Below are 140,963 nucleotides of genomic sequence, written 5' to 3' on the forward strand. Positions count from 1 at the left end.
ACACTTTTTTCAGCATATTAAAGTAATTTGAATTTTATTTCCACAATAGATGTAAATCTTTCAACTCATTTTTAGACTTAATCACAAATATCTGTTTAAAAAAAAATCTAAAAAATGTTTCTGGTGTTGTTTACACGAATTAATTTAAGAGGTCTGGGCAGGAAACAGTTTCTTCACAATAGAAAGTAGGCCTATCTTAAAAATAAAAGATTATTTTTTAAAATATTTTTAGCTTATCTGTATCTCATTTAAATGTTTTTGTTTAAATAGTTTATAAAAAGACCTTTGCAACCATATATGACTGAACACATTTTTGTCTGCTTTTTTATTTGTTTGTTTTTTTTATTTCAGGGGACAGCAATTTGGACATTTTGGGTAGAATGCCCCATATATATATTTTAATCTCACGTCAGTGTATTAATTTACCGTACCATTTTTGAGTTGTTTTTGCACAATGTTTACTTCACAATATTTGTTTGAATGATAAAAATCAAATATTTGACTATCATTTTGTAATGTATGCAATCAAACACTGTCTGATCCCTGGTCTTACCAAGCTCATTTGTTGACAGTAGGATCTATTCAAATGTTTTTCTGTTTATTTTTTATGTTTTTGCATAAGGACCATTTCATAACCAAAAATTATTCCTTCAAGCAAGGCTAGAGGCTTTCATAAACAATTATCATCAGCCAAGCCTAAATATGCAAAGGAATGCCCTTCAAGCTGGAGGATAGCATTGCCCATGTTTTGACAGTGTTATTTGAAGGATTGCTAACCACACCTTTTCTTAATCCAATTTCCTTACACAAACTCGTTCAGTAACATTGTAGTTGTATCACTTCGAGGAGTTGTATCAACACAAAGTGAAGCGAGTGTATCATTGTGTGTAAGCCAATAAGTGTGGCGTGTGGGGTAATTATTTCAGAAACATGCAGCACTTGTGAACTAATAATAGATCAGTTCTCTGTCCACACCCTGGTCATTCATCTGGAACATGACCTCTCCTCAAACCAGTGAATCAAACTGTTGAGGTGGAGACACTTGTTGCACAGGTCAGGTCACAGATTGCACTTGTCCATCGTCACCAAACCGCACTAAAAACGCTAACTATCATCTGTGCTGTGCGTGAGGGCTCACTGCAGGACAAAAATAATAAGGATATTTGAACAGATGAAGTGTTGTTTTAGTAGAAGATTTATTATCCGTCATTGTTTTTCCACACATTACTGCAGTTTGTTTGAGAAAACTGTTTGGGCATCGCTAACATTTGGACTTAGCATGTACTTGCATTCATTCATGAAGTTATTACAGTAAAACTAGCAGTTACAAATTGAATTCCACTCAGAAATCTGAGCATTATGATATTCTCCTTTTGCTCATGGACATTAGCGATGAAGTGAAAGTCTAAAACTATCCTTTAGCATCTTTTAAAGTTGAGTTTAGAAGTATGAGTTTATTCTCTCATTCGCACAGGGCTTAAAAAACTGAAGGGGCTAAAGGCAGACACATTTACAGGTTAGTGTGCCCTGCCCTTAGTCTGACGTTTCACTTCGTGCACAAAATGCAAACACAAACTCATCCCTCTGTGAAGAGAAGTGCAGAAAAGTAATACAGTTGTCATTTCATAAGTTATTTATGTTATACTGTTCTTATATTACTTTTTCTTCAAGGACAAAATAATCAAGAGCTTCCACCTTCACAGACAAGTTTAATAATAATTTAAAATCGCTTCAATCATCGAAGTGTAACTGTGTGAAGTTAATCAAGCAGCACCCCACTGTGTTTCACCGAGTAAAGCTGCATCAGCAGGCCCTGAAAGTGCTCTTCTGTTTTTGCAGAGCACCTTCCGAGGACACGGTTTCTGCCTCATGCCTCTGGTCCTGTTTCAAGGTTTCTGTCTGCTTTTATCGTGATGTTACACCTCAGCAGTGAGAGGCTGTGGGACTCCAGACAGGTGGTTTCAGGGGCCCACTTAGTGTAAGTGAGATACGCTGGTTCTTTAAAGTTCACCTGGCCATGACCTCCAACAAGGGCTCACTTTGGGCTCCTGAGTTTATGCAGTAATCCCAAACATTAAGTTACAAACAGATCTGCACACTGAAGTGAAGGATCTGGATATTATCATACACTACTATTTTTATTATTCAATTTATAATGAAAAATATTCTTTAGCCTGATAATATTCTACCCAGTTAGGATCTAGAAACACTTTTTTCATGCTGTATTTATAAATATCTATCTCAGGATGGGTACCTTTAATATTTGAAATGACATGGTACCCATGGTATGTGGTAATAGAAATTAGAAATAGAAAAGAAAATACTTTATTGTTAATGTAACAAGTACAACAGAACTGAAGTCACAGCAGCAATCAAGAAAACAAAAGTAAGAAAGTGTATAGAAAGTGCAAAAAGCTCCATAAGAAAATAGCTGCTGACAGCTTGTCCATCATTGTCCAGTCAGCCAGCCTCCACCTCCACAGGGTCCAGGACTGAGCTTCTTCAGCAGTCTGTTCAGTCTCTGTCTCCTGGATCCTGTCTGCTCACAGCAGGTGAAGCTCTTCACATGTGGCCTTGGTGTCTGCTGTTAGCTCTGTTAGCCATGTCTGTGAATAGCATGATGCTACTCCCTCTGTTATTGTGTTAGCACGGCTAGCTTGTCCATCTTATTGGAGATAGATCTTACGTTCCCAATAACGATGGATGGAAGGACAGGTCCATGTCGTCACTTCTTAGCTCACACCTGAGAACCAGCACGTCGTCCTCACCTTGTGGGAAACATCCGGTCTTGCACCAGTTAGCATTGACATGCTACAGGCTGCTAACAGCTGATTTCACATGTAAACAATGCAGCCATGGTTACATGCAGGATCTCCAGACAAACACAGGAGAAAAAGTAGTAAAAATATCACTGAAGACAAAACCAGTTTGGTGTCCATGACCAACAAATGAGCCAAACAAAGTAATGATCCACTCCAAATACATAGATTCCAAAAAACAGACAAAAAAATTACAAGAAACGGACAAAGAAGAGAGAGCTGCTGCAAAAGGCAGCTATAGCCAATAGGGCGGCGCCTAGCATTTCAGCAATCTAAGCAATTTGTTTAATAATAAAATCTCAAACTTTTTCAACTTCATATATTTATTTCTGAATTTATAAACTTGAAATGCTGCGTTCATGTCCAGCATGGAAAATCATCTACTCTTGGTAACATGGTACCGTTTGATTTTATGTGAATACTCGGTACTAGACACAGAATTCAGTTGGTACCTTAAAAAAGTAGCTAATTCAGTACCATGCCTACATCTGTCCTGCAAATATATGAGTCAGATGGGAAAAAATGTACAGGAAATTACTCAGGTTAGTTCATTTCATCAATAAAAACAATGAAAACGCTAATATGAAATCCTGTAAGTAAAATATAGTGGCGGAAAGATAAATCTCTATATCAGGAGAAACATGACTCTTTGTTAAAGGGTGGATTAAAAAAATCATCTATCTTTAAATTTATTATTAATTCAGTATGTTTACTTATCACTTTTCAATTCGTACTCATGGATTTGTTTTTATAAAGTAGAAAATTGTTCTTATCCTTATCTGTTTTTGTTGTCTTATGTTATTATAAATCATGATATTTACAGTTTTAACATCACTAAACAAAACTATTTAACAGACTTGAATAAAATCAACTTCCCTTATTGATTTAAAAACTAACAAAAAATAAAATAAATAAATAAAAGGAAAGGAAAAGTTCATGCTCCTCTTCTCCCTGTTACAAAACCCACTCATCCGTGTAATCACCTGTCGTTATTCATTCTTTAATGCCGTGCCTTCAAATTTTGTTTGCTCTGATCCTTCTTGGCAAACTCTGGTGTTTGAGCTGATAGTGTGTTACCATGTCATTGGCTCCAGTTTTTGGATCCATCCAATCAGTGAACCCGAATCTGAGTCAAAGTGCCTGCACTATTAGTGCTGTCAATATTGACACGTCTTTCATGAACAGGTACGGTATACTCTACCTACACACATGAAACGTTATGTGTTCTCCTCATCCTGTGTGACCTTTTCCAGATGTGTGTGTGTGTGGATTAACACCAACGTCTCCCTCTGAGTCCGGTCTGATCAAGCCTCAGTTTCAGAGACTAAACCTGCAGCATCAGGATTCCTCCCATAAGAGGATGCAGTGATGCATGAAGCGTCTTGAAAGCTCTCCAAATGTTACTGAGGTTGATGTTTCTCTCATACAGAGACCTCCAGGGAGAAACTGATTAATGTCTTGTTTTCTGTTTAGGTCTCGTTGCTGAGTGACGCTCATAAAAGTAAAGCTTCAATTTTGCATCATAGTGATTCTCCTGAGCACTGAGGCATTTCCTCAAAGCTTACCCAACGCCTCACACGGCCCCATCCCAGCGTTCAGTCCACTCAATGGATTTAACACTAACATACATACAGCTGTGTTTAAATTCAGGAGCCCTGCACTACATCTGAGAGGACACACGAGAACAGAGGATATGAGCTAATGTGCTCAATGTCCAATCGTATGTCTTTTGATGGATTCAGTGGGTGTGAGAGAAATCTTTCTGACAACTTTAAAAAAACCAGGAGGACTCATTTTTCTTTGACCGTTTTCTGTCAAGTTCTGTGTTTTTTTAGTTTCTCAACCTGTGATTTCCATCTTTCATGTTCTTTTTCTAGAAAAATAAACACCTTTAAGAAGTGGGAACTGTTATTGGAAGAGATTAACAGATAGTTGTTATTAGTCCAGATTGGAGAGACATCGCCCCCTAGTGGTACAGACACAAATAGAAGTTATAGGTGAGTCAAATAGTGTCTTTCTATTAAATAATTAATCTAGTTGTGGGATTTGATTAAAAAAAAATTAATTGAATTAATTACGCCATTAGTAATTAATTAATCATAATTAAACAGATTTTAATCGCATCAATATTCAACATCAGAAGCAACACTTTTTTAATTCAAACAGATTTTGGTAGAAGACTAAATCATTGAATATTCTCATACACAAGTTTAAACAAACAAAATCCTGTTTATTTTGTGAACACTACTTTTCGAGTCGTCATCAGCCGTTATGTGGTAAATAGTGCTGTCAGGCGATTAAAAAATAATCTAATTAATTACAGGATTTGTAAATAACTGATATTAATAGCATTTTAATCTCATATCTGCTAAAGGTCCCCACATAAATAATTTGAAGTGATTCAAATAGTGTCTTTCTATTAAATATTTAATCTAGTTGTGGGACTTGATTAAAAACAAAATTGAATGAATTATGCCATTCGTAATTAATTAATCGTAATTAATCACATCAATATTCAACATCAGAAGCAACGCTTTTTGATTCAAACAGATTTTGGTAGAAGACTAAGTCATTGAATATTCTCGTACACAAGTTTAAACAACAAAATCCTGTTTATTTTGTTCAGAAGATGTTTTTTTTGTGAACACTGCTTTCGAATATATTCATCAGCCGTTATGTGGTAAATAGTGCTCCTGGGCGATTAAAAAATAATCTAATTAATTACAGGATTTGTAATTAAATGATCTTATTAATGACATTTTAATCTCATACCTGCTTAAGTTTCCCGCATAAGTAATTTGAACCGTAGGGCATTACAAAATGATAGTGCTTGACTAATTGAATAAACACACGAAAAAGAGAAGATTTGTCAGTCCTTTTTTTTTAAAATTGCGCTCTTTGGACGAGAGCTCAGCATGGATACGAGGAGAAGATGTGAGATGACATAACGAGACGCTGCAAGCCAGAAAAGTTCAGGCAGCTCACGCTCCAACTGAGGATGTGTCGCCGTAGTTCAGAGAGAAAGAGCGGCGCCATTGTGAGAAAAGACGACAGAGATCATGGACAGGATCAAAGGATGGAGCGCTCAAAAAAGTTTGAAATGTCAGTTTTTTGGACCAAAAACAGGAAGAGAGACATAAAAGAAGAGAGTCCACTCTTCTTAGGTAACTTTGGTGTTTACATAGTCAGAGAAAACAAGATTGTTTGGATCTTAAAAGATAATTCAAGATGCTCTGAAAATGGCTGGCAGCCAATGAGTTAATCTTGCGATTATTTTTTTAACACGTTAATGTGCGGTGTAATTAATTAATCGAATCAACGCGTCAAAGTCACAGCCCTAAATTAATCATAAAGAAAAGTGAAAGAATTAACTAAAAAAAAAAAAAACACTTGAAAAAGTGGGAAAATTAAAGTTGGTTTAGCCGCTGACCCATAATTAGAGGCTACTGCCCCACATTTCCTGTTTCTCTGAAGTTCTTTCAAAATAAAAGCAAAATATAATTATAAAAAAAAGAGAAAGCCAAACAATTTTGGGAAAGTAGTATTTATTCAATGCCATTATTACAAATTTATAAAATGCTAATATTCCGTATGAAAGGAGCATGTGAAGGAAACACAGCTGGAATCCGTTAGAAATACATTCAATCTCTTAAAAAACTAGGATGCATTTTCACACTTCACTGAGCCTGGTCGTGATTTTAGAGTAATTTTTTTTGTTGTTTTCTTAGTGCAGCTTTTTTTTTCTTTATATTTATATATAATGCTTTAAAATAAAAAGAAGATTCTGGTAAATAAATCAGGTGTGATACATCAGAGACCAAAGGAGGATACATCAGAAAACAGAAATGACACAAAGCAAAAGTCCAGAGAGGAAGAGCAGAGCTTGATGGGTGAAGAAGCTGCAGACAGGAAGTGCAGGGGGTGTCATGGGGGTTTGTGCAAATAAAACTAACATTAAATTCCCTTTGAAAATGTGAAACATCTTTTTTTTCACTTTCTCCTCCTTCGCAACCGCTCGCTGAAATCTTCTGACTCATCCAAAATCTGCTAAACTAGTGTGCGTCTGTGATATCTGTGGGATCTGAGGCCGTTTTCTTACAAACAAGAATGTGGAGACGGATCCAACTGTCCATTCCTGAGGTGAAGTGCTGCTATTTTTAAACGCTTGAATCGGATCTTTCACAAGTTTTTCTGTACTTGAGGGTTTGTTTGGTTGTACTTTAATTTCAGAGCCGGGGGAATGTGGAGCATGAGGATGTTTTTACAGGCACAAGATTTGCTTCTGTAAACTGTTTCAATAGCAAACGCAGAAAGCTCCAACAGATTAAGCAATAGTTACAGCTTATGAAAGAAACCCTGAAGCGTTTTGGGTGTGCATGGCAGAAAAAATGAACAAAAGGCAATTTTCATTTTCTCACAACATAAAAATGAGAAAGAAAGAGATTTGTGCCAAAAAGAAAATCTCCTCTCTTTGTGCTGCGAAGTAACGAAAGTCCTTAATGTCGGCAGCCTCATTCTTCAAAGGCATTTAATTAAACTCCATGAAAACTGGAAAAAGAGCGGCTGCAGGGACTCTGTAAACACGGAGACATTCTGCTCACAAGATACTTGGTCTCGTGCAGGTTTTAAAAGTGGCATCAGACCCATAGGTGGGGGTAAAGAGAGGGCTTGGATTTCTGTCTGTGCAAGGCCCCGGGATGCCAGATTTCCTTTTGCTTTGACTGGTCACTTGGTGATGGTTGGACAGGAATACTGCAAAACACGTCAGTTACTCTTTAAGAGGTCGATGCATCCCTGCAATAGAGTCACATTGTTCTGTGGAGAAAGAGAAAAACAGATTAGATCAGGGAGCGACGTATCAGCACATTTTTATTTCCAACTATAAGTAAGAAAGCTTATACCATGGTCACTTTAGAGAGAAATAAATATTAAATCAATTATTTATACGTTAATGTTACTTTTTACAATTAAAAATTTATGTTTTTCTCAAGAAGCAGCTGAGCAGACTATTTAATATCTCTCATTGTGACGCGTTGCCAAGGTAACCAACTCTGGCCACAGAAACTGCAGCTCAGTCGGCTGCAGCTGGTATATATGCTTAATGTTATGTTACGTGATATAAAGTATCATTTCAGAGGGCAAGTCCATCTCTTATCGCTTATGTGAGTCAAAGGATGATGGGAAAATTTGTTTGGCATCCTCTGATCATTAAACTAATGATCGCTCTGATTATTTAAGTAGCATTTGAGGCAGCGCAATTATTAAGAACAATCAGGTGATTTTTTTATCGGTGTCCCACAACACTTTTTAATAGACACCCAGCACCCAATCAGAATCGAGTATTCACCCAGACCATGGTATAATCAGCTTTAGGAGCATGTGTGTTTGAATTTCAGAAAGAATATTGATCTGTTTTTCTTTTTTTACCAGATTTGGGTGATTTTGAAAAAAACAGTGTCAGTCAGAACTAGGGATGAACCGATCCAAATTTTCTGGTTCCAATACCGATACCTGGGCTTTGGGTATCGACCAATACCGATACCTAGGGATGGTTACCTTTCACATTCCGAATGATACGGTACCGATTACTGGTACCTGACAACCGGTAGTCGGTACTTTTTTGTGTTTGTGTGGTAAAAAATATCATTTTTTTTAACTATATATATATATATATATATATATATATATATATATATATATATATATATATATATATATATATATATATATATATATATATATATATATATATTTATATATATATATATTTATCTATATTTATATATATATATATATATATATATATATATATATATATATATATATATATATATATATATATATATATTTTTTTTTTCAATTTAACATACTTATTCTTCAATATAAACCCAGAATGCTTCAGAATGTGCAGACATTAGTATTCAACTGTAATTTTACCCTGTAAGGCTGGTGCTCAGCAAAAAACAAATGAAGTGCATCAGAGGAAACATTACAAATCAAGTATCCAAGAGCACCAGTAAAAAAGAAAAGGGAGAAAACTGTTTCCCTGGATCGGCACCAAGGATTAGACCCTTCCCACCGACACCGATCCAGCTTTATCGATGCATCCCTTGTCACAACTGCGTTAAAGTTTCAGTTCATGATCTCAAATTCCTAAAAACAGGTACATTTTTTCACCGCATTTCCTGGCCTTAAAAGCAAAAACTGATGAATCTGAAGCTTAATGTTTTAGAAAAGTCAATCACACAAAAATCAAAGTGTGGCAGCAGAGAAACTTTCTAAAGATCTGCAAAATGTCACAATACAGTCACAGAGATAAGGATAAAAGAGGAAGCACATTTTCAAATCAGAGAGTTTTGTTTCTGTAATGTAAGATATTGTCTTTGGGGGCAATAAAGTGTCAATGATTAACTTCACTGAGCAGAAAAGGAAGTAGATGAACTTAATAAAGAAATCTATTGTTTACAGCTTCCAGTGGCACAGTGAAGCTTTTTTTTTCAACTTTGACCACAACAAACTTTGTTCTCCAGTTAAGGTGGATTGTCAACCTGAATATGAAATTATTTCCTGTAAGTGTTCATAGCCAGAACAGAAAAAACAAAAGCATGTCTCAGTCAGGTGCATTTTACTGCTCACCTTGGCGTGTTTTATCTCCAGCTCAGCCATCTCTATGAGGTTCTTCCTGAAGGCCACGACACGCCTGCCTTTAAAACTGGTCAGCTCTGTGGAAACATCGTCATCGGGTGAATAAAAAACACAACACAGTGCTTTCTGTGCTACAAACCTAAAACAAGCACAGAGCGAGGCAGCATCTCTTATGAAAAACACAAACCTTTCTTCCCAGACTCTGAGAGCTTGTCGAATTTCTGCAGGCAGTGCTGCTGGTGCTCCTCCGCCTGGGGGATGTCTTTACTCTTCAGTCGAGCTTTGTCCAAAGCTTTGTTGGAGTTCTCGTAGTCAGCTAATGCCCGGGCTCGCCGGTACAGGAGGTCCTGGGGTGTAGAGATAGCTTGAATATTAAAGCCTCTGTGTGTAAAGAAAATGCTGCAGACGTAGACACAACAAGAAATAAAACTGTACCCTGATCAGGAAATCAGTTCAGCATGTTTAAAACACACCAGAGCATGAAACTTAGACATGAATCTGTGCTTCTCGTGTGAAGTAATCAAATAAATATGTCTGACCTTGGCGGCCTGGATGTCTCTCATGTAGTATCTCAGCAGCTCTGTGAGCTTCAGCTCCTGGTCAGACGCTACTCTCCCCTCCACTTTCTGCAGGGACACAAACAACGCCATGGCAGCGAATGCAAACATAAATCAGAACAAATATTTACAGAAGGTCGATCAAAGTCTTCCTCACCCTGAGCTTCTCAAACAGGTCGGCCAACTTCTCCAGGTGCCTGAGAAGAAACAGGAGAGCCAAAATATTAAACATTAGCAGCTTTGCTTTTGATTCAAATCACACTTGACGTCAGCAACATGCTTTAAACCGGGGGGTGATTTTTGGGGGACTGCCGTCCACATCTCGTTTATTCACACGTCCTTTTTGAAAATCTGCAAAAAATCAACCATTTGCTCAATTCTGTAAAACACAGATAATTCTACACTCTTTACTGCATCAAACAAGCCCTGAATGATCGATATATATCCTGTATTTTAATCTAAAGAATTCTTTGAAAATTTCCTTCCATCTTCCTGGTGTCATGTTTCAGCTTGGGGCTGCTCTGCACCAATCAGCAACAGTTTCTGTGTTCAGAGCTTGTTAAACTGAGAATACTTCACTTTTCTTTGATCCAAGACTTGAATAAAGTGTTTTGTACATAGTTCCTCACAGTTTTTAGTCTTTAGCCCTGGTTCTCCTGACCTCATAGAAGTATAGAAGTTCATATTGCAGTGAAAATCGAGTCCACATCGAGTAAAAATGTGACAGAAGCAAAAACCGTCCTAAAAATCAAATCAGCTTATCTTAGGTGCAGGACTGTGTAGATTTTGTAAAGACAGAACCATGAAACTTTTTTCATGTGTTCCTTATGCATCAGGGTACCTAAAAATGTGTTGTTTATATTCCCACCTTATTAGTAAATGTTTTTTAATGTCTTTTAATGTCCTGGAATTCAAATTCTTTATTTTGGGACCTTAAGAAGATATGAGATTAAAATGCGATTAATTCAATCTAATTAATTACAAATCCTGTAATTAATTAGATTGAATTTTTTAATCGCCTGACAGCACTAGTAATTAACTAATCTAATTAATGCATTAAAATGACAGCCCTAGTTATCATTAAATGTTTCTGAACAGATATATAAGAATATGTTCGCTTACTTCTTGTTTGCGGTGCTGTCGTCAGCAGAGAGGCTGTTCAGGGTGGCAGAGACGTGGATGTAATCATCAGCGATGTCTGTAAAAACAGGAAATTATCAAAACATAAGGATGCTTTGGTGCACTGATAGTCTGTTTATTTCATATGATTACTTTAACTTTGGTCTTTTCTGTTAAATTGAGAAATATATTGAAAAAGACACTAGTCCGTTCATCTTTGATTCTAGCTAACGTGCATTTTATCTCGACAGAGGTAAGAAACTTTTGTTACTTTTATGTGAGCGGGTCATTTTCTCTGCTTTGGCGGTTGAATCTTTTATCTTGCTGTAATAGTCGAGCAGGAACGTCTTCTCCTGCTCAAAAAATTCATCCACTTCCTGAAGATGAAACACACACACACACACACACACACACACACACACACACACAAAGGTTAAGGTGACGAGCATGCACCTGTGACTTCTGTCATGCATGGACAGTCAGGAGGCCTCACCTTTATTCCTGAGATAAGGACCTCATCAGCTGTTTTCACCATGTTTTTAAAGAATCCGCCAAACATTTCCTTGGCGTTCTTTCTCCTCACACTCAGCTGAAATGACAACATTTAAAAAGCATTTTGTTAAATCTTTAAGCTTTTCAGTTTGTTTGACATGAATCCACCTCTTGTCTGAAACGAGCATATTAGTAAATAAAGTGTCCAACTCTGAGCTACGACTGACAAAGACTTTATAGATAAGCAGAACTGCTGATCACAGCAGGATGGAAGCTGTGTGTCACAAGGCTCCAGTAAACTCCACTTCCTCTCTTTCCAACCGACTGCTCAGGACAGGAAGTCAGCATTATGGGGAACTCACATCCTGGTCATACTCTAAGAAGATCTGGAAGTTTCTGTCTTTGCTTAGAACAGGGTGCGAGGACAGTCTCTGCAGGAAGACTTCGTGCACTTGAACCGTTTTCTTGAACACAGCCAGGTATTCTCTGAAAAGACAACAACAGGCCGCATGTTAAAAAAAGATGCAGCGTGCTAAAGATTGGATTGTTTGTTTTGTATTTTTGAGTACACACTCACGCCTCCAGCTCCTGCTTCATTTTAGTATATTCCTCCTTTGTCATCGTCGCTTCACCTTCACCCAGTTTGTGCATCTTCTCCCTCGGGCTCTCAAAGTCAGGCTTCGGGGGCGCTGGAGGAATCTGTGAACGATAAACAATCTGACTGTTTCAATACCAAAAAACAAGAATGACATATGAGGTCTCTTAAAATATGACGCAACTGAAATTCCTCCTTCCTTTTCTTAACTACACATGCCTCAAGACAAATAGTGACATTACCAACTTGGTATTTATTCGAGTCAAGGCTGCAAAAAGACAAACATACTATTAGTCCTGCGTAGTCCTCTGTCTCAACCAGAGTGTCGTGTAGCCAGATGAAGTCTTCGTGCTGCCTGGGGACAGAGAACTCAGGCTTCTGGAAACAGTTTAACGTGGTCTGGAAGGAGACGTAAGTTTACTGTAACATTACTTGAAAACATTGTGTATTTAAAACTTTCAAGGACAGGAGAGCGTCTGCGTGGAGGAATGCACAGTTTGTTGCTTTACCTTGGTGTGGACAGTAAACTTGACTTTGTCCCTTTCACAGAGCGCATCAGGAATGTCAATGAGAAGAGAAGCATCGTTGTTTAGATCCACAGACACAGAGCGCATCTAATGTGGGAAAAAAATGCACATAGCTCTCATGTCTGCACATAAAATACATGACTGATCATGTGAAAATACAGTTTCAAGGTGTCTTTCAAGAACTCAAGGATGCAAATACTTATTTTCTGGAGTCAAAACAAAACACAAACACTGCAGAGGAATGTTCTGCTACATCGCCCCAGAAAATAAATTTCCTCTCTGTCTAATTCAAAACATCAAAATAAGCTGGGTCTCTTCTGGGTGAGGGCAACTTGGGTGGAAGTTAAAATAGACAAGAAGATCCAAACACAAGTTTTTCAAATATAGTCTGTGACCTGTTGCTTTTTCTTCATCATCCAGAAAAAAACATTTTTGTGAAGAGAGGCCTTCTGAATTCATAAATCCACAACTCTTCATACAAATCTCTTTTTCATGAGCTTCAAGCTGGGAGTGGGAGGTTGGTGGAGTTTGCAATAGCCAGAGGCCGTTAGTTTTGTATCTAATGGTGGGAAAAGACTCCTACCTTGCTTGCAGTGAAGATTCACTCACTTGTAGATAAGAATAAAAACAGTAGTTTGATTTAGGTTTTGATACCAGGTAGGCCTGTCACGATAATCAATAAATCAATTAACCGCCCGATAAATAAAAACGTCCTCGGTAAGTTTGCCAGCCTCGATAAACTGACGCGTGCATGCATGTTTGTTTTCCTCCTCTCTTTGGACCAAAGAGGCTGAATGAGAAGAAGGCTCACTACATCTATCTTTCCTAACATCAGGGTGTATGGGTTCTATAGCTGATTTAGCGGATTTATAGCGGAGTGAGCATCTGTCAAAAATGCGATCTTTGGGGTGAAGACAGGGCTGCTCACAAGTACACACGGAGAGAGCTGAAGCGAGCGTCCTGAGGGGTAAGGAGGAAACACACGTTAATATGAGTGATGGCACGAAAGATACGGTTCTTAAGCCGCCTGCCACAGTCCCAGTGTGGGAATATTTAGTTTTTTATCAGAATGAACAAAGTGTGAGCTCATGAACACCAACGAGCTGATATGTCGCATTTGTTTGAAAATAGTGACGACGAAGAAGAAGAAGGGGAGGTGCAGCGGAGCCTTGTTCTTTGACAATCCGCTCCTACTGAGGCTTTTGGTCGGCAAAGTAAATAGAAATAAAAGTGCCAAATGGTGGCGATCAAAGACAGCTACATTGCCAAAGAAATGCAGCCCGTCAATACAGTTGAAATCCAGAAATGTTAAAAATGTTTGACAGACAGTACGGATTGACTGGGGAAAAGTACATGTTACAAACAATTCAGGAACTGAATAAACTCCCTTTTATTTAGGCTATAGTTTTTATTGTTGTTGTTTTTTTCTTTAGAGACAAGGTCTATGTTTTATTGTTTTTGATTAGTATTAATTATTTTCATTGACATCTATTTTTTTCCAAAAGAGAGTCCATTTCATTTTCCATTGTATTTTTTTTTCTCTTTCTTGTTTGTTAAATTTATTATATTTTTTGTTTCATTTATTTTATTTAAAAGATCCTGACCTTTTAATTACAGTTAAATACTCTTAAGAAATTAAAGTTTCTTGCTTTTGATAGAGTGTACTCACTTTATTATCCCATTTATCATAATTACATCAATGAAAAAATGGAAAAAAATCAAAAGAATATCGACAATAATATCATTTATCGGCAATAATATTTTGGAAAATTATCGTCTAGCAAAATTTGTTATTGTGACAGGCCTAATACCAGGGTGGTGTACATGCTCGAGATTTTAGGTCCTCAACAGCTAACACAAAAATGGTCTTAAATAAAAGCAGCAAAGTATATTGGAGGACTACTTCCAAACGACAACTGTGCGGGAATAAAATGAATGATATAAACAACAAAATGAGTGAAAAGAAAGAAGCTACAAAGCTACATGAATGTGCAAATACTGAAATTGTGCATCTAGGCAGCATTTTAAAGTAACACTACCTAATGTTTAGATGATGTGGATGTTTTGTTCAAAGGAAATTTCTTTTGATATAACATAAAATTTTGAAAAACATTCATCTTAAGTAACGGAAACCCCAAATTAAGCAGTTATAGCTGTGGATTAATAACACTTCCTGCCCTTAGTTATTCATATAGGAATCAAATAACTTGACAAATAAAGAAAGTAAGATAACTATTTTTCCATTCCTGCATAAAGCTGAACTGGATGTTTGCACAGTTTTGTAAGTAGCCAAAGTCTCAAACAGCAATTACAACTGGATTATCATTTGTATTTGCAGATGACCTACTTACGACGTGTCTTTTTCAAAAACCATCCCACGGCCACGAAAACAGTTACTCTGTGAAGCGGTTTAACTGACTATAGGAATTCAGACGAATGTTCAGTTCACCGGCCTGCCTTTTCCTGCCACAGAGACTGGATTTTCTGGCATTAGAGAGATTTCATCCTGTTTGTTTATCCGTTAATCACCAATATTTATAAGTCCACAATGCCCTCTACAATGTGCTGTGCCCCTTTGTAATTATACCCCTTGCCCCCGTGCAACACTGCGTTTACTTTCGTGTAACTTCAACGTAATTTACGGTTCAATTGATAATCTGTGCTGCATGTCGAAACACGTCCAGGAAATGGGATACAAATGAAACACAACCCCTTTTTCCACATATGCAGCTCACACAATGCGTTCAATAATATAAATAAATATCAATAGAGTATCGATTAGCTAGCTTAGCAAGAAGCTAGCATACAGAAAACAACACAAGTAAGCGGCAATAACTTCACTACAAGCAACCGTTAATGTTAGCTAATGTGGTTTACCGCAACTAGAGCTGACTTTAACTTACCTTTTCCTTATCGCTGTCGTCAACGGGGGATGACATGATGGATATTTAATTAAATGAAACACAAACCAGGCCACCAATCCAATAAAAAAACTATATTGAGGCAGGAAGCTCTCCCTCCGTTGGATGGTTAGCTATCTGTTGAGCTGTCAAAACGTTTTTTTTGACCCCATACTAAAATATTAAGTCCCGCCTCTTTGAGTTTTTCATTGGTTGGTGTTGAGCTTGCGTACACTCCGATTGGCTGTTTATATTATCAGTAACACTCTGTCTGTGTCTCTGAGCAGTTTTGAGAAGGCTGACCGCATTATGAAAAATGTTTTTCTTCAAGATTTTAAAATACGTTTTTTATCTTTTGACCATCACATAACAATGAATGTGTTAAAACGGTGTAAAAAGTTGATGGGAGTAATGATAATTTACCATCATGACGTCAAAGCTATGGGGACATATTTAAACGATACACTGCAGATTGTGGGTAATGTAGTTATTAAAGTTCGACAGGTGCTAAGAAAGTGGAACATTCAGCTCTAAGCATAACATTATTAAAATTGAAGTACAGTTATCAAATATTATTTCTTCCCTTATCTGGCTACGTTTTTTCACTTGTTTTTATGGTTATTGAGGATGATTTTGTTGATACACTACTGTTTGAAGAGTATATTTTGACCATGCTCTTGCCCCGCATTATCATCAAACCTTGATTTTGTGAATTTAATTACAAAACAATGTTGATGACCTTTTGTGTCGAGACATGATTTGAGTAATTTCTTGGGTTTTTATTTATACTTACGACCCTACAATAACGGTTATGAGTTGGCTTAAGGCCCATATTCACCATAGACTGCATATAGATTTTTTTTTTTTACAGTCTATGATAGTCACAGAATAACATGACTATAGTATTTGAATGAATAGAAAAAAGTATAGGTAAAATAACACAATGTGTCATTGCTCACAAAGAAATGTGAAGTTTATTATTATTATTATTATTTATTATTATTATTATTAGTATTATAATTATTATTATTATTATTATTATTATTATTATTATTATTATTATTATTAGTAGTAGTAGTAGTAGTAGTAGTAGCAGTAGTAGTGGTAGTAGTGGTAGTAGTAGTAGTAGTAGTAGTAGTATTTTATTTAATTTAATTTATTTATTTATTTGCGTTTCATAGCATGTTTGTGCCGCTGACCATTAAGGCTAGTCTGTGTTATAAAATATCGACCTTTTATTTTTAACCTCTTAATGAAAATGAATAAAAAAAATTTAAAAAAAACCATCAAAAATCAACAAAAGACTAAAAAAGACTTTTTTCAAAGACTAGATTTTTTTGTACTGAGACAAAAAGAGATGTGGTCAAAAAGATAAAAAAACTTTTTTTTTTTATTTTGTTTTACTTTACTTTATTTTATTTATTTATTTATTTATTTATTTATTTATTTATTTATTTATTTATTTATTTATTTGCGTTTCATGGCATGTTTGTGCCGCTGACCATTGAGGCTAGTCTATGTTATAAAAATATCGACTTTTATTTTTAACCTCTTCATGAAAATTATTTAAAAAAAAAAACATTGAAAATCAACAAAACACTATGAAAGACTTTTTTCAAAAAATAAAAACACATCAAAAGATCGATACCTGTAACAAACGAGTAATAAAGTTATTGAAAAAAACAAACCGGAAGTGTGTGCAACCGAAGAGGCGCGTCGTTTAGAAACAGTTTTTCTTTTACTAAGCGAGTTTATCTGGAACATGTTAGGGCAAGTACCCCCTGCAATATGACTGTAAAACCTTATATGTACCGTTTAAACATCTAAACCACTGCCTGTTACTGTAGTCTCGAATCTAACCCGATGTAGTTCTTCTTTGTTTTTGTTAAATAGTCGCCAAAATGTTTACTTTTACACGCGTGTTGTGTCGTGCTGGAGGCACCAGTCTACCTCAGTACCCCTCCCTCTTTGTGAGGTATTTATCAGTGTGCCTTTGCCTAAAGTCCTCAAAGAGACAAAGCCCTTACAGCTCTGTGGACAGTGAACGCTACTCTTCTCTAGTAAAATCCGTCATGTCAGCCAGGGTGAGCTCCCAAACCCCAGAAACGCTCCTGGCAGAGGACGAGCAAGTGTACGGACCTGTTATCAAAGCTCAAACTCCTGCTCCAAGACCAGAGATGAGCGAACCAAAAGTATTTCATCCTTTCTCACATTCAGAGGATGATCAAGAACTAGAGGAGCCAGAATCAGGACCTCCAGCTCGGATTATGTTAACTAGGAACCAGGGCAGGTTCTCGATTCCGAGTGTGACCCGTGTCCTCCAGCAGACCCTGTCCCCGGAGCAGGTCTTCTACCTGGAGAGGTGGAAGAAGAGGATGATCGCAGAGCTTGGAGAGGATGGATTCAAAGAGTACGGCCAGAGTAAGTTTATCAAGAAAAAAGGGTGTTTATTAAATCATATCTTTATTATAACACCTGTTTCTTTCCCTCAAAACATATTAATGTTTTTATCAAGTTGTATTTTTTAAAATAGATTTTGACTCCAGCAGAACTTGAGTCATAACACAGTTTTATATTTTTTTCTTGATAGTATTTGCGATTTTTTTTTACTCGGTTTCATTTCTCAGGAATAAGAGTTTCGCTTTCTATTGCGCAACATTAAGATTTAACTCCCTTTATCACTATTGAGTTTCAAAACACAAAGAAGAATGAGTTAAATGTGAACACTTATGCGGATATAAAGCAGTAACTTTAACTTTCCAGTCCTGTTTATATTCTTTGATGTTGAATTTATGATGGCAGAATAAACAGAAAAATGTCTAAATGTTGAAGCTTTCATCAAAGTAAAACTAAAACTAGCTAAAGGCATAAAAACACAAAAAATAACTTAGAAAAAAAATAAAAAAATAAAAATAGCAATCATATTCAAAGATATATACCCATTTTCCTCTCCTTTCTCTAATAGAAAGCATAAACCCAGAAAAAATAACTTAAAACAATGAATAAATAAAATAATAATAATAAAATAATAATTTTATATATATATATATATATATATATATATATATATATATATATATATATATATATATATATATATATATATATATATATAGACCTCTCTTTTCTCTGATTAAAGCCATAAAAGCCCCAAAAAATACCTTAAAAATATATAAAAAATTAAAATAAAAATGAAAATAATAATGACAATTATAATGAATTATATATAGATTTATTTATTTTACATTAAAGATTAGAAAATTAAAAAAACTGAGAGGTAAGTAATAAATTAAACTTTGTGTACTGCTTCATGAGCTTGTGGTTACATTTTCTTTATGTGACTTTTAAAATATACCAGAACTATAAGTTTTAAAAGTGACATTTACAGTTTATTTCTTGATGGGAAAGCCCCTTCAGATGAATCATCTTGTGTATGAGGGGGTCCCAAACAAAGATATAAACAAGACAGGCACAACTAATTCAGTATAGACATAACAACAAATAGAAGAAACAGCAAAACACAAAACCTTACAGAATATGAGAAAAAGCTGAAAAGAGAGACACACTTAAAAAAACCTCCATACATTTAGCATCTATCAAAACTTTATTTTGTCTTATTCATGTCTTAGTCTATTGTGGTGCACCAAAACTTAAAAGTCACATTTTTATAGGATAATGGGGTGATAAGCCCTGATTTTGTACATTTGGTAACCTTATTATTCTTAATTTGGGAAGATCAGACTTAAAATATGGTTGTTTTGGAGATATGATAGACTTAAGTTCTGGCAAAAATGTTTTATATATAATTTTTTGTAGATAGAGAAACCTCAGATTATGATCCATTCTCACAGGTGTTTTTTTTCTCTCAGATTTATTCAGGCAGGGGAGGCTTTTCCATTCAGCGCTGGAGGAAGTTTTGTCCTCAGGAGGAACATGGAGGAATAAAGATCCAGCAGAGACTCAGAAGTATCCGCCTGAGGTGCAGGGCTACATGGAAAGCGTCTCTCACATTCTGGAGGATGTCAGCGCAGTGAGAGCCATTGAAAGCACTGTGAAACACGACGCGCTGAACTACCTGGGGATTGCTGATTGTGTCGCTCGCTACAGGTATATTAACCATCCAAAGACAGAAGTTAATCTCATTTCTCATTCTCTCATTTAGACACGATTTGACTTTGCTCTCACAACTTTTTTTAATGTCTTTAGGGGTGTGCTTTGTGTGATTGACTGGAAGACGTCAGAGAAGCCCAAACCATTCCTGAGCAACACATACGACAACCCCGTACAGGTGGCAGCTTACGCAGGGGCTCTGAACAATGATAGCAACTACAAATACCAGGTAATGTGAAGGGGTGGATAATATGGTGCTCTCTGATTGTAAACTGTTACACAAGAAAACCTCATAACCACCAAAAGTAGGAAGTAAAGAAGTACAAACGCTCTTAAAATAATCTCAACATTTTAGCCTAAGCCTGAAGAAGGGGAAAATCGCACTTTGACTTTTACAAGAGTGTTAATGTGTGTCACACAAATCTCTTTTCTTCTCCTGGAGTAATAGCTGTATGTTCTTCACTGGTATCTCTTAATCTCAGGTTGAAAATGGACTGATTGTTGTTGCCTACAAGGACGGATCCCCCGGCCACGCTCATCAGCTGAACTCTGAGCTGATGTTAGAAAACTGGAAGACTTGGCTGCTTCGTCTAGAGAAGTTTAATGAGCAGAGGTAAAGACATCTCACAGTTTCACCGTCCCTTTAATATCACACACACAGATACACCCAGAACATGAATAACATAAACGGACAAAAATGCCCCAGATGGGTGAAGTTCAGGAATGATGTCTTTAGTGCCACCATGAGGAAGCATCAAGTATTGATGCAACGTCAAATTTAGCATGAAAGCAAGCAAAAACAATCATTTATATCCTTTATTTAAAAACATAACTCACTATAACACAGGAGCAGTGATAGCTCTGAGTCAAATCTGAAGTGACAGGAGACAGTGATACTCAGTTTGGTTGTATATGAAGTAGGATTCCTGGTATTTCCTGAGAAATGCAGCTTTCTTTTTCTTGGCAGCATTTGAGTCATCTGCTGTCTCAGCACCGAGTCTTTCCCTTTTTCAAAGAAACTCACCAGAATTGATTTGTTTCAATACTTTCATCATTTACTCGACTTGTGAGTTCTACTTTTTATCACTGACAGACAAGTCAAGTCTTGACAAATGGAGACGCATGAAGGATGTGATGAGCAGAGAATCTGGGAGTTTTTAAAATAGAATAATCTGGGGACAAAATATTGTAGCATCCACAGCAAAGACGGCCTGTTGGTCCAGGTTGCACTCCATGAGGTTCATCACCTGGTTTCCTGCTCTATAATAATGAATTATATAAAAATCCATTTTTCTCCTTTCTCTGATAGAAGGCATAAAAGCCCCCAAAATATCTTAAAATAATATTTTTTTTAAAAATGATAAAAATAAAATATTAATGAATTATATATATATATATATATATATATATATATATATATATATATATATATATATATATATATATATATATATATATTTATATTTATATACAAAATAATAATGATAATTATAATGAATATATGTATATATTTATTAATTTTACATGAAAGAGAGAAAATTAAAATACTAAACAAATATATATGTATATATATGTAAATATGTTTTCCTACTTTCTCTGATAAAGACCTAAAAGCCCAAAAATAACTTAGAAAAAAAATTAAATTAAAAATAACAAAAATAATAAAATATATTTCCATTTCCTTTCCTTTATCTGATTAAATGCATAAAAGCCCAAAATAATAACTTAAAACAATAAATAAATAAAATGATAATATTAATTAAATAATAATGAATATATATATATATATATATATATATATATATATATATATATATATATATATATATATATATATATAAATAAATAAATATATATATATATATATATATATATATATATATATATATATATATATATATATATGATTATATATATGATTATATATTATATATATATTTATATATATTTATTTATTGTTTTAAGTTATTATTTTGGGCTTTTATATATATATATATATATATATATATATATATATATATATATATATATATATACCTCTCTTTTCTCTGATTAAAGCCTTCAAAGCCCCCAAAAATATCTTAAAAAATAAAAAATCAAAATGAAAATAATAATAATAATGACAATTATAATGAATAATATATAGATTATTTATTTTACATTAAAGAGTAGAAAATTAAAAAAAACTGAAAAGTAAATAACAAATTAAACTTTGTGTACTGCTTCATTAGCATGTGGTTACATTTTCTTTATGTGACTTTTAAAATATACCAGAACTATAAGTTTTAAAAGTGACATTTACAGTTTATTTCTTGATGGGAAAGCTCCTTCAGATGAATCATCTTGTGTATGAGGGGGTCCCAAACAAAGATATAAACAAGACAGGCACAACTAATTCAGTATAGACATAACTACAAATAGAAGAAACAGCAAAACACAAAACCTTATAGAAAATGAGAAAAATTTGATACAAAGCCGAAAAGAGAAGACACTAAAAAGTAATAAAATCTTTCAGCAATTATTTATTGGTCACTTATTTGATTAACAAGAACAAAAGTATGAAAGACTCCCAATATTTAAACACAGTTTTGATTTCAACAACTCAGACAAAAAGTGTCTTTGATTTCTACACGTTGGTGATAGATGTGATGATTCTTATTTTCTTGTGGTTTCAGATCCAATCAAGCGTCCAATACTCCTTCAGAAGAGAGATGAGAGATCTCAGCGGCTGCTTCCAGCTCCCCCAACTGTTCCCCAACTTACATTATATTACCTAACACCTGTAAAATACCTGTCCTAAGGTGTTCCATCTTCATTTACTCTAAACCACGCAGCCCTGTATGAGGGGTCCTCAGTGAAGCCCAGCTTTGTAAAGATCCTGTAGGAGAGCGCGTTCTCCTCCTCTACGAAGCAGTAGACCGGGTACCCCTCAGCATGGAGCCTCTGGGCCATGGTGCAGATCAGGACTTTGGCGTAACCTTTCCCTCTGTGCTCTGGCAGCGTGTATAACATGCCTAAGGCTGAGCTGTTGTACATCAGCATCCAGGCCACGGGCTTTCCTTCAGCATCCAGGACGCAGCAGGACGGGAAGTTGGAGAGGTTGTTGCGGATCATCCTGAGAGCTTCAGCACACTGTCCGAACTTCCAGGTTTCATTCAGCAAGCTGATGTGGGATTCATCCAGAGAGCTGAGGGAGATCCCTGAGCTGGAGGAGACAGAAACACAAGTTTTTAATGCAGAGATAAGATTTGTTGAATCAGGATTTTTTCCTCTACTCTTAGTTTGGCCTTTTAAATGACTGATTTGTGTTTTTTTAAGGAATCCCTGGATGGAAAACCTTTACCTGTCTATTGCAGGAAGTTTGGAAACATCCTCCAGGATCATCACGTGACACACTGCATGTTCACAGCCGGGCACTTTGTGTTCAGACGCCACAGCTTTGAATATTTCCATGTGTTGATGATTCAATCCTAAAACGGAACCAAGATGTTATTTATTTCATTTAAGATCATTTCCATCATGTTTATTTCCTCAAACAGCTTTGAAATGTGTTGTTTTTGTGTTTCTTTCCACTTTTAAAGGTGTTTGATTAAAGGATACTTAAAGTTTCTGTTCATTCAGTCTAATCTTCATCCAGGTAATTATTCACGCGTGTTATAGCAGAGAAATGAAGTGGGATGGCACCAGAACTTTCTCAGATCAATGACAGATTCACCTTGAGGATTGGAGGACTCTGAACTCAATAAAGTTTATTATATATCTAAAGTGCTGAAGATACGGTTTTAGGTCAAGGGTCTGGATTTAGTTACCAGGAGCCATTTAGTCCTCTCAGTCACAGAAAGGATTTCAGGCCACGTAGAGAGGAAATAATTAATACTCTGCTATGTACTTTTCATAAGCTAAGCATTGAATATCAAATTTAAACCAAATTAAAAAAAAAAAAAGTCTAAATAAAGAAGCTGCGAACAGATGCTTTAACATGATGTTCATTGGTGTCATTAAGTACGAGTAGAAAAAGAAAATAATCAAAAAGTGTTTTTTTACCAAAGCAGACCTGCTTGTTCCAGTTAATAACGTTCGGCCTCTTTATGATTTCCTTCAGAATAGTTTCATCGTTGGCGAATACGAGAACGTCTTTGAAGAAATCTCCTTTCTGTAAGAAAAACAACAGACACACTGTAAATTTATAACAGCAGGTAGGCTAAAAACCACTTTATTTGTTAAATACATTCATTACACGGCCAAAGATGGAACAAAGAGGTTTTTCTGTCATTTTGAAAACAGTTTTTTCAAACTGAAGTTCTTGATTACAATCTTTGTTTAAAAGCTGGGTTCGAAAAAAGTTAAGATGTCAGATCCCTTGAATAAATTTCAAAAACTGACTCATGTGATGTGCTGTTTTAGGGAAAATACGGCTCCTGATAAAGTCTGAAGACATCATCATTCGACTTTTTTCACATTGTCTGGTGTTAAAGAAGAAAACAAAAAATAAAAAATATCAAAGCTTCACAATTTCAAATCAGAACCCCAAAAATCGTAAAAGAATCAAATTGTAAGTCTGTTACAAAAACATACAGCTCTAGTTGCTCTGGAAGCCCTTTTTTTGCCAAGTATAAAAAAAGGGATGTTTGCTCTGAATAAATAAAAAAAATCCAAATATTGAGTCATAACTATGACATAAAAAGTCAAAATGTCAAGAAAATATTAGAAATTAGGTTACAGTTGTGACCTTTTCACTCATTATTCATATTTTGTCACATAATAATGAGATTTATCTCATTATTATTACTTACCTACATATTCTACGTATACCTACATATACAAACTTTTATCCCATAATTTTATTTTATTAAAAAAACATGAATTTTTATCTTACAGATATAACTTTTGAAAAATTATAATTTTAAATTATATATATATATATATATATATATATATATATATATATATATATATATATATATATATATATATATATATATATATATTTATATATATATAAAATCATAAAATCTATATGATTTTGATTTATTATGGGACTCACCTTTTTAACCTTGTTATGACTTTTTTTTCATCCCATTGTTGGACTTAATAATCTCATAACCTTCGTTTTTGTATTTTTTTTTTAGTTTTTATTACATAATTCTAATTTACTGTCTCATTATTTTACAGTCGGGATTGTAAAGTCATCTTTTTTCATCCTGACCTGAAATAGAAGCTTGGAGGCTTAACCTTAATCGTAGCAATGCACAGGGTTAAGTCTGGTGTTGGTTTGTTTATGATGAACAATATTTTTATTTACATAGAAATAAATTCATTATTAATGTGTGTAGTAAGACTACAGGTATAAAAACTATGTCCAGTCTGCTCCAGAAACCGTCCCACTGTACCTGGAGTTTCTGACATTACCTCTTCAGCTTGTGGTCTGCAAACTAAAACTCTGAAGTCAGGCCACCTGTCCACGAAAACAGCCACAGACTCTGGAGTGACTGAGTTTCTGAGCAGCAAAAAACCATAAACCTGAAAAAAAGAAAGTGAAGTGTCATAAAAACATTTGTCAGTCAGATATGATCACAGTGAATTGTTCTTTTCAGTAATAAAAATGTTCAGATGTATTCAAAAATGAATGAGAAAACAGATCATACAGATAGAAAGTGAAGAACTCATGACTTATGGACCTGTTTGGACTCACATGTAGAGATCGAGGTAAAAATCTCTTCAGCTCAGTTTGAGCTTCTCTGATCTGCTCCTCAGTCAGCTCCATGTCTCTTCACTTTCTCTTCATTTCAAAACAACAACAAACTGACGAGGAGTGATCCTGTTTACACTTTAGAAACGAGGAGCAGTCAGTTCCTGCTTTTTTTTTTTCACTGTAACTTTATTTAAACGTGTCATGTCAGACAATAACAGTGTCTCAGTAAGAAGAGCAGAGTGTGCAGATTATCAAGAGGTCTGTGTGGGTTTATATGAGTCTTTTACTGATTTCAAAAGTACGCTCTATTTTCTGTACATAATTATTAAATAGAAATTGTTCCTTGTTAAAACATTTGAGTTTGGTTTATTTCAAACTTGTTTTTGGTCGTAATATATTAATTGATTTTTTTTCATACAAAGGTCAAACACAACGTCAATAACACATATACAAAAAAACACTGGAGCAAGCAGAATGGTAATGATTATTTTTAAAGGTACCAGTTCACAGAGAAGTAAAGCTTTGCTTGGATCAAGTGGGAAAAGTCAGTTTTTCAAACTTTTTAAAGTAATTATCAAGTTTATTACTGAGTCAAATATATATATATATATATATATATATATATATATATATATATATATATATATATATATATATATATATATATATAATTTTTATTGTTAATATTATATTATTTTATGATTGATTTATTTTTCAATTGATTTTATTGGTCATTTTGTTCTTAATATGTGTTTGCTTCTAATGTGTATATATATATATATATATATATATATATATATATATATATATATATATATATATATATATATATATATATATATATATATATATGTTTTTTTTTTAATAAAAAAAAACCTTCATGCTTATAAATTTATTTTGAATTTGACAATTTGAATCAATCTCATGAGAATGGCTGTAAAATATGTTAATTTAGATTGTTAAACACAAAAATCATACCTAAATATATCAAATAATAACAATAATAATACTAATTATTATTATTATTAGTACTCCAAAACAAATTTAACCAATACTTCAATCATATTTATTGTGCAAGTTGCTTATTTACAGATTCAGTGTCTGAAATTTAAATATGAGGCAAGGCAGGGCAATTTTTTTATAGTGCATTTCAGCAACAAAGTGACTAAAAGTGCTTCACACAAGGTGTCAAAGCTTTTTGGAAAAAAGGAAAAGAAACATTAACACAAGACATTTAAGTTCATTTTAAATCACTAACAAAAAAAATTTAAAAAAAGCAAAAACAGAGTTGAAATATGACAAAAAAAAAGCTACAGTGCAGGACTTTGTAATAAGGACTTTTCAGCAGATTTCCTAAAAAGCAACAGTAAGACATAAACAGAAAATGATTTGGTATGAAGGGAGCATGTTTAGCGATGCCAGTTTTCTCATTGCATCCAATTTATTCCTTAAAATATGAATCTATCAAACGTACTAAAGTGTGTCAGTTATTTGAGCTCATTGAAGTCCATCCATGTGGCTCTGTATGAGGGATCCTCAGTGAAACCCAGGTTTGTAAAGATCTTGTAGGAGAGTGTGTTGCCCTCGTCTATGAAGCAGTAGACCGGGTACCCCTCAGCGTGGAGTCTCTGGGCCATGGTGCAGATCAGGACTTTGGCGTAACCTTTCCCTCTGTGCTCTGGCAGTGTGTGCAGCATTCCCATGGCACAGTGACTGTACACCAGGATCCAGGCCACGGGCTTTCCTTCAGCATCCAGGATGCAGCAGGACGGGTAGTTTGCAACCATACTCTGAATCATCCTGAGAGCTCCAGGGTTATCTCCAAACTGCCACGTCTGATTGACCAGGCCGATGTGGGATTGATCCATGGAGCCGAGTCGGATCCCTGAGCTGCAGGAAATTTCAAATCAGTGAGTGTTTGAGCTGAGTGCTGAAAAGGTGTAAGGTGAAGGTGTAAAAGCACTACCTGTCTATGGAGGGAAGGCTGGAAACATCCTCCAGAATCATCATGTGACACACGGGCAGCACACGACAGGGCACGGCTTTCTCAGCGGCAACAGCTTTGAACGTCTTCATGTGTATTCGATTGAAACCTTGGACAGAAAAACAGCAAAGACAGTGTCACGTGTTGCACTGTGGTGTGTTTATCATATTTGTCTTTTGGGGAACTTTTTTTATTTGAGCCTGGAACTATATTTTAATTTCAAATAAACAAACAAAAATAAAGACTTGTTCTGTTAGCAAAGCAAATATGTCACACCAAGACCATCTTTTATATTTCTGTTAATGTCTCATTAAAAAACATCTTGTTTAAGCAAACTTAAAGTATCTAATTTCTCCGATTCCTGTCCTCTTTCTGACCTACCCGCTTGTTTACTGACACTTTCCTGTGGGTTAATAATTCAGATACTATAACGACACCAGTAGGTTGATCTTTGCCCTTTATTTTTTTAGTAGTGGAGCTATACGGCATAAGATGAAGCCATGACTCTTGCGTGCCACATAATGATATGCTTTCCAAGTGAAATTTGCTATTACCAAAACAGAGGTACCTGCTCCAGTCAACAACTGAGGGCTTCCTAATGGTTTCTTCCAGGAGAGTTTCATCTTTTGCAAAAACCAGAATGTCTTTGAAGAAATCACTTTTCTGTAAGAGAAATAAATGATTATCATAGGCTATGTGCAGAGAAACAGAGGCTTTTGTGACTTTATGCACTGAGTTACCTGTTCACAATGTGGTCTGCAGACAATAACACAGAAGTTAGGCCAACTGTCCACAAAGACTGTGACACGGTTTGTTGTGAGTCTTTTTCTGAGCTTCAAAACACCATAAACCTGAAATAACACAGACATTTAAATTTAAATTAGACATTTTTATAAAATTCTGAGATACATATTGGATGGTATTTTGAGAAATGCATGATTTTTTATTGCATTTATTAAACCTTTATTATTATTATTATTATTATTATTATTTTTTTTTTTTTTACCAAATCTTAAATTACCAGCAAATATCAATATTATGGTAATTCAACTGTATTATCAAGCAATATAATCAAAAGTTAAAAGTATTAACCGTCTACCACTACTGTAACTCCCTTTTCAGTCTCAATCTGAGGAGTAGGTAAAGTGGCGGTAAATCACCGGAAGTGAAAACGGTAAATGTCTCTTCAGCTCGGTCTCAGCCACATCCAGCTGCTCCTCGTTCAGCTCCATGGTCACTTCAGAAGAAATAATGTCTTTAAATCATATTGTTTAAGGCTATAGTATCATCCTGCTCACACTTCTGCAACACATGTCTGGACACATCCTGAATTTTAGCGTCAGGTAAAAGACGGCATCTGATTGGCTGTCAGCAACACGTGGGTTGACTGGTAACTGCCATGGTAACTGCCCCCTGTTCTGTTTTTCGTTTCCCCTTTCTGAATGTGCCCGCAACGTAGACTGTTTAATAAATAGATGAATTAATACATGTTTAATTAATTGTAATTAAATAATTTTATAACAATAAATTGTATAATTAATCCCTCTGAGCCTTGGGTTGCGCTCAAGGAAAGACGACAGTTTTTTTTTTTTTGTTTGTTTGTTTTTTTAATTGAAACAATTCAATTTAAAGTGTATTGAACAAACAGCTTTATAGTTATCCACGGAACATGTATTAAACAAACAAAAAACATAGAGTATAATATAAAGGTACACATATAACTAAGATATGAAGAAATTAAGAGACAAATTGGGTTATCATTTAAAATTTGGTGTGTTTTATAAGCTTTTTTGTAAGTAGTCAGTCCAGACATAGTTCAGCTAAATATTTCAGTTCATTGCGATAGAGATAAATGTTTGGAATGAACTTTAACATTCTGGCTTTGTGAATATGAATTTTTCCAAGAATACAACAAAGTTTTACTGCATTATCAATGTGATGTGAATCAGATACATAATGTAGAAACAGAACCATTTCTTCTGTAATAGGTATCAATCTATTAAAACAATGATAAATCAACATGGAGACTTCAACCTAAAATGTATGAGCATGAGGACAGTTGTAGAAAAGGTGTTGTAAACATTCATCTTCAATATTGCAAAAAGAGCATAATGAAGAGAAATTTTCTTTGAATTTACTCAAGAAAGTAGGGGAGACTGGGGACAGTTGCAACACTTTTTACATTACCCTCAGTTACTCAGAGAATATTTGGACTAGTCTCACCAAATCTTTACATATTAAACCTACATCTGTCTGCTAAATGCCCATACCATTTAAAGATGGCTACATATAACATAATAATCACAATATTAATTTGAATAGAGGAATTCGGACGTTGCAACTGACCCCAAACCTGGGGACAGTTGCAACACAGATCAGGGACGGTTGCAACATATTAAAAACATTAATTTTTCACTAATTATCCTCAGTGTTTTGTCAAAATAGGACAAATACTAATGTTATGACCCAGAGTGGGCTCAAATTCAATTTTCTTTTCTGTACAGCTTTAAGGTATTTAATTTGTTTTGTTTTGTTTAAAACATGGGCCTACCTTGAGCCAATGTGCAGGTGTTACTAGAGCTATAAAAACTCAATATTGCATTTTGGGACAAAAAGAATGGAATTATTTCTTTTTTACAATTTCTCAATTCAGATGATTCATTCACTATATGACAAGTTTATATGACACATACAACATACAATAATAACTAATTGCTAATTTTTGCTTAACAAGTTATTTGGGAATTATTCTGTTTATCATTAGCGTTAGTTTCTCCATATGATTGCCTGTTCTGTTCATCATGAGCAATAAAACATATTAATTTTGCCTATTTTGAACTAAAAATCTTTAAAAATATGGTTGTGTGGTCTCTTCTAATATGACTGACCTAATAGCACGGGGACAGTTGCAACTGTTGCAACTGTCCCCATGGTGCCAGTCATGACAAAACGCCATGTGCGAGCTAGCCACACTGACATTGACACATGCTCACCATGTCATTTAATAGTCAACAAACAGTGATTCAAACTAGAAAGGTTTGGATTCATTCATACATAAGGTCAGGACAGTATGACAAAAACACAGCTCATGAAAAAAGCTACTTTCATACCTCCAAAACAACTTTACTTGATAGAAGCAGGACCAGATGCTCAATATGGCCTCTCTCTTCTTGGTGGGTAGAGGGTCTAACTGAGCATGTGCAGTGTGAGTGTCATCACTCTAGCATGTTTCTGATTGGAGAAATAAGGCTTGTTGCAACCGTCCCTTGTTGCAACTGTCCCCAGTCTCCCCTGTTGCAGGGGTAAAATCTGTGCAATATTTTCCTATGAATTTCTTTCACTTTATTAGGAATGAGAAATTTATTAGGCTCTGATGACCAGATCATTTCTGCTGAAACATTTGGGAATGAGAGTCTCCATATGGATGATGATTTGGGTGATAGACTATGTTCTGAGGTCATTGTTCTTCTATTATGGTGATTGTTACACAGACGATCACAAAGTTTTTTTCCACCTATAATAAGTTAAGGAAGTATTCCAGTCAGGGGACCATTAATCAAAGCACTCTGAATTAAATGTAGTAGCTTTGGAGAGCAACTTTTTGTCACACATTTAAATTCTCTTTGAGAAACAGTTAAGCCTTTGTGATGGATAAAGTCCTCATATGAATAGAAGTTGCCTTCAACAGTGAGCATATCCAGAACAAAGATGATACCCTTATCAATCCATTCCTTCATGAACAAAGATTTGTTCCTAGATAAAACATGCTGATTGTGCCATTGAATGCACGTGTTAGGGAAAAATTATGTTTAAAAGCAGACAGTTGCACACGTCGCCGCCATATTGGTAGGGGCATTCTGGAAAGACGCGCACACAAAATAAGCCTCTTGGCTGTTGTTTTATCGCAATACCGGTTAAAAATTAGACTTATTTCCACTGGCTGAGCTTTCTATCTATATGTAAAATGTGACGTAGATGTCTGTAAAGTTTTAAAACCACATCTCATAGTTGTGACAGTTCTGTCTTGATACTGTTAGGTATAAAGAAATGTCAGATTTGACAAGTTACACACTAAAAACTGAATTGCACATTATTTATACAGACCCTGATGACCACTAGGTGATTCAAAAACAAAAAAACAAACACTTAATCCTTAAAGTGTATGAAGCTTTTAATCTGTATGGAATATAAAGTGTTACACCTGAATCTGTAAGTACGAAAAACCGGCATGATTGTGTTAATGGCCCCTTCACTTACTTCACAATTACATAACAATCACAGACTTTTGAAGCAGTTCAATAGATTTGCACTTCATAATCCACTTAAATTAAAACACGACTGGTAAATAAAACCTTCTTAAGGTTGAACAAGCAAAACAAAAAAGTGCAGAAGCAGAGACAGATAAATTATCAATTTCCTTCAACTTAACATTTGAGTTACACTTCATTCATGAAACCTTATTTCACCATTTTTGACGTTTACTTCAGCAACATATTCAAGTAAATACTTAAAAAAATTAAAATGGACTGTGGTCAAAAGTTGAACTCAACCCACTTTGCTCTGTATGAGGGATCCTCAGTGAAGCCCAGGTTTGTGAAGAGCTTGTGGGAGAGTGTGTTGTCATCCTCTACGAAGCAGTAGACCGGGTATCCCTCCGCATGGATCTTCTTCACCATGGAGCAGATCAGGACTTTGGCGTAGCCTTTCCCCCTGTGCTCCGGCAGCGTGTACAGAATACCCAGAGCACAGTAATCATACATCAGGATCCAGGACACGGGTTCCCCCTGAGTGTCGGTGATGCAGCACGATGGGAAGTTAGTGATGAGGTTTTTAATGTTTCTAAAACCCTGCTGGTTCTTCCCAAACTTCCAGGTGTTATTCACCAGCTCAGTGTGGGAGGGGTCCAGAGATGAGATCCTTGATTCAAGCTCACTGTGGAAAAACAGATTATATCTTTTTTTTTCTCTTTCTACTTTCTGCATTAATGTGTTTCAGCCTCCACGGAAGTGTATCATGTTTTATCATGTGTTAACAAAAGCAGGGTGTATAAATGGCCTTCAAATTGTGCATAACTTTCTAAAAAAAGAAGACCTCACCTCACTTTACTTCTCTTTATTACCATCACTTAGACTCTACCTGTCGATCTCTGGCGTGCGCAGTCTGCTGATGTCCGGTAAAAACATGAGATGCACCAAAGTGTAGCCTCTGTTGTTGACTTCTCTCTCTGCAGACACTTCTTTGAGCATTGAGGTGTGTGAAGAGTCAAATCCTGGTGGAGGAAATTATGTTTAATACATTGTGTTGTTTTTTTCTGCATGATGGAGAAAAATTTCACCTCTGTGGTGAATTAATTATCATTTTTTAAAGCAATCTTCAACTCTTCAACCAACAGGATCATGGACAAGTTTAAGTTTCTTTATTCTTTAGATAGCTTTTTGAAATGCCACATCATAGTTCAGGTCTGAAAGTCACTTCTGTCAGCATTAAAGCTCAGATAGCTTAACCATTTAACTGTGGTCTGATTATTTAATAATAATAATAATAATAATAATAATAATAATAATAATAATAATAATAATAATAATAATAATAATAATAATAATGAAAATATATTTATTATATTTTTTATTATTGTTGTGAAATATATGTTCTTATCATTATTATTATTATTATTATTATTATTATTATTATTATTATTATTATTATTATTATTATTATTATTATTACAAACTCTGCTTGTATTGCACTTTTCAAAAGCAATTTTATAAAGGGCTGAACAAAATAAAACAAACAGTAAAAGAAATAAAAGAGGAGTAAAAGAGAAATGTGAGGAATGAAAGAAACCACTCCCAAGTAAAGTAAAGTAAAAAATCAGGAAAATAAAAACAATATAAATATTAAAACAGATTAAAATGACAAAAGAATTTAAGATCCTGCCCATATGCTGTGAAAGAAAAAAGTTAAAGGAAAATAAAACTACACCAAAAATAAATATCAGTGTTGTACATTGATAATTCAAGTTTATAAAAAGATACTACAGAAATATAAGTTTATAACATACAGGCATCTCATACTTTCATTTCTTGCAAATAAAACCAAAGCCATGAATATCTTAAGAGGGTGAATTTAAAAAGCCACCACATGTCCTAGAATTTGCTGCTTTCGAAGTATCAAATTTTAAAATTGGTTTCAGACAGAAAAAAGCCCCAAAGTCTCACAAAGTATCACCTTCTTATTGCCTTTTTAAAATGAAACGTAGCTGCAAATTGGCAAAGAGGTTGCCAGGAAATCTTTGCACTGGTCAGTAAATACTTGTTGCAGAAAGTTTCTACCATGGAGAAAAATTTGAAACAAACAAAACAAAACACCTGTTTCGACTCACCCCCAATGAGGAAATAAGTGCTCCAGTCAATGGCGTTCTCCTCTGTCAGCATTTTCCTCAAAATCTGCTCATCCATGCAGAAATACGTCACCTTCTTCATGAACTCCAGAGCTCGTCTGTTCTGTGAAGTAAAAACAAAGTTTGTTGACAAATTCTGCTCATTACCAGAGGGACCAGTGGTCAAGACTGAAGACTAAAGAGCTGGGTTTGTGAATTCATCTTAAGCTTGTTCATTATGAGCGTAACTTTCACCAAAACATTACATAAAAAAAAATAAATAAATAACAAAAAAATTAAAGCTCCTGTGAGGAATTTTCACCAGTTGTGCAAGAGACTTAAAGGTGGTGTTTATTTATGAGCTACAAAAGCAAACAGACCATGAAAGACAAGATCGTCTATTTGGAAGTTCTTGTTCTGTTACACATCGCTTTAACGTTTGGATATCCAGAACTGAGCGTGCCGAGAAATGTTAACTCCACAACAAACATTTACAGATTGTTAAGCTGCTTAGGGTGGCCGAGTACTTCATGGGAACGTAATTACCAACGACTTGCCTTAACAAATGGTGTCTTCAGCAATCTTACAAATATAAAAATGAGTTAATCAGAGGAAATAAAAGAAAGCAACTTTCTAAATTCAACATGTAAGATATTCCTAAAAACTTTTTTTTTTAAGTTTAACATTTTACATCACTCTCTGTAAACTTCATTTGGTAAATTAATGTTGAGGACACTAAAAGTTATTGAACATCATAGAAGTCACTATAATTGAGTTTTAAAGTTACATTTTATTTTTTAACTCAAACAGTATTAAGTAACAGTGTGACAGACAACTACCAGAAAAAAACATTTCAAGAAAAATATCAAACCTTCATACTTAAAATGGTTTTCAACGGTATACTGCACATTTAATTGAACAAATTAAATCAATGAAATCTTATTTTTTGTTAGTTTTATTCTGTTTTAGATAGTCTATTTAAGTACTCTTTGTTGAACTATTAATATTTTCACAAATTACTGAAATAATCCCACTAAAAGTAACTGACACCAAACAATCTGACAAGGTTAAAAGAGTATTATGGGAATGACAGGGTGCAATGTAAGCCTCCAATGTCCGAAAGTGTCTCTTCAAAGTCCTACTAGGGATTCACAACTTGAAAAATCCTAAAAAGTGACTGAATTTTCCAGTAGTCAGTGAACTTGCCTTTGGGTCTGGTCTGCAGATAATAACCTTAAAATCCGGCCAGCTATCCACAACCACCTCCAGGGTAGTTGGTCTGTTTCTGTTGATGCCATAGAGGAAACCGTAAACCTTGGGAAAAAAAATAAAAAATTAGGAAATAATCCATTGACCAAATAAATAAATAAATAAATAATGATGATAAAATGAATAATAAATCAAGATACTACAAGAGCTCAATGTAATGAACAGTAATTTTCTAAACTTAATAATATATATATATAATACAAATTACTGTTGATCTACATTACTACAAACTTCTTGGCAGGTGTTTAACCATTTCTCCTTTAACAATCTGTATTTCGTCATCATTAAGGATCTTCATGTTGCTCCTTCGGTACAGTGAACACCTGTCGTACCTTTAATCGTGCCTTTATGGATCTAATATTATTATTTATCACGACGTTGACAAACACACGTGTTGCATTCAAGTGCCTCTCTGACTGTTCCATTACCCTGGCGGTGAAGTCGGGAAATTTTCGTATTCGTTGTGTTCACGAGCTTTTTGGCGTAACACCGAAACATTGTTGAAGCGTGAAATAAAAAAAATCGTTTATGTATCGTATATGCTTTACAGACAACTGCAAAACTTAAAATATGCTTACACAGCTTTGCCGACATAAATTTTTTAGCATATGTTTTACAAAAAAACGCCCAAACTTCCAAATATGAAAGCCACAGAGTGCATGATAAAAATATAACAGCAATAACACAAACAAACAGAGAAAAACTATTAATTGCACGTATTAAAGCAACAGGATGTTCTTTGTTTAAACTTTCACACTTGACGTTACCTTTAAACTCTTTGGAAAGTGATTGATCAGAGCTTCTTCGGCGAGCTGCAGCTCGTTTTTAGTCAGAATCTTCATGTTTTCAGTTGTGTTTGAAAAACCAGGTTTCTCGTCCACTCACTACGGGGTAATGACAGATGTGTACGGAGTTCAGTCTTTGTCAAATGCTCTCTATAAAACATTTACAGCCCTGCATGTCACCACTTTTACTTCATGCTGTCTGACCCAGTCACGAGCTGCATTCAGGTGCACTACAGACGGTTGGAGACGCAGTACGTAAATACGAAAATTCTCGCATTATACTATTTTGCAGCGTTGGCTTGTCCGCAGTAGGTCGACCACAAACATATTTATATGTATATATTAGTTAATTTGATCAATCAAGTGAGCTTTTACTGTCAATACTTTCCTCAACTTCCTTTAGTTGTTTAAAATTCTCGTAAACAGAGCTAAATGTATAAGTTCTTTTTTTTCTGATTATTCTCAAAGCAAGTGAATGCACCGTACGTTTCCTTTCTTGATTTCAAAATAAAAGCCTCGAGCGTTCGCTCGTTTTTTTTTATAATTGCCATTTTCGCTTTCTACGAAAAATACGTACATAAATAAATGAATTATTAATTTAAAAAATGGTAATGATCTCCTCCTAAAAAAGACTTGTCAGAGTTTACCTTAAATATTTGGATGATGATGCAGATTTAGCTCAAAGAACAAAATATAAAACTTCTGCATCATGAAAGTTTGTACCTACATTCACTGTCACACAGACACTTTCACAGATATGTTTTATTTCACTGAACACTTTATTGTTAGGTGGTAGTTGGAGTGATACATAGCATTACAAAGTTTTGCCAGTGAAATTTCATGGGTTACTGTCTCCGTCTGAGGCTGATTCTGCAAAATCTCCTTCGACAGGATCTTTTCCCACGTTGTTCCCTTAGGAGCACTTCTGAGTCACCTTTGGGGGGCTCTCAAGCCATGGGCGCACCCACACATTGAATGTGCACACATGAGTCTGAAAAACAACAACAGAGGAGGCAGACAAATGTTTCACTTCCTGTTGGTCATAATCTGGATCCAGATAATCAACAACATGACATTAAATATAAACTGGACTCTTACTCCCAATGTTTACAATAAGCAGGTGTTTCTAATGATGTTTTTCAAATTAAAGATACTGTGGAAAACAAGTCAAAACATCTCAGATCTAACTTCAGAAATCACCTGAGCATTTCCTGGGTCCTCAGAGAAGAGACACATTTCAGATGCAGCGTCCTTCTTGCAGGAGGTTCTGGCCATGATCGCAGTTATCTTGTAATTGAGGCCCGTAACCACCTGTAAGGAAAATATGTGAAATACAGATCATAGATAATCTCAGGAGCATACATACATTATCTCTGTGATTAATGGATGATCTCACACAGAAGCGGTTAGTGTACATGTGTAGTTTCAAATACATCAACAATTTAGCTTTAGCTTTTACCACTAGGTGGGGCTATGACTTTGACCAGGCTGTCACTTGTGGGGAAGTTCACAACACTGGATTACACATTTAGACCTTTACTTCTTACATAATTGGCATTAACACAATAAAAGCAAAGTTGAAGTAATTTAAAAGGATCCACGCAGAATGTTGATTTATTTTTTTAGCTAGCGTAGCATTTTGTAGAGAGTATGACATTTGAAAGAGACTGGACTCTGTATGATGAAGCAGTATTAACTTCTTGTTTGATGGTGAGGTGTCAGATTTTGGATGCTGATAGGGACGCAACCTTTAATGACAGGTCACAGTATGAGGGGTGATGGTTTATCGAACTCTGGCAGCCCTTCCTCAAAACATTTACAGTAAAATTGTGAAACAGAGAACAGTAGGGAGTTCAGCAGGTCACTGGAGTTTCCTCTCTGGAGGCAATATGTTGTCTTACCTGTTAATTTGGACTAGTTTAGGCACTGTAAATGAGTGCTGAAGGGATTCAAGGATTTGCCTCAAGAAAAAATAAAATACAACCATCCAACGTGGTTAAAAAGTTTAATAAAAACTCAGGCGATGAAAAATGTTTTCCTTCTGTTGCCAAATCTCTAATCACCCATACATTGTACAATACCTCTTAGACCCGTTTGTTCAAATATGTGCCCTGTAAATCCCCCAAACTGGACCACATCGTACTTACAAACTCCTTAAGATGCTTACAGGATTAACTCATTGGAGGGGAGCCATCTGAACCTGCTGTGTGTGGGAATGTTTATAAATGGGGCATTATAAGTTTGCTAAGACACTGGATGAGGTATATAGCAAACAATACAAATATCCAAATGTTCATTCTTGAGCATCAGGATGACATTGTAAACATCTGAAATGCTTATTATAGAAAGATTTAAAGCACAGATACGATCAAACTGCTACTTTCTTTTTCTTTTTTTAACAATCAAGATCTTTTATATTGAGTTTCAACAAGAAACACGTAGTTTCAGGCATCTTGACAAATGATTTCTGTCACCTAAATCGCGTTGTGAGTACATTTAACTGTGGTTTTTATAACTGCTTATGAGGCTCTGACCTTTATAAGCTGGAGGACTCTGTTTGGGTTCAGAGTAAAAACCACTCGCCAGACGAAACCGGTTCACTTCCGCGTGTGAGTTACAGACTTACCTGCACCTCCACCTTTTTCACCTCCCGCACATTGGTAAAGTAGTCGCTGTTGCTTTCCTTGTTGTATAATGCCACCGCTGCCTCCAGAGCTTTCTGAGCCCCCACATCTTCGTCGATGTTTAAGTCTCTAAAACCCCCAGGCAGACCCACATCGCCACAGCTGAGGGCGAAGAGTGCCGGGAGAACGAAGAGTATGAGCCTCCACTCCATCTGCTCCTCCTGACCTGATGCTAACTAACGAAAGCTGTGACATTCACGGCCTGTGAAGTGTTTGACGCCTGCATCATCACATAAACATCACTGACGTCACAGTCATTGGCTGAAAGTTCGCGCGTCTCACCGCACGCGCATGCCCCCTCGGTGCACTCAGTTGTTTAAAATAAAGAAGAATTCCTGTATTTGTAACAGTTAACTTTGAATATTGAGGATTGACTACTTTTGTAAACCTGGGCCATTCAGGGATTCAGGAGTTCTATAAATGTGTCATATGAAATTGTCCACAATAATAATAATAATAATAATAATAATAATAATAATAATAATAATAATAATAATAATAATAATAATAATAACAATAATAATAATAATAAACTGAAAAACAAACAAATAAATAATGAATGAAAATAAATTGAAAAATTATTATACTGATCTACTAATGAGGGAATTTTGTTGTTTCTGCTTGTCAAATTAATGACTGGGTGATAGATTACACATCATACATCACATATAGTGGAACAAAAACATAATCAAACTAAAAAAACATGATTTTAAGAACCATCTGTTTACACATCTTAGAATAAATCCTTTTCACAGAAGAAAAGATGTAAATACATAAAAACTATGGCATGTAGTATATGTTCAGTGTGTTTACAGAACATACATTAATCTCTTCCTGAATTAACTTCTTCGCAAATTAAACCCCTCACTTGAGATTGCACCCATGATCTAAACAATCTATAATAATTTCCTATTGATACTATTTTTATTTGATTTTTTTTTTATTTATCCCCCCCCCACCCCAAATGGTCTGTTCTAAACAAGTATTTTGAAGAATGTTTATTGTTATCCTCCAATGAGTTTGTCAATAAAATCAGCTAAAAAAAACTTATATTAATATCAATATAATAATAATAATAATAGTAATAATAATGTCCTGAGGCTGAAGTTGTGACTGTATAACGTTTTTACCTCAGCCTTCTCTAGGTCCTCATGGATGGCACACGTTTCGCAATGATGATAATGATGATGATGATGCACTCTTAGCTCAAAGAACAAAATATAAAACTTCTGCATCATGAAAGTTTATACCAACATTCACGGACACAGACACATTCACGGATTTGCTTTATTTCACTGAGCACTTTATTGTTAGGTGGTAGATAAAGTGATTACAAAGCATTACAAAGTTTGGCCAGTGAAATTTCATGGGTAGGTGTCTCTGTCTGAGGTTGATTCTGCAAAATCTCCTTTGACAGGATCTTTTCCCACGTTGTTCCCTTAGGAGCACTGCTGAGTCACCTTTGGGGGGCTCTTAAGCCATGGGCGCACCCACACATTGAATGTGCACTCGTAAGTCTGAAAAAAAAACCCCAGAGTAATCAGTCAATTGTACCACTTCCTGTTGGTCATGATCTGGATCCAGATAATCAACATTATGACTTTAAAATAAAAACTGAACTCTTACGCCCTATGTTTACAATAAGCAGGTGTTTTCAATGATGCAACGGATCACAGCTGATCCATGTACTGACCCAGTCAGCACTGACTGCTTTTTCAAATTAAAGATACTGGAGTAAAAACATCTCAGATCTAACTTCAGAAATCACCTGAGCATTTTCTGGGTCCTCAGAGAAGAGACACATTTCAGATGAAGCGTCCTTCTTACAGGAGGTTCTGGCCATGATCGCAGTTATCTTGTAATTGAGGCCCGCAACCACCTGTAAAGAAAAGATGTGAAATACAGATCATGGATAATCTCAAGAGCAAACATACAGCAGATTTAAAACCCAACAGCCGCTGCAATCATCAGATTATCTTTGTTTCAGGAAAACAATATAGAGACATGGATGTTCCTGTTCTTTATGAATAATCTCTGTGACTGAGGGACTGGTGTTTGTGAAAGAAGTTCATAACCCTGGATTTTTCATCTAGATCTTTACTTTTTTCACAATCATTAGAACTCTGTATGATGAAGCAGTATCAACTTCTTGTTTGATGGTGAGGTGTCAGATTTTGGATGCTGATAGGGGCACAACCTTTACTGACAGGTCACAGTGTGAGGGGTGATGGTTTATCAAACTCTGGCAGCCCTTCCTCAAAACATTTACAGTAAAATTGTGAAACAGAGAACAGTAGAGAGTTCAGCAGGTCATTTCCTGTTGGAAGGAGGGCTCTCTAGAGGCAATGTTCGCATGCAGGTGTGGTTGGTCCATAATATTTGTTTTATTTGTAAATTTGGACTAGTTTAGGCACTGTAAATGAGTGCACAAAGTATTCAAGGTTTTGCCTTTATAAATAAATAAATAAATAAACATCCAACATGGTTAGAAAGTTTGATAAAAACTCATGCAAATGGAAAATATTCATCTACTATCACCAAAATCTGTTATCAGTTATACATCATACAGTTCCCCTTAGACCAGTTTGTTCAAATATATACCCTGTAAATCCCCCAAACTGGACCACATCATACTTAAAAACTCCTTACAGAAGATGCTAACAGGTTTAACTCATTGGAGGGGAACTATGGCGCCATCTGAACCTGCTGTGTGTGAATGTTTGTAAATAGGGCATCAGAGAAGGTTGTTTAGACACTAGGTAAGGTATACTGCCTTAAAAAAAAAAATTAAAGACTTTCAATAAATGATATAGTTCTCTGAAAGGAGACAGCTTATTTTTAACCAAAGACACAACCACCATGACGAGCAGCCGACAGACTCACCTGCACCTCCACCTTTTTCACCTCTCGCACCTTGGTGAGGTAAATGCCGTTGGTAACCTTGTTGTGCCATGCCACCGCTGCCTCCAGAGCTTTCTGAGCCCCCACATCTTCTTCGATGTTAACGTCTCTAAAACCCCCAGGCAGACCCGCATCGCCACAGCTGAGGGCGAAAAGTGCCGGGAGAACGAAGAGTATGAGCCTCCACTCCATCTCCTTCTCCTGACCTGATGCTAACTAATGATATCTGTGACCATAGATATATATGAAGGCTGTGACATTCTCTGCCTGTGGAGTGTTTGACGCCTGCATCATCACATGAGCATCACTGACGTCACAGACCTAGGCTGAAAGTTCGCGGGTCTCACCCACCGCACGCGCATGCCCACTCAGTACGTTCAATTGTTCAAAACAAGGAAGAATTCCTTTTTTTGTAACAAATAATGATAAAGATTAAGATTTAGTGATATGTAATAGTCCACAAAAATGTTTAAAATAAAAAAGGAAAAAATAAATTAATCAAAATTAATGAATAAATAAATAATAAAAATAAATGAATCTAACAAATTAAAAAAATATATATAGATAAATAAATTTTAAAAAACAAACAAATAAATCAATAATAAATAGAAATTAAATGAAAAGTTATTATACTGATCTACATAAAGAGTAATTTTGATGTTACTGCTTGTCAAAGCCAGGTCTGGGTGATAGATAACACATCTTACATTACATAAACTAGAATAAAAACATAACCAACCTCAAAATCATGACTATTTGAACCATTAATTCCCACTTGTTGTTATTATAATCACTTTACACAAAAGACAAGATGTTGATACATGAAAATTATGGTATTTTATAACATGTTTAGTGTGTTTACAGACAGGACATTTTGGAAATGAATTCATGTACCTCACATTTCCTCATTTTGCCTGAGTTTCTGCAGATCACTACCACCTACTCTCTTCCTACACTGAACTCTTAAAAAACACATGAATCTTGTTAATTCACAAAGAATAAATGAGATTAAAACCTGCAAAGTAACCACACACACACACACATGTATTGGAGTTCATGCTACAAATTTTATTTCATTTCTAACCACAGCATGGTGTTAAAAAGGGATTATCAAAAAGTTCAGTGAGCATCTACAGGAAATTGCTTGTTTCAGTAAAAATGGGTAACACTGACACGACTGCTGCTGGAGGATGCCCTCACATCAGAAACAGGATGCAGCTGAGCTTAAGAGTTAAAAAGCAGAGGCAGCTAATTGAAGTGTTAATACTTTTGTGCTTTTGCTGCAGGAAATTTCACTCAGTAGGAAAGTGATTCTGGAAAAATGGAAACACTGGAAAAACACTCCCCCCTGCGCTTCTCTTATGTGCATTCCTCTTTCTTCAGCTCGATTTCACTCATCCATGGGCGGTCCCACACTTTGAATTCGCACTGGTAAGGCTGAGGAAAGACAGAGGACACTTCGGTTAGAGCACGGCCAGTTCATTCAACCTCTCAGACGTGGTCAGACTCGAAGAAAACGTATGTTTTGGATTTTTTAAGGACATGATGCACAATATTTTTTCATCAGCCCCCACTCTTTGTGCAGAAGCAATTAAAACATTCACAAGATTTGTTTGTTTCCCCAGTTTTTCTGGAAACACGTTTGTAACTCAACTTATCTGCAAACTATTTTTTTCCCCTTCACCCAGTCTTGTTAGAAGAGCTTTAAAAAAGGGGAAGGATGTGATGGTTTCACAATCAGACTGACTGAGTCTACTGTTTGATAAACCTACAATATAATGTCCCATTGGTTCATTTTGTTTTATCATTTTTATTATAATTGTCATTATTATTATTGTTGTTATTATTATCGTTATCATTACTATTATTATTATTATTACTATTATTATTATTATTATTATTATTATTATTATTATTATTATTATTATTATTATTATTATCCCCTCTGTCTTTAATTTGGTCTGTTCTAGACAAGTGTTTTAATGAATGTTTATTATCATTCTCCTTTGCAGTTTGTCAGTAAAATCATTTAAAAAGTGAAATATAAAAACAATAATAAATAAATAAATAAATAAATAAATAAATAAATAAATAAAAATAATAATGTCCTGAGGCTGAAGCTGATCCTGTATAAAGTTTCTACCTGAGCCATCGCTGGGTCCGCATGGACGGCACATGTCTCGTTAGCGGCGTTCCTCCTGCAGGGGGTCGTCCCCATTCTCACAGTGAAGGTGTACATGTAGCCAGCAACCAGCTGAGAGAGGAAGATGAGAATGAAGAAGAGGTGATGGTTAGCATGGTTCAATAATCATATCTGTTCTTTTAATGTCAGTATTTTTCTTCCACTGTTTTCCAAGTGACTTTTACATATTTTCTCATAGATAAAACACCACTCATATTGTCTAAAAGTCTAAAGACAGCATCTGAAAGCTTGAATGACTGAGTTCTTCTAATGTCACTTAGAATTAGATTAAAGTGGGTCCAAAGTCCAGGTAGGAAATAAATGAACACAAAAAAAGATGTAATAAATGATTAAAATAATTGTAGAAGATAGGGGTGGAAGAAAACAACAACAATGTATCAAATTTCAGGATTTTTTGTTCAAAACCCTTTTTTTAAAAATTCAATCCTTCATTAAAAAAAATTAACCTTTATGTTACCAGAAATTAAAAACCTTTTCTTTAAAGGGAGACTTGGCCAAGACAGGCAGCAGCAAAAACACAAAGTTTAGGACAGCTCTGTACTCTGTAGACATCATCATCATCATCCTCAAAATTTTGTCCCAGTGCTAAAAAACAAAACAAAAAAACTTAATACTTTCATGGGACAATCAAAAAAAAAAAAAAAAAAAAAAAGAAGCTTGGATTGATGTAAAATATAGCCCCTATTTACTTTAACTCTGTACAATAATGAATAAAACTTGCAATCATAAGCAGTTTTTGATTTTGGAAGGCCTTTAGCGACCCCCCTTGGGAACCACTAGCCTAAAGATTGAGAACTGAGAGTCTAATTCCAATCATAATAGGATTATTTTGGGTCCATGGCCCGGATAGAGAATTAGTAACCACATCAAAGTATTTTTTCTGTCGATGATCGAAATAAACGGGTTAGGATTGTCTAGAACACTATAATAATCAGTACAGGCCTGATTATCTAAATCAGTGCCATCCTAACTGTCTGACGTCACACTGTCAGGATAAACACTGTACAGCCGTTCACTGGCCTACCGTTACTTAAGTTGTTAGTTTCACCCCCCAGCAAACATAGCATCAGAATCATCCTGTTATTAACATTTATGAGTCTAAATCAAGCTTTACTGACCTGCTTCGTCGCGGATATCACCTCTGCTGGCCTGGTGAGGTACAGACCGTTTCTCGCCCTGTTGTGTTCAACCACAGCGAAGTTCAGAGCACTCTGAGCCCCCGCATCTCCACTCAGATCTACGTCAATCGCTCCCCCGAGCAGGCGGCCTTTTTCGGCGGAGCAAAGCACCGCAAGAACAACGGGGACGACAAATCTCCACATCGCTCCTCTTCCCAGAATGCGCCAAAACAACAAAACACCTCCGCGCTCCCTCCCTGTTATATAATCAACAACGTCACTGTCGACGCTCTACGCACTGAGTGACATTTCCCTCAGCCAATCAAACATCTCTGTTGCTATTGGTGCGTTCAAGTGTCTCGCGGAAAATATATAACTCCTTTTTAGAAGCTATGTTTAATGCAAAATATTTCACACAACTTAAAATGAAAATTACTTTTTTGTTCCTAACAGCTGGCAATCGACTATTCATTGTGATTGTGAACTTGCCATATTATTATTTACACTTTTCAATGAGCTTTGTATTCACAAACTGTGTAATTCATATAAAATTTATCTCGTTTACTGAATTTATCTTATGGATAATGGGAAGTATGACAAGAGAGCAAATGTATTTTGTTTTTGAGTATATAAATGGTGGGGAAAAAATTACTTTTTTTTCTCAGTGTCCTGTAAATTTAATTTATTCATTTATTTTATTTACTTTATTTATTATTTATTAAAAAGTTGACAACCTTGCTGTATGTCACACTGGTGTTAATTAAAAATAAAACTAAAATATTTAACATAAACCGAGTAGATGAACAAGATTATGTGATTAAATCATAAAATTTAGGATCATAGCTATGAGAATAAATATCTAAACTGTAGTAAACTAGGAAATAAAATTTGTACAATTGTAATTCATTTGCTGAAATGGTCAACAGTAGGACAAAGGTAAAATAAAAGAAGAACAATGTGATTATGAGTTACAAAGACGCAATGCGAGATAGTTTCATATTATTATATAATTTCTACCTGTATTGTGGAACTTCGTCTGACTCTTTTAATGTAATGAGATCCAAATGAGCCAATTACAATTGATCCATAGCTCCTGGTTTAATAAAAAAACTTTTAACCATCAAATATATTTGATCTGGAATGTTTAGCGTCATGTTAGTGCTCATGATTTTTTTTTTCCTCTAGGAACTCAGATATCCGACATTACCTGAATGCAATCACTGATACCACTTTTTGTTGAGACAGCTTGCCTCGACTCTTGTGTGCTCGATTTTGGTACCTGTGAACCCCGTACCTGTCCTGTTTTACCCAGATTCTACCTTAACCTGAGGGTAATCTGCAAAAAGCAAACAAGGTATGCTGAAATATTGCTCATTTGTAATGTTTCGACATGCTTCTGCGTTGTTCTCCATGTCTAATGTGGAAAATAAAACATTGCTGACCTCTGTCCCAGTGCAGGTTTTTAATAATCACTTCACCTTTGGAACGGCACCATGCAAAGACTGCAGGTTTTAAAGTAAGTAGCTCACACATTCTTGAATTCTTGTTATGAAAGCTAATTGTTTTTCAGCTACTTTTAAAGATTTCTGGGCAGTAACTACCAACAATAACTTTTCACTCACTGCATTGTGTCACATTTCTTCAGGGAAACTTTATTTGCCCTGGATCTGGTCCAAAGGCAGGCCTTGGTAGGCTCAGTGGTTGCAGCAGGCGGTTTACTGGCATACCTGTACCACAAAAGAAAACAAGTGAAAACCATTCCCCTCGTTGAAGGATGGTGGGGAGCTGGAGAGAAACCCCCGAGAGAAGATGATACAATCAAACCCTTTGAAGTGGAAACCTCAGATGAAGAAATCCAGGTTCATTTAGCCCCAATGTACCACATTTATATACTGCTACTATGTTCCTCAAACCACTGTTAAAGCTTAACAACAGAGGAATATGGCTGCCAAATGAATATGCGATAAAACATCAACACTGAGCAAATTAACTGTAAATAATTAGAAAATAATATGTTATTGTGCAGGATCTTCATGAGCGCATTGACAAAAGCCGCTACACGGATCCTTTGGAGGACGCGTGCTTCCAGTACGGCTTCAACTCAACTTACCTGAAGACCGTGGTTTCCTACTGGAGACACAAGTTCGACTGGAAAAAACAGGTGGCCGTGCTCAACAAGTATCCACACTTCAAAACGAAAATAGAAGGTACTCAAAGTCCTGACAATTTGGATGTTTTACTTCCGTCTTACTTGATTTTTACACCACCCACCGTGTTTGTTCGCAGGTTTGGACGTGCACTTCATCCACGTGCGGCCTCCTCACCGTGGGCATCAGAGGGTCCTGCCCCTCATGCTCGTCCACGGCTGGCCTGGTTCCTTCTTTGAGTTCTACAAGATCCTGCCTCTCCTCACAGAGAGCCAGGATGATGTTGTGTTTGAGGTCATTTGTCCGTCCATCCCTGGCTATGGGTTCTCAGAAGCGCCTCATAAACAAGGTGGGTGGGAAGTACAGTCATGGAAAAATCATTAGACCACTTTGTTTTCTTCAATTTCTTCTTCATTGTAATGTCTGGTATCCCTAACGGTAAATTACCAGAAGCTTAAGCTTTATTGTTTTCCCAGAGGACTAAGAGAACTAAAACAAAAGATTTAAGTGAAGCCTGAAAGGCGGCCATCTTGGCTCTGCTGGAAATCGTCCTGAGTGAGAGACAGGAAGCCAAAAAACTGAAGATCTCCAAGAAAAACCAAGCCCAACATGGTACCACCAAATTGCTAGCTGGTCAAGCAGGAAACGTCTTTCTACCCCACGAGATGACCGAGCACTCATCGTTCCTGAGTCAGGAATCGTGGTCAGACCTCCAGGGAGCTTAAAATGAGAAATATCACAAACGGACTTCTTGAAGCTGGTCTGAAGACACTCAGGGCACAGAAGAAGCTCTTCATCAACCAGAGGCAGAGGAAGACCCAGGTACTCTCTGCTAGGGATCAAGGATTGGACTGTTGGGATGAAGGTTCTATTCAGGGATGGATCCAGTTTGGAGCTGATGTCCACTCCAGACAACTTCCTGGTTAGGAGGAGACTTGGAGAAGCCTACAAACTAGACTGTCTGACCCCTACAGTAAAACATGGAGGTGGATCAGTGATGGTCTGGGATTGTTTCAGTCTGGGTTGAACAGGGCTACTCTTGAAACCAGTCTTCCTCCATCAGCTGGAAAACTCTTTCCTGATTCAAATGACTGGATTTTCCAACAAGACGCTGCCCCATACCACACAGCGAGGTCAGTTAGAGCCTGGATGGAGAACATGAATGTTCAAACCCTGCTTTGGCCAGATTAATCAGCAGATTTTAATCCAACTGAAAACCAGTGGATCATCATCAAACTCCAAATGGAGAACAGAGTCAGAAGCTGGTGGAGAGAACGCCAAGATGCATGTCATCAAAAATAGTGGTTAGACAATCAAATGCAAGCTCCTGTGTGTTTTATGTGACTGAAACAGACAGAAAAAACATAGACAGCCTGAAAGCTGTTTTTTTCAGCACAATGCCATAGCTATTAATGTAGGAACCTCAGTGATTTAGGTTTTTATCAAGAAAACCATAAAAAGGGTGAAGTGTCAGCCTTTAAATTAAACTCTTATGGGCTATTTTTGCTGTTATCATCATATTTGTCCAAACAAATGTACCTATAATTGTACCAGGCATTAAAATAAACAAGAAATTGAAAACAAAAAGACAATGTGGTCTAATAATTTTTCCATGACTTTTGATGTAAAGCTGTGTTTACTCTGGACCCAGTGTGTCCTCACCAAAAAGATCAGTGTCTAAATAAAGTCTTAAGACTATTTTTCCTCTTAAAGGTCTTTGTTATTTGCTGGCAGCTGTGGAGTTATTCTGGTTTGAATTTTGTGCGGTAGGTAAAGATGGGGTTATCGTCCATCTTTGTGTAGTCAGTGGTGAAAACACAGAAAACATGGGAAGCGACACCACTGACTGGAAATTAACCTGGTTCAAAAACTCTGGGTAATCTTAGCTAAAACAAGTATGCTTGAATTATGTTTAAGCTCATATATGTGCTTTCTGTCCATTCCAGGATTTGATTCCATCGCTGCAGCCCGGATTTTCCTGACCCTGATGGAGCGTTTGGGATTCTCACAGTTTTATGTGCAGGGTGGAGACTGGGGCTCCCTCATCACCACCAACATGGCCCAGCTGAAGCCCGAGTAAGTCAACAACAACACGAGCCCTTACTGGAAAAACAAGCTGCAACATTTTGCTGCGGTGGAATTTCCCATCCGGACCGTTTGTCTTTACAAAGGGAACATTGTGACATTCTTCCTGAAATTGTGAAACCCTGTCTGCAGTGTGCTAAACACTCAGGAACTGCTGACAATATACATTTCTGCAGACTGTGGTGCTTGAATAATGATTTGCAGGAAGAAAAACACGATAAAAACTTGCACTGAAAGTAGAAAATCAAACCCTCTGCAGATTAAGATGTTAAACTCTGTGATGTGACTTTTATTCTGACAGTCCGTCTCTTCTCTTAACAAGGTGTGTGAGAGGACTCCACCTGAACATGATTAATTCAAACAGAGGATTCAAAGTGCTTCTGTCCCTCATAATTGGTCCTTATCTACCCTTCCTGGTGGGCTTAACTCGGGAAGATGTTCGCCGGCTGTTTCCTTACTTTGAGAAAAATGTCTGGGAACTTCTGAGGGAATCAGGCTACTTCCACATCCAGGCCACGAAACCTGACACTGCAGGTGGGGACGCTCTAAACCACAGGAGATGAAGTTTTACAATGCCTGATCATAATCCACGCTTTAAATCAAGATTATCAGCACCAATATAGGTTATTCCTTAATGCTACTTCTTAGCTTTCCAATCAGGTTGGGATTGGATTGATTAACAGCTCGTCTAAGTCTCTATGACAACACCACGCCGGGCGACGAAAAGTTTAGCAGACAGAAGAGAGATCTGTGTTTTTCTCTTCAGAAAGCGATTTCTGTGATTAATTTTGTAGTTATGGTGGACACTGGAGCCTAACTGTCAGACAGAAAACGGACAGAAGAGCAGAAGAAAGAGAAACAGGAGAGAGATAGAGCATGAGCTAAAGGCTAAAGCACAAGCTTAAGGCTAAAACATGGGCTAAAGGTTAAAAAACAACAGACTAAAGACTAAAAAAAGGCTACAGGCTAAAACACGAGTTGGAGGCTAAATAACAAGCTATGGGCTAAAACATGGGCTAAAGGCTAGAAACACAAACTAAAGGCTTAAACATGAGTTGGAGGCTAAATAATGAGCTAAGGGCTAAAACACAAACTAAAGGCTAAAACATGAGTTGGAGGCTAAATAACAAGCTAAGGGCTAAAACACAAACTAAAGGATAAAACACAAGCCAAGGGCTAAAACACAAGCTAAAGGCTAAAACCCAGGCAAAGGCTAAATATTAACAGGCTGAAGGCTTAAAAATGAGCTTAAGGCTCATAAGAGCTAAAAGCTAAAACATGAGTTGAAGGCTAAAACACAAGATAAAGGCTAGAAACACAATCTAAAGGCTTTAACACGAGCCAAGGGCTTAAACACAAGCTAAGGGCTAAGACATGAGCTAAGGGCTAAAACACAAACTAAAGGGTAAAACACAAGCCAAGGGCTAAAACACAAGCTAAAGGCTAAAACCCAGGCAAAGGCTAAATATTAACAGGCTGAAGGCTTAAAAATGAGCTTAAGGCTCATAAGAGCTAAAAGCTAAAACATGAGTTGGAGGTTAAAAAACAAGATAAAGGCTAGAAACACAATCTAAAGGCTTTAACACAAGCCAAGGGCCAAGGGCTTAAACACAAGCTAAGGGCAAAAAACACAAGCTAAGGGCTAAAACACAAATTCAAGGCTAGAATACAAGCTAAGGGCTAAAAAACACAAGCTGAGGGCTAGAACACAAACTAAAGGCTAAAACACAAGCTAAAGGTGAAACACAGACTCAAGGCTAAATATTAACAGGCTAAAGGTTCAAAAATAAGCTTAAGGCCTAAACAAGAGCCAAATGCTGAAACATGAGTCGGTGGCTAAAATGTGATCTAAACGCTAAAACATGGGCTGAAGGCTAAAACACGAGCCAAAGGTTAAAACACAAGCTAAGGGCTTAACTACAAACTAAAGGCTAAAACATGAGCCAAAGGCTGAAACACAAGCTAAGGGCTAAAACATGAGTTGGAAGCTAAAACACAGGCTAAAGGCTCAAAAATGAGCTTAAGGCTTAAAGAAGAGTTAATATTTAAAACATGAGCTAAAGGCTAAAACGCAAGCTTGAGGCTGTAACACGAGCAAAAGGCTAATAAAGGGGCTAACCTGTTTGTGCTAATGTTGACTCCAACCCACAGTCAGCAGTTATTCTGCAGTGGTCTGTTCAAACTTGAGAGTCTATCAATAAAATGAAGAGTGAGGTTACATTAGCTCTGATTGGTAGATGATTGGCAGGACATAAGCAGGATTTACTGACGTTACACGTTACAGACACGTCTCAGAGCACCTGGCTGTGAGTAGAGCTAAATATATATCTGGCTATTAAACTACGCTACAAACTGACAAAGTTAGCTTGTTGTCATGTTTCAAACCGTAGCTCTACTTAACTGTACTGATAAATACCTTACTTTGTGGCGTTGTATCCAGTAAAAGTTGACTTCAACCAGGAAAATTAGTTTTAATCTGATTTCCTTTTAACTCCAAAACAAACACACTCCTGGCTAAATGTCACATCAGTGTTTTTCTATCGTGTGTACAGGCTGCGGGCTGAACAACTCTCCTGTGGGATTGGCGGCTTACATCCTGGAGAAGTTCTCGACCTGGACTGACATGAAAAACAGAAACCTGGAGGATGGTGGGCTGGAGAGGTACGAGATAAAGCTAATATATGAGGATCTGTGTGATGGTTGCTGGCTAATTAATGTATGTTGTTATTTCAGGAAGTTCAGTCTGGATGAGCTCTTGACTAACGTCATGATCTACTGGACCACGGGCACCATCGTGTCCTCCATGCGCTTCTACAAAGAGAACTTCAAGGGAAATCCTGAAAACAGGGTGGATGCAAAGTATGTGACAAAATGCTGACATCTTCTAAAGTCTATAAAGAGAATTTCAGTGGAGGGGAAGCTCTAACTGTTAAGACTAGGAGAGGTTTTCCACAACAGGGGGAAGTCAGGTTTTTAGAGTGATTCTGTCCATCTTGACCCTTTTTGGTAAAATCTTGTTCAATTTCATCTTTTTTGTTTCAGGACAGGGATATTTGTGCCCACCGGACTCGCTGCTTTCCCCGGGGAGCTCATTCATTGCCCCAAATCCTGGGCACAACTCAGGTACCGAAAGATCTACTCCTACACTTACATGCCTCGGGGTGGACACTTTGCCGCCTTCGAGGAGCCGCAGCTGCTTGCCGATGACATCATTCAGTTTGTCAAGAAAGTGGAAAAGCTCTAAAAACATTTGAATGCACTGAAAAACCAGTTTAATCATGATGAGTTTTAATCATTTCATGGGGACAGAATGAACAATCCATGTCCCTTAAATTGTTTTTACACCACGGTGTATCTCATCACATGTCTGCATCCACAACTGCACAATGAAGCTATTTTTAGATTATGATGACTGTAAACAAATACACAGATGTACTGGCATTCCAATGTGTCCATAGTTTGTATTTAAAAACAATTTAATGCATTAAACCTTTAAAGTTTTGATAATTAAAGATATTGCACTGACTTTATGCATGTTGTTTTGTGTTTAATTTCTACAAAACATGTCAAACATCCCTCATTAGTATAAAAATATGTTCACAGATTTCATGTCATGCCAACAAAACAGCGTTTTTCAAGACTTAAATAAAAAAATTCACCTTATTACTGAAGTCAAAGCACCACGTATCTTTCACATGACACTTTTTAATTACAATTAGAAAAATTGAATCCATAATTCATTAAATCGCTGAAAAATAATTGTTCAAAATGAATTTGAACATCTGTTAAAATGAGGAAGTAATTTCCTGACTCACTTTCCGAAGCCTTTGATGGTCATGGGCGCCTGAAACCACACGTAATCCTCCCAGTCCGAGCCCTCAGCCCTCAGAGTCTGACCGGTGCTTGAGAGGGCAATAACCTGGTTTTTCACACGCGTTGGAACTTTAAACTGTAGTTTAGGTCTGAACCACTCGACACCACAGTCCCTGTGAGCCAGCACTAAGACCGTGGTGGGCATTAAACGCACCGGTTTGCTGTCAGACAAAAGGTCGGCCACGAACAGAGTCCGGAAGAGTTGTCTCAAGCACGAGGAGACACGTAGGCACTGGTCTCCAGCAGCCACCTCCAGGTTCTCCATGTTGATCTCGTACAGCTCTTTGGGGAGGACGACGGAGCCGCCCATGAGCAGCAGCACACGTGGCACCCTGCTGATGGAGAAGAGCACCTCCAGCTGCTGCAGCACCTCCTCCAGCTCCTGAAGGGTCTGCTGACACTTCCTCCAGTCCATGTCTTCAGACTGCGACGGCCTCCGAGTCGCTGAGTCTTTATCCTGAAAAACATGACGCTTTTTGTTAATGTTGCATCCACAAAACCTTTTCTTTGACCCTTTTTACACAGTTTATTTTTATTCATACTGTCAAAGAGTATTTACAGGAGTATTACAAGTCAAAAGTAAGACAGCAACTGGAGTGGATCATTACTTTGTATGGCTCATTTGTTGGTCATGGACACCAAACTTTTTGTGTCTTCAGTGATATTTTTACTACTTTTTCTCCTGTGTTTGTCTGGAGATCCTACATGTAACCATGGCTGCATTGTTTACATGTGAACTCAGCTGTTAGCAGCCTGTAGCATGTCAATGCTAACTGGTGCAAGGCCTGATGTTTCTCACAAGGTGAGGAGAAGGAGGTGAGGACAACGTGCTGGTTCTCAGGTGTGAGCTAAGAAGTGACGATATGGACCTGTCCTTCCATCCATCGTTATTGGGAACGTAAGATCTATCTCCAATAAGATGGACGAGCTAACAGAGCTTTTGTTTTCTTGATTGCTGCTGTGACTTCTCCTGAATTTCCCCTCAGAGATAAATAAAGTATTTTTCTATTCTATTTTATAGAAGTTCTGACTGTAGCCTACATGGAAAATTTTATATGTAACATTAACTGGTCCTGGCCCGAAAAATGTAAGACCTCATTTGAGACTAGCATGTAACATTTTTAATGGATTAAGACACTTTAAGGCCTTGATTTTACATACATGAATTTAAGACTTTTTAGGACTTTTTAAGGAGTGCTGGGCTTATATGGACTTTCAAGACACTAGAAAACAAGACAGGAGCAACAACATAAGGAGAAGGAGAAGGAGAAAGACACTCGACACTTTTTAAATAGTGACCTTAAGTTTACTAAATCAAATGTCCTTCTATGCAGTCATTTGGCCTTTGACCCAAACAGAGCAAGCTAAAACACGATGTGTGTAAACTTGTGCAGACTGTGCTTCTCTGTATTGATAGCTGTATAGGTCATAACCCCCTTTAGGATTTGTTTTGTTGTACAAGAGCTGCAGTAACTGGCAGCCACTCTCTGATGGTACCAGGAAGTCAAGATAAGAGGCAGTACGGGATGATCCTGGGCAGTTGTGCCCAGATGCGTAAGAATAAGATAAGATCAGTTTAAGATACGGTTTGGTTTTTATTTAATTTAAGTGGTCCCTTGGCATTTTTTGTGCACAGTTGTACTCAGAGTTTTTTGCTGGGACAGAATCACCCAGGAAGCATGAGAACACCTGGTATAAACACTCCCCTGACTTACTGGAGATGCACCAGTGTATCTTTTCTTATTTACCTGCGCTGATGCTTGCTGCTTCTTCTGGGAGTACACCAGCTGGTCGTACGTCATGGGTAGCTGCTGCCTCTGATACAGGATGCACTTGAGGATCTCGCTGACAAAGCGGCAGCAGCCTTCTTGAGTAACCGTTCCAGGGAAGACCACATTCACCAGGCCTTCCTGCTGTGCTCTCCTCATCACATCTGCATCACGATCCTCTGAGTCCGCGTGTTGTTTACTGGCAGTCACGCTGCAATCCTGCAGATTTCTCTGACCTGACGTGCCTGCTTCTCTGGTGTCATCTGTCCGAATGGGAACACAATAATGTGATTAGAGTGAGCATTTGACCTGGTTTGTTCAATTTTCGATTATTAAATGTTAATGAAATCCAGCCAGGCTAGCGGCATTTATCCAATTTCCCCTCATTGCTCAAAATATATCTATTTTCTGGCTGTGGTGAGAGAATTAAACAACATAAACATTAGTTAGAAACTCTCCAACAGAGAAAGCTCCTACAAGCAGTGTAAAAGGAAATTAATGAAGCATGTTTTTGCATGGGAAAACACATATGCACATTTTCCCAAGGTATTGATTTTGTAAAGCAAATACTAATTTAAGAATGTTTTATTTTATGTGGTTTTTATTTTCTATTTTATTTTTCTTTAGAAAAGGGCAGGAATACAATTACACATTAGTACAACAGTGCTTTCCCTTTCCATTTTATGAAGAAACAAAGCATAGGAAATATAACAAAAGGGGATCTGTATAGATTAATCAGGACAGTGATACAGGGCAAGTTTCACATTCAACTCTACAAGCTTCGAATGGATTCAAACCTCCTTGAATATAACCCTTTAACCCATGATAGAATAATACTGTGATACATCAGCAAATGACACATACAAATCAGAGTATAGGTAGAGGGGAAAAGGGAGAGAGAGAAAAAAAGTAAATAAATAACAATGAATAAATGAATAAATAAAATTTTAAATAAATAAAATAAAAATAAATAAAAAATAAATGATAAAAAATTAAATTAGATAATAATAAAAAATAATAATAATAAAAAATCTTTAAATGAATAAATAAATGAAATAAAATATATAAAAAAAAAAATAAAAAATGAAGAAACTTACTACCCACGTTTTATGTGTTTTTTTTTTAGTGGGAACATCATACAAATTACAACCCAGTGTCCAGTATCTCAACAGAAGTAGTTTCCTACCTGACGAGCTGTTTGTAGAGGCCACAGCACTATTCTCCTTGTCTTCAGTGCTGTCCACACTCTGCTGTTTTACACCAGAGGAAAAATCGCTCAAGTCTTTTACATTTCTCGTGTTTGAGCTGGAGTTTACATCTTGAGGTAGCGGTGAGAGTTCTCCGGCCATTTCCGCAGAAAGTCGGCATGACTTCGAGTCGTCCGGAACATTTTGTAACGTTAGAACTTTACACGCCGTCTCTTCCTGTTTGCTAACATCATTTTCTGACGAATAGGAAAGGCGTCTCCTTGTCTTACCGTCTCCGCTGTTGTTAATGGCTTTATTATTCCCATCGTCTGTGTTTAAAACAGTTCTAATGATTATCGAGTCTTCTGCCATAGTTTTGAATGTCCCCGCCGGGTGTGCCCGCATTGCATCACGGGAAACGTAGTGTTGACGTAGTGTTGCATTCATGTCCCATGAAAAACAGGAAAACAAGAGTTCATCTTTAAAAAGTGGCTGTAAATTGCGTATCAGAACATCCCAGAATCCACTATCCTTAAAGAAATGTGGCTTCAACTGTAAGGATGATTATTTTTGATGTTCAATCATCACTTATTCGACGAAAGCTATAGTTTTTCAGCCATTTCCTCATGCTTCTAAACGACGAAATACAGGCAGTGATTTACAGTTTAACGTCAACATAGCGACACATAAGCGTTGATATTGGTTTATTTTAACCCAGTGGATATGTAAATTTTAATTCGCATAACCAATTAGAGGACAAGTGTGTGAATGTGTTCCCTAATGATTTTTCGGTTAGCGGTTAGCTTACCGTCAATATGACGGAAGTGACGTCTAGCTAAATTCATAAGCGTTGGTGTTCTTTACAAATTAAATTCAATCTCAAAGCGGCATAAAAATGTATAGTTCTTCTGAGACCGGTTGACAGAAACGATGCCACAACATGGCGTTAGTTTCTAGTGAATTCTCTCGTTTAGGTGTTTTAGAGTTAAAAGCAACCGTGTTAACTGGCGACCTCACAGAATTTAACAAGTGACTGTCGGCTGAAAGTCACCAGTTAACAGGGTCACACTTCACACCGAAACACCAGCGACGTCTGTGGCTGAGTTATCAAATGTGTTCCACAAATCAGTAATATTAATCGCCTATATTCAAAAATTATTTTTTATTTTTTTAATTGTTAATAGAAAATAGTTTGATGAGGATTTTTAATTAGTGAAAGTTTAAATCCCGATTATGCGAAACACGTTATACGTAAAACTACGGTTTCTGCTATATTGACGTTAGCTTATGTTATGACATGTTACGGTCTGATCATGTCCACAGGTAATTTGGTGATATAAACTGGAATTATCCACTAAACACGTCTATCCTCTGAATATCTGTCCACTTGGTGATGTCTTCCTAGCGGCTGTGCTGTGTAGTGCATGAAGATAACATGGACATGACAGGCCCCAGGTGTGATAATTAGCTAGCTTGTTTCAGTAATGCACTCGGGCTTTTCCTACATCTATGTGATAGAAGGGGATCATAGTTTGCAGGACGGGTTAATAGATGCGTCCTGTTTGATTTTTAAGTTAATTATGGCTTTAGTAAAAGTTGCAGTACGAGTTCGACCCCTAAACAAAAGGTGAGACACAGGTAAAGCAGTAAATTTGAGCTGTTATCACCCACATTGATTGTTTTTCCCCCACCAGAGAAAAGCAGCTATCGTCCAAAGTGATTGTTCACATGAAGGGAAATGCTACATCTGTACATAAGGTAGGAGCAAATATATCCATATAACTTTGTTGTGCATTTGAGAATTTATCTCGTTCAAATTTGACTTGTTGAACAGTACGGAAGCGAATTGCATTCACTTGAAGAAAAAAAAAAAAAAAAACAACTCAGGTTTTTCAGAGTAATTTATTCTTCGGTTTGTTTTTTTGTGGTAATTAATTTTGTTTTTTCTGATTCATATTTTTTTATTGGTTTGTTTTTTGTTATACTTATTATATTGGTTTGTTTTTTGTTATAATTATTTCTGTTTTTTGAGTAATTTTTTGTGTTAATTAATTATGTTTTTCTGATTAATATTTTTTTATTGGTTTGTTTTTTGTTATAATTATTATATTGGTCTGTTTTTATGAGTAATTTCATTTGTGGTAATTAATTTTGTTTTTCTGATTATTTTTTTTTATTGTTCTGTTTTTTATTATAATTATTTCTGTTTTTATGAGTAATTTTTTTTTCTGTTTTCAGATTACTTTTTCCTGTTTTTCTGAGTATTTTTTTTCCTGAAGTTTCGAGCTACTTTGAAATCCGGCGCGAACCTCGACCTGCTGTTTTTCGTTGTAATTTTTTCCTCCTATTTCTAGTAGTAATTTTTTTTCCTGAAGTATAATTATAACAAAAAACAAATCAATACAATAATTATAACAAAAAACAAACCAATAAAAAAAGTTAATCAGAAAAACAAAATTAATTACCACAAAAAATTAACCAAAGAATAAATTACTCTGAAAAACCAGTTGATTTATTTTTTCTTCAAGTGAATGCAATAAGCTTCTTTAGAACAGATCTTCTCCTGGTATAATCAAAATATGTTTGACCTTTGACCTAGCCTTCAAAGCCTCAAAGAGACAATCACAAGGACACAGTGAAGACCTTCATTTTTGACTTCTCGTATGATTCCAGTGACAGCCAAAGCCTTACATATGCCTCTCAGGAGACGGTATGCTTTCTTTTTCAGTCTTTTGATTTTAAAAATGACTTCTTCTTGTAAATAAACGTCCAATCTCTGTTGCTCTAGATTTACAGTGACTTGGGGACTGATGTCCTGAAAGCTGCATTTGAGGGTTTCAATGCCTGTGTATTTGCTTACGGCCAGACAGGCTCGGGGAAATCTCACACCATGATGGGTAACCCGGTAAGTAAAATCTGCTAAATTATTCATAGAAGAGGCAGGTTGTAAGGAGATAAGAGTGTGGGTAATTGTTTTTCTTAATAATCTAATGGTTTAATCTGGTAGAGTTGGTGGAATTGGTGCTTGGAGGCTCACGTAAATAAAGCCTGGCAACACTTTTCTATTAAAAAGGACTGGCACACTCAACTCCAAAACTTCTCAAGTCAGTCTGATGCCAACTATCTCTAAAAATGATATAACTTGATGGTAAAAATTAGCAGCAGCTTGGTGGAGAATAAATAAGAGGATCTTTGTTTGTGGGGCTGCTTGTGAAAAAGTTGACGTTTGTGTCAGATCCAGGTGGACAGGTGTGGTGCTGTGAAAATCAAAACCAGAGATAAACAACTTCTTCAGCTCTCGGTGCAGAGAGGACAGACTTGTTGTTGAACTGTTCCAACTGAATTGTATTTTTGCCTGAAGAGCTAATTTCTGGAATAGAAATAAATCAACAACTTGCTCCAAAGCAGGACAATAAATTATGATTTTCCAATTGCAACTCAATTTTCTGATTAACAAACTGATGTTCCATACTTTGAGCGCATCCACAGTTTGCGTTGTAAAGCTATTACTGGATCAATTAGTTTTTAAGGCCATTAAAACTTTCTATATAGCTGTATTTTAGTGCTCTTTCAGGGCAGATTTGGCCCTTGAACTGTTGTTTGAAAAGGTCAGCAGTCAGGTCAGCCCTCCCAGCACTTCCACTTGAGCTAAATTGTTAACTTACTCAACAAACTTGCCCTTTAAATGACCTTTACGATCAGCAGGGATGCCCTGCATGTCATAATGTTGCCACACAAAAGCTTACATTGCAGAACAGTCGAGCAGATCTCACTGTGTGCACGTAGCGTTCCCTTCCCACTGCATTAGAAACTGACGGATGGCGGCTTCATCAGACGTCCTCCCCTTCCTCTCCCTCCTCTTCATTTATCTCCATGTTTCTCCCCTCTAATCAGAAAATGTGATGAGTGCAGCAGCCCGCAGCTTTTCTCCCCTCACCTTGCACAGCAATGGAAATTTCACATTACCGGGGAGGTTTCTGCTTGTCTACCAGGAGACTTGTGCAAGGTCATCAGCAGAGCTGCTGTCAACATCCCAGATAATTATATATGGCTCTTAATGCTCGCTATCTGTTACTTTGTAATTAAAACAAGAGGGCATGCAGCTCATAGTGGAATTGCTTTTATGCCTGGCTGAGTCTGTATCAGATGAGCCGTTGTTTTGTTGTTCAGCAGTCTTTGCATGTGCTGAGTTGTGGTCACGCTAGAGCACGGACACTCACATTAACAGAACATATCACACAGCGAAATGAAGCTGTCATCTCAGAGCTCGCTGTGTGACACGGTGGTCTGAATGTGATTTTGCTCTGTTTTTTTTTATCCAACAGGAGGATAAGGGATTAATCCCACGGATCTGTGAAGGCCTCTTCGATGAGATGTTTCAAAGATGCCAAAACGATGCTGTGTCCTTCCAAACCGAGGTCAGGTAAGGGACGCTCACTCATGCTGTGATGCTGTTTTTCACATAAAAAGTTATGGAGTGATGAAACTGAGCAGTTACTAATTGGTCCAAAGAATCAAAAACCTCATGAAGCTGCCATGGGAGTTATGACAGAGACAGAAATTCCTGCAGATGTCTTTTTATGACCTGTGAAAGCAAACAAGAAGAGATCAGTCATTTCAGTAAAATATATCTTTAATGTTTGAAACCACTGCTGCCAGAACACAAAGCTTTAGAAAAATGACTCAATTTCACCGACTCTGCAGGAGTCTGCTTCAGAAATGTTCCAGCAAAATAAAACAAAAAAAAAAAACAGAACGCTAGCTTTTGTCTAGCTACACATTAGAGCAGGGGTCTGCAACCTTTACTGTCATATGAGCCATTTTTCCTCAGCTCACCTGGATTAAAGTCAATCAGCAGCCACAAAAATCTACTTTAATTACAAGAAAAACAAAGTGTATAAAATTCTATGAATAGTTAAGTCTAGTGAATCATTATGTAAATGAGACATTTTTTTAATTTAAAAAATGTGATGTCTTAGTTTTTTTATTCTTTCAATTTGCAAATATTTTATGTTTTTAAATTTAATAAATATGAAAAATTTGATGTTTCAAAAAGTTGCAAAAGTAAAAAAAGGATTTTTTTTTAATTTGACACGTAAAAAATATGCAAACATTTCAAACAATTTTGAAATTTCAAGAAGTGTTAAAAAAAAAATGGCAAAAATTTGCAAATAAAAGAAACTTAAAAATATCTAACATTTCAAACAATTTCAAATTTTCAAAAAGTAGCAAAAAAAAAATCCCCCTAATTACCAAAAAAAGCTAAATGTAAAAAATATTTGCAAACATTTCAAACAATTTTGAAATTTCAATAAGTTTCAAAAAATATAAAAAAGGCAGAAATTTGCAAATATTTCATTTTTAAAATTTTTTAATAAATATGAAAAATAACTTTAGAAAAGTTGTAAAAAAATATATAAATGTTTTAAAATTTGAAATGTAAAATATATGCAAACATTTTCAAACAATTTTGAAATTTCAAAAAGTTGCAAAAATCTAAGAAAAATCTGAAAAAGTATGATAATAAATAAATATCCAAAATTTTGAAATTTTTGAAATACTCCAACTTGATAACATATTGATCAATTAAGTCATCATTTTTGTTGTTTGCCAATGTTTTGCCACATATTTAGCATGTATATTAATCCAGCACATTGTCAGTTAAATGAATCCATCCACACAGAATTAAAATCTGTATTTTCTTCCAGATTAGTCTTTTTGTAGATGTAGTTATCTTCCCAGGGCTGTAAAACTTGAGGTTAGCCACAGGTGCATGGAAAGTTGGTGGGCTGTTGATGTTGTAGGAGGTGAAGTAGAGCGGTGGGAGGCTTTATTGACAGATGGGATGAAGATTTAGTTCAACTAAATGTTAATTTATGATTTTATTTAGTGTCAGTGTCTTTAATCATCAATGCCCACTGTAAGAAAAATACAAATTTTTTATTTCCTGTAACTGGCTAAATTCTCTCCTCTGTTATTGTTATTGTTGTTGTGTGGCTTTTTTTGTTATTTCCAAAACCTGTTTCAGTTTCCAAAACTGTGCCTGTGGTAAACAAACCTGCACTGAGGTTTTCTTTGTCGGCTCATCATTGTCACGCTTGTGTAAAGCCTAATTGCTCCGTGCATGGCATTGTTTTTGAACCTCCTCCTTCTCTTTCTATTTGCTCACCACACACACTCACCCCATCAGTAATTAAGGCGCTGTATTTTGCAAATACCTGTTTATTCGTTGCCAGTGTGAGCAGAACAATGCATGCACATTAATGTGGCTCTCCACCTCAGGTGCATCTGTTTTCATAGTCGGCAGTGAAAAGGAGCTGGTTTTGTTCCTCTTTGGTTTTGTGCCATTCGTACGTCGGTGCTGAAACCCAGCGTTATTTCTGCCTCTGAGCCTTTCTCTGTAATCTTGGATCAGATTTTTAGCTGTGTTTCTGTCTTGGCACCAGTTATTTGGAGATCTATAACGAACGTGTCCTGGACCTGCTACAGAAAAGATCTGGGTCCACAGAGTTTGGAGGCCTGAGAGTGAGAGAGCACCCCAGGGACGGACCCTACGTAGAGAGTAAGACAGAGCGGCTCGCTCAGACAGCCCCTCACACACATTTCTGTTTGCGTCTGTCCAAAACCACTTTATGAAACTCTTCATGCTGCAACTACTTGTTGGATTACTGAAGGAGAACACTGTAAAGAGTTTATTCTGTGCAGCTAAATATGCAAATGTGATGCTAAAAGTAAGATCAACTTTATTTTTGATCACACATTTCATTGATTTAAGGATGAAATTAAATTCTTCATTTCAGTTCAGGTGTAATGACGATTGTTTCATTTAGCTAAGCCTAGCTAAAAAGAACCAGTACACTAACACACACGTAGATCTCTCCAAGCACCTGGTTCAGAACCACTGTGACATGGAGTGCCTGATCCATCTGGGAAACTGCAGCCGAACCACAGCCAGCACGGGAATGAACGACTGCAGCAGCCGCTCCCACGCCATCTTCACCATCAGCTTCACACAGGTACCTGCAGTACACACTCACATAAACATAGACATTATTAACACTCACACCTGCTACATTCTGCTTAATATGCAGTGCTACTTCTGCTACTACAGATAACAACAAATTGTATTTTTAGCACAGTTTTCATGTCTAGAAATCTCAAAGTGCTACAAGAAAAAGTAAAAGTTTTTTTTTAAAGTGGAACTGCCAATTATTTATAGAGTCTTGCTCCTTAAAATTCTTAGATATTGTAAGCTTAAAAACACCAGAAATACTTTTTTAAGAAGGGAATAAAATAAAATATTTTTTTAAATTAAGAGAAAAAAAATAAGGGGGTTTGGTGTCTTTGAAAAAGATAAAATGAGAACAGTTTTCTTTAAATGTTGAAAAATAAAATAAAGGATTACAATGAAAGTAACTAAATGTCAAATGATTAAGAAGAAGATTTAGAGTATATATTTATTTTATTTTATTTTATTTTATTATTTTTGTTTATTTCTTTATTTGTATTATTACTAATATTCTGGGTAATTTTGTGGATTTTACAGGACATATACAATACTTTTTGTACAATACTAACTTTTTTTTTTAATTTAGTTTTTTTTTTTAAATGTAACAAAAATAAAATTCTGAAATAATGAATATTTAAATAAATAAATTAATAAATAAATCAATAAATTAATTTAATTATTATTTTTATTTAGATAAATAAATTAAATTAATTAATAAGTTAAATAAATAAAATTTAATAAATAAAATTAAATCAATAAAATTAAATCTATAAATAAAATAAAATTAAGTAAATGAATAAATACAATTATATAAATTAAATAAATTGAATAAATAAGTATAATCAAATGAAAAAAATAAATCAAGTAAATTAGTTAAATGAAATAAATTGATTTAAAAATAGAATAGAAAAAAAATACTCTACTACGATCTAGCCGTATTAAATAGATTGAGATTGATCTTGTAATGATTTGTGTCCTTCAGTCACTAATGATCAAAGATATCTTCATCATCTCCAAGGAGCAATTTATTTTACAACCATCACACAAAGAAAAGAGAAAAAAAAACGCTTAATACACGAGAAAAACTCTGATCAGAAAGTGGATCAATAAAGTTTGATCTGTTTTATTTCGTAGTAACTCACTCACACATCTCCCTGCTGCTGCTTGTGTGTGCGTAAACATTTCTCAAAGTTTCCTGTGAAACTCTTTGGATGTTGGTAAACGTCGTCCCTCAGGATCTCTAATTAGTCGTGTTTATCCGCTTTGTGTCAGGATCTTATTTCATCTTCAAAGTCTTTTGCTTTTTTCCATCTTAAGCAGCTTTTTGGTCGCAGATACGCTTTAGTATTCCTCTGTGATGTTTCCTCTTTTGAACTAAACGAGCATCGCTCAGTAATGCTGTCTTCGCCTCCTCAGACGTGGTTTGATTCGGAGCTGCCTCGTGAGACGCTGAGCAAGATTCACCTGGTGGACCTGGCCGGGAGCGAGAGGGCCGACGCCACGGGCGCGACGGGGAGCCGACTGAAGGAAGGAGCAAACATCAACAAATCCCTGGTGACTCTGGGCTCTGTGATCTCAGCTCTGGGTAATGATGGTTACACCTTTCACGATGCCTTTCACTGTAATTCAGCCGTCAGCTTAGTTACATCATGAGACATATTTAAACTCTGCAGCTGTCTTTAGTTTGTTTCTCCAGCTGTTCATAAACTCAGGAAGTTTCCAGTTCGCCTGAGTCATTGTTTTCTTTCTCTGCGACCTCTCAGCCGACCTCAGCGGGGGAGGAGAGCCATCGAAGAAGAAGAAGAAGCAGATCTTTATTCCTTACAGAGGCTCTGTGCTGACCTGGCTGCTCAAAGACAGCCTGGGAGGAAACTCTGTGACCACGATGATAGCAAGTACGTCCTGTGAATCACACCGCTGCTGACACAAAGACGGTACAAATGTGCATCTCACATGCTCAAAAAGATGTCCCAGGAGGTAGAGGAAGAAATGTTAGCCGTGTACTTCTTTTGTCTGAGTCATGTTTAATCTAATCACTCGAGGTGGAAGGAGCACACAGTCTTTTCTCCAGCAGAACAGATATCAGTGCCAAAAAGAAACACTCATGCAACTCTAAAAATCTTCATCTTCTTTCAGAGACTCAGTTTGTTCCAGTGAAAAAAACTTGGTAATTCAGTTTTATGATATAAACTTTCAAATATCCTCCTGTAGTTAGCCACTTTCAGAGTATCTTGAACAATCTTTCAAGACCCAAATAATCTGTTTTCTCTGACTATGTAAACACCAAAACTACCTAAGAAGAGTGGACTCAGTTCCCTTATGTCTCTCTTCCTGTTTTTGGTCCGAAAAACAGACAAAACATACTTTTTAGATTGCGTTCATCTTGGGCGCTCCATCCTTTGTTCCTCTCAATGATCTCCGTCATCTTTTCTCACAATGGCGCCGCTCTTTCTCTCTGAACTACCCCGACACATCCTCAGTTGGAGCGTGAGCTACCTGAACTTTTCTGACTTGCGTTTCGCTATGTCTGTCATCTCACATCTTCTCCTCATATCCATGCTGAGCTCTCATCCAAAGAGTGCACTGCTCTCACCCACAGTAGTTTACGAGCAGGATATAACAGGATACCTTGCCTCTCCCCACTGAAAAACACAATTTACTTCTATAGACGCTGGAAACGGTAGGAATCAAATTGACATCTATCAGTGTTAATGGCATCAAACACCAACATTTTAATTTTGGCCACAATTTTGGTCTCTTCTTGATGAATTCATTTAATTATTCATGCACTATAATTTTGTAATGTCCTAGAATTCATATTATTATTTGGGAAGCTAAAGCAGATATTAGAATAAAATTAGATTAATTAGATTAATTAATTACAAATCCTGTGATTAATTAGTTTAATTTTTTAATCGCCTGACAGCACTTATCTCAGTCTGTTCACAGCATTTCCTGTCAGGGAGGTCATGTTCTCTGTCCATCGTACCTCAATGTCACATTTTGGTTAAAGTAAGAAGTAGTAAGGAAAGTGAGGAAGAGGTAATTCTTGGGAATTATTAGGACAGCAGTAAAACTTAGTGTCTTTTAGGGGCTTTTTTTTAAAGTGCCGTAAAGTGGGCCTCTCCTAAAATAATGTAATTTATTTCATAGACCCCCTCTCCCATGAAAATTACAGTAGTAACATCCATGTTTTCATACCTTTGGGTAGATAATGGTTCAGATGCTAACTCAAAATATCCCTTTTTTTCTTGCTTTACTGTAGGTTTAACATGCTCTATGTGTTTCTTTCCACATTTGTTGGCAGATAAGAGATCTAAAAATCATAATTTATAGCGCACTTCTGTCCATTCAATGTTTATGTTCGTGTACCTCCAATATGGCCGCACATCCAGGTAACTACCCAAATTGTGACATCAGTGCAAACACTAGCTAACTGGCCATTAGCAGGGGCTGATGGTGCATCCCAAAGTTGGATTTTACGAATTCCAAGTGGGAAATTTCCCCACCACCCCCAAGTTTACAATCAAAGATGGCCGCCCTGGGTGTAAACAGTAATTAAGCTCCATTATATTCTGTTAATTTTAGTATTTCTGACTAGTGTACCAGCTGTATACATAGTATTGTTCAATGTTTATATAGAAATATTGATGTTATGGAAAGTTTTCCCAACTTGGCAACTGGGACGCTTTTAACTCTGAGATGACCTCATTCACTTTCCAGTTCTGATGTTAATGGGACACACCATGACGCTCTGGATAAATGCTGTACTACCCTGATATAAAGAAACACAGATGAGGAATGGCATCTCGTATCATTTTAAGTATTTTGATTAAAAATGGAGATCTTTGTTGGGTAAAACTGACCCGTAACCATTGGAACCACTCAGATCCTTGTTTTAAGATGCAAATAGTGAATAATTAAGACCCGTGTTGAAATGTTGAGGATGAATTAAAATAGTTGTCATCCTGAAAACTTAAATTTTGCTCCGGTTTCTCCCTCAAACTCTTATATCCGTCTTCTTTAACCTCTCGCTGCAGCTGTTTCTCCCGCCCATCTGAACTACGTGGAGACCATGAGCACTTTGCGCTACGCCAGCCGGGCTAAAAACATCGTCAACACTCCTGTGGTGAACGAAGACGGCAGCACCAAGCTGATCCGAGAGCTGCAGGAGGAGCTGACCCGACTCCGAACACTGCTGGAAGAAGCCGGCCAGGTCTGCGTACGATGCACCTCACACAAAGAAACACGTCAAGGATCCAACCGCACCCAGGCTGACAGGGTTACATTAATGGATACAGGGAAGGTTGAGCTTTATTTTCTCTTCTACTCCAGGTTCCCTGCGGGGAGCTGTCTCCCTCCGTGGAGCTGGAGGAGGAGCTGGATCAGAATGAAAAGGAGGTGAGTCATCTCCTGCTGATGGAGAACAGCTGTTTTGATGCTTCTTCTTTAAACAAAACACCTGTTATCATCTCTCATCCTCCCTCAGGTTGTGGCTCTGACCAGGGAGTGGACCAGGAAGTGGAGCGAGACTCAGAGTATCCTGCAGGTAAAGCAGTGATTCACTCAGGTGTTCAAACACAGAGGCTAAACACTAAAACAGAGCACTGGTAACATCAAACCCCTCAGAATAAACATCACGCCAGGGAAAAGAGGAAATAAAGTTGTGAACATCTGTTGCTGTGACGTACAAAAGCTCGACGCTGTAGGCTTCTATCTTTGATCTGAGCTTGGAGGTCACACAAGAACTGAAGGAAACAGCTTTAACTTTGTCCAAGTGGAACAATTTTCCTTTAGTCCCTTTTAAATAAATCAGCTCTTATTGAAACATCCAGAGAGGAAAAAAAAACAAACTGCAGGATGGAGCTGCTGAAGTTGTTTTTAGGCCTGTTTAAGGTTTATTAGAAAGGACAGACAGAGAGTGGAGAAAAGAGCAGAGGAAAATGTGCAGCAAAGGATCAAGGTTTCAGTCGATCCGAGAGCTGAAACTTCCTGACATGGGCTGTGTTTTAACCATAGAGCCAATATGTGATACCATTTCAGAAGTTGCATATATTAAATGCATTTATCAGAGTTAATCTTGTTGCTTGGAGTAAATTTATGAAGTTAAAATGGAAAGCAGGAATACTTCATCTCAGAAAGAAATGGATTATTGTCAAAGTTTTATATCCTCTGAGAGTAATTCAAGAATACAGTGGCCAGTGGGCGTCAGACGATTTGCAAAAGCCATAACACGAGTGCAAAATCCTAAGGGACACAGAAAGTCAGTAAATGATTTTCTCTAACTTCATCTGTGATACAGGCGGTCCTCAAGTAATGATCGAGTTACATTCTTGCAACACGTCGCAACCTAAAATTTTGCGCAAGTTGGATTTTTACCCCAAATACCCCCTAAACCTCTAAATAACTATCCAAATATATGTATTAAACTTCATATTCATCAGAAAACAGAAGACCCTGCTTTCCTTTTTGTGTCCATGGTGCGAAAAATGTGAGGATACTGAGAAAATTACGGAGCACAAACAATCAACGCTATGACTCAAGACAAAGTGGATGATGCTGATGACCGCGTAGCACTGCGTGGCTGTGTATTTATACACGTCAAAAACTAGTACGCATCATACTAGCACTCCAGGGGCGTAACTTTGAAACCTATTTTCTTACGTTCATATATTTATTGGCGTCGTAAAGTTGAAACGACGTAAGTCGAGGACCTCATGTAGTCATCATAGCTGAAGGGAAAAAAAAACAGGTTAGGATAACTGTCCCAACTTTCATTCTTTTGTGGCTCTTGCATTCATGTTTTTGCTTTTTGCAAATTGGCAGACACTTACAGGCCACGTAGATGAAGGCGAAGCTTAACATCTGAACTACAGAGTTTGTTTCATTCTTTGTTTCTGGTCATCATTTCCCAAAGCCCAAAACTGCTGCAAAAATAAAAACAAAACAGTTTTGTTGTGTTACTACTGTTGATACTTAAAAGTCAGATGCAGTGTTTCATACATACACTTAACGTGAAAACATAAATGCGTCAAATTTGTCACTAGAACTACTGTGACATTAAACTAATGTTGAAAAGAAATTATTTGGTGAAAGGCGTGATCAGTTGGTGAAACTGATAAATGTCAATTGGTTTAATCTATGTGTCTCATAAAAAAATCTGGCATTTGTTTCAAAAATGTTCATATAAATTTGATTTTATCAGTCTGCTACACTGTAAAACTTAAAATGATTTTAAACCAACTGACCCAAAAAAGAAAGAAAACATTGTCTACATTAAAATTCACATTATCAAGTTCAGAAATAAAATATTCTGAGTATATTTCCAGATAGAATTTATTATACGGTTTATGGGCGACGTCCAGCAAAGTAGCTCTTCTGCGCCATCTGCTGCTGTGGAGGTGCACAAGTCTTTTTTTCCCCCGACTTGGCTTAAATATGAATTTTTATTTTGCCAAAACATTATTACTAAGAGTTAAAATATTGATATTGTACCACAGGCAAAAGTTTCATGATATGTTGTTGTATCAATATTTTTTCACTCCTCTGCTTTTGGGGTAAGACTACATGCAAAACCTCAGGGTTAATGAATCTTGTAAAATGGAATCAGACGTAGAAATGCATCATTTATGATTTAATGAGAAGAAGGGAGTAAGTGCAGAGTGTGTGACGCTCAGAGACAAGTTGAAGAGTTTGATTTCCACAAAGAAGAATGACTTCCTGTGCTGCTCTCTGGAGCATTTTGCTGAAGAGGGAAGTAAAACTGAAACTTGGTATAAAGGTAAATATGACAGCACAGTGTTAGTAGTTTTTGTTTTTCCCATGGTTTACTGCCTCAGTGATTTGTGTTAACTCTAGATTGTGAAGAGGATCAGATGGATTAAAATTAGCTGTAAGCTCATCCCCTGCCAACATTGACTTCAGGTGAGGAGCTTTTAGCAGCCGTTTGACAGACGTTGCTGTTTGCAGTGCACACATATGACCACATGGTGTCACTGCAGGTCTTGCAAAGCGAGCACTCCAGCTTCATGGAGCAGAGAGGGGGGAGTATGAGTACAGTCAACCTGCATTTAAATTTAATTTTCCATCCATCTACATTCAAACAGCATCCCAAAGCTGAGCTGAGCTCCGTAATGATCCTGAAGTTAGAGGGAGGAAGTGTTTGGGGAGTTTGACGGCGCAGGCATGTCTGTTCTTCCCGTCTTTGTCAACCCCATATGGTTTCTCTGAGGCTGGGACAGACCCCAAGCTGCAACTCAAACTGACACTTTTGCCAACCCATAGTTTGTACCGAGCACTTTCTCCTGCTGAATTTGTGCCCAACCTCCCAAATAACACCAAATGTCATCTGTTTGGGAATCACTGTGTTTAGCCAAGCTGCCTGCTGCATTATGCTCTGTGAAACACGCCCCTCACAAAGTATGAGGTGACCTCCTGCCTTAATTATACATGCTGGCAGTGCTCTCCCTCGAGCTGTTTTTTTTTAATGCTTTCAATCATCTGTGACCATCTTGGCTTGGAGTCAATGTTTTCATAGCCGTGGTGAATTTCCCACTTGTTGCAGCCAAATGTAGCAAAAGCTAATACATAATTTACTGAGTTTAAAAGATGATTTTGTTTAGAGTCATGGTTAAACTTCTTTGCTGAATGATAAGTGGAAGTAAAGGCCTTGAAATTTCCGAAAGTAAAGCATCACTCTCACGGAGGTTCTGTGCAAAAGCAGCTGAACCTCACCTCATGTTTCAGTCTGAAAATGTGCCCAAAGAAAGAAAGCACGACCATCGACTAGGACATAAGATCCCCAAATTTTCAGCGCTCAGCCCCCAAAATAACAACGCAACAGACTGGTGACCCCCGCCGCACCTGGAGGTGGTTAATCGCTGCTCACAGCTATGCCTGAGCACTAACAACCAATCCAACAACAGGAACAACACAAAGGCCAAACCACCATCATATTACTCCATTGTGATGTAAAGAGCAGAAACAGTCCAAGCACCAGTGGGAGGTACGATGATTAACCAGCAGACCCACAGGTGAGTCCGTGCATCTGTGGGTTTCATGATGGCGCCAAGCCAGAGATACTTAATTCAGCTGGTCTGCAGAAAATCAGAGCATGAGGCCGTTTCATGTCCTGATGTAATCACCTCAGCAGTCATGTGACCAAAGGAAGTCATTTGTATTTGTCTTTTTACAGCATTGTGCAAACTAAACATAACATCTGGTTAAATATGATGTCACACTTAAACCATATGTAGGCTCCTGCATGGACAATGTCTGTGTGAGATCACTCATGTGTTTCTGCGGCTGAGATTTGTATCCTATTGTTGGCAGTCGCCATATTGGAAATTCTGATTCAACGTGACCTATGGTTGGCCCGGTTCCTGGCGATCAATATTGTTACTCCACGGTACCAATTTTTGGTACTTTTGTGTGTTTATAGTATGCTAACAAATATTAGTTTGTGAAATGATAAAATGTCAAAGTTTTTCTTTTTTTTTTTTTAAACCATTTATTTTCATTGTCATTTTAATTTACAAAAAAGGATAATGATAATAATAATAATAATAATAATAATAAAAATAATAATAATAATAATAAATAAATGAAAAAATAAATATAAAAAATAAAAATAAAAAATAAAATAAAATGAAAAAATAAAATAAAATGAAAAAATAAAAAATTAGAATAAAATAAAATAAAATAAAATAAAAAGAAAAGAAAAAGAAGAAGAAGAAATAAAGTTTCTTTCGTTAAACTTTATTTTGTCAAAGTTTTTCAATCTAACATATTTATTTTTCAGTATCTTTACTCTATTACATTAATGGCCTAGCTCATTTTTTGATGGAAATAAGTTTGTTGGCCTAAATCATAACTTTAACTTTTTTTGATTTATATGGCACTTTTCCTGCAATTTAGCAACACAAAGTGCCTCACAGAGGATAAAAACAAAACAAAAACAAAACAAAGCCAAACAGAAAAAAGAAACAAGAAAAGAAAGAAACAAAGGAATACCATAAAAACCCTAAACCTCCCACCCCCACAAATATACCCGCACACACAAACATACACACACCCTCACACATACACAGGTTATTGATGAGGAATCATCTCTTGATCATGCTGGCCATGTTACATCACATAAGGCTTTAGCCAATAGGATCATGCTCTTTATGCCCTATAGGAAAATGTCCTAAGTAGGGATGCGTACGGAATTAGGTGCCTGTCAAAAGTACCAGGTACCGATTTATGAAAAATCAAAAGGTACCATGTTTAGGCACCTAAACGCATCCTTGTGACTGTGAGGTAGTAGAAGAGAAGGCAATTTTCGATGCTGGACATTAACAAAGCATTATAAGGTTATATATTGAAGAAAAAATATGTTACATTGAAAAAAAAAAGACAGAGCAGAACAATCAGCATGAATACATTGACAGAAGGAGCTGGGTTGCAAAATGCCAGCAGACGAAGTAAGAAGGAGGTTGGGCTAGAGCCGTATTAAATAGCCCGCTCTGAATGCAATTTTCTGAAAGGAAGCGGACACAGGAGTCAGCCGAACAATCAGCTGATCTGCACCGTCGATGACAGCTAAACTGTTAGAGCGTGACGTCATGGCCTGTCTGAACTACCGCCATGTTTGGTAAAAAGTATTGAAAATTGGTACCGTTGAGTACCGATACCGGTTGCCAGGTACCGGGCATTGGTACTGTATCTTTTCAAATGTTAAAGGTACCCATCACTAGGCCTTAGTCAACGTTGGCCATTTTATTTCTAGCCTAAGTCAAAAGTTTGGATTGTTTAGGATAAAATGTGTGACTTGGACAATTTGCCAAGATTTCATGATGGCGGCTGCTTCAAGAAGAAACAGAACCTGAAGTGCAGAAGAAGTTGTAAACATGATTCTTGAATCAGTTTCTGAGTGATTAGGTTCACTATCACAAAGGCTAAGGTATAATGTGTCGTAATTTAGTCTAAATTTCACAACTTATAGTTTACCTACAAATTTAGCTACTTCTAGCTAGCTACACATTCCTGGCTAGCCCACTTGTTTCTATTGCCAAACATAAATGAGCACAAGGCAGTAATACCCCTCAGCGAAGGATTGACCTGACAGTTATTCAGTTTAGGTTGGAGTTATTTCGGTTTTGAGTTTGCTTTATGGAACTAAAGGACAGTTAATGGTCATGTTTCAAAAAGTTGTCAAAACTGGTTGTTGATAATGGGTTAAGTTCAATAAAATGCAGCAATTAAGACCTGGAGAAATTTGTTATTTGTTATTCAAAGGTGCCGTGCTTTGTCTTGGTGATGGGGTTGAGGGGGTTTGCATCTGATGTTTGGAGAGTTAAGTTTGAGAAGGTGTCAGCTGAGGGCTTTGTAGGTGAGTAAGAGGATCTTGAAGTGGATTCGGTGCTGTGGAGGTGCCAAAGGATGGGTGTGATGTGAGCTCTGGAGCAGGAGTGTGTAACCGAGTTTTGCACATAGTGAAGTTTTTGAAGGTCGTTTTGGGAAGGCTGTAGAGGATGCTGTTGCAGTAGTTCAGTCTGGGGATTAGGAAGGTGTGATTGTTTCTGCAGCAGAGGAGGAGAGTGGGTCTGAGCTGTGCAGTGTTACAGCGGTGGAGGAATGATGTCTTGGTTTTGTTTCTGACGTGTGGTTTGAAGGAGAGAGGATGGGGTCAGCCAGACTGTAAAAATGTTTAATTTTGTCAACAGCTGTATGTGGTTTCCAGCGCCTGCAGACCAGAGGTTGCTGCTAAGACACCGCTCACAATGTGTCGTCCATGTTTGTTCACTTCCTGGTTTAAAGTTGCTTCCCCTGCTCTTGCAATGTTAAGGGTTAAAAGTAGGGTCTGCAGGAATTTTCATTACTTGTTCGTAAACACAACATTCAAACTAGGCTCCTCCTCCTTGGCTCAGTGCCAGCAGCAGCACACACCCACAGCCTCCAACCGTGACTATGTGAACACACACACTAGCCAGACAACCACCTGTAGCGTCGTATTTTTATGTGGGAGAGACTCGAGAGCTGTGCACCTGACTTAGCATGTTAGCACAAGCAAACCACGGGTATTTAACGCATACCTGGTTAGCAGAAAGCTAACTTGCGTCGCTCCTTGTCCCGTGCTGCTCTCCAAGTTCCTGAAAGTGAGTGAAAGTCGAGCTTCGCTTCGCCCTTGTTTGTCGTTTTGTTTCTCTTTGGTTGAGTTTTTCTTCCTCCGTGCTACGTCCGCTATCGTAGCTGCTCAGATTAGCTTCTTCCACTCGCTAATCAACACACAAAGTCACTGGCGCACTGGGACATGATGTAACCATGTCTACTGTCTGCCTAGAAACATAATTATTCAACCAAAACATCAGCATCCAGGCAGAGGAGAGGGTTTGAGGCAGACACAGACACTGACACACATGTATATATGCTCATATTTCAGAATTTGACTGGAGTGATCATCTTTATCCATGTTTTTCTCTATTTGTCGTCACACAGAAGCAAAAAGTAGATGAATGACATATTTTTTTAGATTCTGATTGTTCAGAAAACAGCGGGGCTGAAGCTCTGGGAGCTCTGTCATCCAGCATACTTTCAGAAGACGCTGTATTAAAGCTAAAATGACTGTCTGCTATAGATGTGTAAGATAGATAATTAACATTCTGGCTCTGTTCGGTGGTTAGCAGGTGACATTTAGTGGTCTGACAGTGTACTGGAGCTCATTAGCAGCTGTCAGTGCTCCTAATTAAGAGGTCTTGGTTATTGACATATGGCTCTTTTGTTTCTGACTGTCCGGCATATTAATTAAAGTTACAGTGTCATAAATCTATTTGCATTTTCAAGCTGTAATTACTTTATGCTCAGAGGCAGCATCGCGACCAGAGGAACCTCTGCAGGGCTGTGGGAACACCTGTGATGATGCATGAAACAAGGTGACACTCGGACACAAAAGGCCACAGGACTTGTGCTCGGCGTGTACACCGGTGATGCCGAAACTCTTAAGTGTTTGATGGATGACTTTATGGATTTGACATTTGTCTCCCCGTGCATTTGCATTCTGCACGGATAAGAAATGATGAGCAGTATTCTCGTACGGAAAGCTGAAGAAGTGTAACAGGACAGGTGGTGTCTTTGCTCAGTGCAGAAAAACAAGCAGCCCCGGCTCAGAGTGGCCGTCTTTAAAATGCAGCGCACACGCTCGAGTCATAGAAGTCTGGTTGCATGTAGGGATTTATTAAAGGTGGATTTTTCCTCTCCTGGATAAATCTATGTTGGCTGACAAGGGCAGATGTACTGTTGAGACTTAAAGACTTTCTGGAGGAGAAAAGGGCCTCAAATTCAGAATCTCAACCAGCAGCTGGGTCCCAGTTCAAGGCCAGAATCCAGACCATAGAGGAAGTGTCTGTTGCTGCCTGAGTGGGTGCTGAAATAAAATAATATTGTCTGGACTACATGTCTGGATCGCAATCTGGATTCACACGTATACGTGGTCTTATTCCTAAACACGGACGATTCGTTAGCATTTTATTTCCCGGGCTGCGTTGTAAACAAATGCAGCTGCTGGCTGTAGTTGAAGAGGAAAGACTGAGTGCTGCTCATGCTGCTTGAATGACCAAGGATGGGCACCGAAAAACAGATCTTATTAGGAATAGACTAGAAATGGTTTAGTCCATTGGCACCTTTATCCTTTATGCCTAACGATTCCCTTGATGTTTCTTTACATTATGCCAGATGTACGTTGACTACTCGCCCTAGCTACGTTAACTTAGCAGATGAAAACGGTTTCCAAAGAAAACTCTGAATCAGGATTTTCTGACGAACTGAACACACAAAGAAATGTACATTACTCCCTCACACCAGATTCCTGTTCAATCACATTCAACACGTTATACATCCCCTAATGTACTAAAAAAGATATTCAAAATATAACGCTAGCTTAATGTGTTTGGGAATCTGCATGCTAGCTGTTAGCATACATGGGTATAACTTTTAGCAGAGAAATCTGGTGTGTACCCAGAGTGGAATTTAAACACATAACTGTCACACTCTGCACATGACTGCGTTATCCGTGGATACTTACCAGACTGTGACAGACCAGGACGTAAACATGTGTCAATAAATCAGAAAACCTCCCAGACCAAAAAGAGCACACAGACTGCTGAGTCTGAGACCAGGTTCACAATGAAAGAATCAGAAACTACATCCAGAGTTAATTATTCATCCCTGGTGTTTCAGTGTAAAGTGTGACCCTGTAAACCGGTGACTTGGTCCTCAATCACTGATTCTCTGAGTCACCAGTTAGCATGGTCGCTATTAACTCCAAAAACACCGGTTGCTCTGTGATGGTCCAAACGTGATAGACGTTGCCTCTGTTGTATAGTATCATTTCTAAAATCTGACCACAGAACAACCGAACATTTTGATGCTGATAACAGGTTGAATTTAATGTTTAAAAAACAATAGGGCTAAAAGCTGCTTGTGCAGTCAAGATGTGTGCATCGTTATGATGACGTAGACTGATAACCCCTCTATATCAAAACAATGCATCACTGTCACGTGATGTGCAATTTTTACTTATTTTATTTATTTGTGTCCAGAGATATCCAGATCCAGTGACTAGTTTCATTTTTATTTACTTATAAATAAATAAAATGTTTTTGTACACAGAAACTTCAAAATTAGAAATTGAAATTAATGTAAGTGATGAAAAATCTGATTGATAAGGGCATTGACATTAAGGATGCACCGATCCAACTTTTTTGGGTCTGATACCGATACTAATAGCTGGGCTTTGGGTATCTACCAATACTGATCCCGATACCAGTGTTAAATAATGACCTGCATGTCCTACTGTTGGATAAGACTGGTAATGTTTTGGATAAAAGGCAAAAAATGAGTAGAAAGAATCACTGAAGATAATACTTATCTAAACTCTAACATATTTAATTTTTTCCAGTAGTTTGATAAAAACAAAGCTTCAGGATGTTCAAAGATCCTACTCAACTGTAAACATTTATACCCTGTAGACTGGTAATGCAGCAAAAAACAAAGGAAGTGCATCAGAGGAAACATTTCAAATCAAGTAGCGAACTGGTTGTTTGGATTGGCCCTTTCCCACCGATACCAATCTAGCTTTGAGGGGCACAGATACCAGGATCGTTATCGGTAGATCCCTAATTGATATCAGTAACATCTTATCCATACCCATGAATGACATCCGTGTTATTAACATTTCATGAATGAATTGTGTCTCAATTCCAAAACATTGTGACTCTTCCTGCAGCCCTACTTTGTATAACGTGTTGCTTTTGCCACTGCTGCTTTCAGTCCTTTCTTTCTACACAGTTTTCAACTTTGTTAACCAACAATGTTGACAGTTATTGTAATACTGCTTCCATAAATAAAGATTCAAGCTTTATTTAACAGGAATTTTCTCATCCAGAAACAGCCTTAGCTTTGCAAAGATGTTTGCATCAAAAGTTTCACAGCAAGGACAAAATGAGGTCTACCAGAATCTGCATCCATCATTTAATTAGCAGCGCTCAGGAGTAAGACGTGCATATGTTGGTTGAATGACCCTTAACCCTCGTTTTAATTTTTTCAAGTAATAAAAAAGTGATGGAGGATTAGACCAGGATGAAGGAGCAGTTTTCACATGCATCAAACCTTAACGTTGTCTGATTTAACAGCCTGTTTCACTTTCTGTGCTTCACATCATGCTGTAAAATCCTTCTCTAAATATACATTTACTGTGTTTAACTCTCAAACATGATTCCACCTCCATGTTAATATTTACAGTGTAAAACAGAGTGCACACCGTCTCTCCTGAGTGTTTTTAATTAAGAGCAGTGCTCGACGAGCCTCTTAGATTCAGTTACTCTCCTCTATTGTTGCTGCTGAAAGCTCCAAGTAAAGAAATTTTGCTCGGGCCTTAAGGAGACAAGTTGACCAAGAGCGGTGTAAACAGAATTCAGAATTCTGTATTCAAAGCAGATTTAAAATGCAAAGTTATTCATCGTCAGCTTCCCAGATTGGTTACAGGGCATGTGGGAAAGAGAAAGTAATTAATATGAGATGGATTCCTCAGCAGCCTCTCACCAGACAGAGACGGCAACAGATTGGGAGAACAAAAAAGGCAGGATGAGGGTAAAGTTAAATGTTGTTCTTCTGCAGGGCTGTGTAGACACACACACACACACACACACTTGGAGAGTAGGAGTGTTATTCTGCTCCCCTGGCCTCCCTTTCAGGTCTCCTTGTTGCACAACGTGGTGGGAGGAACCTCCATTTAACTACGACTAAATGAAGCAGTTTCTTTGATCCCTCTCCTCTTTGTGTTTCCCAAACATGCAGCAATCAGCACAAAGACACAAACTTGAGCCTTAAACGCTCCGAGCCTGGCTCTGTTTAATGTCACTGTACCTCCCTCTGTCAGCTGTTCTTCATCACAAAAAGCCTTCGTAACATTTCATGACGCTTACATTTTCTTACCAGCTTCTGGTCTTTGATTCTCCACAAACACCGACCCCAGATTTTCTTTATTTCATACACACAATTGGTAATAATCGACTGAGTAAGAAATACCAGCACAAGTGAACTTGTTATCTACTTGGATATTAAAGAATAAGTTTTGTTTTTGTCAGGTTTTCTTTTTCTAGCCTTCATTCGCTTGTTTTCATGATACTTTCTTGAAACAACTTAACTTTGCAAATTTTTTGCATTTCTTGATTAAATGGGAGGAAAGCTAAATTAGCCAATAGAGTCCCTTTCCCTCAGGTAAACAGATCTGGATTACATACCTACTACTTGGGTCTTAGGCCTAGACCACACATATATAGATCTTTTTTTGACCTGATATCTTTGTCCTCGTTAAAAAAAAAAATCTCTATCCATACGGAGAGGCAAAACTGAAAACAATCGCCTCTGAAGCCTGCAATGCCATGCCCAGCCTGTAAGTGGCAGGTTAGCAAAATGTGAAAACCATAGAAGAAGAACGTTATGAGCATGCGCAGTCAAAAACAGGAAGAAGAAGCAATGAAAATATAAAAACAAATATAAAAACATTACATTCATCCGTAGAGCTGTATTGAGGGCTAAAAGTGCAAAAAACAGAAACCGCGCGGTAAATATTGGCCATCGTTCTTGTTGTTGGCAACTGTTGCTACGGTGACTTGTTGCTAGGCGCTTGACACCAGCTCTGTTTCACATTGCTACAGGGATCCACTGAACTGGATTTTTTTTATAACTCTACTTTTTTATCTGTTTAAAAAAATCTATGTTTATGTCGGTGAAATCGCCATGTTCGCCATATTCGTGTGGTCCAGGCCTGAATTTAGCCCTGAAAATGGCTTTGCCCACTTTCCAGATGTCTGGAGAAGGCCTTCCAGCTGCATGTTTCTGATTGGTGGAGCACCCACTGTGTTTTTATTTCCCTCTCTTTCTGTCCATGATAAGATGACCCCCAGCTGTGATGGACTTGGTTTAGTACCTCCCAAACCCTGGTCTTCTTCAGCCCCGTTTCCACCAAGCTGTCCGGTTTAGATCAGTACGGTTTTGGGTAGAGCATCTGTTTGCATTCCATCCAGGAGAGTAGAGCGTTATTAGCCTACCAAGGCTGACGCGGAGGAGCCGAAAGAGAGATAAAGATTGTTTGGGTCAGGCAGTCCCAACTGGTCCCAACTTTGTGGCGTCCCAAATTACCTAATTTGGTGGCCCATTACAACCAAGCCGAGCTGACAACTACAAATTGTTATCCATCCTGCGAAGAAGTCAAGGAATCACATCCTGCCTGCGATTAAGTTTGCATATCGCTTGAGTCTGAGTGTTGACAGCCCTGCACAATCCTGGGCAGTTTATAAGCCAAAAGTGCTGCCTGTGTCTTCTGAAGTTTGCGATAAATCAGGAAACTGCCAGCTCCAAACAGCAGAAAGTCTGATATCATAATTCCAAATATATAGAAATCTTCAACACTCTCGACGGAAAGAATCAACAGGCATACAGTCCTCCAAGTACCCCAGTGGTTGACTGTATACCCGGCTGCAAACATTGCCCAATTTCCTCGTTGTGAAGATTTTATCAATTGCATTGAGAGACCAGCTGATCAGATCCTTGGTTTTAGGTTTTGGATAGGATCCAAAGAGAGGCTCAGATAGTTCAGACGGAGACAGACCAAGAGCAAGCAGGACAGATAGGGAGGAGGGAACGAGAAGAAAAGCGTCCGCCTTCGTTGAGAGCAGAAAAAGAAGACGAAGAATAAACATGTTAAATTGAAAAACTCTGGGATTTTATTGTTAAACAAACACAAAACTACTGAAAATTGGTACCGTTGAGTACTGGTACTGATTGGCAGGTACCAGCCGTTGGTACCATATCATTTCTGATGTGAAAGGTACCCATCTCTGTTAATAAATCCAACAAAGAAGATAAACGAAAAATGGAAGACAATCCAGCAATTTGTCTTCTTTGTGATTTCTATGTGTTAATCAAACTTTGTTTCAGAGAAGTCTGTGAGCCACCAGGAGAAATACAGCCACTGTCCCACAGGAAGTGACCATTTTTTCCACCTATCAACAGTCTGTAGTGTTTCTAGCTCCACCTTCTGGGGTTGGATCGGTTTAGTCTGGCATCCAAACAGAAGGGTCCCAAAAGTGACGGTTTGTCTCGGTTATTTGGGGATCTGTCCCAAGGTTAGTTTGTGGAAACATTGTAAAATGCGTGCGATACCAAGACAAACCAAACACAACCGCTTGGTGGAAACGGGTCTAACTGGCCTGATAGTGTGAATATGTCTCTGTCAGCTCCCGGTGTTCCAGTTTAAAGAGTGACCCTGTAAACTGGTGACCTTCAGCTGAACGTGTCGGTTTACAACGGCTGTTCAAACGCAGGAGAAGTCAAAATTTCTGATAAATATTTGATGACGATCTAAAAGTGTTTGAGAAGGATGCATCTCCTGAAAGTTGTCAATCAACAGGCTCGTTATGTAAGCCCCTTAGATGAAAAAACTGTTTCGGGTTTTTTCCAAACCATCCAATCCATTTGAAGTATGGCTGTAGTGTAAGACGACGGCCTGTCTGTCTTCTTCTGTGGTGTGATTTCTGCTTAGTGGCCTTCATTGATGTCTTAGTGCCCTCTATTGGTGTGAGGGTGTAATGAAAACACCAACGAACAATGGGCCATGGGAGCTATGTGGTTCCTAGGAATGTTTTACCAGGTACTAAAAGTTCCTGGACCTTCTGGTTGAAAATCATCTATTACTGGAACACCAGTTACACCAGTTGCCTTCACTGAAAAAGGCTAACAGTCATAAGTAAGTAAGACTTTCTCATGGTTTCGCCTTCTCCTCATGAGATGTATTAATTCAAACTTGCATAAAAGCAGCAGTCATTGCCAGAAATCCCACTCTCTCGAGGAAATTAACCTTTCGTTGTGACAGGGTATTCAAATGTAATCGTTTTCTTTCATCCTGGATTCAGTGTGGGCCTCCGTGTTCGGCCGGTCAGAAGTCGCTCCCACACTCGCTGCTTGCCGTCAGGAAAGAGAGATTGGTTCCCTTCAGTATGGCAGTGTTTTAAAATGCATATTAACTAAGTTGGGAACCTGAACTGTCAAAGTGCTGTGAAAAATCCATTAAAAATTCTGCCCAACCACAGATGATGGCTTTTAATGGAAGCCTAAACGCTGCCTGAGCCTGGCTGCTGGTCTGGGCCACAGTTAATTACAGTATGTTCACCAGCTGCCTCAATCTGAGATGATTTTTTATGGTCCTCACAGATAAACTGACGGACGGACAGACTGAGTGTGACCGGGTGACGGCAGCTTTCTGTGTGTGTGTGCAGACGTGAGGAGAAAAAGGGATCTGCTCCTGTTGTCTGAGGAAAGTGACATCGTGCATTAATCTGCCGGGCTGCTCCTCACCTCTAATGAAGTCTGTGAAGAATCCCTTTTAATTAAGTGCAGAGGCTGGGGTCGATGCCTCTCCCTCTTCATTAGAAAAAAAGGATTTCTCCCTCCTCGCGGCTGCCAATGAGTGAGGAGGCGCTGCTGGCGGACACGTCTTTCTGCACGGTCCGGTCCATACGAGAGGGGAACTGGTTTATGTGCAGTGTTGCCTCTGAATCCTCCACATGTGAGATTTTCTGCCTCTTGGGGAGGTACTTATGATAATCCATGGCAATGTGAGGTTTAGTCCGGCAGCTTAGCAGAGGAACACTTCTGATAGGGCCACTCACGCTCCGGGTTATTGAACCGCAGCCACTGCCCTGGGTAGGAAAGGTTATTGGCCTAAAACACTTTCTAAGAGAGTGAAGTTTCTCTGTGTGGCTTAATTCAACGTGTCAGGTCATCCCAGGCTGAGTGCTTCTTTTCTTTTGTGCATAATTGCAGAATTAATCGCTCAAAAAACTTTATTTCCCATCTGAAACTTAACTCCTACTCTTTCAGGGGTGTTGGAAATAAAACAATAGTTGACGCTGTTTAATTCAGAGTTAAAGGGATATCACTCTTTGACAGACAGATGCTTTAAAGTGCCTCGTGCTTCTACTTAGCAGCTGCAACAATAGCACCGAGCTGACATCAAAGGTGAAAGAGTTGCTTTAGAAAATCGTTTTCAAGGATTGAATCAATTTTCTACATATCCTATTCACACAGAGCCGCGCTGATACACCATTAAATGCATATTTAGCAAAGATTTGTCGGGTAAAGTGATGGATCTGTGCATTAATTCCTCCTGGCAGACTGTTCAGAGCTGAGATGTAAGTGTAATTTTGCAGAATGACACTACAGTACGGCATAAATCAATGTGTGAAAAATGGCTGTGAAAGAGTTTTCCATCATTACCTCTCAGGTTTGGTATCAATACACCGACATGCAATGCTTTATGATGAAGAAATCAAACAAGCCGTATGAGATGGTTTTATAATGATCTATGTTACTGCAGTTTTTCACCGTCCTCTGCGTATTCTGCTCTGTTTATGCTCCTCAGTTTTATTTATTTTATCTTATGAAAGGAAATTGCAAGGGAAGACTGCAAGGGAAGCTCAGCTTCCCCTAAAATGTCCCTAAAAAAGTGTTGATATGTTCTGCTGTGTGAACATTTCATTGATAAAATCTGAGCTAGAATTCCTTCATCTTTAGTTCAGAATCAGCTCCTATCACAGGTAACTGGCTCCACCTCCTTCTCATTCATCCCCGCAGCGTCTCAGCGCTTTAACACAGTCGGACGCTGAGCGTCTTCTGACTTCAGCGGGGAAGCGTAGAGTGGGTTGTTCCACTGTGGAAACTGGACGGTCATTGGATAAACGCTGGGCTTTGTCCCGCCCATCGGACACTCAGCGTCTCTGGGGGTCTATGAGGCAGTGGGCTGGCCTGGACGCTGGGCTTCTACATGATGATTGGATGATCTGTCTGAGGCTGAATCCCTTTTTGATTGACAGTGAAATGAGCCAGTCAGAGATCTTGAAGTATAACCCTCCACCGGAGCATCTTTTGAGTTGTTCTGGACTGTTCCAGAGGCTTACCTTTTCTTAAGGTGAGTTTACCTTTTCTTAAAAACGACGAACGTTGTGTTTAAAGATTCTCTCTCTTTTCACCAATACACTTACAGCCTGTCGTAGTCTCATGTAGCAGCTCCAGCTGATAACAAGCTGACATGGAGGGTAGAATTTACGTTTAAATAAATAAAAAAATTCATGATGTAGGCTGGATAAAATGAGCTTCTCCTCCTTGACTGACCAGCAGCTGCCACTGATTCGAACCCAGGCTACCTGCCTGTGGGCGAAGCTCACTAAGAGCACAACCCAGACCAGTAGAGCATCTGCGCTCCAGCTCAAGACCTTTCTAACTAGTCCTTGATCCTCTCTGTGTGCACAGTATTCATGTTAATAACCCAGTGAGTAAAGTGTTAAATGTCAGCCTCACCTTTTTTCCCAGGTGAAATCTAAGAGTTCTGACTGGAAAGCGAATTATGACTGCGGTCTGAGCGCAAGGAATTCTGGTATGTAAACAAACCAACAAGGCGGACATTATAAGGATAATTTGTAATAATTTCAATCACCAAAGAGGCTGCAACTCGCACGTTTGAGTAGGAGGGGAAACAGCGCATACAGAAACAGAAACTTGGCGTCACAAGTTGTAACCTGGAGTACATCGATCTGGTACGAGTTCAAGGGTTGGAAGTTACAAGTTTGGCTGCACTTTCACAAGTTACAGGTGGGAAAATTAAGGGTTGCCTGAAACCCAATTCCACCCTGATGGAAATGTGCTTAGATTCAAACTTCTGGACATATTTGTGCATACGTCATTTTCTGAATTTAAGCGTATGCCGAGTTGTAGTTGGAAATCCACACAAGTCTTTGTACCTGAGGCCTCAGTTTCTGTTGATAGATTTGTGGCTGTTAATGATACGAGTAAGAGCTTCTGAACAGCTCTAATCTTACTTTTCCCCTGTCTTACAGTGAGCTGTTTCTTCTTAAGACTTGTATTTATCAGTTTTCTCATTTATATAAAGACACAAAGAAAAAGCACTGACAGGAGAGTAAGACGAACACCAACTGGGGGCAGCGTAGCGTGAAGAAAACTGTCATATATCAAAGATCTTCTACGCCTAAAGAGACTCACAGAAAGCAGCATCTTTGTTCTCAGAAACAAAATGAGACTCCAGTGATTTTTCCAGCAGTCATGGTATCCAAAGAGATCCTGCATGTGAGTCCGTGAGGACCCAGCAGCTTTAGTACCCCGGTGTTTTCATACTTTACAGCCTGGTGTTTAAGAAAAGTGGAGATTTCCTCTTCAGTTTGACCTGCTGCACGGTGAAAGACCAGGGACAAGCTGGAGTTTGTAGCTCTTATCCGACGAGAAGAGTTTTTTGTACAGTTTGTACAGTTTGACTCTCGCCACCATAACCTGAATGATTTACGGCGTCTGTTTCGCCGTTAGCTGCTCTCCTGCTCCATGGCGACACATGCTTGGTAACGGGCGCTCCGCCGCTCGGCCTTCAGGCGAGGAAGAGCCGTCATAAAGAATTCAGTTTTCTGCTGGTTGCCATTAAATGTCCGTCAGCGTTTTTATTTCATATCGTGTGGCGTCCCTGCTACAGGCTGCTGGATGAGATCCTTGTTTATTTCGTCCTCGTGTGTCGTACAGGACGAAGCTGTGGCCCTGAGGAAGGAGGGGGGCGGAGTGGTCCTGGACTGCGCGTTACCTCATCTGATCGGCATGGATGAAGACCTGCTGAGCTATGGAGTCACCCTGTTTTATTTGAAGGTGAGTTGATCTAATTTGTATGAGAGTGATTCTTTAATTAGAGGAACATTTCAAGTCCACAGTGGGTGGTTTTATACAGGAAGTGAACAGGTTTCATCTTTTATTTAGCTAAGCTCACAGCTCACAGACCCCTGGGGGTCCTGGGACAGTGAGAAAACACTGACTTAAATATTTAAGAATTCATTAGAGCTTAAGCTTGCTAATAAATAGATTCAATAGATTCAATAGATTCCAGATACAGTGGGGAAGATAAATTATTGAAAGTGTCCACTTTTTTCTCATCACATTTATTTCCAAAGATGCAATTCAAACAAAATTTCTCCCAGACATTGGTATTAACTCAAATAATCCACACATGAAAAGAAATCTCAACGTTCAGGTCCATAAATAATGATTATGGTGAATTAAGTTCGATAACACAGGAAAAAAGTATTGAACACACCATGGAAAGGCTGAATACTTTGGACAGGAAATGCACCATACCACCTGAAATCTGTCAGTAATTATTACTTGAACTTCCAATTAGTGCAAACCAACATCAGCTGGGCTAGAGCAAATTGATGGTCCTATAAAAAAGGTGTTTTTTTCACCAAGCAGTTAAATAGCACACACCTCATGATGGGTAAAGGCAAAGAGCTCTCTGAAGACATTCACAACCTGATTGTTGCTCAGCATCAGAATGGAACTGGTTACAGACTTATATCAAAGCACCTGAATATTCCAGTCAGCACCGTTGGGGCCATTATTCACAAGTGGAAGAAGCACCACCTTACCATCAACAGGCCACGCACAGGAGCTCCTTGAAGATTTCTGACCAGGGAGTCAGAAAGATAGTCAGAAGAGGACTCAACCAGCCAAGCACCACCCTGAAAGTGCGCCAGAAAGACTTGGAGGCAGCAGGTACGATTGTTACAGAGAAAACAATAGGCAATGCACCAGACACTCAGCCCGCAAGACTCCATTCCTCAAGAAAAGGCATGTTGAAGCTGGTTTAAAGTTTGCTAAACAGCATCTTGACAAGCCTGTAGAATACTGGGAGAATGTTGTCTGGTCAGATGAGACCAAAACTGAACTTTTGGGCTGTCATACTACAGACCATGTTTGGAGGAGAAATGGCTCTGCACATCAGCCAAAAAACACTACACCAACAGTGAAGTTTGGAGGTGGAAGCATCATGGCATGGGGTTGTTTCTCATCTCATGGTGTTGGCAAACTTCATATAACTGACGGAGCAATGAATGGAGCCATGTATGGGGAAATTCTTGATCTGAATCTGCTGCCATCCACCAGGATGATGAAGATGAGACGTGGCTGGACCTTCCAGCAGGACAACCATCCAAAGCACACGGCAAAGTTGACTCTCAAATGGTTTCAAAAAAAGAAAATCGATCTGTTAGAATGACCTAGTCAATCACCTGACTTCAATCCAACTGAACATTTGTGGAAAGAACTAAAGAAAAGGGTTTCTGATGTATTGACACGTTTACGTCCTGGTCTGTCACAGTCTGGTAAGTGTCCACGGATGATACAGTCATAAGCAGAATGTGACGTTGGATTTCTCCAATAAAAACGTCTGTTCACCTATGTGTTTTTTGGTGGTTAACTCCTCCATGTCAGTTGACAAACCATTAAACTCTGCAGTGCTTTTGCATCCGGCGTTGATGATAAACAAATAATCCCTCTATACTTTGCAAATAGAATATCACTTTGTTGTAAACCTGAAATGTTTCCCTAATTATAGACTCACTCTTGACTCATGAAGATCTCTTTATCTAGCCTAGAAATTAACTTGAATTTCAGTTTACACGTTGTGTGAAAAGCTTCCAATCTTCCCGTAGGAGGGCAGGACCCTGATCGGGAGTGAAGGAACACCACGCCATCAGGGTATCGGTGAGTTAGAGACAACTGCTGATGACGTGATTCTTTTAACAGCGCTCCCAGGCCTGATTTGTTGGGCGAGTATTTCATTTTAATGCTTTCATATTTTATTGTATCCCAGTGCTTTCCAGTCCCGGGCTCCTCGGCGAACACTGTGTGTTTGAGAACCGTGCTGGGACCGTGACTCTGATCCCTGAGGATGGAGTGCTGTGTTCAGTGAATGGCGCCGTGGTCACAGATCGCTGCCAGCTGACTCAGGGTAAGCATGTCTGCAGAGCGAGTACTCTCCTGATATTCTGTAATGATCCCGAGGAGGAGGAGGAGGAGGAGGAGGGAGGGTAAGCCACGACTAATGATGAAGATTTGTCTCTCAGATTCCCAATTATTCAGCTCGTGGGAAGCAATAACACTTTCATCTATTTTGAATGCCGTTATATGAGATCACTGCATCACATCTGCAAATGAAATCCACTTTTTGTCCCGGGGTCCCTCACTGCAGCGCTCTCAGGGCATGAGTGGATTGTGAACGCAGCCCTCCACAGGGCAGATGCCATTTCTCTTACTAAACATTTTGAAGGGCGAGAGGCCTCGAACAAAGCTCCAGACAAAGCCCCGGGCCCTCCATTTAATTGGCAGATGGAGCCGATAGGGCCGGCAGGTTTGAAGTGGGCCCGAGCATTAACCTTTCAGAGGACGGAGCCAAGCGAAGCTCACGCTCCTGCCCCCCTGAGCAAACCCTGCGTGCAAACCCCCGCGCGCCCAGGCCGGGGGCTTTCGTCGCTTACAGCCTCCTCATCCTCACTGCTTTGCTTCCCAGAGATAAAACCTGCACAGAGAACCAGGCGGCGCAAGCCCCGGCTACGCTGGTCCCCTTTATAACCATTTCAATTTATCCAATATCCCCTTCAGAAACGGCTGCATCTGAGGCTATTTTCTTGAACAAATGATAGTAATTTTCAGTCCAACAGCAGCTGGAATCCATCACAGGCCGCCCTCTCAGGTGCTTTGTCACTCGTCAGAAGTCATTAGTAGAAGCAAGATTAGTATTTGCTGTGCTGAGAGCGGAGAATGGAGAGAAGACCCGGGGAAAATCTCTGGATGTGGCCATACGAGCACGGCTCTGATATATAAACCTTAATATTACTTCAATTCTATAGCTCTACAAGACTTCTCAAGTTTCCTCTGAGTTATTTTCTCTGGTAAATTATCCTCCTGGTCGAGGTCACTGCCAATCACGTCGGGGATTGTGTTCTTCGTGGCGATTCATTCACTTTACCTCAGCAGAGGAAAATGTTGGAGAACTTTTTGTGCAATTTGTCAACTTTTCCCCGAGTTCAGTGCAGAGACAGTTCGCTGCAAATCTCACCGTGACAGGAGCGTTCTCCTGGACAAAGTCTTTTTTTATACACTGCAGATACGGTGCTGCACCTGCAAAGGCTTCTTGGCAGGCTTTACACTTTTTCTGCAGCTTGCGTTTGATCTGGTGTACCTCTGCCAGTCTTTTTAGTGCTATGCATAGCTCAGTAGGCGGTGTAGCATTTCTATAAGACGTAAAGCCAGATGAGATGTCTTTAACAAGGAACTTATGGATGATGTGTGGTTCATGTAGGACTATAATTTCACTCCAGTCTTATTTCACTTAGACAATCGTCTGTGACTGAGGGAACAAAAAAAAGAGGCCAGTCATTTAGATTTTATGCCTCGACCTGGAATTTCACTCCCGGACAAAGCCTCAGGGTTTAACTATCACCTGAAAATTTATCGCTATCTTTTCTTCCTCTTACGACTAAGCCATTAGCAAGAAAGCAGACTGTAGACTTGCAGTTTTTATTCTCCTTTTAGTCCGTTTTAACCTTTTTGACGAGCTGAGAACCTCAGAATTGTGAAACCGTGCAGAAACAAAGCTGGAGTTGACTTGTGTGAGAGCCACTCGCAGGGCAAAGGTCGTCCTGGGAAACCCCGAGCACGGTCTTCCTGCAGGGAGGAGGCCAAAACAAACAGATATTTCAGGTCATTTGTTCCATCTATTGAAGAGACTGCAGGTATTGTTGCCTCTGTGTGAATACAAAGACTGTCAGACATCAGTTTGAGCTGTGTGGTGGTTTTATCACCTTCTTTTTCATGATCTGTATTGCTTGTGTTGATTTCTGCAATGATCCACAGCAAACCAGAGCTGAATTTATTTTATTTAACCTTTGATTAACTAGGTTAGTCCCGTCGAGAGCAGAGGAGTCCTGAACAAGAATAGCAGCATTACACAGACACAGCAAAAAGTCACTCACTCAGTACAGACCAGTCTCTTTTAGCAGAGAAATAGAATAGCATAGAAAATACTTTATTTATCCCCGAGGGGAAATTCAGGAGGAGTCACAGCAGCAATCAAGAAAACCAAAGTAAGAAAGTGTATAGAAAGTGTAAAAAGCTCCATAAGAAAATAGATGCTGACAGCTTGTCCATCATTGTCCAGTCAGCCAGCCTCCACCTCCACAGGGTCCAGGACTGAGCTTCTTCAGCAGTCTGTTCAGTCTCTGTCTCCTGGATCCTGTCTGCTCACAGCAGGTGAAGCTCTTCCAATGTGGTGTTGGTGTCTGATGTTAGCTCTGTTAGCCATGTCTATGGATAGCATGATGCTACTCCGCCTTCTGGTATTCCTTCTGTTGCTGGGTTAGCACAGCTAGCTCGTCCATCTTATTGGAGATAGATCTTACGTTCCCAATAACGATGGATGGAAGGACAGGTCCATGTCGTCACTTCTTAGCTCACATGTTGTCCTCACCTCCTTCTCCTCACCTTGTGGGAAACATCAGGCCTTGCACCAGTTAGCATTGACATGCTACAGACTGCTAACAGCTGAGTTCACATGTAAACAATGCAGCCATGGTTACATGTAGGATCTCCAGACAAACACAGGAGAAAAAGTAGTAAAAATATCACTGAAGACACAAAAAGTTTGGTGTTCATGATCAACAAATGAGCCAAACAAAGTAATGATCCACTCCAAATACAAAGATGACAAAAAAGAGATGAAAAAAAATAAATACAAAAAACAGACTTAAACAGAGCTGCTGTAACAGGTAGCCGCAACCAACAGGGCGATGCCTAGCAACATTTTTTTATTTAATTTTAACAATAAAAGAGAAACAAGACTAGTTTCTCCAGCAAAAACCAAGTAAAACTTTCAGCTTTCGAGCAGCAGCTGCTCTATAAAAGACAAGTTTTCCTTGAGTAAAAAAGACGATTACATCATTGCCCGTGGATGTTGACAGTTTTCTCAGATGGTGTTCAGTTTGTTGCTTTGTTGCTCTTGCAGATGAAAACAACATGAGTTTAGCAGTGTGCTAAGCTGAACTTGGATTTGATAAAAAGCATATTGTAGATTTACAAAAGCTAGTGTGGGTGTAGGGGCACAGCAATAAATAACTACATCGTCAGCAAAGAAAATTTAGAAATTAAAATTACCATTTAGAACAATGTGATCCAGAGAGTAAATATTGAGCAGAGGTCTACAACCTTTACTTTCATAGGAGCCATTTTACCTCAGCTCACCTGGATTAAAGTCACTATGGTGCCACAAAATCTACTTAATCTTCACAATAAAGACGAAAATTCTATACCTAGTTAAAATCTAGTTAACAAAAATCTAAATGAGAAGTTTTTTTCTCATTTATGAAATTGTACATATAATGTCTTAGTTTTTTATTTTTAATAAATGTGCCAAAAACTCAAATATTGTGGAAATTTCATAATTAAAAAAAAATTAAACTTCAAAAAAAGCTATATATATATATATATATATATATATATATATATATATATATATATATATATATATATATATATATATATATATATATATATATTTATTTTTATTTTTTTTAAAAAAAGCAAAAATTTAAAATTTTCGAAAATTATCAAAAAATATTCACAATCATGAAATTAAAAAAAATGTAAAAATCTGCAAAATCTTGAAAGGTAATGTCACTTCACTCATCATTTTTTGTGATTTGCTAAAATAAATTGATAAATATATATTTTTGGAGAAAAAAAAATTCTCAGAAAGTTGTTAAAATTAAAAAAAAATTGCAAAAAAAAAATGTTTACATGGTAAAAAAAAATGTGAAATTTTAAACCTTCAAAATTAAAAAAAAGAAGAATCTGTTTGTTTCTTGTCTTGCCACATATCAATCATGTATATTAAGCAGGCACGTTGTCAGTTAAATGAATCCATCCACACAGATTTAAAATCTGTATTTTCTTCCAGATGAGTCTTTTTGTAGATGTAGTTATCTTCCCAGGGCTGTAAAACTTGAGGTTATCCACAGGTGCAGGGAAAGTTGGTGGGCTGTTGATAAAGGAGTAAAAGAGCTGCAGGTTGAAGATAGTAAATAAGAGTGGTCCCAGAACTGAACCCTGAGGTACACCTCTGTGTACTTTTAGTACCACAGATGTGACAGCCTGGGATCTGCCAGTGAGACAGTTTTCGAACCAGAGCCCAGGAACCAGAAGCTCTTAGGTGGTCCAAAAGGATTCTATGATCCCCAGTGTTGAAAGCCATAGAAAGATCAATAAACAGAGCAAGGCAGCACTGTTCGTTGTCTAAGGCCTCTAAGACATCATTCATTACCTTCATGGCAGAAGTAGTGGTGCTGTGGTTTTTCCTCAAACCTGACTGGGAAGGGGATAAAACTGCAGCCCAGTTAGAAAACTCTGATCAAGCAGGAATGTGTTACCTCCTCTGTTCTCCTCAGGTGCCATCATAGAGCTGGGGAGAGGAACCAAACTCAGGTTTTACCACCCGACTGAAGCTGCCCAGATCAGAGGCAAACCTCAGGTACACACACTCAGACACGCACACACACACACACACACACACACACACACTCAGACACGCACACACACACAGGCGGGCGTCACTGTGATCTTGTGGTATCCTGCTGTTGTCTTAGAGCTGAGGGAACTTCTCTCAGAAAAGATGTGAGACGACTGAGCATGGTGCTCAATTATGTTTCCACATCTATCAGCTGCTCAGGTTGAACTTTTTCCTCTTCTCTTTTCATCACAAACTGAACCACAGATGTGATTCTTACACATTGTTTCTGATCAAACTGAGAATATCTGCTTGTTTTTCAGCTACCTGCTTTTTTACCTGTTTCATTCTGACTAATTGGCTCACAAAAAGAAAAGAGGAGTGAGACCTGTGAACCGTGAATAATCTCTCCACACTGCTGAACTCTTTTCAGTCTTAAAAACGCTTTCCCTGAAAGAAGGCCAGGTGCTGCAGCTTTCAAAATGGCAGCTTTTCATCCGGCTTGAAACGATTTTCATTCACTTTCATGTGAATTTCTTTAAAGAGGTGTTGTGCAAATGCAGTTTTTCTCTCATGTAAACCCCAAACAGTTATTCTCTCCATTAATGTTTCATGTTGAGGAATTCTTGGTGAGTTTAGGTGTTGAGGCCTTTAGTGGAGAAAGAATAAACCTTAAAGGAGTTTATGTTTAATTCAGTAAGTTACATATGAAAAATGAAAACATTAAATGTTTTAGCTTAACGGTTTAGTATAATGACACAGTATGATGTGATAGAGTATAATAGGATAGGTCTTATCATCCTGCTTGATTTATGTGCACACTAAGCTGCCTACAAAACAGTATTAATATATATGATAATAAAAAACAACAAAAACAAAAACTAGAAAGAAGAAGAAAGAAAAAGAAATACCTGCCTTTCCAAGACTTACTCATAAAAAAGACCCCCAGATAACCAAACCTTATCACAGTCCTTAAAGCACCTGTAAAAAACTTAGTGTTGATTTTGGCGCCCCGCTGTGGACAAAAAAAGTTCCTCTAACTGGCTGATTTTTTGCAAAACATGTCAGTGTGAGATTTTCTGACAGAACAACTCATTGTACTTTATTTAAAGGTGGATGTGCAGATTTTTGGTGGCTTGTTCGTAAATACAACATTCAAACTAAGCTCCTCCTCCTTGGCTCAGTGCCAGCAGCAGCACACACCCACAGCCTCCAGCTGTGACTACATGAACACACTCAGTAGCCCAGAAAACACCTGAATTTCTATGTGGGAGAAACTCGAGGGCCGTGCACCTGACTTAACATGTTAATACAAGCAAACCACAGGAATTTGACACATACCTAGAAGAAGAACCTAGCTAAATCGCATCGCTCTTCACCCTCGTTTAGGAAAAAGCTTAATCTTATTTGGTATTTCATTTCACTTTGGTTGTTTTTCTTCCTCTTTGCTACTTCCGCTATCGTAGCTGCTCTGATTAGCTTCTTCTACTCACTGTCATCATCACGCAAAGCCATGTGTGCACTGTGTGCTCCGTGATTGGGCTGTTGTAACCACAATTACGCCAAGCCTAGAAATGTCCTGATATAATCAAAACATCAACATCCAGGCAGAGGAGGGGGTTGAGGCAGACACAGACACTGACACATGTATAAAGGCCCAGAGGAGATGACTGAGCAGGATGTTTGACTACTTCAATATTTCTCTTACTGTGACAAATTCCTGATACCCCTCTTCTTGGATGATGGCTTATAAATTTGCTGTAGACTGGAAGTTGAGATTGAAAAACGTGTATAACGTGTCAGTATGTACAGATGGTAGATAAAATGTCTGGTATCTATTTATGTTTCCTTTCTTTTATCAAAAGTCGTACCTCAGAGCGTAAATAGCACTTGGTGTAAGAGTAGCCTGCGCTGTCTGAACCTCAGACTGTGTCCCCTGTTTTATAACCTTTTATGTAATAAAATGGATTCACAGCCCATTTTATAGTCACAGCTGTACTTCTGTTTTTTTGACAGCTTTCTGCTCTCTGCATTATTGAGAATTGCCCGCTGCTGCAGCCAAGAAAAAGCAGAGACATCCAGGCCCCGCTGCGGGTCCAAGCGGAGCCTTTGCCATTCATTTTTTAACATTTACTCCAAATGAGACGGTCCCGAGAGTGACGCGTTAGCTCCGTCTGAATGTGTCCTCGCAGACCCAGAATGTGTTTTACTGTTGCACGAAGACATATCTTTAAAAATGGCCTTTTTTCAGTAGCAGCAAATTATATAACTGTTCCTTTTAGATGTAGTGTCAGAAACTGATGCATGAGATAGACTTTAAGGACTCACGGAGCAACAGTAATGGACTCGTTTGTGAGTTATAGCCTCTGTCTTCCTAACGCCAGTTTAGCAGACGCCCTCACAGAATAGGAGGAGAATATAAAACCTGTTTGCTTTTATAAGCACAGTAAAAAGGGAAAAATAACAGAGCATGGTTGTATCTGCTCAGTGAAGACAGGAAACCTTCATCTAAGTTTGCAAAATCTCACTTTCCAGGTAGACCAGATGGAACAGTTTGAAAAGGTGTTTTTTATTTTGACATTTTGGAAATTGAAGCTTTTGAATTCACTGTGAATATTCATTTGCAAACCCAGGATGCAGCAGAAAAACCTCAACAGTGTTTGAGCTTCCCACGCCGAGCAGAGGAACAGTGACATCAGAGGACGTGTGCCAGAATAGAGAAAAAGGCAGCTGTCACTAACAGTGTGGTTTCATGCTGCTGTCTTCTTCTTTGGTCTGCAGAGCGAGCTGCTGTCTCCCCTCAGCCTGTCCCCGACCGACACGTCCAAATCCTCCGAGACCTGGTCTGAGATCATCCTGCAGAGTCCAGGGTGAGACTTCAGCACACATGTAAAAACTCTCCACACTGAACTGAGCCCACTCCACCTTCGAAAGCCGCCCACCTGTTGAGCCGCTTTCATCGGACACGTAGACCAAATCACAGCCACAAATCACGGCGGCCTTTCTGTGGGCAGAGGTGGGAACATGTAAAAATCTGCTCCACGCTGAGCCCGCGGAAACACAGCAGGCCTGAAACCAAATTTATGTCCTAACACAACCTCGAGTTGGGTGAACTTTCCTTCCTGTTTCCAAAACCACTGCAGTTCACTCGGCGATACACAGAAAAATCCCAGAATGCACAGGAGAAAAACACCAGTCATAAAAGGCATCTTTTCACCTGTGCTTTGCCTCACTTCCTGCAGATTTGTTTCACTCTGGGTCATGATGACATTTCAAAAATAGACTCAAATTAGTGGGATGAGAAACAGTCAAAGTACAGTTTAATTTGGAGTTCATACTGAGCCTCAGATTAGCTGAAAGTAATTTCTGTTGCAGTGTAAACGTAGAATGAGTCACGTTTAAGATGCTGTGAGAAGGATCTGTTTTAATGTGACGGCCACGCCACCTTCTGCTGTAAATGACTTTTAGCGAGGTGTGTGTTTGTTTTGGAATTAAATGGAGATTGGATCGAAACAAATTTTCTTTGTTTAAGACAACTTTTTACTGGACAGTAAGAAACGTGACATCAAGCGAACATAGTAGCAGCCAGCTGTATGTAGTGCTATCGGCAGCCTGGTGCTCTGACGTATCTGTAGGCTAATGCCGCGGCCACACCAAACGCGAACACGCGAATTTACTCGCCCGAGTCTCGCCGCTGGACTTTTTTGACAAGCTGAGGCGCGAACACGCGAATGCGCGGTACTGCGCATGCGGAGTAGAGAGCTCGTTTATTTAAAGACCGAAAGTCCAAAAGAGCATCTGAAAAACAATGAGCTGTGGTTTCCAAAGCATGACAGGAGAGTGTGAAAGCTTTGGAGATCACAATCAATGCCTGCTGCCTCTCCCTGGTAATCCACCAGCCCTGCTTGGCTGTTCCCTGCAATCTCATCCCCGATCCCCCGAACCTCCGACCCCCCGTACCCCCGACCACCCGAACCCCCGACCCATGTTCCCGGATGTCTCCCTGGGGATAATGAAGGGGTGGAGGAAAGAGAGGAGCACAGAGAACTTCCATCTTTTCCCTGGCTCTGCCCCTGCCCCGCTCCTCCCTCCTCTCTATCAGGCTCAAAACTCCACTGAGGAAAACACAGTCGGACTCAGTGATGACCCGTGCAGGCAGATCCAGCTGGAAACGAATATTTACAGAACTTACCTTCAAAACCTGTCTCCTCAGAGACTTTCAACCAAGCCTGCTCCTGTTTTTCCGGTCTCTGTAGAGTACACACGTCGTATCGTATAACTCTGGATGATGACACACCACACAGATTGTTTTCTCCTCCATCCTCCGGAGGAGTTGGAGCCGGAGCAGGCTGCAGTTGCCCCCCAACGTCGTCAAAACAATGACGTCGTGGGGGAATATTTTGAACTCGAGCGAATTCGCGCCTACCGCCCAAACGCGTGAACGCTCCAAACTCGCCGCGCCAAACGCGTGAATCGCGCCGCCTGAGGCGAATCGGCGGCTAAACGCGTCTTTGCATTGACTTTGTATGTAATCGCGCCGCAAATTCGCGTTTGGTGTGGCCGCACCATAACGCGACAACAAGCTAACTGTCGGTTTGTTCTTAGTTTAGTAGCTGTCTATATTAAGCACAGCTGACACCCTGACGTCTGTAACATGTATGTTCTAGGCTCCAGTGTCCACCATCGCTACAAAATTAATCACAGAAATAATTTTCAGCAGAGAAAAACACGGATCTCTCTTCTCTCTACTAAACTTCATCAGCTGGCGTGGTGTTGTCATAGAGAGACAACCTGTAATATTGGTGCTGATAATCTCATTTTAAAGTGTGGATTAGGATCAGGCAGATATCTTGAAGGGAGACTTTTTCAAGATCACTTTCAAACTCCTCACAACATCTCAAAATGTTTGTGTAACTCTGAAATGGTGACTTTTGAGAAATCGTATCCATAAAACAGCAAATTAAGGTGGAAACCCAAGACACTGGCAGTGTCCAAAATCGCTCCCTATCCACTATACAGCATTTTGTAGTGCTTGTGCTCAAATTTGCTCTGCACATGCTCAAACTGTCCTCGTGCTTGGCTATAATGCTGCTCGCACAGATTTCCTGTGCTCACACTCGGGTGTGAGCCGAGCCCGGAGGTCAGGGGGTGATAAACCAGGTTGAAAGAGTGCCTGTCTGTATCTGACGCTCCGTAGAGAATAGCGAACGCCCCCATAAACAAACAGGGATAATCTGATTGGTCAATACTAGTTGGCCTTCTATTGGTTGATCCACATAAAATTTGAGAGCAGACAGATCTGTGAGCAGAAATTTCCTCAGCCCAAGAGGAAGAACCTGAGCGTGAGCGCAGGAAATCTGTGCGAGCAGCATTATAACCAAGCGCGAGGACAGTTCGAGCACGCACAGAGCAAATTTGAGCGCAAGAGCAGAGTTATGAGAGACAATATCACAAAATCTGAGCATGAAATCAATAAAATACTGCTCTCAAATCAATTTGAAATGCAGGAAATTTATTCCATACGGTAGCCGCTGAACCGTTCATCGTGGGTGATGCCTTCACTTGACCTTGTAATTCTCAAACACAGCACAAGTTCTGTGCAAATATATGGTTTATTTACTTAAAAAATAACGTGTAATAAATGTTACTATTATATTTGGCTGTTGTGGTAATTATGCTCAGTATGATATTAGTTATCACTAAAATAAATACTGTTTTGCAGTGTTTGAGGAAAATGATAACTGTAAATCCCAAGCAGTCCGTGAACAACGTTAGAATAATTTTGTCACTGTCAGCGGCTGGTGAGTGAGTGAGTAGTGTCCGAAATGACTGTAGAGTCCACTACATCTAATTTACTATATAGTGAGTAGTGAGAAAGGAATGAGTGGGTTTATTAGGACACAACCACTAATTTTACTGTGCGGTGAAATTAGCAAACAGTAAATAGCAAAATTTATTGATCTATCTGTGAAGTTAATCAATTAGGTTTGTGGAAAATCCCCTACTTTGGCACCAAAAGAGGACACTTTAAATTATGGAAATCTTTCCTTTGTAACACATCTTTAGATATTTTTATCTTATAGTTTTTTTTTTTTTTTTTAACAATTTTTTATTAAAGTTTTAGATACATATCAAACTTTGTATCAAATGTACAAACATTTTCATTTTCATTTACAATTATGTCCCCTCAAACAAGTGCTCATTCACACACACACACACACACACACACACACACACACACACACACACACACACACACACACGCACACACACACACAAAATAATAATAATACTAATAATAAAAATAATAACAATAATAATAATGATAAAAAAAATAATAATAATAATAATAAATAAATAAATAATGAAAATACACACAAAAATAAATAATAATAATAAAAATAATACTGTTAAAAAATAATTATAATAATAGAATTAATAATAATATAAAAATGATAATAAAGAGAAAAGCTAAATAAATAAGTAAATAAATAAAAAAAAAAAAAAAGGCAGGATCATTACATTACACATGTTTTTCAGTTAGTGTTATCCTTTTCATTAGTCAAGAATGACATGAATGAGTCCCAAACAAAGGCAAACTCCTCTTTTTTACCTTTTACAATATTTTATAGTTTTTAATGATACCTCTTTTAATGTTTGTGCCTGTGATTTTCAGTGCTAACAACAATATTATTGATGAAAAGAATATATGGTAAATCAGACACATCAGTTTTGTTTCAATCTCTTTTTTTCTAACCAAAACTGTTTTGCACTTTTTGGGGGTACTTGGCAGAAAAAAAACATATGTCAAAGGGATACATCACTGGAAAAATGTTGAGAACCACTGCATTAGAGGAAAACAAGACCAGGTTAAAGTGATAAATGATGCAGAATGAGAAATATTTGGGGCTAAAAAATGTTGTTTGAAATGAAAAATAATCCTGATGAGATCCTGATCCTGCCGTTAAAACATCCTGACGTATTTTCCCCACAGCGCCCCCTAATGGAGAACACATTCCTTGGTCAGAAGCAGAGTTTGCTGATGTTTACGCAGCACGTAACTCTGCAGAAAACTGTGATCAAGAGAGGAGTGATTCCTCATGGCTGTCAGTGTTTACTGAAATCTTAACCTACAAAATGCTCTTTATCTGATTTCTTTGTTCCTCTTCTTCCTCGCACCGTGGACTATTATCTGTTCAAGCACTTATTTGGTAGTGAAGGACGATTTTTCCTTTTTACGTCTCATTGCTGTGATATTTATTCCATCCTTGTTCTTGTTGTTCACTAAGCATAAACCTCGCTTGCAGCAAGGACAGAATTGATCTTTAAATGTGCCCAATCATTTCAGAAATAACCCTCAGCGGTAAATAAGAGCTAATGATCTGGATTCAGTCTGCGGCTGTGGGTATCCGTTCGGCTTCAGGAGTGTCACAAAATATCAATGAGCTGACCTGAAGTGGCTGGAGGGGGTGATTCAGTGTAACAAAAGCAACTTGTGAGTTATCAGGCAGAGTTCAGGCCGCAGAAAGTCTGACCCGCTCGTGAAAACATGGGAGCACTTCATATCGTTGGTATCAAAGTGGATTATCTCGGCTGGGAGCAGATCTTCTTATGTGGCCTTGGCCTGAAGCAGGAAGTGTTGAAATCCATTAAAAGTGGACTTCTGTTTGGAGAGGAGGAAGAAGGAGCGGCGTGAACAGTCTGTTTGTATCTAATAGCGGGGTCGCTTTGTTGTGTGCTGCTGTTATCGAGTTTAACCGTTCGTCTCACTCGTAGAAAAGTTGTCCCTCTGTGTGTTTGGTTTATTCTTAAATAAATGGACTGTGTAACAGAGACAGTATGTTGGAGCCAACTTTAAATTGCAGCTCTTTCAGACGCAGCATGTCTGAAGTCTGAGAGCTCCCACTGATGGACCGGGCCAGCGGCCGTTTGACCCGAGCAGCTTTTAATGGCTAAGTTAGCTTTGAAAGTCCATCATCTGACATCCCTCTCAGTGTCTGCGTCTCTGGCCAGTAGGCCAAGTGGCAACTTAACTGTTTCCCTCCTCTGCCCACCGACAGGCTGTTATTAGGAGCCCGGATCGTCTGAAAAGTGTTTTTACTCTGGATAAAGTTCTTTGCTGTAGGAGCTCCTGTCACTGGGTTTGAGTGCAGCGTGAGGAGCCTCACATATCTCCCTCTGGAGAGTTTGACCTTTGAACTTTACCTCTGAGAGGCTGTAAACAAGAATATGTAGCCAGTGTTAAGACACCACTTGATTTATGGTCGTGATGTTGAAGATTTAGGTTGGCAACAGGGGGTATTGATTTAAAAATAAAGTATTGAATGTTGGCCAACACTGCAAAAAACTGAAATCTTATCAAGTGTTTTTGTCTCAATTTCAGTACAAAATGTCTTTTTAGGATAGATAGATAGATAGATAAATACTTAATTACTCCCAAAGGGAAATTCAATTATTCAGCTGCTCATTGACACACACAGCCACAGCTAAGAAGTAAAACAAATAGTGAAGTGCAATGATAAGAATAGCACACAGTGCAACTTACAATAAATATACAATAAACAATAAAATACCGTAAAAAATATGAACCACATTCACCTGAGCAGTCCAGAAAAATGTCTGATTTTAAGTCAGTGCATAATTACTTGTGCATAATTATCCAAGCAAGAAGATTTTTGTGTTTATAAAAATTGTACATGTGATGTTTAATTTTTTTTATTATTTTGATTAATTGGCAAATATTAAAAAAAAAGTACAATGTCATACATTTGCACAATTTAACACACTTCAAAAAGTTGCGAAATTTTTCAAAATGTTTGAATTTCAAAAATTTGATTTTTTTTTTTTTTTTTTTTAAAAAGAAATTTAAAAATGTGCAAAAATGTGAAAAAAACTCAAAATTTAGACATTTTTAAAATTTGACAATTTTAATAAATTAGCAAAGTATATTAAAAAATGTCTTAAAAAATTTGGTACATTTAAAAAATTAAAAAAAAAAAAAATCAAAAAATTGCATAATTTTAAAGAAAAAACAGATTTTTTCTTTATTGTAAAAAAAAAGTCCAAAATTGAATTTCCAAAAAATTGGCAAAAGTCAAAAAAAAATTTTTTGAAAGCTTTATTGCAAGAGGTGATGCATATTAAGTTCAATAAAATGCTATATTTTTATTTTGTGTCATTGTCTTTAATCATCAATACCCTCTAAGAAAAATAAAAATTCTTTATTTAAATAATATTTTTTTTAAAGCTACAAGGAGCCACTGAAAAGGAGTCAAAGGGTCGCGTGAGGCTCCAGAGCCGCAGATTGAAGACCCTTGGTCCATGGTCTGAAGCCTGATTGGTCCGAATCACTTTGGGAGTCGGCCTCTGGTGGCCATTTAAGGAACTACGGTTTTTAGCCTCACAGCTTTAGCATCAGCTCTTTGTGACCCTCAACTGAAAAGAAAAACTCCAAGTGAACAATCAGAGTCCTCCACAAATCTAGGTTAAAGTTTGATTTAACAGCCGTTAAATAAATCAGAAATATTTGTGTGTGTGTGTGTGTCACCAGAAGCGTGGAAGAGGAGCTCAACCAGCAGGAGGTGGACTGGAAGCTGGTCCAAGAAAGCCTGAACAGACGCAACCGGGACTTCAAACGACTTTCAAAGGAAAGCAGCGTGGCTCCCCATCAACAGAGAGCAGCGCTGGGAGATCCTGGCACTCTGTGAGTCTGTGCGAGTCTCTGTGAGTCTCTGTGAGTCTCTGTGAGTCTCTGTGGTGATGTTAATGGATCTGTTGTTTGTGTTAACATTCCTCCTCCTGTAAGAACACAGCAAACCTCTGCACGTGAGCACGGCGTGTGACAGGGAGGAAAATGTGGTCAGCTCCTTACTGGAAATCCTAGATCAGTGTTCCTCCATTTATTCATGTGAGCAGACAAACATTTCAGAGAACAGGACATCCTCTGCACTGATCCCCGGATCTGCAGAAATCCTTTAATCGCTGCGAGGACCTGCACACTGTTTCTCTGGTTGATGCTGTCGCTGCTTTAGTGCTCCCGCTTCCCCCCTCGCTGTCAACCTGCTGCAGCCCACAAAGCTGCGCGAAAGCTGCTGTTTACTGTCAGAAATCATTCTGAGCTGTATATTTGGTTTCCGCTCCCTCCTCTCCAGGGCTCAGTATTGTATGTAAATCCCCAAATCAACATGCACAGATTCTATTTAATTTCACAGCTAGTAGAGGGGCTCTAATCTCATCCAGCCATTTGGGCTGTTTGCTTTTCAAATCTAATGGATGTTTTTTGTCAAGGCTGGGGTTGAGAGGTTATTGCAGTCTTGTCTTTTGCCTGAAAAACTGTTTGAAGTCTCCAGAGTCGCAGCGCAGCAAATAATTGAATTTGCTTTGAAAACAAAGACTCTGGCAGCGCGGATAAGCAAATAAGCACATCTGCACAGAGCACATGCCTCGTATCAAGACGCTGGTTTTGTTTTCTGATGGAACATGAAGTGTATTATTTCGTTTTTTGCAGTCAGAGGGGTTTACTTTCTGCACAAACCGCTGAGTCCAAAGTGCTGGAGAGATGTGTGACCTGTGCAGCGACTGAGGAGCCGACGGTACGTGAAAGGCTTTCATTTCCTGCACTCGTGATGAAACATTTAGGAAATCAAAAACAAACTTTAAGAGCAGTGATAACAGACTCTCTTTATGCAGATTTTATTTGCTCAGGTGCTTTTTGCCTCTGTGCATTACTCCCTTTGTCACCGCACAAAAACACACAGAGCCAACGTCGATTCCCCCTCCTCTCTGTTCAATACAGATTTTTATGAGGCATGAAACACTTCTTCCCTCAGCTTGTTTGTTTATTATGCACATATTTAAACCCTTTTACACTTTCCTGTAGGGGTTTCAAAGGAAATGGCATTCATTTTGTGACAGCACCAAGCAATAAGGGCACTCTGAAGTAAGTTTGTTTATACACGGACCTCGTTAGACTGCAGACACTTTCTGTGTCGGCGTTTCTGTTTTCAGACATAATTCAACTTTAAAAAAAAAACAAAACCATTTATTGCTTTGTATAGACATAGAAAATCCAAACTTAACAAAAACCTGCAAAACTAAACACAAAGAGAAGCCTATCCTCTATCCTCTCTGAAAAAGAGACAAAACAAAAAACTAGAGAACAAAGAAAAAGCACGTCTGTTGTAACGGCAACACATTAAACCACACTGAAAAAACTGAAATCTTATCATGTGTTTTTGTCTTATTTTCAGTAGAAAATGTCTTTTTAGACTTAATATGAGCCACATTATTTCAAGTCATTTAAAGACAAAATGTGGTCTGAATTGCTTGGGTGTAGTTAAAAAAATCTGCCAATAGAACAAGAGAAAAGTTACTTGTATTTAGACATTATTCTAGTTCAGTCAGACAACTCACGTTTGAATTGTTTATTTAGCAGCGTCCAGGCTCCGGCCTCATCACCCCTCACAATAAGTTTACATGGTGACATTTAGGAGTGATGAGCAAAACATACTGAGCACAATTCCCCACCGGAGCCTGCAGGTGGTTGCTGGGATGGGAGACTCCTGGTTTAAATAGACCGCCCAAATGAGAGGCAGAGTGTGATTGCAAGATGGTTATGACGTGTGAGACACGTGGTATGTGCATAGCAGTGCAGCTCGAGTTGTCTGCCTGAACTAGCTCGCCCCATTTTTAAGCAAATTTTCTTGCAAATTTCTCTTGTTCCATTTTCAGTTTTTTTTTTTTTCCACTTGTAATGCCGCGGCCACACCAAACGCGAACGGCCTGTCACGCACTGCGTGAACGCCCGAGTCTCGCCGCTGGACTTTTTTTGACAAACTGAGGGGCGAACGCGGGTTAGCGCGGTACTGCGCATGCAGAGTAGAGAGCCCGTTTATTTAAAGACAGAAAGCTCCAAAGAGCATCTGAAAAACAATGAGCTGTGGTTTCAAAAGCATGACAGGAGAGTGTGTGAAAGCTTTGGAGATCACAATCAAGGCCTGCTGCCTCTCCCTGGTAATCCACTGGCCCTGCCTGGCTGTTCCCTACCATCTCAACCTCCGACCCCCCGAACCTCCGACCCCCCGTACCCCCGACCCATGTTCCTGGAGGTCTCCCTGGGGATAATGAAGGGGTGGAGGAAAGAGAGGAGCACAGAGAACTTCCATCTTTTCCCTGGCTCTGCCCTTGCCCCGCTCCTCCCTCCTCTCTATCAGGCTTAAAACTCCACTGAGGAAAACGCAGTCGGACTCAGTGATGACCCGTGCAGACAGATCCAGCTGGAAACGAATATTTACAGAACTTATATTCAAAACCTGTCTCCTCAGAGACTTTCACCCTTGTATCGTATAACTCTGGATAATGACACACCGCACAGATTGTTTTCTCCTTCATCCTCAGGCAGAGTTGGAGCCGGAGCAGGCGGCGGTTGCCCCCCAACGTCAAAACAATGACGTCGTGGGGGAATGTCATTGCTGATTGGCGGCCACGGCAAGCCTTCACGCAAATTCGCGTCAAAAGTTCAATATTTTGAACTCGAGGGAATTTGCGTCTACTGCCCAAACGCGTGCTCTGCTCAAACGCCAGAACGCTCTAAACACGCCGCCTGAGGTGAATCGGCGGCTAAAAACAAGTATAATCAGACATTTTTACTAATAATGAGACAAAAACACTTGATAAGATTTCAGTTTTTCGTGTGCAGAAAACAAGATGTTTTTCAAATACATTGATGACTCACTACATGACCAGAATGAGTGTGTTTAACTGCCTTCTAAAGATCGGCATCTATTACAGAGGAGTAATAAAGTCACCACTGCAAAAAATCTTATCAATTTTTTTTTGTCTTATTTCAAGTAAAAATTGTTTCATTATGTTTTATATGAGCCACACTCAACTGGTCAGTCCAGAAAAATGTCTGGTTTTAAGTTATTCAAAGACAAAAGCAAGGTCTGAATTGTACGGTGGCGTATTACATTCACCTGAAAATAAAACAACACATCCTCCTGTTTTTACAACATAACTATCTCATAAAAACAGGATATTTTTTTCAGTTTTTGGTTTTTATGGGATACTATTTTGTGAAAACAAGAATCTGAAAAGTAAAGCAGTTTCTGAAAATCTTTAATTTTCATCTCAATAAACATATTTTTTTTTGTAGTTATGTCATGAAAAGTGGATTTTTTTTTTTAGGTAAATGCCACTGTACTAAATTGCTTGTAACATTTAAAAAAATATATATATGGAAATTGAGCTAGACAAATTTGCTGTTATTATTATTTTATTTATTTCATTACTTTTGTTATTATTGTTATTATTTTATTTATTTCATTACTTTTGTTATTATTGTTATTATTTTATTTATTTCATTACTTTTGTTATTATTGTTATTTTATTTATTTCATTACTTACCAGGTTTTTGGGTTTTTTTAATAAATTTTACCTCTGCTCTATGTTGCCAATTAACACACCTGGCAAAGGGGCTGCTAATGAAAATTAGCCATTTTGGCTAACTTGGGTACATTTACATTAGTTTAGGTGTCAATTAATGTACACTGTCCTGTTTTAAATAAATAAATGAGATAAATAATGTCTTAGTACAGGTAACTTTTCTCTTCTTCCATTGGCAGATTTCTTTTACTTGTTACAGCAATTCAGACCTCATTTTGTCTTTTAATAACTTGAAATAAGACATTTTTCTGGACTGGTTAGGTGAATGTGGCTCAGATTAAGTATAAAAAGACATTTTCTACTGAAAATCAGACAAAAACACTTGATAAGATTCAGTTTTTGCAGCGTAACTGAACAGCCGTGTTTGCTCTTAAGATATTCAAACCCAATCTCATCTTCATCTCCTTATTTGACAAATGTCTCCTGACATCATCCCGATTTGTAAATATCGAATTCAGATGATAATTTCATAAGTAGGAGCAAGTTTGAAAGGAGTTGATTTTTCTTTTCAAAGCTTAAACTTATAAACAGGAAGTGTTTTTGATCTGTGTAGAAAAGTTTATTTGTCTCTTCTCCTTCTCTTCCTTTTCTCATCTAACTGCGCCGTGGATAAACTAGGCCAAACCGTGGAAACGTCCCGTCCCTCACATCACCGCGGAGGTGGATGGAGACTTGCTGCGGGGTGGGGTAAGCACCAGGGAAGGCCGGGAGCAGGAGAGCGGCTCGTCACATAAATCAGGGCTGGGGCTGGTGTCTGCGTGGCTGTGGAGGAAGGCTCAGAGCGTGGCTGGAGATGCAGGTGATAGGAGGGAGGAGGTTTGGTCAGGGGATGCCAGCCTCCAGCAGACAAGTGTCCTGGGCCTGGGTGATGGATGCTGCGCCACGCCAGAGGGGAATGCTAACGAGATCCGAGGTGTCGTGGCTGACGGCTACAAGGGGAGACCTGGCTCTGGTGGGAGCTCATTAGGCGGCGCGTCCCACCTGCAGAGAGGAAGAAGCAGCTCTGCGCCTGTCCTCCCACAAACCCGCGCTCAGCCTCTCAGCGCTCCGGCAGCCTGCTGTCCACAAGAGGAATCCACCTTCAAGGGCCGGAGCGGCTGCAGCGGAGAGATGGATGAATGTGGAGGGTTGGAGGGGATCCAGGGAGATGCTGAGACAGAGACCGAAGCAGCTCAGAAGTCAGGCCTCGGCTCTTTGGTCAGCGCGGTTTCTTGGATCGTCCAGGACGCGGGGCGACTTCTTTGGAGGAAAGAGGGACTGCAGCCTTTGACGGCCTCTCTGTCCAGTCAGGTTTCCTCTCTGTTAAAGGAAAGTAACGTTCTGCGCAGTCCGGTCTTCACCGCCGTTAAAGGGAGCTTCGTCTTCTCCCTCTTTAAGGATAGCCAGCTTTTCTCTCTGATGAAGGAGCTGCCTCTCATCCAGCACATCCAGGTGGAGATAACGCAGGATGTTCAGTCTGTGGCTGAAGCGTTGGAGTGTGTTCGCTCAGAGTACAAACAGCTCAAAGTCCTCACGCCAAAGCAGAGCTCCAACAAGGCAGAAGAACTACGAAATGACATGCCGCTGATCCAAGATGGCGTCAGGGATCTTGGGTCGACACAAAAGCAAAAACAAGCTGAAGGAAGTGAAAAGTCTGCTAGTTCCTGTACTCAGGAGACCACGAGGACTCTTCCTGACTTAAAAAATGTCAAAATCTTGACTCAAACCTTGATCCAGTTCCCTGCTTTCCTGTCACGTCTCCAGAACCAGCCGTTGGAGGACTTACTCCCCTCACTGGACCCCGTCGTCTGCACCTCACAGAGGATGCTAGCTCTCTTCTGGGTGAGCGTCGCCACGTGTGTCCATCCCGAGCCCCGCCCCGCCCTCCTGATCCTGGCTGAAACCGGTATCTACGCCCTCGGGGATGACTCTGGACTCCTGGTTCTGCTCCATCACCTCCCTCTGCTGCAGCTGCAGGAGGTCCAGGTGGGCTTTGCTGGACTCAGTCTGCGTCTGACGGGCGCCACAGACGACGGCCTCCTTGGCGTCTACACCTTCAGTCAGGAGCTCACGAAAGAGCTCTGCTTGGAGATACTCAGTGTGGTTTGTCCTGAGGATGAGCGGGTTTCCCAGCATCCTTTGCTGCATGAGGACTTGATGAAGATGTCTCTGGGGTGGCAGGACTTTGTTCCTGACCTGCTGCTGGATGCTGGGCTGAGGGTTTGCAGCACGTTTCAGAGGAGTCTTGCAGACCTGGTTTATCTCCTGCACTCCAACATGGATGACGCCGCGGTCCCGCTGGGGGAGGTGCAGATCCTGCTGCTCGCAGGCGTACGGGTCCGTACAGGAAGTCGTGCTCAGACTCTGGCTCAGTTTTTCCTCACTGATACCCACCTCGGCCTGGTGCAGGAGGACGCCGTCTTTCACCCTCCTCCACGCTCCGTCACCGTAGCGCCCTGCCATCCCCAATTCCACAACTTAACCCTCCGTCAGCGCTCGGATGTGCGCTGCGTGCTGATGCGTGCTGAAGACAATCACGGCGCTGTCACACTGGATGTAATCCTGGCGAGTGTGAGGGGCAGGGGTCACCCTGAGAGCGTGACTGAAGCAGCGACCCTGCCCGCGCTCGCTTCAAATTCATCTCCGCATGCAGAAGTGTGGAAATTAACTTTCAGTCGCTCCTCTGAGGCCGGCTGCCTGATTAATCACTTGTCAAACGTCTGATCAAGGATTGAACAGCCAGTAATGAACAGTCCAGGCTGAAAAAACTCTCAGTCACAGGGAGCAGAGGCAGAAGAGCACCTCAACAAGACACGAGGAAGGACACGCCAACGACGGAGGAAACTTTACTGTTCTGTTTTTTACATTATACGTTAGTTACACTGAGACTTTTCTTTGAATTTGCTCGTTACGTCTTTAAGTTTTACATGTTCAGGTGTTAAAGTTTGAAAAATGAGGATGATGCCTTTCTGTTTAATTTGTTTAATGCTGTGTTTTAAAAGATTCACGCTCACATGTGACCAAACATCCTCATAATTAATGTTGTATAATTTTATGTAAATGTGAACTGTATTTTAGAAAAAAACATTTCAAACTGTGAATGAAAATAAAAGGAAGTTAAAGATGCTGTGAGGAGGATCTGTTTTAATGTGACTGCAGCGCCACCTTGTGGCCTGGAGTCCCACACACACTGTTGTTAAGATGTGACTTTAACCAGGCGTGTTTGTTTTGGAAAGTCAACTTTTTACCAGATACAACACCACGAGGTAAAGTGTTTATCAGCACAGTTAGGTAGCGCTGTTTGACACGTGACAATAAGCTAACCTATGTTTGTACTGTACATCAAAAGCTGGCTCTACCTATCGCTACTAGCAGCCGGTTCACCCAAGTTTTAGCCTTTAGCTAGTGTGTTAACCATTAGCTTGTGTTTTAGCTTTAAGCTTGTTTTTTGGCCAGTAGCTCACTGTTTAGCCTTTAGCCTGTGTTTAAGCCTTAAAATCATGTTTTGGCCTGTAGTTTACGTTTAAGCCTGAAGCTCGTGTTTTAGCCTTTAGCCTGTGTTTCAGGCTCAAACTTTTGTTATAGTCTAAGTCTGTGTTAAAGTCTTAAGCACGTGTTCTAGCTTTTAGCTTGTGTTTTACCCATTAGCTTGTGTTTTAGCCTTAAGCGTATGTTTTAGCCTTTAGCTTGTGTTTAAGCCATTAGCCTGTGTTTTTGCCTGAAGCATGTGTATTTGCCTTAAGCTCATGTTTTAGCCTTAAGCCAGTGTTTTAGCATTTAGCTTGTGTTTAAGCCTTCAGATTGTGTTTTCATCTTGAGCTTGTGATTTAGCCTTTAGCTTGTATTTGAGGTTTAAGCTTGTGTTTTAGCCTTTAGCTTGTGTTTTTGTCTTTAAATTGTGTTTTGGCCTGTAGTTTAAGCCTTAAAATCATGTTTTAGCCCTTTAGCTTGTGTTTTAGCCTGTGTTTTAGCCTTTGGCCTGAGTTTCAGCCTTTAGCTTGTGTTTATGCAATTAGCTTGTATATAAGCCTTTAGCTTGAGTTTTCGCCTTTAGCTTGTGTTTATGCAATTAGCTTGTATATAAGCCTTTAGCTCAGTTTTCGCCTTTAGCTTGTGTTTTTGTCTTTGAATTTTGTTTTGGCCTGTAGTTTAAGTTTCAGCCTTAAAATAATGTTTCAGTCTTTAGCTTGTGTTTTATCTTTTAGCTTGTGTTTCAGGTTGAGACTTTTGGGTTAGTCTTTAGCACATGCCTTAGCCCTAAGGGTGTGTTCTAGCTTTTGGCTTGTGTTTAAGCAATTAGTCTTATTTTTAGCCTTTAGCTCCTACTTTGGACTTAAGCTTGTGTTTTAGCCTATACCATGTGATTTAATCTTCCGCTTGTGCTTAATTCTTTAGCCTGTGTTTAGCCACTAGCCTCTGTTTTAGCCTATAGCTTGTGTGTTTGAGCTCTTGAGCTCTGAACTTTTGTGTTTTAGCCTTTAGCTCGTGCTCTATCTCTCTCCTATTTCTCTTTCTTCTGCTCTTCTGTCCTTTTTCTGTCTGACAGTTAGGCTCCAGTGTCCACCATCACTACAAAATTAATCACAGAAATCGTTTCCAGCAGAGAAAAACACAGATCTCTCTTCTCTCTACTAAACTTCATCAGCTTGTGTGGTGTTGTCATGGAGACTTAGATGTGCTGTAAATCAGTTTGGTCCTGATTGATCAGTAAACTATGAAGTAGCATATTGAAATAACCTATATTGGAGCTGATAATCTCATTTTAAAGTGTGGATTAGGATCAGGCAGATATCTAGAAGGGAGACTTTTTCAGGATCAGTGAAAATCTCCTCACAGGAACTTTACATCAAGCCTTGTCTTGAGTTTTTCTGATCGGGAAACAAAGAAATCAGCGTCTGATACGTCTCACTGCTCGCGCTAATGCCTGATATTTTTCTTCCTTTCATCTCCCGTCATGCTTCCTCTCTTCTCACCTCCCTCTCTGATGTTAGCTTTAGCATTTTTCCACTCCGGCCCCTTCCTCTCCGACGATGACTCAGCCTGAATCTTTATTCATCTCTTATCATTCAGCTCACCTCTGTAAGGATACACTCTTTGTACCTGAGGTCCTGCTGAACTTTAACGACACAGCTTCTTCCTGCACAATAGCTCATTTGATTTAACTCTGCTCCTCCACACTGTCCACTCCAGGACGGGACTTTCCCGTTGTTTGAGAGCTGCTTTATATTTTGGAGGGGTCAGGACAGCATTGTTGCGTCTCTGAGCGAGAACCAGAGTCTGATTCACATCTCGTACTCGGAGCCAAAGACTGTCTGCTTCTTTTCTTGACTGAATGACCCCATCCAGCTCAGAAAATTACAGGGGCAATATGGTGCAATCAGTCCTCTTGTCTGCTGCCGCACCTTGGATGGAGATTCAGCCCTGAACGCAGAAACCCATCACACCTCGTAGCGCTGAGGTTTCAGTGAAGATGAAAGCTCCGGGATGTGAAAGAGTTTGTTTTTCTGCTTCTTTTCTTTTCTCGAGACGGTTTATTAACATTCAAGTCGTCTTGTGTTTATGGTAACTTTCTGTGGAGAAAACACAAAGCAGACAAATCAAAGCCTGATGTATTGAAACAGCGCTCGCTTAATATTAACTACGAAATAAGAAGCAGAGCCTGGGTGAAATATGTGGATACGGCCGCTCCTTTCAGCGTCATAAATCATTGATTGGAAGTGATTAGAAAGTCTGAAATGATCTTTACCTTGGCTTATTGAATCTGGACTCCAAAGTTTGTTCCTGCTCCTGAAAGTTGACTCAATCAAATCCTCTCCTGTGGTAACATTTCTCAAAGTTCAGCGCTCTGTTTCTGAAATATTTTGTAATAAACTTGAGGGAATGAGAAGAACTTTTGGTGAAACTGTTTTAATGATCGTCTGGATAAAAACCATCTCTGGCAGGACGTCAAATTCTTTTTAATGAACACTGATCAAGAAGTTCTGCTGAAACAGTCTCAACTCAAACTTCACGGTACCGGGAGACTGTCCACACCTGCACAACTCTCTGGACTCTGAGAAAATAAATTAATAATATTAATGATGAATTTAAATGAACGCTGTTCTACACTTTTTTACTTGTTATGAGCAATTCAAACCTCATTTTGTCTTTAAATAAGTTGAAATGAGACTTTTTTCTGGACTAGTCAGGTGAATGTGGCTCATTTTAGTTACTAGGCGCCGCCCTGTTGGTTGTGGCTGCCTGTTGCGGCAGCTCTGTTTTTTTTGTCTATTTCTTGTGATTAGTCATTGCTGCATTTGGAGTGGTTCATTTGTTGGTCATGGACACCAAACTTTTTGTGTCTTTAGTGATATTTTTACTACTTTTTCTCCTGTGTTTGTCTGGAGATCCTACATGTAACCATGGCTGCATTGTTTACATATGAAATCAGCTGTTATCAGCCTGAAGCATGTCAGTGCTAACTGGTGCTAGGCCAGATGTTTCCCCACAAGGTGAGGAGAAGGAGATGAGGACGATGTGCTGGTAAGAAGTGACGACATGGACCTGTCCTTCCATCCATTGTTATTGGGAACATAAGATCTAACTCCAATAAGATGGACGAGCTAGCTGTGCTAACCCAGCAACAGAGGGAATACCAGAGGGCAGAGTAGCATCATGCTATTCACAGACATGGCTAACAGAGCTAACAACAGACACCAACGCCACATGTGAAGAGCTTCACCTGCTGTGAGCAGACAGGATCCAGGAGACAGAGACTGAACAGACTGCTGAAGAAGCTCAGTCCTGGACCCTGTGGAGGTGGAGGCTGGCTGACTGGACAATGATGGACAAGCTGTCAGCATCTATTTTCTTATGGAGCTTTTTGCACTTTCTATACACTTTCTTACTTTGGTTTTCTTGATTGCTGCTGTGAGTCCTCCTGAATTTCCCCTCGGGGATAAATAAAGTATTTTCTATTCTATTTTACATTGGATCCAAAAGACATTTTCTACTGAAAATTAGAAGAAAAAAAAAAACTTTATAAGATTTCAGTTTTTTGCAGTGAATAAATTTGGTGAACATAAAATATTTGAAAGCATAAAAGTGTACTTAACACCCCTCCTCTCCACTTTTTCCTACATCCTTGACTTCCTGCTTATCATTAACACAGAATACGACACGCCCACCAATGATGTCATGGAACCAACTTTTTTTGGTTCTAGCTTCTGTTTTTTTTCAAAATAAGGTTCCGGAACCCTGAATCTGTAGTGTGTTTTCCTGAAAGTGCTCATGGGAAACTGAGTCTTAATCACCCACTGTCTTGAGGACGTGACTCTTGCCATGGTGTGCGTTTCTTTTGGAAGCAAATGGATGGAGAGTGGTTCTCCACTTTTAACGCCTCAAATGCATCAGAAACATCTGCAGTCCGACTCCGCTCTGTTGCGTGTTGACTGCGTTGGTCAACTCACACCGCCTCTGTGTTCAGTCCAACAAGCTGCATGACTGACAGACAGCTGGAGTCACAGACCCAGGAGTTCCCACGCTTCCCTCTCCTCATTTCATGTTGGGCCGTAAAACCTCAAACCTTTTGACTCCTGGTCTGGCTCCGCTCATTATGTCCAGTTGTCGTCGTATTCAAGATAAAAACGTACTAATGCTGACACGGTTTGTTTTGTTTTGAAAGTCTCTGGGTGTTTTCAGGTAGTTTTAGGCCTCATCCACACGAAGCCAAAAATCGTCATAAAGACGGAGGCGTCTCATATGAATGCACTCGATACACATCGAAACGCTGTAAAACACATGACAGACGTCTCGGGGCGCTGTAACGATTTGACGGAAACAAAGCAGAAACAGACGAAAAAACAGCGGCAAAAGTTGTAAACAGAGACCATGCCGGGAAGTATGAGTGGGAAACGTGATTGAGAAGAAGGAGTTTTTGCTGCATCAGGGATAGTAGGGTCACTAGTTTCATTAGAACATATGCTGCCATTGTTGTTGCCGCCACGTATGGCGCATGCGTGTCAGTGACGATATGAAACTATGACGTAAGCGTATCTGAAAACTTGCGGAGAGCCAGTAATCACGAAGCTGCGTTTCAAAATCTTTCCACTCTGGAACCTGGTTTCAAAAGTTATCGTTTTCAGACCTCCAAAACGCCGTCTTCATATGGATGATACGCAGATTCAGCAAAAACTTATCGGTTTAAACCTCGGTTTGGCTTCATGTAGATGGGGCCTAGTCACAACTTCCTGTCCTGCTCGATTTTGCCTACGCTGAATTTATGCGTCACAGCTCCACTTCTGGCAAAAATAGATTGGCTGTTAAGAGATTGACTTGAATGGGAACTGGTCTGATCTGTTGCTGTGACGGAGTGGAGACACACCTGGTCTTTATTTTTTGTTGAAGCCAGCTTTTCCCAGGATGCAAAGTGACAAAATAGTGTTTGAAACATGACAACAAACTCACTTTGAACCATGGTTTAGCTTACAGAAAGTGAGCAGACTACCTCTTTAGTGTTGCCGCCTTCACTAAGGTTAGCCGTGATTTGACTGGGTTGTGTACAAGTAGTGTGTATTCCTTACACACACAGACAGCAGATCCCCACGCCCAGAGACAGGCTCTGAATCTCTAATCATTACTCCGTGTGATTTCCCACCGGGCTCTCAGACCCTAATATGCTCCATTATTGACAGCACATAACAGGAAAACTTGTTTACCTCCTCCTGTGGAAGCAGGACCCGGTCAGATCTTCCCCTGCTTTGCTGCTGACGTGCTAAACGTTTTTCATGTCCATATCAGCAGCTTGTAGTCACCACAGGAGTCAGCTGTACATCTTAAAGCCTGTGATGGTAAATCTGCGGCCCGCTGTGCTGCTTCTGCTGATCATGAACTGTCTCCATCAGTTTGGGAAGTTTAGACTCACGCAGACTGCTTTACTTTCTCCAGGTTCCTGGTTATGAATCAAACTTCGATCCAGAGGAAGGAACATTTTGTTAAGCCAAGAAATAATCCTCGTCAGAAGCTGGCTCATCACTTTCAGGCCGTGTTGACACAGGGCTTTTGGTGAGGAAGCCAGCTGAACAGGAAGGAGGGTTTATAACGCTGCAGATGGTTTGCCATGTATTGTAAACACAAAGCTTTGTGCTGCTCATTAAACCTTGAACCAAAGTCTGGGGAGGAAATGTGGCTGTAATGATGAAATGAAGAGCAACGTTAGCATTAGGCTTCATTTCTCCAGACTGGAGTTTGACACCTGGTCTGTGCCTCACCTCTACCTGTGCTACTGTACGAGCAGCTGGCTGCACACAGATAACAGCTGGTACTGGAAAGAGCTGCGCTGTTTAATGACCTCACAGACCACCGCTGTCTGCAACGTAACCTCTGATTTCACCGCTTTCAGAAGAGAGACATTGTTCACATCTCCAATCATCAGTTTGTCTGTTGCTGTTAACTTTGGGTTCTTCTACTTTGTGAAGTTACCCTCTGGGGGATGTGTTATGCACAGTTAGTTGTGACCTGATTCTTTACGTGCTGGAGGAGATTTCATGTTAATGTACATCAGTTATAAACATTTGTTGGTGCGTCCAGTGATGAAAGTTGATATTCTGCTGGAAAAACAAAGTTTTATCAATGTATGATAGCCGCTAGCATATCAAAACATTTTCCAATCTACTTTAGCATCACGCTAGCGCCAAGGGCTCTCTATATTTTTTGCTACATAACATGTTTAACGAATTGGAAATGAGTCTCTTATACTTGTTTGTGTAGAAAATACTTTATTTATCCCTGAGGGGAAATTCAGGAGGAGTCACAGCAGCAATCAAGAAAACAAAAGTAAGAAAGTGTATAGAAAAAGCTCCATAAGAAAATAGATGCTGACAGCTTGTCCATCATTGTCCAGTCAGCCAGCCTCCACCTCCACAGGGTCCAGGACTGAGCTTCTTCAGCAGTTTGTTCAGTCTCTGTCTCCTGGATCCTGTCTGCTCTCAGCAGGTGAAGCTCTTCCTCACCTCCTTCTCCTCACCTTGTGGGAAACATCCGGCCTTGCACCAGTTAGCATTGACATGCTACAGGCTAATAACAGCTGATTTCACATGTAAACAATGCAGCCATGGTTTCCATGTAGGATCTCCAGACAAAGACAGGAGAAAAAAAAGTAAAAATATCACTGAAGACACAAAAAGTTTGGTGTCCACAACCAACAAATGAACCATACAAAGTGATGATCACCTAGCATCAAACCCAACCAGAGCTCCTTTTTTTTTTTTTACCAAAACGATAGACAAACACATAATGTGAGAGATATTTACACATGATTAAACCTTCTTAAAAGTATGATTGACCTGAAGCTCTTAACTTTGAGCACGAAAGCAAGTCTTCCTTCTCAGGCTAGCTCTTGTTAGCTAATTACCTTCAAAGCGCCAAAGAAATAAAGTCAAGTATGTTTTAAAGCCTTTATATGACTTGCTACATGGTGTTGTATCAGATCCCTGGACAATTGTCTTCACATCTTATTTATTTAATCTCTGCCATCATAACACGTCTACTGTCACTTGCTAAAGTTTCTTATGGTAACCGGAAATGCTCAAGTAACTTCACGCTAATGAAGAAGTGATCTGTGCATAGAGCCTATTGTCCAGATTAAAGGCCTCAAACACACACACTCTTAGCAATTTCACCAGAGAAGTGTGTGTAACAATAGATCTGAAACTTTGTCATACTTTTTTAAAAAGTGCAATGTGTGTGTTTCCGTGTGTTTCCATGTGTTTCCGTGTGTTTCCGTGTGTTTCTGTGTGTGTTGTAACCAGTGGGGCTTCTGGACATGTTCATTAAAAACCAAACTCTCATCCCTTTGTGATGGCTTTATGTGAAGGGCATTTTTTCAAGTGTAAGTCCAGCTGAGTGGAGGTCTTTCAAACGTCCAGTACGTGCATCCCACTGTTTTATATTCATTTCACTCAAAGCAGCAGAACGTAATTATCTTCATCACCATATTCCCATCTAATGACGCCGAGTGTTTGCCAGCTTTGGCAGGTTTTTTGTCCCCGGCCTCTGATGGAACGTGTCGGGGGGGAATCTCAAAGGAGACGGGCACAATGGCGACCTGAATGTCACTGGCATCTCTGAGCAGCGCTCATTTGTGAATGTCTGTCCGCGGGCCAGAGAAACTCTCTGCCCTCTAGAAGCACGGGTTTGTCACACAGTGTCATTTTTAAATTGGACTCCATCTCTCTGCGCCCGTCCCTGCTCGCTTTTGGACCGCACATGAGCTTCATTAGCATTTGGAGGAACTGTGAGACATTTACCACCATGGCTTGTGACAGATTTCACAAGCTCATTTTTACTGTCGCCCTGGGGGGGAGAGGCAGAGCTCGCCATCTGTTGATTGTGACTGTACCCCGGACCTCCGTAAGAGGCTCCCTTTCTGCTGGTCCTGAAAAAAACGGTATTTACCAAAGAAGTTAATGTTTTAGACAATAAAATGCTTCAGGAGTCCTTAAATATTAGACAGAGTGGAGGTTGTAGCTTTCTGAATATGTACAGAGCAAATAACCTGTTTGTGTTAGTAGTTAGTCACTTAAAGAAATCCAACATTATCAAATATCTAAAGCCGGAAACTAGCTGGCAAATGTAGACGTTAGATTTCATTTCAGGCCCTGTTTGCACGACTTTCACCCCAGAAAACGCAAGAAACACAGTGACAAAAAATCTACGTTTACACGGAAACGCTGAGGGACTGAAAACACTGTAGTGAGCATGCCAGGCCTGTAGGTGGTGCTATAACTGTCTTGTCCAGAAGCAGCTCTTGGTAGATCTCCACTGAAGTAGAGTTGGGCCGATCATCTGGTGTGTTGGTGAAGGCTAAGAACAGAAGTGGAGCAACAGATGCTCGTTTTGTTGAAAGACACTCAGTAGATTCAGCAGATTGAGCAGCACAAGCTCAACACGGTAGTTTGCGATGATCGTAACAATTGGACTGTTGTCCTGTTGTATGCGTTAGCGCGTAGCGGAGTGTGACGTCAGCGTTTCCACTGAAAACGCCGGCTCTCTGTTTACACTGCAACGGTGTCGGGAGCGTTTCAGAAAAGTTCCATTCTGGAGGGCGTTTGCTGAAACGCTGTTTCCGTGTAAACGTGAGGCTGAAATGCAACAAAACTTTTGCGTTTCACCCCAAAACCGTTGATGTGTAAATGGCCCCTATATCAGGAGCCATACTTTCCCATAAAATGCACACCATGTCAGTCAGAGAGAAACATTTCACCCTTTGCTGGAGAGAAGTGGTAACATTTTTGCAATCCAGTTTATAAACAAAGACTGAAATTAAGAATTTGAAAAAAAAAAAGAGAAAAGACAGAAAAAAAGAGTACTGTTTTTTTATTGCCAAACAAAAAATCCTGATATATTGCTCAAGGATTTTTTCTCCCACTCTTACTTTTATTCCTTTTTTGTGTCTGTTGGGATAACTGATCTTTTTTACTTCCGTTGTGTTGTAGCTTTTGGAAATCATCACCGTGAATGGACCCTTAGCCTGGAATCAGGAGCAGAATGACTGAAAGCTTAGGGATTGGCTCTATTTTGAATCTATAATGTTGTGTTTTGTAATTGTTGTCTGTAAGAAATACAAAAAATAGTATTCAGTTAGTTAAAATTGTTCTTTTAGTGAGTATTTTTGTTTTAGCTTTGATTAAGGAGGCTGGGCAGTGTCTCTGACTCCACCTTTTTGCCAGTTTTAAGAAAAACCAGTAGCCAGTTGGAGTTAGCATTCCCAGTGCAGTAGCCACCATGTCTGAGCCTCATTTAGCTTCTACAGAAACTCATGTGCAGGTTCCTCAGTCGGTGTTGATGTTTTTCATGGACTTTCATTCATATGAGGCGTTCATCCCCAGTCGATGTGACCTCTATCGACGGCATGAAGCTGTTATTAACGGTGGAGCTGCCCTTTGCTGGGGAGACGCTCAATGATTGGCTTCACTTTCTAAAACTGAGACGATTCCCACACGTTTACACAGTTTGCAGTAAATAAGGTTTAGGGTGTTGGTCTGATTTGATTCTTTGATCTAACAATGTTCAAACAGGATAACGAGTGGAGACAAACACATACATAAATACTCAGGAGCTTTGGAGGAGGTGACTCATGCTCGAGTAAAGACGCCTTAAAAACAAACTCCTCTTCAAAGCCAAACTCCGACTTTAAGTTTGGTTTATTTAAGTATTACTTTCTCTTTGCTGCAGGGCACAGCTTGCTAATTCAGTTCAAAAACTCACATGAAGAAGTTTTTTTTCCCGGTGACACTTTCTGCTAATTAGCTTCCTAATAACTTGCCCTGTGAGTCATTCTTTTGCTCTCAGATTGAGCGTGCATCTCAGAAGCTGATACCTTTAAAAAGCAGCCCAGTTCTTATTTCCGGGAGGGCACTTCAGTCCTTTGAGGCTCCATTTCTGATTATGTTGTAATAAAAGATGATAGAGGAGCCGTGCAGCAGGTCTCGCAGATGAAGAGCTGCTCTGAGTGGATTTGCTTTTACATGATTTTCCTAAAACTTCTGTAAAAGTTGCAGAAAGAAATGAAACTTCAACATTCACGAGTGCCATTCACAGATTCTTAGTGAAAAAGCTTTTTGTGTTTCTCACCGGATGAACCGGTGGAGGAGTTTAAGAGGCCATCTCAGTCAAAATAAACCACATTTCAGTTTCCTTCCTTGAATGATAACTGGATATTCATCAGTTTGTCTTCATGTTGAAGTTTTAATAATATTCAGAGTGCATTTACCTGTTTATGTTCACATGTGCAACTCTTCCAGGGAAAGTCTTTCATGACAGTGTGCCCCTTTCCACGTTTAAAAACATCATTGTTTCATTTTTGGAGACTCATCGTTTGGCCAGTGTGACCAAGGTCGGGTCAGCGTCTTTTATACCCTAGTGTGAGGCGTCTCTCCTGTACCAGATGTTGCTTGGTTGTCTTTCTTTGGGCAACACGAGTTTGGGCGACAGACTCTTTTTCCTTGGATGTATATTTGGAAGTTTCATGATGTTTTCCCGTTTCTGAGTGTTCGGATTAACTCATTAGCTTCCAGCCATTTTCATTGCATCTTAAACGATCTTCAAGACCCAAATAATCTTGTTTTAAGAAGAGTGTACTCTCTTCTTTTGTGTGTCTCTCCCTGTTTTTGATTTAAAAAACCCCATCTTGCCGCTCTTTCTCTCTGAATTACCCTGCTTGAACTTTTCTGAGTTGCAGCGTCTTGCTTTGCCTCTGTCATCTCACATCTTCTCCTCATATCCATGCTGAGCTCTCATCCAAAGAGAGCACTGCTCTCACCCACAGTAGTTTATAATCAGGATTTTAATTGACAAACACTGAAAAACACAATTTATTTCCATAGATGCAGGAAACTGTTGTAAGTGATTTAACGTCTATAGATGTGAATGGCAGCGAATGAGTTAAGGTAAAGGACAGCCCTGCAGCACTGAATATGTTGGTTCGGGCTTTATGGGCTGTATCTGCTTTTACTGTGCTCGTCAGGGTTGTTTGAATGTTTAACTACTGTTGGAAGAGAAGACATTGACCTTATTTAAAGATGCTGTGAGAAGGATCTGTTTTAATTGCACTCCCTAGCCACCTTCTGACCGGAGTCTCCGCGGGTAGGAGGGATCAGAAAAATGACTGAACTGTGAGGATCACTAGATCCAGAGGAAGCTGTCCATGTAAATTTCATGGCTATAGACCCAAAAATGTGGCGGTGACGGCGAGAGACAAACAAGTGATCCTCCACTGATCTCTGAGAAAACCCTTCAGGAATATGAATGTATGCTTAACTTCTGTTGCAAACCAAACTATCGTTAGGAGACACTGACCTTATTTAAAGATGATGTGAGAGGGATTTGTTTTAATTGCACTCCCTCGCCACCTTGTGGCTGGAGCCTCTGTACACTAAATTACTTTCAGCAGGGTGTGTGTTTATTTTGGAATTAAATGGAGATCGCATCGAAACAATTTTTTTTTGTTCAAGACAACTTTTTACTGGAGGCAACGTGCCGAGGTAAGGGACTTATCATTACAGTAACATAATGCTACAGTTACAGCCGGCTACATGTTAGCGACATCTGCGGCCCAGTGCTTTGATGTATCTGTAGGCTAATGTGAAAACAAGTAAACACTGTCAGTTTGTTTGTAGTTTAGTAGTCATCCCTATGTAGCTCTACTGATAGGCCGGTGCTGTGAGACGTGTCTGTAACGTATAAGGCTTATTAGCCTTTAGCTTGTGCTCTATCTTTCTCCTGTTTCTCTTTCTTCTGCTCTTCTGTCATTTTTCTGTCTGACAGTTAGGCTCCAGTGTCCACCATCACTACAAAATTGATCACTGGAATTAGCCTGTGTTTTGGCCTTTAGCTTGTGATTTAGCCTGTAGCTTGTGTTTAAGCCTTAGGAACATGTTTTAACATTTAGCTTGAGTTTTAGTCTTTAGCTGGTGCTCTATCTCTCTCCTGTTTCTCTTTCTTCTGCTCTTCTGTCCTTTTTCTGTCTGACAGTTAGGCTCCAGTGTCCACCATCACTACAAAATTAATCACAGAAATCGTTTTCAGCAGAGAAAAACACAGATCTCTCTTCTCTCTACTAAACTTCATCAGCCAGCGTGCTGTTGTCATAGAGACTTAGACGTGCCCTAGATCAGACGGGTCTTGTTTGACCCGACCTGGAGGCTTAGAAGTAGCAATTTAAAATAACTTTTAATCAGCAACATTAGCGCTGATAATTTCATTTTTAAGTTTGGATTACAATCAGGCAACTGTCTAGAAAGGAGACTTTTTCAAGATCACTTTCAAACTCCTCACAGCCCCTTTAACTTTGGTGCCTACACGGTAGTCCTGTACTTCCAGCTCAAGTTCAATGTTCTCAGATGTCTTTAAGTTAGTTTTGCCTCAAATATGCATGTCAATTGTCTCTTTAAGAGGAAAAGAGGTCAGGAAATTGAACGGTTTTGTCCTGGGGAGCCAGCTTCAATGTCTCCATCAGCAGGCTTACGCCACTGCACAACTTTGAACCGTCCCATCATCACTTTTTAAAACGAATCCTACGGCACGGTTGAAAAGGCCTGTGTGACCGCACCCTTAACCACTGAGGACCTGAGACTTTACTTGAACTTGCCTTTGCTTCAACACAGATGTTTCTTGCTGTAATTTGATCTAATCGTCCTCATCAGTTTGATTTCAGTGAAGCTGCTGTGCTCCGGCTCCTACATGAGCTCCATACTGAAACACTCAACGTAAATACACTTTATTTATGGAAAAATCCTGGAGGGTAATCACGCAATCAGCCACCAACCAACCGACTGCATCAACAGATAAATCTCTGCCATCGTTTGTAAGGAGGTGAAATTGAAACAAATGATGAAACTATAATTTTACAGTAAGCCACTTAATTAAAGATTCAACGAGAACAGAGGCGATGCATCAAACGAGCGTTTTGTAATAAAAGTACTTCGTCATTTAGCGTTTAAAGATGCTCTGTGATGCTAGCTGCTTGAGCTGCTGCTCAGCGGGGGATCAGTTTGTAATTTCTCTACATCAAGAGCCCAGATTTGTGTAATTTAAAGACATCGCTCATGATGTGATAAAGCCTTAGTGATACAGTGAGAAGATTTGTAAAGTAGCGCTGAAGAAGTGGAGGATTATCTGTAAATAAAGCTTAGAGTAAATGATTATCACCTTACGTTACAGTGAATTTGCAGAAGCTCAAACAATCCTGTGCTCTAAGTGTCTGTGGCAGCGGCGGATGAAGTGTCAGTGTCGTGATGAGTGCGATCACCACAGTCCTCTCCTCTGGGGCTCCACAAACATATTTACGACAAGTCCTCTGACAAACAGGACAAGGCTGTTTTCCAAACCCGCTGCATTTTACTTTTATGGGGAGCGGCTGAGAGCAGTGACAGAAGAAGCTGCTGCAGACTGCTGATGCTGCCGATGTGAGCTCCTTCCCAACACCTCCTATTTCCAGGCCTCCAGCAGGGTGCCATTAATCAAGCCACACAAGTTAAGTGTTACTCCAGGCTTTGCTGGGTTGGAAATTACACTGGGAAGGCATAAGTAGGTATCAACAAATCTATTCTGCAGTGGTGCTGGATTCAGATGGGATGTGTTTTGTTTTAACTGCTCTCTGCAAAAATATCCGATGGAGAGCTGCCTCACCTGGAGTGTTTCTCAGACTGGGGTCTCAGCGAACCACAGCTTGAATAATTTAATGAAAAACTGGGAGCTCTTTCACCAATAAAATCAGCTTCTATTCCCCAATACTCTAACCTAATGAAGTTTGTGCCATGAGATAATTTTCCATATGATCGTGATATGTCTATCACTTCATATTTGCCAACAAATGAAAAAAACAAAACAAAACATTTTGGTGCAGTGGTGTGTGCACACTTTTTGAGGGGAAGGGGCGAAAAGACGTAATAAACAAGCACATATACCATGCGTTGTTGTCTCCAAAGAGTAGGGATCGTCAAATTACTTTTAAAAAGTAGCTAGTTGTAGTTACTCGTTACTTCCCCCCCCCAAAAGTAACTGAATCTGCAACTATATTACTCCTTCATTGATGTAATTAGTTACCAGGGAAAGTAATGATTGTGTTACTATTTTGAAAAACCTTTAATTTTGCAAAAGAAGTCAGTTTTTGAGCAGGTTTTTCCATTCTGAAAATTCCAGTTTTCCCAAATTACTGCTCTGGACCCGCTCAGATTAAATCTTCACTCCCGACTTGTAATAACTCCAGATTTACCCGTATTTTTAAATCTGCTCCTGTCATCTCTGATATTTTTTAATTCAAAACAAGTCGTCTACTTGTGACTTACAATCAAACTTAAAAAACCATCCCCCACACTCTCTGGAGTTGGTTTGATCCAAAGACGCTGCTTGAGATCCTCTCTGACTGAGGTTACACAGACACACACAGGTAGCTGTGTGATGTTTGTTGCTGAAAAGTTGACTTTAGCATCAGCTCTTTGTTAGAGACGTGTCAACATGATTGTTCTCATCATTACTTGTGTGTCTGACGCTTTTGTGTATGAATAAGCGGCAACCTCCGGTCTAAGAATATGAGACATTGCGGAAGTGCTAAAATCTGCTGTTTCTCGAGTGTTCGCTTGAGGCTAGAAGTCACAAACACACCAACCCAAAAAGAGCTGTTTTCACAGCAGAAATCAACCTATTTACAGCCTGGTTAAAAAACGTCTCCTGTCTGAGTCGCTAATTTTACTATTAGCACTCACTGTACAGGGGGTAAATTTTTTTCTAACTTGGCCGTTCAGAGGATATTAAGATCGGGAGCTCCCCCAATAAGAGGCACAGCTGAGGGTCATGTGACTGACAGGCGCCCTATAGCTGTAGGCGAAGCCCTTGCCACTACCAATATGGCCGCTACAGCCGATCTGCTTCATTTTCTGTTTCAGAAACAGACGGGTGATGTTGTGGAGACTACATTCATGTTTTGTACAGTCTATGATGACTACACAGCTACGCAGTGCGACGAGGTCAACAGCATCATCCACTTTGTCTCGAGTCGTGACATAGTGTAGATTGCCTTTTTAAATTGAAATGTCTATTTTAATTGTCTGTAATGTTTTTCCCATGAATATGAAGTATTATAAATATATTTGGATAGTTATTCAGAGATTTAGGGGTAAAAATCTGACTTACGCAGCATTTCGGGTTACGACCATAGTCTGTATATAGAGTGGACAGCGTGGCTCCGCCATTTACCATTGTACGGTTTTGAAGCCAAAATTCCCCGGTCACAGGCGCAGCCATTGTAGCAGTTTGGAGCCAGATTCTGCGCAGAAGAGACAATGAGGGATTCTGGGAGAATCTGAGTAACAAAAATAATATATATTTTTTTCTTTCGTGAGTCTAACCACTTCCTGACTCTACCTCCTGACATATTTTAAAATCTCCGAATAAAATACACAAGAACGCCAGCTGTCAATCATTGCTAAATGTGATGTAAAACCTCGTTTTTAACCTCGTATAACTAATGAAAAAAAAACTTTTCAGGACAAAGAGGACTTGAATACAAGGCAGCCAAATGATATCTTCAAATCACCACAACAATCGGACGTGAGAGACATTTCTACCAGGTGTATTTATCTTTTAAAGTTTGACCACAGCCCATCTGGAATGACTGGAGAGATTGATTTTTTGACCTATACACCTCAGTTCGAGCCGAGCAAGATGACGTCCATTTTTTTTTTTTTTTACAGTCTATGGTTTTGACGCGTCGTAGAAACAGAACTCCTTAGTAACTCGAGGACCGCCTGTTCTGGAAAAAGTAATGCAGTTTTTATACAGATGGACCATGAGGGTGTTGACCAACCTCCACCCTCTCCCCCTGTTGGACACCACTGCCTCTGAGTCAGCATTTTCTCAAAGTTTACAGAATAATTCACTTGGAAAGTATAAATGTAGCATAAATCTATAGTTTCAAAATACTTTAGTGTATATTATAGTATTTTGCAACTATAGATTTATGCTACATTTAAACCAAAGTCTGAGAACCTCCATCATAGAGAAGCAGTGAAATAGAACAACACGTCTGACCCTTTCACGTGTCCTTCATGTGTGTATCATGTGGAACAGGGAGGATGTTTACACCCAGTGAATCCCACTCGGCACATTGCTGCAGGGATGTCTAAATCTGCTCCCTTCTTTGGAGTCAGACTCAACTGACCCCGAGCCAACAAAAGCAATTTTCTCTAGGTCACACACACACACACACACACACACATACACACACACTCCTGGTTCCTTGATAACCTTCTGCTTCCCTTCATAAGTTGACACTCTCCGTCCACCTTTGCAAAGTTTTGCCGCTGGTTCACAAAGTTCTGTGTTCCACATTTCCTCAAAGCGCTCGGAAACGGCTGCTCTGCTGAAAGATGAAGAGGATTGGCTCATTATCCTTCACGTCTTTAGCCCATCTGCGGGACCTCAACCCAGGCTGAGACTATTTCCATGTAATTGGTGCAGATGTTACCCCTGTTTCCATTCAGTATTTTTGATATGGCCCTTATTTCTGAATGGCGGGAACAGGGTGCAAAGTGTCCCTCGCTACAGGCGGCAAATTACTCCTCAGAACTCCTCTAACACCCCTGTGCGGCGCAGAGCTGCCGTAAAAGCAAAACAATTTGTCCAACACGACCAGGCTCCCCGGAGACCGTCTTAAGTGTTAAATGACCTGGCTGAACCCGATACTAATCCACGGCTGGAGTTATGCAGGCTCGGATGGCGAACACTTACACCCTCCGTGCAGCCGTTTGAAGACTGTTTATGCAAATTCAAGGTGATCTGATTTTTCTCATGGCTTACTTCACTGTCTGTTTCAGCCCTCGGGAGAGTCCGATGGCTCCAGCGCCCCTGCAGCACAGACAGGTCTCAGTCATGTAAATCAGGCGGATCAGACACGTCAGCTTCTCGAGGAACAGTTCACATCGGTGTGAGCTTATTGACATTTCAGCAAATCAGAATGAAAATGTCAAGTTGAATAAACATCAAGACAAAATATCAGTTTGTCCAACGACTGCATCAGCTTTGATTGTTTATTTTCAGAGCTCTGCTTGTGCGCTGAAACATTTAATGCAGGGGGAAATCAAACACAGGCCTCCAGGCTAAGAAAATATGAAGAAAACAAGCTTTTCTCTGCTTCTGACAGCAGGGAAGTGATTGGGTGGAGTTCTGCTGCTGGAGCAGTAGGGGGCAGCAGTGAGCCATGGGTTACGTCTCTGGTTTGACGTCCTACCTTTCTCTTCTTCTTCCTCTCCCTTTCCTCATAAACAGGATTGCGGTCTGCCCTCCAGACATCTGCTGGGTTGTAAAGGGAATGAATAAATAAAAACAAAGGCCTGTGAACGATGCTCCAAGAATTTATGTTCCATGTAAACATATATTCTGTTTCCATATTATAATCCTTATTGGTACATTTATTGTTTGTGTCAGCGTTTATGCTTTAAGTGTGCTCGTGCTGGTGTGTTATGTCTTTGTGAAATAAAAAAGGAGAAGCCTCAGGAGGGAAAGGAGAGAGGATGGAGAGAAGTTAGGGAGGAAGGTACGGCGTGACAGACAGTCACTGTACGATACAGAGAGCAGATCATTAATTAATAGTGCCCAGAGTGTGAAGTGAATCGATGCAGCCCCTGAGCATGACATGCACTAACACCCCCATCTAACAGGCCTGGTGGGGGGTGGCGGGGTCGAAGCAGAGGGAGGTGGATCCACACTCTCCTCGTCAGCTCACCTCTGCTTTAATTACCTCAAACAGTTTCCAACAGGAAGCAGGATGCAGACCACTCACGCCTTCAGCTTATTCCCATCATGTCTGTCCAGTTTTATTCATTTTGGTTGATTCATCTTCTCCTTCTTTTTTTAAATCTTTAAATGGTCTGGCCCCTGTGTACCTCTCTGAGCTCCTCCATCCCCACGCTCCTTCTCGGTGTCTCAGGTCAGCTGATCTGCTGCTCCTGGAGGTACCGAGGTCGAAGCGTAAGCTCAGAGGGGCCAGGGCTTTCTCAGTAGCTGCACCCAAATTGTGGAACGAGCTGCCCCTCCACATAAGACGAGCCCCCTCACAGTCCGCTTTTAAAACAAGTCTTATAACCCATTTTTATTCTTTGGCTTTTAACCCACCTTGAGACTCTGCTCATGTTTTAGTGTTTTTACGTTTTTTTTTTAGTTTTTAATTAATTGTTTCATTGTTTTAATTATTTTTAGAACAATGAAACAATTTATTTTACTATGTGCACCTTTGTTTTAATGTTTTATTTGTTTTATTTACTCGTTTATGTCTGCACTACTTTTATGTACAGCACTTTGTTTCAGCTGAGGTTGTTTTAAAGTGCTCTATAAATAAAGTTGAGTTGAGTTGAGTTGAGTTGAGTTCTCTTAAAGAGGCCTCCCACTGGGGTGAGACATGAAGCAAACACAAAACTTAAAAAAAAAAACAAAAAAAAAAAAACTGCAGTTCCTTCAGCGGCCACTGGGAGCTGGCATCAAAAAATAGTCAATCCCCATCTAGCTCCATGTTGACTTGCAGAACTTCAAAACAGGATTTAAAAGGAACCCCGACAGTGAGGACTTGCTTGTCTCAAACAAGAATTTGTTGTTAAAAGACATAAAGAATTGTTTTTTCTTTAAAAAAAAATACAGTTTAAAACACCGTTTCTATCCTACGGGCGCAGACATTGTTTTATTCTTGGTTGATGACGTAGATTGGTTGCTTGGTGCCGAGCGTCTGGATTTCGCCGTTTAATCATTACTAGTCACCGTAAGTCACGAGGTTTCAGGAGCGAAAAAAACTATTATAATGCCACGTTGCGCTGCTTTTCGGTGCACTTTTCAGTCGAAAGGAAACAAGGAGACTGATGTTAGTCTGCACAGCTTCCCAAAAGACAAGAAAAAAAGGAAGTTGTGGGAAATTGCTTGTGGGCGTAAACAACTTCCATTGGACAGCATCAAGTCGTCGGCCATCCTCATGTAAAAAACACAACAGCGAAGGATTCTAGTGACTGAAATTATTTTTGATAGCATTAATTTAATCAAATGACAGTTAGATATCGTTACCTTGAACAGCTGATGACAGAAAGTGAACCTCCTTACAGCAGACGCTCTCCCTCTCTGTTGACATAGCTACGCAGCAGCCGCAAGCACACCAGCGACTTTGGCCGGCTCTCGCCTCTTCGCGTCCTCGTTCGTCTTCATTTTGAAGTTCGTTTGATTGTCTGTTTTCAGTATTATCATTTTCACTGACGTCTCTCTCGGGTTCAAACTGAAATGGTTGAACAGACGTCATGACTTTGCGTCGTGAGGTTAAATCCTATATGAGATTGAGACCGGTGCAACCATATGACGTCATTACTCAGACGTCATTGCTACGTAAACAACAATGGCGACCTACGAGTGAAAATATTTTTTCAAATTTTATACAAACTAAGATATTTTGAGAGATTTTATCATCTTTCTTATGTAGCTGGTAAATTAACTGATCATTTAGGAAAATGACGTTCTGGTAGCCAGGGTTCCCTTTAAAAAGGTTACGGACTGGCATCAGCTAATTGCTAGTTACTTAATTACTCCACATCCACATTTAATGAGCCTTTTTTTTCTCAGAAGTACCACCGCAGAATTAAGTTCCCACCGATTGGCAGAGCTGTGTCGCTTCCAACATGGCTGCCTCCTTAGTTTCACTGAAACAGATTTTCAAGGCATCAGTTTTATGTAAGTTTCACCACCAACCTCCTTTAATTTGAAACTGCACAAGATGAATCCTGAATACATGTTTTTTCCCCAGGTGTAGCTTCATTACAATGTTGCAACATCCCAGAATGCATTGCATGTGAAGGTCTCTCACAAAACAAAGTCAGAATTTTATATAACTACCGCATTTAATATTTTCCTCCAAATATCTGTTTTTTTTTTCTTTTACCAAAACTTAATTTAAGCCTAAAAGGGTTCATCAGATTATTGTCACAGGCTACACATTTTGTGCAGTTTGACAAGTGAATATCAGTGTAAAAAAAAGATGAAATAGTTGACCGCCATTGAGTGTTGCGCACACTCTGCAGAAAGGAGTTTTTTCTGCTAGCACTTTGGCTAACGTCAAAGCTTCAGGAAGTCTACCTTGGACAAACTGACACATGTGCCAAGTGGATTGCAACAAACTGAAGACCCGTTAATATCGTCGAGGACACGGTTTTTTATAAAAGGTTTTGTAAGTGGCCTCTTAAGATTCATCGTTCAAGGACGATCTTCATCAGGAAGCACAAAGGTTTTTGTTGACATTAACTTTTAACAGTGCAAAAGAAATTTCCTCCTTTCTTGAGTCTGTTTGCTCATGCAAAATGAAACATGGTTAATATCCACAGAAACCCTGAGATTAATCTGATTAAAGATTTGAGTTTGTGGCAGCACTACTCAAAACTCAAAACAAAACAACATTCAAGTCAGTTGTAGTTTTTGGAAAGATCGACTCAATCTATAGACTTAACTTAGCCCAACAGAAATATGTGATTGATTATGATTAATCACAGGATAGACGTGATTGACTAGATTATTTTTTTTAAGAACATGACAGCACTAGTAAAAAAGTAAATTTGGTCTGTGGTCATGTTTTTTAATTCATTACGGTGGAACAGGAAGTGATTTTATTTCAACTCAAATTCTGTCAACCCAGAAAATCTCTTAATTTTTTTTTTTAATTAAAAATGTTACAGCGTTAATGTACATATTATATAAAGATAAACCCCCAAGACAAAAAGAGTTTTCTTTTCTTTTTTTTTTTCTTTTTTTTTTATGTTCTTTTTATCAAGGTTATTAACTTGTAAATTTGCAGTAAAGTTAGATATTTCAACATGGATCAGAATGGGGTAACTTAAACTTTTCAACCAGGCCCTCAAGTGGATACCAAAGGAACTGCAATTCTTATTTTTTCCAATTTTTAACTTTTTTATTCTAACAATTGAGATACTACTTTGCTCCAGTGCTTCTTGCAGTTCACCTTTAAGTGACAGAAATTTATGAAGGGATACATTTTTGTTTGGCCATTTGGCGTCACTAACTAAGGTTTCCCTTCTGTCTAAGTTCTTGCTTGTGTTGCACGTCGCTTTGGATAAAAGTGTCTGCTAAATGAAATCATAGAATTGTAGATTTCTGTTGATTTCTGGTTTTCAAGTGATTCACCAGCACAGGAGGGTGAGAGGAAGAGGTCCAACAAGAGAAATGTTACTTGTATTGAGACATTATTCAAGTTTCAAGCAAATTTTCGAGCAATTTCTCTTGTTCCATTGGCAGATTTTTTTTTTTGTACTTGTTATGTTAGCTACTCAGACCTCATTTTGTCTTTAAATAACTTGAAACAAGATATTTTTCTGGACTAGTCAGTTGATTTTGGCTCATATCAAGAATAACAAGACAATTTTTACTGAAAATAAGCCAAAACACTTGATAAGATTTTTGTCTTTTGCAGTGTTGGATTTGGAGAGTCCCTTTTTACGACCTTTGTCTCCTCAGCTCATTAAGTCAAAGATTAAAACCTCCTGTCTTGAGCATTTATCTCAAAGATAATCAAAAAAGCTTTTTTTTTATTTCTTCTTTTTATTTCCAGATATTTCTAACTGCACAACCCTCATTGGCTGCGTCATCGATTTTCTTACATTTATACATTCATTTATAAAAGCTGACCTTTGGGAGCAGGGATGTTTTCAGCTTTTGATGTTTTACAGATACCTGGTTCTTGTTGCATCAGTGTTATACTGATTTCTGTGAAGTTGGCGGCCAAATTCCTCAAACTCCTCAATCATCTCCAGTTTGCAACAAAACTGAAAACTAAAATCTCACCGTGCAGAAATGATACGCAGATGATTGAACTTTGGTAAACTAGTGAATCTGCAGCATTTTTTTTTACACAGTAGGGGATTATTGGGGCCTAGGATGAGAAGCAGGAAGTCTTTTCTGATGGTGACTGTTTCTGGGTAAATATAACTTCACCCATTGACCCTCCCCAACTTGATTTCTTCTTGTCTTATATTTCTGCTTCGAGCAAAGAGCTGCCAAACGTGAGGCTACCCGACAACCCGTTGAGTGACGTCATCAAAGCTTTACGTTACATAAAGCGTCTGTATCCTCCCCTCTCTTCATTCTTCATGTTTCATAAAAGCTTTTTCTTTTTTCAGGCTCTGTTTTCCTGTGTTCTCTAAGCCTGTGTTATCTCTACACATGGAGGAGTGTGTGTGAGTGTGTTCATGTCAGGGGGTGACAGCTGGCCCTCTCTGCCCCCCTGTCACAAAGAGGCTGTGACTGCTGGAGTGTGACCGGCCTCTCGCCCACCTTACACCAACCCCCACCCTCCACCCTCCACCCTCATAGCCTGGCCTTCCCCGCCACTTTGGGTGAGTGTGTGTCTCTCTTTAGAGCCGCGCTGCATATGGGTCTGGTCAGCCATGGAAACCTGCTCAGCCCAATTAGAAGCAGCCGCCAGCTGGGCCTCCCCTCCGCTCCTCTGCCCGGCCCTCGTCCCTCGCGCCTCCTCTCTGGTGGCTTCACGCTCCAGCATCCCACAATCAGAGCTGCTCTCACGCCCGTAATCACGCCAAGTTGATGGGCACACCGTCCCTGAGGTTTGGATGGAAGCAGCGGTTTGTGACACGTCTTCTCGCTGCGGACGCCATGCACATCCGTGCTCCTTCGGCCGCACACACTGAGGCGGGCACATGCGTGCACGCGGTGGCGAGGGCTCCACAGGCTCCCCCTGCCAGATGCTGTTTTGTCTCTGGCCTCACCAGCTGGTTTGGACCAAAGCGCTGCAGAAATAAAGCAGTGTGTAACTAAGTTTTAATCTCCCTGGCTCAACCACAGAGAGGGCGTCTCACTATTTTCCTTTGCTCTGTCACCGCCTCAAACACAGGAGTCAAAGTTACTGTAGCCTCACTGGGCAAAGTTTACAAAGTTTACTTTGTAACGTCTCTAAATATTCACGTCTTTATGCGCCAAAAATGTCAAGACTTATCAAACCAAGCTCTTTCATTTATACATGCTCCGTTGATGCTCCTTCGCCTTGACTCATGTTCTTAAGCCGATGAAAACTAGGTAACTTTAAAAAACTTCAAATTGTTGAGATAAGTCTGTATTCATCTTAAAAACCAGATAAAATTACATTTTTTACACATTGTTTAATCCTTTTCTATTAATTTGAGTGAGGATAGTTAAGAAGAATACAAGGTGTTAGCTTTGAGCTAACAGCAGGTATAAATGTCTTTCAGAGGGACGTGCCATGAAGTGTATTTAAGTGTCTGAACTTCAGAAATCTGCACCTTTGCCTCTTTTCTCCGAAGCACATTCCTCCCTTTCAGAGAAGTTAGCTGCAGGTTGAAGTCAAGGCTCTTTAAGAAAATCTGCTTTTGCAACATGGATCCTTGATATTATTGAAAAAACTCTGCAGACTGACCTCATTCCCACCCCATATTTAAAATGCCTCACTATCATATCATGTGAAATAGTTTCTCTTTAAAGATGCTGTAGGAGGATTTGTTTTAATGTGAATGCAGCGCCACCTTCTGGCCCGGAGTCTCACACACACTGTCGTAAAGATGTAACTTTTAACCAGGCGTGTGTTTGTTTTGGAACAAATATTCTTTGTTCAAGTCAAATTTTTACTAAATACAACACGACGAGGTAAGGAATTTATCAGTATAGTTACGTAGCGCTGTTCTTTGAAACATTACAACAAGCTAACATTGTAAGTCTGCTAGTAGTAAGCCTCTAGGTCTTGTTTTAGGGTTTAGCCTGTGTTTTTGTTGTGTTTTGTTTTTATGCCTTTAGCATGTGATTTAGCCTTTAACCGGTGTTTGAGACTTCAGCTTGTCATTTAGCCTTTAGCCCATGTTTTAGCATTTAGCTTGGGTGTTATCCTGTAGCCTGTGTTTTGGCATATAGCTTGTGTTTCAGCCTTTAGGTCATGTTTAAGCCTTTAATTGGGTTTAAGCCTTTTGCACGTGTCTTAGCCTTTAGCTTGTGATTTTGCCTTAAGCCTGTGTTTTTTTTTGTCCCTTGTCAGTGTTTTAGCAATTAGGTCATGCTTTAGCCTTTAGCTAGTGTTTTAGCCTTCAGCCTGTGTTTTAGACTTTAGCTTGTGTGTTGTCCTTTAGCCTGTGTTTTGGCTTTTAGCTTGTGTTTTAGCCTTTAGGTCATGGTTTAGCCTTTAGCTTGAGTTTGAGTCTTTAGCCCGTATTTTAGTATTTAGCTAGTAATTTTGCCTTTAGCCCATGTTTTTAGCCTTTAGCTTGTAATTTTTCTCCTTGCCTGTCATTAAGACTTAAGCATGTATGTTAGCCTTTAGCCTGTGTTTTGGCCTTTAGCTTGTGATTTTGCCTTTTGCCTTTTTTTTGCCTATAACTTGTGTTTTAGTCTTTGGCTTGTGTTTTAGCCTTTAGCTTTTGATTTAGTCTTTAACCAATGTTATAGCCTTTTTCCTTGAGCCTGTGTTTTTTTTTTGTCTCTAGCCAGGTCACGTTTTAGGCTTTAGCTTGTGTTTTAGTCCTTAGCCTGTGTTTTAGCTTTAAGCTCTCGTTTTAGCTTATAGCTCATGCTCTATCTCTCTCCTGTTTCTCTTTCTTCTGCTCTTCTGTCCTTTTTCTGTCTGACAGTTAGGCTCCAGTGTCCACCATCACTACAAAATTAATCACAGAAATCATTTTCAGCAGAGAAAAACACAGATCTCTCTTCTCTCTGATAAACTTCGTCAGCTGGCGTGGTGTTGTCATAGACTTAGACGTGCTTTAAATCAGCCAAGTCTGCTCAACCCGATCACCATTTTGAAATAACCAATATTGGCGCTGACAGTCTCATTTTAAAGTGTGGATTATTATCAGACATAAATGTTTAGATTTACCCCAAAGAAAAAAAGCCTCATCCATGATTTTTTTTTAAAATCTTGTATTAAAATGTTTGAACACGCTGCAGCTGACTTCCTGTCATTATCACTCAGGAGAAGCAGAATGATTTTCTCCCTGAAACAGAGATCGTATTAACTTGTGACAGATATTAATGTTTTATTTATAAAGTCAGCCAGATAGGTCATCCACATAGGTCACAATCAAGCTTATTAATTTGTCTCCTGACAGCTTATTATTCTCTAACCTCAATCGAAAACAGTCTGAGGTCCAGCTCACTTCTCCAATCTGTAAAAAGTTTCATTCAATATAAACTATTATAGAGTCTAAGGGTGTTTTCCCACTAGGGGCCCCGTTCCGGATCCGGGCGCACTTGAGCCCAAAGTCCGGTTCGTTTTGGTGGTGTGAATACAAACAAACCGCGCCCGGGCACTGGGCCCGAGCCCACTTGGGGAGGTGGTCTCTAGCGCGATTGAAGAGGACTCCGTCACGGTTCGGTTGAGATGTGAGTGCAAGCGCGCCGAGATACGGGACAGAAAGTTGCCGCTGCTCTGTGACGTCACGGCTGAATGACTGCGCTTTAAAAATTGGAGCGGGGATGAAACAAAGGTCTTACTCGAAATTTGGGCTGATGAGGATATACAAAGACAATTTGACTGTACACACAAAAATTTAGAAATTTTTGGCTTAATTTCTCAAAAATTATTTTCCTATGGATATAGGACCACCGTGATAAGGTAAAAAAAAAATAAACAGTGTCACAGAGCGCGGGATATGCTACGTAAGTCCGGCAGCTCAAGAGATGAAAAGGAGAAGTTTATTTGGTATGATGCTGTTGACAATATAACTGGCCATAAACCAACAAGTCAGCCAAACGTAGGCTACTGGAGTCGGAAACACTTTCCCCACCGCCATTTGATCCGGACAGCGCTGATCCGGCCCGTAGACAGAATTTCGCTCCAATTCTTCCTGTCATTTAAGCCTGGCTCACACTACATGATTTAAAAAAATCTTATAAGATTCTGAAATCGGGCTGTATCTCACACACAAGGAGAATCTCCACAGATCATCTTCTCTTAAATCTTACGCACACACTACAAGATTTGAAAATACTGCGCTAGAGGATTTCAACAAGATTATTCGACCAGAGAGAGTGACGGACCACATGTGCTCAGTTGTTTGATCTGAGCTTTTTAGCGCACTGGTGGGACAGGAGGAGAGAGAAGAGGAGCTGTCTGCAGCGGTGCCTTTCATCCATTACGCGCACGCAGAGGGACAGAGGTGAAACTGTTGCTGTATCAGCCAATAATGGCATGATCTCACACCCATCACTGATAAAACACCAATTTGCTCGATTTAACCCAGATCCGGGGAAGCAATCTGGTCTGGGACTAAAATCAGCCCCGATGTTCGGGCAAGATTATCTTCTAGTGTGAGCTGTTGACAGATGAATCTTTAGCCCCACGATCGTCTCACAGACTCGTCGGAGCCGCCCCGATAATTTTCAAATATGTTTGATATTTATCTGGATGATTACAACATTCATTCTCGCTGAGGATGACAACAGACAATCAGAAAGAGCCCCAGAGACCAAACAAGTGAAACTGAAAGGCTCCGGGTCAGCTGACTGCGCGCTCCACTGGCCCACTCCAGCCAGTTCAATAATGCCTTTAAAAATAACACATTATCACACCATTTTCATACAGTCGCAAACTGTTGTTTTATCAGTGATCGGTGTGAGATCATGCCATTATTGGCTGATACAGCAACAGTTTCACCTCTGTCCCTCTGCGTGCACGTAATGGATGAATGGCAGCGCTGCAGACAGCTCCGCTTCTCTCTCCTCCTGTCCCACCAGTGATTTAAGAGGGCCCAGCCGATGCCGTCTCAAACACGATAAAAAAGCACACTCGAAGGAAAATGAAGACGAGAAGAGAGAGCAAGACGTAAACATTGGTTGTTTAAAAATGGTTACCATGGTAGCCTCTTCTTCGTTATCCTCCGTAGCAGGTTTTGGTTACCAGTTATGTACATATCGCCCCCTGATGTTTCGAACGGAGTAAATACTCAACTGGGCCCGGGCACGGTTTGATGTTGAAAGTGTGAATGTAAGCCAGCGGGGGGAGGGGGAGGGGGGCGAACCGTGCTGGAGCGCGGTTTGAAACAAGTGGGCCTAATGTGAATGTGCCCTAAATTGCATGGGCTTTGTAAAGGTTACTCCTCAAAATTGTTTCACTTTTCTGCCTTGGCGGCTTCTCTGCTGTCTTCCCTCATATTCCTCCTCGTGGTCATCAATCACTGATGTTGGCCTGATTGCACATGAAGTGGCTGGATCCCATTTTGAGGTGTGACAGGGGCCTATTTTGTGCTGGTGGCAGTGATGGGTGCGTGTCAGAGCTCGTGACAGGATGCTCTCCGCCCCGTCTCCTGGGGTTTGGGAGTTTGAGAGGCCACCAGCCCCCCTTTTGTCCTCCCCTTTGTAGATGGTCTCCGACACGGCTTGTTTTAGGCAGAGGCAAAGGCAGTAATTGATTTCTCTCTCCTCTCTGATTCCGCCTCCAGCTCTCAGGCGCCGGCTGCATCTCTCCTCCGAGAAACAGATGAATAAAAAGACAGAGCGTGAAGTTTATAGGCAACAGTCACAGCACTGACAGATGGTCAAACCTCACGTTATCAGGGCCTGATAGAAGTCCGGAATGTGGTGGTTAGCTTCTGAATTGGCTTCTGAAAGGATCGGTCATATATATTAGAGCGGGGAGTACTGAGCCGTGAAGAGCTGCAGGGATGGGAGATATTGAGGCGAGCAGACGCTGAAGGTGAGGAGGACCTGAGCTCAGATCTGACAGGAGACATTAATAGATTGGTGAACTGATAGATGCACAGTGGAACGGTGCGATGAATAAACTGATTTGGCCCCAGAAATTGAATTTTCATTCCTTTTGCTGCAGCCGGTGGGAAAAGTTGTTGCAGTGTTCAGTGGTGTGTTTCAGACTCATCCAAGTGAAAGTCCCAGAAATTAATTTGGAATTTACTCCGCAACAAAAGTATCGACTGGCCAAATTAATATGAGCTCACCAAGAGAAGAAAATGTCCCTTTTCGCTAAGTTTTCACATTATCACAAAGAATAAACAGAGCATTCATCATAATTGTGACCTTGCGTCTTCCTGTCAGCAAGACTGACTTAATCAATTGGAGAAGTTGTCAGCCGTGACAAGAGACGTTTAGCCTGGAGACAAGAGGGATGGCTGGCATGGACAGACTGCAGACACTCTAGCCTCCCTCCATTAATGTCACTGTCTGTTCTTATTCTGCCAGCTCGCCTCCAGAACTTCTTTAACAGAGTTTCTTTAATGTCTACACTTCTTTTTTTTTCTTGTGGCACGCAGGAATAAATGAGCCAATTAACAGTGACTGAGAAAACCTGTGTGTATGTTGCAGCATAAGGTGCTGTGTGAGCTGCACGCTGCAAAGAGGCTGTGACAGTCTGTGACAGGAGAGCTTGAAATGTGGTGTTTGGTGTCATTTTAATCATCTCTATCAGCTTGTTGGAAATTTTAGCACCTCGCCCCCGGGCTCAGGCACGTTGGCAGTGTTGCTAAATGAGTCATGTTTATCGATGGAGTTCATGCAGCAGTGCGACATCAACATAAATCAGCCGAGCTGCAACCTGCAGGGAAATGTGAGGGAAAAGTGGGAAAAACTGCAGTTCCTCAAGTGGACTCTTAAGGCTACTTCAGAAAAAGTGTCAGTGCCCTTCAACCTGTATATTAAAGGGTTAGTTTGTAGTGATGGTGGACGCTGGGCTGTCAAATAGACGAAGGACATCAGAGCAGAAGAAAGCTAAACAGGAGAGTGATGGAGCACAGGCTATAGCATGAGCTAAAGAATAAAACACAAGCTAAAGGCTAGAGCAGGAGCAAAAGGCTAAACTACAATGTAAGCTAATGGCAAAGGCATTAGCTAAATGCTGTAATAAGAGCTAAAGTCTAAAACATGAGTTCAATGCTGAAACAGGAACTGAATGCAAAAAACACGAGTTAACAGCTAAAATGTAGGCTAAAATGGTATCAGATAAGCAAAAGGCTTAAACATGAACTAAAGGTTTAGACACAAGCTAATAGCTAAAACTTAAAGTAAAAGCTTAAACAGAAGCTAAAACAGAAAATGGAGGATTAAACCTAAGCCGAAGGCTAAAACACAAATTAAAGGCTTATACACAAGCTAACGGGTAAATCAAAAGCTAAAGACTGAAACATTAGCTAAAAGCTAAGGCCAAAGCATTGGCTCAAGGCTTAAACATAATTTTATGCTCAAATAAAACCTTAAGGCTAAACCAAAAGCTAAAGGCTAAAACCTAAGCTGGAGGCTAAAACCTGATCTGTAGGCTAAAATACTAGCTTAAGGATAAAAAAAAGCTAAAGGTGACAAAAGCTAAAGGCTTATACATAAGCTAAAAGCTAAATGCTAGAACAAAACTTCAAGGCTAAAACATAAGCTAAAGGCTTAAACAAAAGCTAGAGGCTAAAACCTAAGCTAAAAGCTAAAACCTAACCTGTAGGCTACAACACAAGCTAATAGCTAAAACACAAGCTAAAGGCGACAAAAGCTAAAGGCTATAACATTAGCTTAATGTTAAACCACAAGCTAAATGCTAAAACAACACCTCAAAGGCTAAAACACAAGCTAAAGGCTAAAACAAAAGCGTAAGGCCAAACCAAAAGCTAAAGGCTAAAACTTCATCTGTAGACTTAAACACTAGCTTAAGACTAAAACACAAGCTAAAGGTGACAAAAGCTAAAGGGTTATACATAAGCTAAAGGCTAAACCACAAGCTAAATTCTAAAACAAAACTTCAAGGCGCTATAACAGTAGCTAAAGGCTTTAACAAAAGCCAGAGGCTAAAACCAAAGCTGAAGGCTAAAACCTAATCTGTAGGCTACAACACAAGCTAATAACTCAAACACAAGCTAAAGGTGACAAAAGCTTAAGGATATAACATTAGCTTAATGTTAAACCACCAGCTAAATGCTAAAACAAAACTTCAAGGCTAAAACACAAGCTAATGGCTAAAACAAAATCTAAAAGCCAAACCAAAAGCTAAAGGCTAAAACTTCATCTGTAGACTTAAACACTAGCTTAAGACTAAAACACAAGCTAAAGGTGACAAAAGCTAAAGGGTTATACATAAGCTAAAGGCTAAACAGCAAGCTAAATTCTAAAACAAAACTTCAAGGCGCTAAAACATAAGCTAAAGGCTTAAACAAAAGCCAGAGGCTAAAACCTAAGGTAAAAGCAAAAACCTAACCTGTAGGCTACAACATAAGCTAATAGCTAAAACACAAGTTAAAGGCTAAGTGGAAGGCTAATCTGTAAGTTAAAAACACAAGCTAAAGGTGACAAAAGCTAAAACATAAGCTAAAGGCTTGATCACAAACTAATGCCTAAAACTTAAGCCAAAGGCTAAAACACAAGCCAAAAGCTAAAAGGCTTGAAAACGGCCAAGACAGAAAATTGAGGCTACAGCATGAGCTAAAGGCTAATACAGAAGCTTTTTTATAAAACAGACGTAACTACAAACTGAGTTTACAAAGTCTGATTCTTGTCACGTTTCAAACTATAGTTTACAATATAACTACAATTAAATTCATTAATCCGTCAACGCTGTCTTGGACAAAGAACAGTATTTAAAGATCTGGCAGTAGTCATGTCCTTATGACAGTGGGTGGATGGTGCTCATGGGAATTGGAGTCTTTATCCTGGAAGAAACACTGAGATATACTGAGATATCTGAAACTGAGAGACAGCGAGAAAAGCTTCAGGGCATAAAAACAGACAGCTCTGGGCGTGTGTGGGACACGAGAAACAAGTCAGCAACCAGAACACAGAAGAAGCTCTTCTTTTAGAAACACGATTGTTTACATATTCATTTCCAGGCTAATGAATTCATCTTTAAAAACCAACTTGTTTGTATGTTGTACTCCTGCTGTATCCGTGTTGAGGTGACACTGACATATCTCCTCACATGTTGTCCTTTCCCCTCACCTGCCCCGCATAGCGTGCAGAGAAAAGTGGCGTGCCTGTGTGTAACCCTGCACACCTCGCTGCAGAATGATTGGTAGCGAAATGGCACATTTAAATTGCATGCTGTGTTGAAGTGATTTTCCTCCCTACCTTGATGCCTATTTTGTTATGGAAATTCTTGAGACATTAACATAACCAGCAGGAGTTCGGAACAGAAAATAATGAATCCTGGTGGGAAGGAACGGCGCTCTCCACCCTTATCTCTGAATTAACAAATACACCAACCGCACGCACTCCAGGGTCACACCGCGTACCCTCCAACAAATGCTTACCTGACTTGATGGCCGTTCCTGGCTGTGCAGACTGAAGGCTTCCATTAGAGACGTGAGCAGAGCAGCACCCATGTTGTACAGGAAGGTGGCTGAGTCTGAAGGGAGCGCGTTACCTGAACCACCTAATGGTCTGACATTCCTACTCTGCTTTCCTCAACAGACTTATGAATGAATAATGAGGAGGCATAATAAGACCACCAACCTGCAGCTGCCATCAGCGGGATCAGTGGGGAGATCATAACCACACTGTGGCTATCATACAACAGGAAGTATCTGAAGCCTCACCTCTCAGGTGAGTTTCATAAGACTCCTCAGTGACCTGGAGCTGCTTTCCTTTGATTTAATGTTGCACCATGGATCACTCACCATTTCTACACACTTCCCTATTTAATAACACGAGAAAAAGGCTTCATGGTTTGCAGTAAAAACACCTTCAGTCGTCAGAAATGGAAATGTTTCAACACATTACAGTTTTCAAATATATGTTTTTGTTTCTCAAGGCAGCAGATATCTATTAAACTCATAACTCTGAAAATATCAGGATTTGTCCAGCTTTCATATCTAGAGACGGTTGGTGCTTTACAAGAAGAAATGTGTACACAACACAGACGTAGCTCTGAGGGGTTTATTTGAAATCTACAGAAAAAGACAAAGACCTAGGTCGTGTTTACACAACGTTTCATCTGAAAACGCTAAAACGCAGTGAAGAAAATCTGCGTTTACATGGAAACGCTGATGGACTGAAAACGCTGTAGTAAGCATGCCAGGCCTGTAGGTGGTGCTATGACTGTCTTGTCCAGAAGCTGCTTTTGGGAGATCTCCACCAAAGTAGAGTTGAGCCGGTCATCCAGTTAATTGGGGAATACTAGGTTAAAAAGTGGAGCAACAGATGCGCATTTTGTTGAAAGACAGTCAGCAGATTCAGCAGATTGAGTAGCACAAGCACAACACGGTAGTTGGCGACAATTGTAACAATGGTACTGTTGGACTGTTGTATGCACCCGCGTG

At 39.3% G+C, this 140,963-nt stretch overlaps 11 protein-coding genes across 13 annotated transcripts; 3 read left to right on the plus strand and 8 right to left on the minus strand.

Annotated features, from left to right (window-relative positions):
* Positions 1-6,355: 6,355 nt before the first annotated feature.
* snx5 (sorting nexin 5) lies at positions 6,356-15,822 on the minus strand. Its single transcript, XM_074676534.1, has 13 exons — positions 15,658-15,822; positions 12,737-12,841; positions 12,516-12,626; positions 12,210-12,331; positions 11,995-12,118; positions 11,634-11,729; positions 11,412-11,517; positions 11,144-11,219; positions 10,179-10,218; positions 10,004-10,090; positions 9,652-9,811; positions 9,456-9,541; positions 6,356-7,634 (listed from the first exon to the last, which is right to left on the minus strand). The coding sequence occupies exons 1-13, from the start codon at positions 15,691-15,693 to the stop codon at positions 7,584-7,586; spliced, it is 1,200 nt and encodes a 399-aa protein (XP_074532635.1). The 5' UTR covers positions 15,694-15,822; the 3' UTR covers positions 6,356-7,583.
* A 1,524-nt stretch (positions 15,823-17,346) lies between these two features.
* On the plus strand, positions 17,347-22,570 carry mgme1 (mitochondrial genome maintenance exonuclease 1). Its single transcript, XM_074676616.1, has 5 exons — positions 17,347-18,075; positions 19,524-19,761; positions 19,861-19,993; positions 20,247-20,377; positions 22,440-22,570. The coding sequence occupies exons 1-5, from the start codon at positions 17,556-17,558 to the stop codon at positions 22,477-22,479; spliced, it is 1,062 nt and encodes a 353-aa protein (XP_074532717.1). The 5' UTR covers positions 17,347-17,555; the 3' UTR covers positions 22,480-22,570.
* On the minus strand, positions 22,561-25,611 carry LOC141795647 (glycine N-acyltransferase). The gene is made up of 5 exons (XM_074676617.1): positions 25,457-25,611; positions 25,174-25,284; positions 23,809-23,917; positions 23,108-23,234; positions 22,561-22,969 (listed from the first exon to the last, which is right to left on the minus strand). The coding sequence occupies exons 1-5, from the start codon at positions 25,526-25,528 to the stop codon at positions 22,561-22,563; spliced, it is 828 nt and encodes a 275-aa protein (XP_074532718.1). The 5' UTR covers positions 25,529-25,611.
* A 922-nt stretch (positions 25,612-26,533) lies between these two features.
* Positions 26,534-28,830, minus strand: LOC141795332 (glycine N-acyltransferase-like). The gene is made up of 5 exons (XM_074676175.1): positions 28,601-28,830; positions 28,181-28,291; positions 27,995-28,103; positions 27,423-27,549; positions 26,534-27,346 (listed from the first exon to the last, which is right to left on the minus strand). Exons 1-5 carry the CDS (start codon positions 28,670-28,672, stop codon positions 26,944-26,946), a joined length of 822 nt encoding a protein of 273 aa, XP_074532276.1. The 5' UTR covers positions 28,673-28,830; the 3' UTR covers positions 26,534-26,943.
* A 2,734-nt stretch (positions 28,831-31,564) lies between these two features.
* Positions 31,565-36,087, minus strand: LOC141795241 (glycine N-acyltransferase-like protein 3). The gene is made up of 5 exons (XM_074676056.1): positions 35,856-36,087; positions 35,026-35,133; positions 33,823-33,943; positions 32,577-32,709; positions 31,565-32,372 (listed from the first exon to the last, which is right to left on the minus strand). Exons 1-5 carry the CDS (start codon positions 35,928-35,930, stop codon positions 31,973-31,975), a joined length of 837 nt encoding a protein of 278 aa, XP_074532157.1. The 5' UTR covers positions 35,931-36,087; the 3' UTR covers positions 31,565-31,972.
* Positions 36,088-36,647: 560 nt separating this feature from the next.
* On the minus strand, positions 36,648-38,805 carry LOC141795190 (cystatin-C-like). Its single transcript, XM_074675988.1, has 3 exons — positions 38,500-38,805; positions 37,074-37,184; positions 36,648-36,864 (listed from the first exon to the last, which is right to left on the minus strand). Exons 1-3 carry the CDS (start codon positions 38,707-38,709, stop codon positions 36,787-36,789), a joined length of 399 nt encoding a protein of 132 aa, XP_074532089.1. The 5' UTR covers positions 38,710-38,805; the 3' UTR covers positions 36,648-36,786.
* A 1,047-nt stretch (positions 38,806-39,852) lies between these two features.
* Positions 39,853-41,783, minus strand: LOC141795191 (cystatin-C-like). Its single transcript, XM_074675989.1, has 3 exons — positions 41,441-41,783; positions 40,326-40,436; positions 39,853-40,074 (listed from the first exon to the last, which is right to left on the minus strand). Exons 1-3 carry the CDS (start codon positions 41,648-41,650, stop codon positions 39,997-39,999), a joined length of 399 nt encoding a protein of 132 aa, XP_074532090.1. The 5' UTR covers positions 41,651-41,783; the 3' UTR covers positions 39,853-39,996.
* Positions 41,784-42,505: 722 nt separating this feature from the next.
* LOC141795083 (cystatin-like) lies at positions 42,506-45,033 on the minus strand. Its single transcript, XM_074675841.1, has 3 exons — positions 44,780-45,033; positions 43,602-43,712; positions 42,506-42,895 (listed from the first exon to the last, which is right to left on the minus strand). Exons 1-3 carry the CDS (start codon positions 44,981-44,983, stop codon positions 42,818-42,820), a joined length of 393 nt encoding a protein of 130 aa, XP_074531942.1. The 5' UTR covers positions 44,984-45,033; the 3' UTR covers positions 42,506-42,817.
* Positions 45,034-45,995: 962 nt separating this feature from the next.
* Positions 45,996-52,255, plus strand: ephx5 (epoxide hydrolase 5). 3 transcript variants are annotated; one of them, XM_074676095.1, is made up of 10 exons: positions 45,996-46,133; positions 46,233-46,295; positions 46,425-46,638; positions 46,806-46,986; positions 47,066-47,275; positions 48,873-49,002; positions 49,334-49,545; positions 51,564-51,672; positions 51,745-51,870; positions 52,054-52,255. In XM_074676095.1, the coding sequence occupies exons 2-10, from the start codon at positions 46,273-46,275 to the stop codon at positions 52,253-52,255; spliced, it is 1,407 nt and encodes a 468-aa protein (XP_074532196.1). In that variant the 5' UTR covers positions 45,996-46,133; positions 46,233-46,272. The 3 variants fall into 3 exon arrangements, with proteins under 3 accessions (XP_074532196.1, XP_074532197.1, XP_074532198.1); XM_074676096.1 differs by having other exon boundaries at positions 46,000-46,133; positions 46,238-46,295; XM_074676097.1 differs by having other exon boundaries at positions 46,068-46,110; positions 46,238-46,295.
* Positions 52,256-52,600: 345 nt separating this feature from the next.
* On the minus strand, positions 52,601-56,845 carry mad2l1bp (MAD2L1 binding protein). The gene is made up of 3 exons (XM_074676098.1): positions 55,840-56,845; positions 54,633-54,916; positions 52,601-53,341 (listed from the first exon to the last, which is right to left on the minus strand). The coding sequence occupies exons 1-3, from the start codon at positions 56,285-56,287 to the stop codon at positions 52,823-52,825; spliced, it is 1,251 nt and encodes a 416-aa protein (XP_074532199.1). The 5' UTR covers positions 56,288-56,845; the 3' UTR covers positions 52,601-52,822.
* Positions 56,846-57,110: 265 nt separating this feature from the next.
* kif16bb (kinesin family member 16Bb) lies at positions 57,111-108,239 on the plus strand. The gene is made up of 20 exons (XM_074676088.1): positions 57,111-57,467; positions 57,535-57,598; positions 58,440-58,550; positions 58,629-58,745; positions 60,166-60,263; positions 62,287-62,402; positions 62,714-62,856; positions 64,266-64,434; positions 64,613-64,744; positions 66,890-67,065; positions 67,185-67,250; positions 67,339-67,398; positions 84,972-85,091; positions 86,930-86,981; positions 87,091-87,228; positions 91,718-91,800; positions 94,558-94,646; positions 101,327-101,479; positions 102,284-102,368; positions 105,838-108,239. Exons 1-20 carry the CDS (start codon positions 57,325-57,327, stop codon positions 107,920-107,922), a joined length of 4,200 nt encoding a protein of 1,399 aa, XP_074532189.1. The 5' UTR covers positions 57,111-57,324; the 3' UTR covers positions 107,923-108,239.
* The last annotated feature ends 32,724 nt before the right edge of the window (positions 108,240-140,963 follow it).

This window comes from Halichoeres trimaculatus, unplaced genomic scaffold (assembly GCF_033239565.1).
Source record: "Halichoeres trimaculatus isolate MK-OKI-2021-1 unplaced genomic scaffold, fHalTri1.1 fHalTri1_scaffold_8, whole genome shotgun sequence".
NCBI lineage: Eukaryota > Metazoa > Chordata > Actinopteri > Labriformes > Labridae > Halichoeres > Halichoeres trimaculatus.

Excerpts from the sequence above, each read along its gene's own strand:
- LOC141795191 (XM_074675989.1), bottom strand. The coding sequence starts at position 41,650 with ATGGAGTGGAGGCTCATACTCTTCGTTCTCCCGGCACTTTTCGCCCTC. Across the intron at positions 40,437-41,440 it reads TGAAAAAGGTGGAGGTGCAG|GTGGTTGCGGGCCTCAATTA; the intron begins GTGAGTCTGTCG and ends TTTTCTTTACAG. Across the intron at positions 40,075-40,325 it reads AGGACCCAGAAAATGCTCAG|ACTTACGAGTGCACATTCAA; the intron begins GTGATTTCTGAA and ends TTTTTTTTTCAG.
- kif16bb (XM_074676088.1), top strand. The coding sequence starts at position 57,325 with ATGCACTCGGGCTTTTCCTACATCTATGTGATAGAAGGGGATCATAGT. Across the intron at positions 58,746-60,165 it reads ACACCATGATGGGTAACCCG|GAGGATAAGGGATTAATCCC; the intron begins GTAAGTAAAATC and ends TTTATCCAACAG. Across the intron at positions 67,399-84,971 it reads AGACTCAGAGTATCCTGCAG|GACGAAGCTGTGGCCCTGAG; the intron begins GTAAAGCAGTGA and ends TGTGTCGTACAG.
- LOC141795647 (XM_074676617.1), bottom strand. The coding sequence starts at position 25,528 with ATGGAGCTGACTGAGGAGCAGATCAGAGAAGCTCAAACTGAGCTGAAG. Across the intron at positions 23,918-25,173 it reads GCAGACCACAAGCTGAAGAG|AAAGGAGATTTCTTCAAAGA; the intron begins GTAATGTCAGAA and ends TTTTTCTTACAG. Across the intron at positions 23,235-23,808 it reads GAACAAGCAGGTCTGCTTTG|GATTGAATCATCAACACATG; the intron begins GTAAAAAAACAC and ends GTTCCGTTTTAG.
- ephx5 (XM_074676095.1), top strand. The coding sequence starts at position 46,273 with ATGCAAAGACTGCAGGTTTTAAA. Across the intron at positions 49,546-51,563 it reads CACGAAACCTGACACTGCAG|GCTGCGGGCTGAACAACTCT; the intron begins GTGGGGACGCTC and ends TCGTGTGTACAG. Across the intron at positions 51,673-51,744 it reads GAGGATGGTGGGCTGGAGAG|GAAGTTCAGTCTGGATGAGC; the intron begins GTACGAGATAAA and ends TTGTTATTTCAG.
- snx5 (XM_074676534.1), bottom strand. The coding sequence starts at position 15,693 with ATGTCATCCCCCGTTGACGACAGCGATAAGGAAAAG. Across the intron at positions 12,119-12,209 it reads ATGAAGCAGGAGCTGGAGGC|AGAATACCTGGCTGTGTTCA; the intron begins GTGAGTGTGTAC and ends TTGTCTTTTCAG. Across the intron at positions 11,518-11,633 it reads TCCTTATCTCAGGAATAAAG|GAAGTGGATGAATTTTTTGA; the intron begins GTGAGGCCTCCT and ends TTTCATCTTCAG.
- LOC141795241 (XM_074676056.1), bottom strand. The coding sequence starts at position 35,930 with ATGAAGATTCTGACTAAAAACGAGCTGCAGCTCGCCGAAGAAGCTCTG. Across the intron at positions 35,134-35,855 it reads ACTTTCCAAAGAGTTTAAAG|GTTTACGGTTTCCTCTATGG; the intron begins GTAACGTCAAGT and ends TTTTTTCCCAAG. Across the intron at positions 32,710-33,822 it reads CACTTATTTCCTCATTGGGG|GATTTGACTCTTCACACACC; the intron begins GTGAGTCGAAAC and ends TTCCTCCACCAG.
- mad2l1bp (XM_074676098.1), bottom strand. The coding sequence starts at position 56,287 with ATGAATGCAACACTACGTCAACACTACGTTTCCCGTGATGCAATGCGG. Across the intron at positions 54,917-55,839 it reads CTCTACAAACAGCTCGTCAG|ATGACACCAGAGAAGCAGGC; the intron begins GTAGGAAACTAC and ends CCATTCGGACAG. Across the intron at positions 53,342-54,632 it reads AGCAGCAAGCATCAGCGCAG|GATAAAGACTCAGCGACTCG; the intron begins GTAAATAAGAAA and ends CATGTTTTTCAG.
- LOC141795083 (XM_074675841.1), bottom strand. The coding sequence starts at position 44,983 with ATGTGGAGATTTGTCGTCCCCGTTGTTCTTGCGGTGCTTTGCTCCGCC. Across the intron at positions 43,713-44,779 it reads TGATATCCGCGACGAAGCAG|CTGGTTGCTGGCTACATGTA; the intron begins GTCAGTAAAGCT and ends TTCCTCTCTCAG. Across the intron at positions 42,896-43,601 it reads CGGACCCAGCGATGGCTCAG|CCTTACCAGTGCGAATTCAA; the intron begins GTAGAAACTTTA and ends GTCTTTCCTCAG.
- LOC141795332 (XM_074676175.1), bottom strand. The coding sequence starts at position 28,672 with ATGGAGCTGAACGAGGAGCAGCTGGATGTGGCTGAGACCGAGCTGAAG. Across the intron at positions 28,292-28,600 it reads ATTTACCGTTTTCACTTCCG|GTTTATGGTGTTTTGAAGCT; the intron begins GTGATTTACCGC and ends GTGTTATTTCAG. Across the intron at positions 27,347-27,422 it reads AGCCTTCCCTCCATAGACAG|CTCAGGGATCCGACTCGGCT; the intron begins GTAGTGCTTTTA and ends AATTTCCTGCAG.
- LOC141795190 (XM_074675988.1), bottom strand. The coding sequence starts at position 38,709 with ATGGAGTGGAGGCTCATACTCTTCGTTCTCCCGGCACTCTTCGCCCTC. Across the intron at positions 37,185-38,499 it reads TGAAAAAGGTGGAGGTGCAG|GTGGTTACGGGCCTCAATTA; the intron begins GTAAGTCTGTAA and ends TTTTCCTTACAG. Across the intron at positions 36,865-37,073 it reads AGGACCCAGGAAATGCTCAG|ACTCATGTGTGCACATTCAA; the intron begins GTGATTTCTGAA and ends GTTGTTTTTCAG.
- mgme1 (XM_074676616.1), top strand. The coding sequence starts at position 17,556 with ATGTTTACTTTTACACGCGTGTTGTGTCGTGCTGGAGGCACCAGTCTA. Across the intron at positions 18,076-19,523 it reads ATTCAAAGAGTACGGCCAGA|ATTTATTCAGGCAGGGGAGG; the intron begins GTAAGTTTATCA and ends TTTTTCTCTCAG. Across the intron at positions 19,994-20,246 it reads ATAGCAACTACAAATACCAG|GTTGAAAATGGACTGATTGT; the intron begins GTAATGTGAAGG and ends TCTTAATCTCAG.